Source organism: Bombina bombina, chromosome 5, assembly GCF_027579735.1.
Source record: "Bombina bombina isolate aBomBom1 chromosome 5, aBomBom1.pri, whole genome shotgun sequence".
In the NCBI taxonomy this organism is placed as follows: domain Eukaryota; kingdom Metazoa; phylum Chordata; class Amphibia; order Anura; family Bombinatoridae; genus Bombina; species Bombina bombina.
This window is the reverse complement of record NC_069503.1, coordinates 135,213,260-135,357,438: the sequence shown is the minus strand read 5'-3', so window position 1 is coordinate 135,357,438 and position 144,179 is coordinate 135,213,260. Positions and strand designations below refer to the sequence as shown.

General features: G+C 39.8%; 2 protein-coding genes across 4 annotated transcripts in view; one reads left to right on the top strand and one right to left on the bottom strand.

Annotated features, from left to right (window-relative positions):
* The first annotated feature begins 47,372 nt into the window (after nt 1–47,372).
* LOC128659257 (uncharacterized) lies at nt 47,373–117,470 on the top strand. The gene is made up of 9 exons (XM_053712932.1): nt 47,373–47,559; nt 75,610–80,781; nt 81,087–81,365; nt 88,935–89,023; nt 105,446–105,529; nt 110,138–110,284; nt 114,320–114,451; nt 116,471–116,593; nt 117,285–117,470. The coding sequence occupies exons 1-9, from the start codon at nt 47,490–47,492 to the stop codon at nt 117,297–117,299; spliced, it is 6,111 nt and encodes a 2,036-aa protein (XP_053568907.1). The 5' UTR covers nt 47,373–47,489; the 3' UTR covers nt 117,300–117,470.
* An 18,304-nt stretch (nt 117,471–135,774) lies between these two features.
* The window catches only part of CCM2 (CCM2 scaffold protein), a 154,175-nt gene continuing 145,770 nt past the window's right edge, over nt 135,775–144,179 (bottom strand). For all 3 annotated transcript variants that reach the window (XM_053713708.1, XM_053713709.1, XM_053713710.1), the window contains one exon: nt 135,775–137,348. In XM_053713708.1, the coding sequence (XP_053569683.1) occupies nt 137,059–137,348 (290 nt within the window). In that variant the 3' untranslated portion in view covers nt 135,775–137,058. The remainder of the gene's footprint in view (nt 137,349–144,179) is intronic.

Below are 144,179 nucleotides of genomic sequence, written 5' to 3'. Positions count from 1 at the left end.
ATTGAATAAAGCTATTCCAAACTTAACAATGTAGATCTAAGTATGTTACCACTATTATTGAGGGATAGAAAATACTTAAATAATTTAACAGGATTAAATATGTACCAGTAGTACTAATGTTAATCTGCTACTCAATTATATTCTGATGCATTATGGATATACCAGTTTCCTTACTGACTATATTCAAATTATATTTATCCCAGGCTCAGCCGAGTGATAACAAGGTTCTTATTATAAATAGTAACATAATTGCTGCCGGTCCCTATGTTTGATGACATATAATAATTTTAACTACCCACTGCTAAGGTCTGAAAAATACGTCTAAGTGCTGACATTACAGACTAAGAGAAGTTAAAGTTAAATTCTTTTAAATATTGATTTTTAAGTTAAGTTCCTGCTAGGTTAAAACAACATAACCGGAGCCCATTAACTCCCAACCTCCCCTAACATGTTTCGCCGAGATACTCGGCTTTCTCAAAACCCTTTTGTTATCACTCGGCTGAGCCTGGGATAAATATAATTTGAATATAGTCAGTAAGGAAACTGGTATATCCATAATGCATCAGAATATAATTGAGTAGCAGATTAACATTAGCACTACTGGTACATATTTAATCCTGTTAAATTATTTAAGTATTTTCTATCCCTCAATAATAGTGGTAACATACTTAGATCTACATTGTTAAGTTTGGAATAGCTTTATTCAAGAGGAATCTATTGACCTAGTGGTACAACTTTATTTATTTTAGTTGAATTTATTGAAATAATGTTTGCAAAACCAACTAAGTCATGGATAAGTTGAATTATATTCCATATACTATATAAATCATCTAAATATATGTACATGGTATACCACAATATACCATAACCACTATAACTATTGCATGTTAACATCTGATTTAATTATTATTTCTCTTGTTAAGTGTGTTCAGTCCACGGGTCATCCATTACTTATGGGATATATTCTCCTCCCCAACAGGAAGTTGCAAGAGGATCACCCAAGCAGAGCTGCTATATAGCTCCTCCCCTCACATGTCATATCCAGTCATTCTCTTGCAACCCTCAACAAAGAAGGAGGTCGCTGGAGGAGTTGGAGTTTTTACTTAATTATTCTTCAATCAAAAGTTTGTTATTTTAAATGGCACCGGAGTGTGCTGTTTGTTTTTTTCTATCTCAGGCAGTATTTGGAAGAAGAAACTGCCTGCGTTTTCTATGATCTTAGCAGGCGTAACTAAGATCCACTGGCTGTTCTCGACATTCTGAGAAGTGGGGTAACTTCAGAACATGGGAATAGCATGCGGGGTCCACCGCAAATGAGGTATGTGCAGTACAATATTTTCTGGGAATAGAATTGACTAAGAAAATACTGCTGTTACCCGTATGATGTAAGTACAGCCTTAAATGCAGTAGTAGTGACTGGTATCAGGCTGATAAATGTATGCACAGTAGAGTTATTTTCTAGGGACTAGAATTTGACTGTGAAAATACTGTTAATACTGAAATAATGTTTAAGCCTTATCTGCCTTATAGCGACTGGTTGCAGGCTTAATAATAACTTTGCATGACATTTAAAGAAGTTTATTTTCAAAACGTTTACTGGCATGTTATTCGTTTTGTGAGGTACTTTGGTGATAAATCCTTTGGGCATGAATTTTTTTCAACATGGCTAACTTATATTTCTGCATAGAAACAGTTATATCAGGTCTCCCACTGTTGTAAATGTGCGGGAGGGGCCTCTTTTTTAGCGCCTTGTTGCGCAGTTAAAATTCTAGCACAGTCTAACCTGCTTCTTCCTCCTTGATCCAGGACGTCTCTAGAGAGCTCAGGGGTCTTCAAAATTCGTTTTTTGAGGGAGGTAATCAGTCACAGCAGACCTGTGACAGTGTGTTAGACTGTGATAAAAACGTTTTATATTAATTTGATATTCGTTTTTTTTGGGTACTGGGGGGTTAATCATCCGGTTGCTAATGGGTGCAATCCTCTGCTAATTAATACATTTAAAGAATTGTTGACTATAACTGAATTATTCTTTAGTTACTCAACTGTGTTTTTTAAAAGCGCTGCAGCGTTTTTTTTATTGCTTGCAAACTTATTGAAAGTATTTTCCGAGCTTGCTAGCTTCATTGCTAGTCTGTTTAAACATGTCTGATACAGAGGAATCTGCTTGTTCATTATGTTTAAAAGCCGTTGTGGAGCCCAATAGAAATATGTGTACCAATTGTATTGATGTTACTTTGAAAAATCAATCTGTACCGCTTAAAAAATTATCACCAGACAACGAGGGGACAGTTATGCCGTCTAACTCTCCTCACGTGTCAGTACCTTCGTCTCCCGCTCGGGAGGTGCGTGAGATTGAGGCGCCAAGTACATAAAGGCCCTTACAAATCACTTTACATGATATGGCTAATGTTATGAAAGAAGTGTTATACAATATGCCAGAGTTAAGAGGCAAGCGCGACAGTTCTGGGTTAAGGACAGAGTGCGCCGATGACACGAGAGCCATGTTTGATACTGCGTCACAATTTGCAGAACATGAGGACGGAGAGCTTCATTCTGTGGGTGACGGTTCTGATTCGGGGAGACCGGATTCAGAAATTTCAAATTTTAAATTTAAGCTTGAGAACCTCCGCGTGTTGCTAGGGGAGGTGTTAGCGTCTCTGAATGATTGTGACACGGTGGCAATCCCTGAGAAATTATGTAGGCTGGATAAATACTACGCGGTGCCGGTGTGTACTGACGTTTTTCCTATACCAAAGAGGCTTACAGAGATTATTAGTAAGGAGTGGGATAGACCCGGTGTGCCTTTTTCTGTGCCTTTTTCCCCTCCTCCGATATTTAGAAAAATGTTCCCTATAGACGCCACCACAAGAGACTTATGGCAGACGGTCCCTAAGGTGGAGGGAGCAGTTTCTACTTTAGCCAAGCGTACCACTATCCCGGTGGAGGATAGCTGTGCTTTCTCAGATCCAATGGATAAAAAAATTGGAGGGTTATCTTAAGAAAATGTTTATTCAACAAGGTTTTATATTACAGCCTCTTGCATGCATTGCGCCTGTCACTGCTGCAGCGGCATTCTGGTTTGAGTCTCTGGAAGAGGCGATTCGCACAGCACCATTGGATGAGTCTCTGAGCAAGATTAGAACCCTTAAGCTGGCTAATGCGTTTGTTTCGGATGCCGTAGTGCATTTAACCAAACTTACGGCTAAAAATTCTGGATTCGCCATTCAGGCGCGCAGAGCGCTTTGGCTTAAATCCTGGTCAGCAGATGTAACTTCTAAGTCTAAATTGCTAAACATTCCTTTCAAAGGGCAGACCTTATTCGGGCCCGGCTTGAAGGAAATTATTGCTGACATTACTGGAGGTAAGGGCCACTCCCTTCCTCAGGACAGGGCCAAATCAAAGGCCAAACAGTCTAATTTTCGTGCCTTTCGTAATTTTAAGCCAGGAGCAGCATCAACTTCCTCCGCTCCAAAACAGGAAGGAACTACTGCTCGTTACAGACAGGGTTGGAAAAGCAACCAGTCTTGGAACAAGGGCAAGCAGGCCAGAAAGCCTACTTCCGCCCCTAAGACAGCATGAAGTCAGGGCCCCCTTTCCGGAGACGGATCTAGTGGGGGGCAGACTCTCTCTTCGCCCAGGCTTGGGCAAGAGATGTACAGGATCCCTGGACGCTGGAGATTATATCTCAGGGATACCTTCTGGATTTCAAGACTTCTCCTCCACAAGGGAGTTTTCATCAGTCAAGGTTATCAACAAACCTAGTAAAGAAAGCGGCATTTCTACAATGTGTACAAGACCTCTTAGTGATGGGAGTGATCCACCCAGTTCCGCGGACGGAACAGGGGCAAGGGTTTTATTCAAATCTGTTTGTGGTTCCCAAGAAAGAGGGAACCTTCAGACCAATCTTAGATTTAAAAATCTTAAACAAATTCCTAAGGGTTTCATCGTTCAAGATGGAAACCATTCGAACCATCCTACCCATGATCCAAGAGGGTCAATATATGACCACAGTGGATTTAAAGGATGCCTACCTTCACATACCGATTCACAAAGATCATTATCGGTACCTAAGGTTTGCCTTTCTAGACAGGCATTACCAGTTTACAAAGGTTCTGGGCTCTCTTCTGGCGGTACTAAGACCACGAGGCATAGCGGTGGCTCCGTACCTAGACGACATTCTGATTCAAGCGTCAAGCTTTCAAAATGCAAAGTCTCATACAGAGATAGTTCTAGCATTTCTGAGGTCGCATGGGTGGAAAGTGAACGTGGAAAAGAGTTCTCTGTTACCACTCACAAGGGTCCCTTTTCTAGGGACTCTTATAGATTCTGTAGAGATGAAGATTTACCTGACGGAGTCCAGGCTATCAAAACTTCTCAATGCTTGCCGTGTCCTTCACTCCATTCCAAGCCCATCGGTAGCTCAGTGCATGGAAGTGATCGGCTTAATGGTTGCGGCGATGGACATAGTGCCATTTGCGCGCCTACATCTCAGACCGCTGCAACTATGCATGCTAAGTCAATGGAACGGGGATTACTCAGATCTGTCCCCTTTGCTAAATCTGGACCAGGAGACCAGAGATTCTCTTCTATGGTGGTTATCACGGGTTCATCTGTCCAAAGGAATGTCCTTTCGCAGACCAGATTGGACGATTGTAACAACAGATGCCAGCCTACTAGGCTGGGGAGCAGTCTGGAACTCCCTGAAGGCTCAGGGATCGTGGACTCAGGAGGAGAAACTCCTCCCAATAAACATTCTAGAATTAAGGGCAATATTCAATGCTCTTCTAGCTTGGCCTCAGTTGGCAACACTGAGGTTTATCAGATTTCAGTCGGACAACATCACGACTGTGGCTTACATCAATCATCAAGGGGGAACCAGGAGTTCCCTAGCGATGTTGGAAGTCTCGAAGATAATTCGCTGGGCAGAGTCTCACTCTTGCCACCTGTCAGCGATCTACATCCCAGGCGTGGAGAACTGGGAGGCGGATTTTTTAAGTCGCCAGACTTTTCATCCGGGGGAGTGGGAACTTCACCCGGAGGTATTTGCCCAACTGATTCTTCGTTGGGGCAAACCGGATCTGGATCTCATGGCATCTCGCCAGAACGCCAAGCTTCCTTGTTACGGATCCAGGTCCAGGGACCCGGGAGCAGTGCTGGTAGATGCACTAGCAGCCCCTTGGGTTTTCAACATAGCTTATGTGTTTCCACCTTTTCCGTTGCTTCCTCGTCTGATTGCCAGGATCAAACAGGAGAGAGCATTGGTGATTCTGATAGCGCCTGCGTGGCCACGCAGGACCTGGTATGCAGACCTAGTGGACATGTCGTCCTGTCCACCATGGTCTCTACCCCTGAGGCAGGACCTTCTAATTCAGGGTCCTTTCAAGCATCCAAACCTAATTTCTCTGAGGCTGACTGCTTGGAAATTGAACGCTTGATTCTATCAAAGCGTGGGTTTTCGGATTCGGTTATTGATACATTAATACAGGCTCGGAAACCTGTGACAAGAAAAATTTACCACAAGATATGGCGTAAATATTTATATTGGTGTGAATCCAAGAGTTACTCATGGAGTAAGGTTAGGATTCCTAGGATATTGTCTTTTCTACAAGAGGGTTTAGAAAAGGGCTTATCCGCTAGTTCACTAAAGGGACAGATTTCTGCTCTGTCTATTCTTTTACACAAGCGTCTGGCAGAGAATCCAGACGTCCAGGCTTTGGCTAGGATTAAGCCTGTGTTTAAAACTGTTGCTCCTCCGTGGAGCTTAAACTTGGTTCTTAAAGTTCTCCAGGGTGTTCCGTTTGAACCCCTTCATTCCATTGATATTAAGCTTTTATCTTGGAAAGTTCTGTTTTTGATGGCTATTTCCTCGGCTCGTAGAGTCTCTGAGTTATCTGCCTTACATTGTGATTCTCCTTATCTGATCTTTCATTCAGACAAGGTAGTCCTGCGTACTAAACCTGGGTTTTTACTTAAGGTTGTTTCTAACAAGAATATCAATCAAGAGATTGTTGTTCCATCCTTATGTCCTAATCCTTCTTCAAAGAAGGAACGTCTTTTGCATAATCTAGATGTGGTCCGTGCTCTGAAGTTCTACTTACAGGCAACTAAAGATTTTCGACAAACTTCTTCTCTGTTTGTCGTTTACTCTGGACAGAGGAGAGGTCAAAAGGCTTCGGCTACCTCTCTCTCTTTTTGGCTTCGTAGCATAATACGCTTAGCCTATGAGACTGCTTGACAGCAGCCTCCTGAAAGAATTACAGCTCATTCCACTAGAGCTGTGGCTTCCACCTGGGCCTTTAAGAACGAGGCCTCTGTTGAACAGATTTGCAAGGCTGCAACTTGGTCTTCACTTCATACCTTTTCCAAATTTTACAAATTTGACACTTTTGCTTCTTCGGAGGCTGTTTTTGGGGGAGAGGTTCTACAGGCAGTGGTTCCTTCTGTTTAATGTTCCTGCCTTGTCCCTCCCATCATCCGTGTACTTTAGCTTTGGTATTGGTATCCCATAAGTAATGGATGACCCGTGGACTGAACACACTTAACAAGAGAAAACATAATTTATGCTTACCTGATAAATTTATTTCTCTTGTAGTGTGTTCAGTCCACGGCCCGCCCTGTCTATTTGAGGCAGGTTCTAAATTTTAAATTATAACTCCAGTCACCACTGCACCCTATAGTTTCTCCTTTCTCGTCTTGTTTCGGTCGAATGACTGGATATGACATGTGAGGGGAGGAGCTATATAGCAGCTCTGCTTGGGTGATCCTCTTGCAACTTCCTGTTGGGGAGGAGAATATATCCCATAAGTAATGGATGACCCGTGGACTGAACACACTACAAGAGAAATAAATTTATCAGGTAAGCATAAATTATGTTATCTGACCTATATCCATAATCTGGATTGTCCCTGTCTCACCATCAAGATATATTTATTAGTATATCAGTTTTAGGACTATGGATTAAGATGACATCCTAGGTCTATTTACCAATAAGACTAGCTAATAATTCATATTATACAAGGCTTTATCCCTTAGTGGATATCTCACTTGCTGCTGCTCTTGTCCCGTTTTAAGTTAATCGCCGTTCCTGTATTTTTAAATGTATTGTTCTGCCATTATTTTTAAAGTCCCAATAAAAGTTATATTTTAATTTTCCTAGTTTATCCGCCACTTATTACTCAGTCTAATACCACTTACAAAGGGAATTTCAGTGCTATTTATATGTACTATTTTTTGGAGGTCATACCTCTTTTTGTTCCAATTCTAGACACTGTTGCTTACAGATATTCTCTGTACCTAGAAACTGCAGGAAGTGAGAACTTGTTACAAGATCTATTCCTATGGTTAAACCAACATGGTGTTTACTTGGTAATAATTTTTGTTCTGGCTGCTGAATCAATCGCTTGACAGTATATGTGTGCGTATGTGCAACAAGTCTGATAAGCACATCGCTAGCTGTTTATACATCAGTGGGTCAAAGTGATATTAGCGTGCACGTAAATCTATTTACTATAAACTCTTTACAGCTTGTGCGTCTGGCGTCTACCTTCACATGCTTGTGAGTGTGCTACAATATATTATCGGCTATTTGTAGAGCGCCAACAGATTCCGCAGTGCTATAATCCAAAGGCGGAGTACAACAAAACAATTATATGGATCAAACAGGTAGAGGGCCCTGCCAAGAGTCGCACTGTTGTAGTCAGCTCTTAAGAAGGTGATCTACAAACAGCATGGCTCTTAGGCTTACATGCTAAGGGGGTTCAGGGGATAGCAATAGAGGAGAGGAACAGGTATAAAGTAAGGTTAGTGTAGGTTGTATGCATCCCTGAACAGTAGAGTCTTTAGGGAGCGCTTGAAGCTTTCAAAACTAGGGGAGAGTCTTGTGGAGCGAGGCAGAGAGTTCCACAAGATGGGAACCAGTCTAGAGAAGTCCTGTAAACGGGAGTGTGAGGAGGTAACAAGAGGAGGAGAGTAGGAGGTTGTGTGCAGAGCGAAGGGGACGGGAGGGAGAGTATCTTGAGTCAAGGTCTGAGATGTAGGGGGGAGCATTGCAGTTGAGGGCTTTGTATGTCAGAGTGAGAATTCTGTGTTTAATCCTAGAGGCAAGAGGAAGCCAGTGAAGGGATTGGCAGAGAGGTGCAGCAGATAAAGAGTGACGTGTAAGGAAGATGAGCCTGGCAGAGGCATTTATTATGGATTGTAAAGGAGCTAGGCTGCAGCTAGGGAGACCAGAGAGGACAGAGTTGCAGTAATTGAGGCGGGAAAGGATGAGAGAGTGGATTAAAATCTTGTGTAAGGAAATGTCTAATTTTGGGGAAGTGGGTGGGGGAAGAAAGCGCCAACAAAAGAAGGCTATGGTAGATGTGGTAAAAGACTGACATTTATTTATAACATCAGTATAAAATCAATGTGAGAGGATGTCAGGAAGATATGTGAGAAAGACAGTTAGTGAAAGGAGATATGTCTGGTGCAGAGAAGTAGATTTGGGTGTTGTCGGCATACAAATGATATTGGAAACCGTGGGACTTAATTAGGGAACCTAAATTATGACGTGTAGATTGAGAAAAGGGGACAGAGCCTATGTCGCAGCTTTCTCTGCCTACAATGCCCTACACCATCCTAAAATGAATAAATGTGCTTTACACAGGGGTGGCCAACTGTCTGTCTTGACCTCAGACTGCCTAAGCATCATGGGTAATGTAGTTCTGAAACATCAGAAGTGCCAAGGTTCCCCCATCCCTGATTTAGTAGAGTGTGCTTACTTTCACTTTAAATGGACGTTAAAGTTTTATTGTCTATAAGAGCAATGGACGCTGCCATGTTGTAACATAGGTTACCTTTTCTGCTGAGGCCAATTAGGGACAATGTTCTGCACTTCCATTTCTAACAGAAACTGAAAAGCTCACAATTTCAGAATGGAATTACAGGAAAAGGGGACAAAATAAACAATGAAAGTATATTGCAGAGTTGTTTTTTTATATTTACAATTTTATTTTATATTACCATCTCAAAGTGTTTAATTTCCCTTTAAGGCTAAATACCTTTTTTAAATATATATTTAAAGTAATTGAAATAAAGTTTTGAAAAATGTAGTCGTACACTTATTTAAAAGAGCATTAAGCGCAAAAGTTAAAGGGACCATAAAATCAAATAAAATGTGTGATTCAGGCAGCATGTGCAATTTTTTAAAAAATATATGGAAGTCCATGCATAAGCACTTTATTGTCCTGTACTGTAATGGCTGCCCAAGTTTTACAGTACACTGTCCCTTTAACATAGAAAAACATATTTTACTTATATGTTAAAATATTGAGGGATTTTATTGCATGAACCAGAAAGGGTTTGTGACCACTTAGTAAACGTTAAAAATATTTCAAGTTGGGGGGCGGAGCCTATAGCTGTTGCGGTAGGACGTGTGTGTAGAGAGCTCCTGATTGCAGTCTACTATTTTGGAGTTATTCCCTAACTCTCACTTTACTTTTTGCTTGGAAAACATATACCACTTCATCTTGTGTTGTTCAAGAGGAGTCTGGAGATTTTTGGCACAACACAGACCTACCTATGTTCCTCAGCTGACTGCATCATGACTAGCCACGAGGTTGTAAGGCCTTCATGTCTTAACGCTGGTGTAGTTAAAGCTACCGCATACATACCCCCCCAGGTCCCTGGGTCATCAAACCAGTTCAATTGCAACTGGACAGCTTTGCTTACAAATGGAGTCACAGATTCTAGAAGAAACCCTACTACGTATGCTAGATGAACACTTCCAAAGCCTGCATATGTTACTTAATAAGTGCTTTAGTGGTATTATCAGCCCACACAGTCAAGAACGTGCAAGTTTACTTATCCCCCAGTTGACGACTGCTGACACTACCCAGAGAGAAACCTCCGGTGCAACGTGTTCAACTTATACTGATGGAGAAGGTGAAGAAATGTGGTTTGTTGCTGACCTGTCGGACACTCAGATCGCTAACAGTAGGGGCTCTATCACTGCAGTTAATGGCGAAAATGCCTCCCTCTATGATGTGCAGAAGGCATGTAATGTTACCCTGATGGAGCGGAGAGAGACATGTGTTATCTCTGCGGACCCAAATTCAGCCCTACAGCAGGTAGCGATTGATGCTGGCTGCCCTTCCTTACCTGGAACTGGACCCGTAACAGAAGTTTTAGAACTCACCTATACGCCCACAACGTTGGGGTGTTCAGGCCAGCTACTGGAACATAACTGCTGGCAGCGACACCTTCCATGCTTGGGGCCCCCATACTTTAGTGAATATCCTGCTGGGCATGGGACATGGCGTCGTGATTCCATTCCCAACCAAGAGCCAGAGTGCCACGCTCCCTAGCCTGATCATGCTGACTGGACCCTCCTCACAGCGTCCTGGAGATCGGGGGATGCGGACCCTGTTTGCATGGAGGCCTGACCTGCTGCGGATTCCGCAACTGTTCGGCTGGGATCCCGGAATACCAGTGAACTCTGTCTAAGGTGTTAAGTAGAACGGAGGTGACAGGGGAAATCTACACCTTAACAAAACATCTTACCTCACGGGAATTGTCCTCCTGGAATACCGGAACAGAGTGCCCTGACACCATGACAGAGGATGTTACTATAACCACCCTGGATGTTTCCATACGGATCTAGTACTGGTAAAGCTCTATTCCTTAGTAAACATCCCCTGTGTCAAGCTGCTCAATGTCCGATCACTAACTGGCTGATTTGATCTTTTGGGTCTGATCGACAGACATTACCCTGCTTCATAAATGTTGTGGCCGGTTTCCCTGTAGCGGTCCCTTTCGCTAATATGTATGCTAAGACTTAAGCTATAATAAATGTACTTATTTTATTTATTGCGACTCTCCAACAGTGTATCCCCACTATAACCTTCACATTCATTGGCATTGGTGAACGTCTCTCATTTATTTTGAATCGCTCAAGTGTTCATTATTACTCAGAAACACCTCAACTTGACATTTGTGGGAATTACACCCTGGTAAAAATAGGTATAGAGTAAAGCGTGTTTGTCATTTTAAGGTGCCCCTACGCTTTTAATTCCCCTATCTTCTGCCCTTTACTGATTAACTGGTACATAACTACCTACTTAGTTCTATTACTGGGTTGAATATCAGTCTAACTTTTTTATTACTGCAGAATACTTGTTTAGTTTACAGTTGAGCACCATAAGCTATTTCACTTGTTATATAATGTGCAGTGCCACTAGTTTGAAGTATTCTCTATCCCTGGCAGGTATTAGTTTTAGCAAATGATATGCATATATATCTTGTTGCAGTTTCACTAATTTGAATGTTCATTTTACTTTTTTTTTTATTTATTCTTACATATATGTGCAGTATATGTATATTTGTATATTTTACTATTGTTCTTATACATTTATGCTGGATATATTGAGGGGTCCTTCTCACAACCTAAAGTGTAATGCTGCTGGGGGATATCGTGGGAGATTTCCTGATATGCTTAATCTTGTTAGGGAGATCCATATGTCACCTTTAGTCAGCTTTTAATGGTATGTTTTCTTTCAGAAGAATTAAACATGGTGCTTTCTAATAGTTGCCTAAACGCTTCCCCATTATGCTTACTTAGATGTCTCTCTTTATAATATCTTAAATTGAGCCTATGGTTATAACTAATGGGGATGCATCAATTCTCATATGCAGTATACTCACAAAGACTGATCTACTGTCCCCTTAGTGTAGTGACTTACACCCTCTACATTTTAAAATGATCAGTAGGCTCAATCCATGTGATTTTTCTATTCACTTATCCGTTTTTTCTCCACTGCCCTTTAATTCTTACAGGCATAAGGCCAACAAGCAATACTGGCCCTTGATACATCTTTTTACTCCCACCATACGGATCTAATTGGAAACACTCTTAGTGTCATCCTAGCACCTGGCTTACTCCCATAATGTTACCCTGAATATGAAACATACCAATTTATTGTCTTGCAATTTTTTTTACACTAGTATATCCACTGTTAATATTTTGATTTTCTAGTGGCAACAACGGTTTTTACTTTACCACTTTATTGTTGAAGCATATCATGCAACCTATTTATAACATATTGTCATTAACCTAGCATAATACATATATATAACATTCCGCTGTTAAGGTTATCTTCTAGTTCTTCTTAAAGCTAAAAATGTTCCCTAATATCATGGCCCAAGAGCGGCCTTTTGAGACTCCTTAGTCCCCCTTCGTTATGATACATAAGTATACTTGGGTCCAAGAGTGGCCCTTTGTCCAATGGGGGAACCCTTGAATGTAAAGTCCCCTTATTGAGCTATTTCAGTTATCAGAGGTCCAAGAGTGACCTTTTGCAGTTTTGGGGACATTCACGCATAAAACTACAAAAGGAGGTTCATTGCTGGAGTTCAGTAGCTGGGTGTGAGCTATAGTGAGGTTGTTATTTACTTGTCTTTGAAATCTACTGTTTGACATAATTGTACTGTATCAAGTTTTTGATGTCCCTGCTACTGAATGTATACATAAAGTTGTATTTTTGAATGACCTCAATAAAAGCTTTTTTTTTTATAAAAGAAAAAAAAAAATACATAATTGCCATCTCAAAAAAAAATAAAAAAAATATTTCAAGTTATTTGTAACATGTCCACCACACCAAACTGGTAAGGCCATGTCTTCACGGACCTCAATTTGTGTACATGGGCCCAGTCATGCTGGAACAGGAAAACTTACCCTTCACTGGAACTAAGTGCCTAGCCCAAACCCTGAAAAACAGTCCAGAACTTTATTTCTCCTCCAATCAGTAGGCACTATGCATCCGCCACACCTAGATTATTCCATCAGACTTAAAGATTAGCAAAGCCTGGCTAATTACTCCAGAGAACGTGTTAATGCTCTAGCGTGTTGACTTGTGTACAGCGGATCAGCCATGCAAACCCATTTTCTGAAGCTCCTGACACAGTTGTTATGCTGATGTGGCATCCTGGTGTAGTTTGGAACTCTGTAGTTAGTGATGCAACAGATGACCAGTGATTTTTACACACTATGCAATGCAACAATCTAGATCCCTGCACTTTGAGTGTGTTGTCTACTACTTTGTAGCTTGGCTGCTGTTACTCCTAGATGTTTCCACTAGACATTAATAGCGCTTAAAGTTGACTGGGGCAGATCTAGTAGGGTGGATATTCACCAATTCATTTGTGACATCCTATGGCATTTAAAGTAACAGATCTTAAATGGACAGTCAGAGTCATGTATGAATTAAACTTTCATTATTCAGATAGGACTTTTAATTTTAATCAACTTTCCAATTTACTTTTATCAAACTTGCTTTTTTCTCTTGGTATTCTTAGTTTAAACTAAACATAGGTAGGCTCATATGCTAATTTCTAATCCTTTGAGGGCTGCCTCTTATCACATGCTTTTTAAATCTCTTTTCAACACAAAGAGACAGAAAGTACATGTGGGCCATATAGATAACACTGTGTTCAAGCACAATGGGTTATTTAAGATCTAGCACAACACAATGCTAAATGCAAGACAATAGATAACAAACAGTCACAGTCATGTGATCAGGGGGCTGGAAGAAGGTTCCTAGATACAAGGTAATCACAGAGGTAAAAAGTATATTAATATAACTGTGTTGGTTATGCAAAACTGGGGAATGGGATATAAAGGGATTATCTATCTTTTAAAACAATAACAAGTCTATGGTAGACTCTGTGCCAGATTGTATTCACCTGTGTGTGTAGCTGAAACCTTAATTTAATACTACAGGTAGCCCTCAGTTTACGCCGGGGTTAGGTTCCAGAAGGAATGGTTGTAAGTCGAAACCGTTGTAAATTGAAACCCAGTTTATAATGTAAGTCGATGGGGAGTTAGGTTCCAGGCCCCTCTCAAAATTGACATAAGTAACACCTAATACATTATTTTTAAAGCTTTGAAATGAAGACTTTAAATGGTAAACAGCATTATACACCTAAAAATATACTGTAGATTGTATCATCATCAATCTAAGTTTAATGAACAAAAACATTTGCTTAACCACACCTAATAAAATTATCACACAAACACAGACTATCATCATCAATCTAAGTTTAATGAACAAAAACAAAATAATCACACAACAGACTGTATCATCATCAAAGTTTAATGTAGAAAAACGTTTTTTTACTTGCATTTTTCTGCAGCTAAGGGAAGTGGCTGCTAGATCTTGTTCCTTTAAAAAACGGATCCATTGCTCAGGTCTGGTTATACACTGATTAGCTTGCCTGTGTTTAATCACACAACAGACTGTATCATCTTCAATCTAAGTTTAATGAACAAAAACGATTTTTTACTTACCTTTTTCTGCAAACAGTTCTCTGCATTGAATCTGCAGCTAAGGGAAGTGGCTGCTAGATCTTGTTCCTTTGAAAGCAGATCCATTGATCATGTCTGTCTTGCTTTTCTTTGCATGTGTTTGCTGCAACACAAGCGGACAGCTCCACCTACTGGCTATTTCTTTCATGTAATTAGCAAGAGTCCATGAGCTAGTGACGTATGGGATATACATTCCTACCAGGAGGGGCAAAGTTTCCCAAACCTCAAAATGCCTATAAATACACCCCTCACCACACCCACAAATCAGTTTTTACAAACTTTGCCTCCTATGGAGGTGGTGAAGTAAGTTTGTGCTAGATTCTACGTTGATATGCGCTCCGCAGCAGGTTGGAGCCCGGTTTTCCTCTCAGCGTGCAGTGAATGTCAGAGGGATGTGAGGCGAGTATTGCCTATTTGAATTCAATTATCTCCTTCTACGGGGTCTATTTCATAGGTTCTCTGTTATCGGTCGTAGAGATTCATCTCTTACCTCCCTTTTCAGATCGACGATATACTCTTATTTATATACCATTACCTCTGCTGATTTTCGTTTCAGTACTGGTTTGGCTTTCTACAACATGTAGATGAGTGTCCTGGGGTAAGTAAATCTTATTTTCTGTGACACTCTAAGCTATGGTTGGGCACTTTTTTATAAAGTTCTAAATATATGTATTCAAACATTTATTTGCCTTGACTCAGGATGTTCAACATTCCTTATTTCAGACAGTCAGTTTCATATTTTGGATAATGCATATGAATAAATCAATTTTTTTCTTACCTTAAAAATTTGACTTTCTCCCTGTGGGCTGTTAGGCTCGCGGGGGCTGAAAATGCTTCATTTTATTGCGTCATTCTTGGCGCGGACTTTTTGGCGTAAATTTTTTTTTTCTGTTTCCGGCGTCATACGTGTCGCCGGAAGTTGCGTCATTTTTGACGTTCTTTTGCGCCAAAAGTGTCGGCGTTCCGGATGTGGCGTCATTTTTGGCGCCAAATAATGTGGGCGTCATTTTTGGCGCTAAAAAAATATGGCCGTCACTATTGTCTCCACATTATTTAAGTCTCATTTTGTATTGCTTCTGGTTGCTAGAAGCTTGTTCACTGGCATTTTTTTCCCATTCCTGAAATTGTCATTTAAGGAATTTGATCAATTTTGCTTTATATGTTGTTTTTTCTATTACATATTGCAAGACTTCTGGAAAATCGCTGCCTGGGGCTGGAGCTACCAAAGCTAAGTGTATCTACTGTAAACGTATGGTATTTGTTCCTCCAGCTGTTGTTTGTACTGTTTTGTCATGACAAACTGTTAATGCAGATAATATTTCCTTTAGTACTGTTACATTACCTGTTGCTGTTCTGTCAACATCTAATACTCAGAGTGTTCCTGATAACATAAGAGATTTTGTTTCTAAATCCATTAAGAAGGCTATGTCTGTTATTCCTCCTTCTAGTAAACGTAAAAAGTCTTTTAAAACTTCTCATTTTTCAGATGAATTTTTAAATGAACATCATAATTCTGATTCTGATAATGGTGATTCTGTCTCAGAGGTTGATGCTGATTAATCTTCATATTTATTTAAAATGGAATTTATTCGTTCTTTACTTAAAGAAGTCCTAATTGCATTAGAAATTGAGGATTCTGGTCCTCTTGATACTAAATCTAAACGTTTAGATAAGGTTTTTAAATCTCCTGTAGTTATTCCATAAGTTTTTCTTGTCCCTAGTGCTATTTCTGAAGTAATTTCCAGGGAATGGAATAATTTGGGTAATTCATTTACTCCTTCTAAACGTTTTAAGCAATTATATCCTGTGCCATCTGACAGATTAGAGTTTTGGGACAAAATCCCTAAAGTTGATGGGGCTGTCTCTACTCTTGTTAAGCGTACTTCTATTCCTACGGCAGATGGTACTTCCTTAAGGATCCTTTAGATAGGAAAATTGAATCCTTTCTAAGAAAAGCTTACTTGTGTTCAGGTAATCTTCTTAGACCTGCTATATCTTTAGCGGATGTTGCTGCAGCTTCATCTTTTGGTTAGAAGCTTTAGCGCAACAAGTAACAGATCATAATTCTCATAGCATTTTTATTCTTCTTCAACATGCTAATAATTTTATTTGTGATGCCATCTTTGATATCATTAGAGTTGATGTCAGGTATATGTCTCTAGCTATTTTAGCTAGAAGAGCTTTATGGCTTAAGACTTGGAATGCTGATATGTCTTCTAAGTCTACTCTGCTTTCCCTTTCTTTCCAGGGTAATAATCGTTTTCGTTCCTTTTGTCGCAACAAGGAACAAAAACCTGATCCTTCATCCTCAGGAGCGGTATCAGTTTGGAAACCATCTCCAGTCTGGAATAAATCCAAGCCTTTTAGAAAATCATAGCCAGCTCCTAAGTCCACATGAAGGTGCGGCCCTCATTCCAGCTCAGCTGGTAGGGGGCAGATTACGTTTTTTCAAAGAAATTTGGATCAATTCCATTCACAATCTTTGGATTCAGAACATTGTTTCAGAAGGGTACAGAATTGGCTTCAAGATAAGGCCTCCTGCAAAGAGATTTTTTCTTTCCCGTGTCCCAGTAAGCCCAGCGAAGGCTCAAGCATTTCTGAAATGTGTTTCAGATCTAGAGTTGACTGGAGTAATTTTGCCAGTTCCAGTTCTGGAACAGGGACTGGGGTTTTATTCAAATCTCTTCATTGTACCAAAGAAGGAAAATTCCTTCAGACCAGTTCTGGATCTAAAAATATTGAATCGTTATGTAAGGATACCAACATTCAAAATGGTAACTGTAAGGACTATCCTGCCTTTTGTTCAACAAGGGCATTATATGTCTACAATAGATTTACAGGATACATATCTGCATATTCCGATTCATCCAGATCACTATCATTTTCTGAGATTCTCTTTCCTAGACAAGCATTACCAGTTTGTGGCTCTGCCGTTTGGCCTAGCTACAGCTCCAAGAATTTTTACGAAGGTTCTCGGTACCCTTCTGTCTGTAATCAGAGAACAGGGTATTGTGGTATTCCTTATTTGGACGATATCTTGGTACTTGCTCAGTCTTCACATTTAGCAGAATCTCATACGAATCGACTTGTGTTGTTTCTTCAACATCATGGTTGGAGGATCAATTTACCAAAAAGTTCATTGATTCCTCAGGTTTTCAGATAGATTCAGTGTCCATGACTCTATCTTTGATAGACATGAGACGTCTAAAGTTGATATCAGCTTGTCGAAACCTTCAGTCACAATCTTTCCCTTCGGTAGCCTTATGCATGGAAATTCTAGGTCTTATGACTGCGGCATCGGACGCAATCCCCTTTGCTCGTTTTCACATGCGGCCTCTTCAGCTCTGTATGCTGAACCAGTGGTGCAGGGATTACACAAAGATATCTCAATTAATATCTTTAAAACCGATTGTACGACACTCTCTGACGTGGTGGACAGATCACCATCGTTTAGTTCAGGGGGCTTCTTTTGTTCTTCCGACCTGGACTGTAATTTCAACAGATGCAAGTCTTACAGGTTGGTGAGCTGTGTGGGGGTCTCTGACAGCACAAGGGGTTTGGGAATCTCAGGAGGTGAGATTACCGATCAATATTTTGTAACTCCGTGCAATTTTCAGAGCTCTTCAGTCTTGGCCTCTTCTAAAGAGAGAATCGTTCATTTGTTTTCAGACAGACAATGTCACAACTGTGGCATACATCAATCATCAAGGAGGGACTCACAGTCCTCTGGCTATGAAAGAAGTATCTCAAATTCTGGTATGGGCGGAATCCAGCTCCTGTCTAGTTTCTGCGGTTCATATCCCAGGTATAGACAATTGGGAAGCGGATTATCTTAGTCGCCACACGTTACATCCGGGCGAATGGTCTCTTCTCCCAGAGGTTTTTCTTCAGATTGTTCAAATATGGAGTCTTCCAGAAATAGATCTGATGGCTTCTCATCTAAACAAGAAACTTCCCAGGTATCTGTCCAGATCCAGGGATCCTCAAGCGGAAGCAGTGGATGCGTTGTCACTTCCTTGGAAGTATCATCCTGCCTATATCTTTCCGCCTCTAGTTCTTCTTCCAAGAGTAATCTCCAAGATTCTGAGGGAATGCTCTTTTGTTCTGCTGGTGGCTCCAGCATGGCCTCACAGGTTTTGGTATGCGGATCTTGTCCGGATGGCCTCTTGCCAACCGTGGACTCTTCCGTTAAGACCAGACCTTCTGTCACAAGGTCCTTTTTTTCCATCAGGATCTCAAATCCTTAAATTTAAAGGTATGGAGATTGAACGCTTGATTCTTAGTCAAAGAGGTTTCTCTGACTCTGTGATTAATACTATGTTACAGGCTCATAAATCCGTATCTAGGGAGATATATTATAGAGTCTGGAAGACTTATATTTCTTGGTGTCTTTCTCATCATTTTTCCTGGCATTCTTTTAGAATTCCGAGATTTTTACAGTTTCTTCAGGATGGTTTGGATAAAGGTTTGTCTGCAAGTTCCTTGAAAAGACAAATCTCTGCTCTTTCTGTTCTTTTTCACAGAAAGATTGCTAATCTTCCTGATATTCATTGTTTTGTACAAGCTTTGGTTCGTATAAAACCTGTCATTAAGTCAATTTCTCCTCCTTGGAGTTTGAATTTGGTTCTGGGGGCTCTTCAAGCTCCTCCGTTTGAACCTATGCATTCTTTGGACATTAAATTTCTTTCTTGAAAAGTTTTGTTCCTTTTGGCCATCTCTTCTGCCAGAAGAGTTTCTGAATTATCTGCTCTTTCTTGTGAGTCTCCTTTTCTTATTTTTCATCAGGATAAGGCGGTGTTGCGAACTTCTTTTAAATTTTTACCTAAGGTTGTGAATTCTAACAACATTAGTAGAGAAATTGTGGTTCCTTCATTATGTCCTAATCCTAAGAATTCTAAGGAGAAATCATTGCTTTCTTTGGATGTAGTTAGAGCTTTGAAATATTATGTTGAAGCTACTAAGAATTTCCGAAAGACTTCTAGTCTATTTGTTATCTTTTCCGGTTCTAGGAAAGGTCAGAAGGCTTCTGCCATTTCTTTGACATCTTGGTTGAAATCTTTAATTCATCATGCTTATGTCGAGTCGGGTAAAACTCCGCCTCAAAGGATTACAGCTCATTCTACTAGGTCAGTTTCTACTTCCTGGGCGTTTAGGAATGAAGCTTCGGTTGTTCAGATTTGCAAAGCAGCAACTTGGTCTTCTTTGCATACTTTTACTAAATTCTACCATTTTGATGTGTTTTCTTCTTCTGAAGCAATTTTTGGTAGAAAAGTACTTCAGGCAGCTGTTTCAGTTTGATTCTTCTGCTTATAATTTCAGTTTCTCCAACATTGGTGTGTCCGGTCCACGGCGTCATCCTTACTTGTGGGATATCTCTTCCCCAACAGGAAATGGCAAAGAGTCCCAGCAAAGCTGGCCATATAGTCCCTCCTAGGCTCCGCCCACCCCAGTCATTCTCTTTGCCGTTGCACAGGCAACATCTCCACGGAGATGGTTAAGAGTTTTTTGGTGTTTAAATGTAGTTTTTATTCTTCTAGCAAGTGTTTATTATTTTAAAATAGTGCTGGTATGTACTATTTATTCTGAAACAGAAAAGGATGAAGATTTCTGTTTGTGAGAGGAAGATGATTTTAGCAGACAGTAACTAAAATCGATTGCTGTTTCCACATAGGACTGTTGAGATGAAGTAACTTCAGTTGGGGGAAACAGTTAGCAGACTTTTCTGCTTAAGGTATGACTAGCCATATTTCTAACAAGACCATGTAATGCTGGAAGGCTGTCATTTCCCCTCATGGGGACCGGTAAGCCATTTTCTTAGTCAAACAAACAGAATAAAGGGCTTAATATGGGCTAAAAAACTGGTAGACATTTTTATGGGCTAAATCGATTGCTTTATTTGGGCATTTTATTCATATTTATGCTGACAATTCGCATTTATAAACTTGGGGAACGTTTATTAAACGGCAGGCACTATGTTAGACACCTTTTCCAGTCAGGGGGCCTTCCTAGTTGTAGACTGAGCCTCATTTTCGCGCCATTACTGCACAGTTGTTTTTTGAGAGCAGGGCATGCAGATGCATGTGTGAGGATCTGAAATTTGCTGGAAAAGCTTCTAGAAGGCGTCAATTGGTATCGTATTCCCCTCTGGGCTTGGTTGGGTCTCAGCAAAGGCTATAGCTGGGACTGTATAGGGGTTAAATTTGTAAACGGCTCCGGTTCCGTTATTTTAAGGGTTAAAGCTCTGAAATTTGGTGTGCAATACTCTTAATGCTTTAAGACACTGTGGTGAAATTTTGGTAATTTTTGAACAATTCCTTCATACTTTTTCACATATTCAGTAATAAAGTGTTTTCTGTTTAAAATTTAAAGAGACAGTAACGGTTTTGTTTTAAAACGTTTTTTTGTGCTTTGTTGACAAGTTTAAGCCTGTTTAACATGTCTGTGCCTTCGGATAAGCTATGTTCTATATGTATGAAAGCCAATGTGTCTCCCCATTTAAATTTATGTGATAATTGTGCCATAGAGTCCAAACAAAGTAAGGACAGTACTGCCACAGATAATGAAATTGCCCAAGATGATTCCTCAGATGAGGGGAGTAAACATGATACTACATCATCTCCTACTGTGTCTACACCAGTTTTGCCCACACAGGAGGCCCCTAGTACATCTAGTGCGCCAATGCTTATTACCATGCAACAATTAACGGCTGTAATGGATAACTCCATAGCAAATATTTTATCCAAAATGCCTACTTATCAGAGAAAGCGCGATTGCTCTGTTTTAAACACTGAAGAGCAGGAGGGCGCTGATGATAATTGTTCTGTCATACCCTCACACCAATCTGAAGGGTCCATGAGGGAGGTTTTGTCAGATGGGGAAATTTCAGATTCAGGAAAAATTTCTCAACAAGCTGAACCTGATGTTGTGACATTTAAATTTAAATTAGAACATCTCCGCGCACTGCTTAAGGAGGTGTTATCTACTCTGGATGATTGTGACAACTTGGTCATTCCAGAGAAATTATGCAAGATGGACAAGTTCCTAGAGGTTCCGGTGCACCCCGACGCTTTTCCTATACCCAAGCGGGTGGCGGACATAGTAAATAAGGAGTGGGAAAAGCCCGACATACCTTTTGTTCCCCCCCCTATATTTAAGAAATTATTTCCTATGGTCGACCCCAGAAAGGACTTATGGCAGACAGTCCATAAGGTCGAGGTGGCAGTTACTACTCTAAACAAACGCACTACTATTCCTATCGAAGATAGTTGTGCTTTCAAAGATCCTATGGATAAAAAATTGGAGGGTTTGCTTAAAAAGATTTTTGTACAGCAAGGTTACCTTCTACAACCCATTTCGTGCATTGTTCCTGTCACTACAGCAGCGTGGTTCTGGTTCGAGGAACTAGAAAACTCGCTTAGTAGAGAGACTCCATATGAGGAGGTTATGGACAGAGTTCACGCACTTAAGTTGGCTAACTCTTTTATTTTAGATGCCGCTTTGCAATTAGCTAGATTAGCGGCGAAAAAATCAGGGTTTGCTATCGTGGCGCGCAGAGCGCTTTGGCTAAAGTCTTGGTCAGCGGATGTGTCATCCAAGAAAAAATTGCTTAACATCCCTTTCAAAGGTAAAACTCTATTTGGACCAGAATTGAAAGAGATTATTTCAGACATCACTGGGGGAAAGGGCCACGCCCTTCCACAAGATAGGCCTTTCAAGGCCAAAAATAAGTCTAATTTTCGTTCCTTTCGCAATTTCAGGAACGGACCGGCCTCTAATTCTGCATCCTCTAAGCAAGAGGGTAATGCCTCACAACCCAAACCAGCCTGGAAACCGATGCAAGGCTGGAACAAGGGTAAGCAGGCCAAGAAGCCTGCCGCTGCTAACAAAACAGCATGAAGGAGTAGCCCCCGATCCGGGACCGGATCTAGTGGGGGGCAGACTCTCTCTCTTTGCTCAGGCTTGGGCAAGAGATGTTCAGGATCCTTGGGCGCTAGAAATAGTTTCTCAGGGTTATCTCCTGGAATTCAGGGAACTACCCCCAAGGGGAAGGTTCCAAATGTCTCACTTATCCTCAAATCAAATAAAGAGACAGGCGTTCTTACATTGTGTAGAAGACCTGTTAAAGATGGGAGTGATACACCCAGTTCCAATAAAGGAACAAGGAATGGGATTTTATTCCAATCTGTTCGTAGTTCCCAAAAAAGAGGGAACTTTCAGACCAATTTTGGATTTGAAGATCCTAAACAAATTTCTCAGGGTACCATCGTTCAAGATGGAAACCATTCGAACGATTCTACCCACTATCCAGGAAAGTCAATTTATGACTACCGTGGATCTAAAGGATGCGTACCTACATATTCCTATCCACAAAGAACATCATCAGTTCCTAAGGTTCGCTTTTCTGGACAAGCATTACCAGTTTGTGGCCTTCCCATTCGGGTTAGCCACTGCTCCAAGGATTTTCACAAAGGTACTAGGGTCCCTTCTAGTGGTTCTAAGACCGAGGGGCATTGCAGTAGTACCTTACTTGGACGACATTCTAATACAAGCGTCGTCCCTGTCAAAAGCAAAGGCTCATACAGACATCGTTCTGGCCTTTCTCAGATCACATGGATGGAAGGTGAACATAGAAAAAAGTTCTCTGTCTCCGTCGACAAGAGTTCCCTTCTTGGGAACAATAATAGATTCCTTAGAAATGAGGATTTTTCTGACAGAGGTCAGAAAGTCAAAACTTCTAAGCACTTGTCAAGTTCTTAATTCTGTTCCTCGTCCTTCCATAGCGCAGTGCATGGAAGTAGTAGGGTTGATGGTTGCAGCAATGGACATAGTTCCTTTTGCACAAATTCATCTAAGACCATTACAACTGTGCATGCTCAAACAGTGGAATGGGGACTATACAGACTTGTCTCCAATGATTCATGTAGATCAGAAGACCAGAGATTCACTCCGTTGGTGGCTGACCCTGGACCATCTGTCCCAGGGAATGAGCTTCCGCAGACCAGAGTGGGTCATTGTCACGAGCGACGCCAGTCTAGTGGGCTGGGGCGCGGTCTGGGAATCCCTGAAAGCTCAGGGTCTATGGTCTCGGGAAGAGTCTCTTCTCCCGATAAACATTCTGGAACTGAGAGCGATATTCAATGCTCTCAGGGCTTGGCCTCAACTAGCAAAGGCCAGATTCATAAGGTTCCAATCAGACAACATGACGACCGTTGCGTATATCAATCATCAGGGGGGAACAAGGAGTTCCCTGGCGATGAAAGAAGTGACCAAAATAATTCAATGGGCGGAGGATCACTCCTGCCACCTGTCTGCGATCCACATCCCAGGTGTGGAAAACTGGGAGGCGGATTTTCTGAGTCGTCAGACATTCCATCCGGGGGAGTGGGAACTCCATCCGGAGATCTTTGCCCAAATAACTCAATTATGGGGCATTCCAGACATGGATCTGATGGCGTCTCGTCAGAACTTCAAGGTTCCTTGCTACGGGTCCAGATCCAGGGATCCCAAGGCGACTCTAGTAGATGCACTAGTAGCACCTTGGACCTTCAACCTAGCTTATGTATTTCCACCGTTTCCTCTCATTCCCAGGCTGGTAGCCAGGATCAATCAGGAGAGGGCCTCGGTGATCTTGATAGCTCCTGCGTGGCCACGCAGGACTTGGTATGCAGACCTGGTGAATATGTCATCGGTTCCACCATGGAAGCTACCTTTGAGATAGGACCTTCTTGTTCAGGGTCCATTCGAACATCCAAATCTGGTCTCCCTCCAGCTGACGGCTTGGAGATTGAACGCTTGATTCTATCGAAGCGTGGGTTTTCAGAGTCTGTGATAGATACTCTGGTTCAGGCCAGAAAACCGGTAACTAGAAAGATTTACCATAAAATATGGAAAAGATATATCTGTTGGTGTGAATCCAAAGGATTCCCATGGAATAAGTTTAAAATTCCTAAGATTCTCTCCTTTCTACAAGAAGGTTTGGAGAAAGGATTATCTGCAAGTTCTCTAAAGGGACAGATCTCTGCTTTATCTGTCTTACTACACAAAAGACTGGCAGCTGTGCCAGATGTTCAAGCATTTGTTCAGGCTCTGGTCAGGATCAAGCCTGTTTACAGACCTTTGACTTCTCCCTGGAGTCTAAATCTAGTTCTTTCAGTTCTTCAAGGGGTTCCGTTTGAACCTTTACATTCCATAGATATTAAGTTACTATCTTGGAAAGTTTTGTTTTTGGTTGCAATTTCTTCTGCTAGAAGAGTTTCAGAGTTATCTGCTCTGCAGTGTTCTCCGCCCTATCTGGTGTTCCATGCAGATAAGGTGGTTTTGCGTACTAAGCCTGGTTTTCTTCCTAAGGTTGTTTCTAACAAAAATATTAACCAGGAGATAGTTGTACCTTCTTTATGTCCGAATCCAGTTTCAAAGAAGGAACGTTTGTTACACAATTTGGACGTAGTCCGTGCTCTAAAATTCTATTTAGAGGCTACAAAAGATTTCAGACAAACATCTTCCTTGTTTGTTGTTTATTCTGGTAAAAGGAGGGGTCAAAAAGCGACTTCTACCTCTCTTTCCTTTTGGCTTAAAAGCATCATCCGATTGGCTTATGAGACTGCCGGACGGCAGCCTCCTGAAAGAATCACAGCTCACTCCACTAGGGCTGTGGCTTCCACATGGGCCTTCAAGAACGAGGCTTCTGTTGACCAGATATGTAAGGCAGCGACTTGGTCTTCACTGCACACTTTTGCCAAATTTTACAAATTTGATACTTTTGCTTCTTCGGAGGCTATTTTTGGGAGAAAGGTTTTGCAAGCTGTGGTGCCTTCCGTTTAGGTAACCTGATTTGCTCCCTCCCTTCATCCATGTCCTAAAGCTTTGGTATTGGTTCCCACAAGTAAGGATGATGCCGTGGACCGGACACACCAATGTTGGAGAAAACAGAATTTATGCTTACCTGATAAATTACTTTCTCCAACGGTGTGTCCTGTCCACGGCCCGCCCTGGTTTTTTAATCAGGTCTGATGAATTATTTTCTCTAACTACAGTCACCACGGTACCATATGGTTTCTCCTATATATATTTCCTCCTGTCCGTCGGTCGAATGACTGGGGTGGGCGGAGCCTAGGAGGGACTATATGGCCAGCTTTGCTGGGACTCTTTGCCATTTCCTGTTGGGGAAGAGATATCCCACAAGTAAGGATGACGCCGTGGACCGGACACACCGTTGGAGAAAGTAATTTATCAGGTAAGCATAAATTCTGTTTTTTTTCATTATAAGTTTTAATCTTTGTTTGGGTGTGGATTATTTTCAGCGGAATTGGCTGTCTTTATTTTATCCCTCCCTCTCTAGTGACTCTTGCGTGGAAGATCCACATCTTGGGTAGTCATTATCCCATACGTCACTAGCTCATGGACTCTTGCTAATTACATGAAAGAAAACATAATTTATGTAAGAACTTACCTGATAAATTCATTTCTTTCATATTAGCAAGAGTCCATGAGGCCCACCCTTTTTTGTGGTGGTTATGATTTTTTGTATAAAGCACAATTATTCCAATTCCTTATATTTATGCTTCGCACTTTTTTCTTATCACCCCACTTCTTGGCTATTCGTTAAACTGATTTGTGGGTGTGGTGAGGGGTGTATTTATAGGTCTTTTGAGGTTTGGGAAACTTTGCCCCTCCTGGTAGGAATGTATATCCCATACGTCACTAGCTCATGGACTCTTGCTAATATGAAAGAAATGAATTTATCAGGTAAGTTCTTACATAAATTATGTTTTTAGTGTATGCATGTGCTAATGCTTTCAATAGCAGTCAATGCTTTTCAATAGCAAAAAAAAGGGCGTTATTCTGAAACGGCGCAAATTGAACCGTCGTAAACCGAGGGCCACCTATTAATGTGGTTGTCCATATACTTTTGGCCACAGAGTGTATAATGTTCAATTCAAATTAACAGTTAAAGATTACAAAGAAAGAAAGTAGGTATAAGATATCTAACCATGCTTCTACCCTTTCAAATTTACTGTGTCACAAAACAAATTGATTTAAAAATCAAAATAGTTCTACAAAAAGTCATTCTATATATATTGTTACAAAATATCACATATTGTTACATTCACCCAGTTATGTCATTTATTTCAATTCATGTATATTTTATTAGTTGAGAAACATCAGCAGCACAACAAATGAGGCTAACTAGCAGCCACTGCCTGGTTATTGTTACTATGACAATTATTGCATAGCTATAAGGGCATGAATGGTTAAACCTCACTCTTTCTATTATGGGGGCTTATGATATATTATTGTGGTGAGGTGTAATAAAGACATCTTAAGTGCCAAAACGCCCAAAATAGAACTAATGTTGAGAGGTGTTTGTTATTGTTATGACACTCAGCTGTTAGCAGGACCACTCTTGAGTTTGTTTATGTATTGTGGGAGAAAACAAGAGGGGACACTCCACCCCCTTAAAGGGACATGAAACCCACAAATTTTTCTTTCATGATTCAGACAGAGCATACAATGTTTAACAACTTTTCAATTTACTTCTATTATTTCATTTGCTTCCTTCTCTTGTTATCCTTTGCTGAAAGGTTTATCCAGGAAAGCTCAGGAGCAGCAGAGAACATAGGTTCTAGCTGTTGATTGGTGGCTGCATATATATTGAATGTGATTGGCTCACCCATGTGTTCAATTGCTGCTCCTCCAACAAATGATACCAAGATAATTAAACAAATTAGATAATAGAAGTAAATTCAAAGTTGTTTAAAATTGTATGTTCATCCTAAATCGTGAAAGAAAATGTTTGGGTTTCATGTTCCATATGCTTATGGTTGTGTCAGGTGATCAACAGTAGCTACCTGGAAATATGATCGGCCTCCCTTCTTTCAAATGAGGGATCACTTGCCCGTTGTAGTGCTTATTTTGGTGTGCCAGGGTCCATTTTACAGCCCAGATCGCCAAAAAAGGCACCGAGTTGATAGATGATTGACATTTCTTCGCATTGTGAAATGGGTAATCCCTTTTTCATGTAAGTGGTATATATAACCTCAAGTGGCGGTGCTATGTCTCGGCAACCAGGTGTAATGAACAACACGTGTTATAGAATAGGCAGCGTTTTCCCTTCTGACCATCACACATAGCAGATAGATTTATACTGGATGCAGCAAGAGGGCCTTATATCCCCATTTGTAAACTTGCCTGGAGACTGATCCTGTTATAAGCAATAAGGAATCTCTGCCTCTGTGTCTTAGAGAACCATGAGGCCTCTCATTATACAGATGTCAAATCTCCAGGTTCATTAGAAGTTCTGGTTGCTTGAGGCAGATCTGAAAACTCACTAGAAGATACTTATTTACACTAATGACTATGGAATCCACAAATATATTAGGACATTAATAAACAACAAAGATCCCTGTGCCTAGATGGTAGTATAGATTCTGCCCGCTGCTGGGTACTTTATTAGGGTGAGGTTTGACATTTGTGTTTTTATGTCTGTGTAATATTTTTTTGCATTTTTATACATATATAGTGATTACTGTAATAACTGCTGATCGTTCATTCTCACACTGATCATTTAATGCACTGTAATTATTTACGTTCAGTCTTTATTTCCAGGACTCTATTTTTTTTTTTTTTCTTGTAACATTTTTTTTAATTTTAATATTTTTATTGAGGACACGATAGCAAGTTCACATTACAGATAACATGAAAGCATAAGAGTTACATCAAATATTTGTATCATATCTGAAAACTAAATTATGAAAATTGGTAATACAGTCCTCTATTTTTCCTTTGCTGTCCTATATAGGCCTCATATGGGCTCACGCTGCTATAATGAAATCAAAATACAAAAGTAATAATAACAAAACAAAGCTTGCTTCCTAATAAAGGGAGCAGAAACCATAACCAAGTATGGCAAGTAAAATGAGATTATAAGTTGGTGACAACCCAACGGCATAAACAGGTGGTACAATTGGTATAATGGCTGACGTGCAACGGAGCTAACTTGGCATACTTTGTTAAAAAATAAACATAAAAAATAAAAGGGTGTTTCCTTTATTGCCTAGAATTGTTATTGTAGGGCACTGATGTCTGTGTCTATAAAGCCATCTGGGGTCCAAAAGTATGTGGTCATTTTAATGGGTTAAAGCCATAGCAATGCACAGGTACATAGCAGTTAGGATAGGATCTAAGCGGGTAACAAATGGTTATCCTGAAACCAGGGTCCATAGAAAATACAGATCTTAACAATTGTGTGAAGGGATCTATGACCTATATTAATATGCAACCCTTATCTACGGCTCTGGCCACTAGCCGCAGGTCGGGCGCCAATCTTGAAGTTGTACTGTTAGGTCTCATCAAATGTAACACGGTCGGTATACATAGTGAGGGCTGAAAGTAACTGTATATGAGTGTTGCTGCATCCATATATGTGTTTGAGTAGGGGATTCCTGCTGTAGCAGTAAGGGGCACCTGACGGTGCGCCTGTGGGACCCAGCGGCCCCATCTCAGAATATTTCTGTAAAGCTTTGAAGCATTTAGGTATTATGTCCGTTCAATTACTGGGGGTGTTAGGTCAAACTGTAAACCCTGTTCATTCTAAATTACCTGATATTTGTCAGATTTTCACAAACATTAATATCTCCCTTCCCACTTTAGCATATTTCTATAAAGCTTTGGAACATTTAGGTATTATGCCAGTTCAATAACTGGGAGTGTTAGGTCTAACTGTACACCCTGTATATTCTAAATTGCATAGTATTTATCTGATTTTCACAAACCTCAATGTCGCCCCTCCTACTTTAGCATAACATTCTGAACTCTTTTTTTTTTGTAACATAACATGGTGTGGTTAACAGATATAATACATTATAGGTGCCTAAAAAAGATAAAGATAAAATTATTGTCCTTGTCAACTTACATCATGACACAACCATCCAAGCCCCCCACAACAGTACACAAAACAACCATCAAAAGCACAGTGATCCACATGGCCTACGGTAGTTACAGGTTATAAGATACTGTGTGACATTGTTATGCATGGCATTTGTTTTAAGTGACTCCAGGCCAGTCTAGTGGAGATCCATTCCTCTCTATGTTATAAATAGACTCAGTCTCGTCTATGAAAACATTGAAGGGGGGTAGAAGGGTAGGCAGCGCAATGGTTATTAGCTCCCCAATCTCACTGCAACCTTTGGGTATAGGATCAGAGATTCTACTGACCGTCTCTTTATGAAACCAGGGGAGTGAGGATATTTTCAATCCCAAAATTGCTCTCTGTTTGTGCTGCACTAAAATGCTAGCTGAGCCATGTCCCAGTTCAGGTGGTTGCTTGGTCTGTTTGATCCACAATACCCCAGAGGCCTGCGGAGGAGACGTAGCCTGTAGGACTCTCTTTGATCTTGGCAGAGCCGTAAGCATAGGGGAAGGATCGCGCCCAATACCGGTACCTGCTTTGACTCCCTCGGTAAAGGCTGAGCCGCTCAATAAGTTCTCTATCTTCTGAGGCTTCATCGATAGGTTTCCTGAAGGCCAGTATATGCGCTGCGGAGTGAGTGACTTGCTTCCTTTAGATGATCGCATGGGTAAGATTTGGCGATCAAGAGGTATAGAGCATGCAGGACCCGGTGGGCCTGTTTTCTGTTTCATATAGTGCGCAGTTTGCAGCCGCTCGGCAAGTGCAATGGGCTCCATTGTTGTAGGATCCTGGGGTGCATCGGTAGGTGCTATTGGGGATGTCGCTTGACACCAGCTTTGCAGCTGTTGCTCAGATGGAGCTTTATCCATCATTCTGTGTAAGAGGGCCTCGATCCTCAGATAGCGAGTGTCATGGCGCTGCCACATGTTTTCCATTAGCGCCAACCAATATAACACTATGAGGTGCTACTTTTGTTGATGTAGTGCAATAATAGTTCCAAGGGTGTCAAATAGTGCTGATATGCCGTAGCCAGCTATGGTCAAGTACCTCGGCTTGCCGAGGGGGGAACGCTGCCTGGTATAAGCCGCCGCTACTGGCCTGTGACGTCCAATCCTGGGCTCCGATGTCACGAATACAGCTTGCAAAGCTATGTTATGCTCCCAACAGAGCTCTCTGTTAATGTGTTAATCAAAGGTAGTTCTGGAACTGTAAAATTAAGTCAAAAATCGGCGGATTTATGTCTAATCTATCAGAGCTCATGGAGAGTGCGACCGCTCAGGATCGCTGCATGGACACGCCCCCTTCTTGTAACATTTTTAAATAAAAAATAAAAAAAATACAAATGCCATTTAAATCCCTTTGTTAACTAGAAGAAACTCGTCTTTGAAATAAATAGTGATATGAGCCCCCAGCTTAATTAAATGGAAATTAAAGGACCGTTAAACTTATAGTTATAATGTAATAACTTCCATCGCTAAAATTCTAATGTTACAATTTATATTCATGATTTATTTTGCTACCTTGTGTTGTAAAAAATTTCCACTTAAAGGGACAGTCAACTCAAAAAATGTTATTGTTTAAAAGTATAGATAATTCCTTTATTACCCATTCCCCAGTTTTGCATAACCAATACCGTTATAATAATATACTTTTTACCTCTGTGATTACCTTGTATTGTATTTTATGAACACACCTAACTTTAATATCAGACTGTTATTTCCAAGGAACATTTGTCTACAACATCAAGGACTTAAAGGGTTAAATGCAGATTAAGAACAGCATTGGTGATTCTGGCCTACAGTTACCAGCTTGTTTCAGTTCAGAGGTGACAAGACAAGTTTGGGGAAAAAACAGTTGGAGATCTGAGCTAACTCTCTATCAAAACAATGTCTCAAAAGAAGAAAGGATTCACAAACAAATTTTAAAACCCTTACAAACAATTTAGCATCTCACAGGTGGTGTCATAAACTACAAGGCTCTGATTAAATCTCTGTTCCTATCACCAATAGCCTAAGGAAGTGACGTTCTACCCCCAATCATCTAATGATGTCATCTTGTCTCTGACTGAGGAATGTACAGCTGAGTGTGTGCTGGGCTGTGTGAAAGAATGAATGACTATATAAGTTAGTTGCCATTATATGTATGTAGGCTAAGCTCTCTTCTCACTCACCTCTTCCCTTCCATCCCTCTCTCCCCCTTTCCTTCCCTTACATTAGTCAGTAACTTGTTTCTATGTAAATACTTATTTTCTGTATCATAAAAGAAATAATTTCATCAAGCAGCGTCCTGATTTCCTAAGATAAAGATAATATTAGTGAGGAAACAGTAACTAAAAAGATAGCAGATTCTACATTTGGCACCCCAGATGGGATGTGGATAAATCACTAATTCCACTTTGAACTACAGCTGAATTTGCTAAACTGAAGTACTGGAGCTGCAAGAAGTTTTTGTGAATAGAGGCCAAACCGGACCTATCTGTGTGGGAAGTGTGCATATCTACAAGACACTGTGTAAAGAGAAAGCTGCAAGTACCGTAAGTATATGTTTTTTGTGTTTCTTTGTGTTTATAATATGTCTCTGTATGCTACAGAAAAGTAAATGTATCAATTGTTTACTAAAATCTGAAAACAAGAGAGTAACCAGACATCTTTGAGGGTAAAGTGTAATAGGCATAGCCCGGTTTTACATGCAGCTCAAAAGAAGATCCCTCTAGGTCTAGATTTTAGGCTAATAATGCAAAAGGTTTGTTGATGTGTACTTGTGAGTGTGTACATCTGTACTGTGTATAGTGTGTTGTGTGAATCTGGTGTGTGTGTTGTTAGTAAGAATGGCACTGGTTGAGAAATACATTAAGAAATATGCCTCTGTCACATTTATTACATGTGCAGAAGATCCATTAACACGTCAGTTTTATTATGTAATTAAACAATGTGAAAAGCACAATAATGAACTAAGTAGAAAACTGTTTCAGAAAGACATAGAAAAAAGAGAGCTAAGTAATTTACTGAGTATGTTTCTAAGAATGAAAGAGATTGCTGAACAGAAAGAGTTGGAATAGAAGGCAGAAAGAACTGATATCATAGAACAGCTGGATAAACTTGGTCAATCTATTATGGCTGTTGCTAGTTCCTCTGAAAAGAGATGTGAGTGTGATACACTGAGTGAAGAGATAGACAAACTTACTAAAGTGAATGCTGAGCTACAAGAGAGGCTTAATGAATGTGAAGTGAGGTGTGGAATGGGAGAGCAATTAGTAACATGTATGGAAGAAAAGGAAATGCAGAGAGAGAATATTATTGCATCACTTAAGGCAGACTTATTGGAGTCTGAATCATAACTGTTAAATAAAGAACAATGTATCTTGTCTCTAAAAGCACAGGGGATACAAGACAAATGTAACCATTGCAGGAGAAGTCTAGCACATGTTTGTCCTTTAGAAGTAGATGGTAATGAAAGTTGAACTATAGAACTAGATGGACAAACCCCTAACATTCCTGACAGTCCTTTGTTAATTTTTAACCAAGCCCCTCTATTCTAACTCCTCAAAAAGAATGCAAAGTAACCCTCAATTACAGACTAACATAAATAATCATACTAGCTCTTGCTCCCTTACAATACAAGACCGTAATAATTTGTGCCGTATTTTAGGTCTCTTTGATACCTCCACACCACCTGTAATCCTTTCTAATAAGTTAGAAGCTGTTATTACTCAGTATAATTTAGGCAACAGAGATGCCTGTGCTTTGCTCAGGGTGTGGTTGCCATCACAATTAGCTGCACAGCTAAGGGCACCAGTAGGCACCCATAACGGAGTTTCTCCTGATGTTGATGCAAACTGGGGAAATTTAGGAGACAGATTAAAGGAATTACAGTATGTTATGTGTTGTTGTGATGCCAGAGGTACCAGTGCCATAGCAAATGCAATTTTAAAGGAAGGAGATGACCCGATTTTGTTTTGCACTAAGTACCTTGCACTGTATAAAATAACTTTTAACTGCCCTAACATATCCCCAGATGATGCAGATTTTCTGTATTCTATGGCAAATAAATGCACATTAATTGACAGTAGTACAAGAATCACTCTTAGAAATGCCAGCTCCTATACAAATTTTGTTATCATACTTAAAGACTGGTTTAAAGCATAAGAATGCTACTGATAATAATATATCTATGCTAACTGAGAGTCAGGGAAAGCAGAGATTTTTGAGACATTGTTTTAAATGTGGAAAGTTTAGGCACATCATGAGGGAATGTGTGACATTAATAAGAGATACCAGGAATAAACATTACATTAGGAGGCAGAGCAAAATATCATATTTAAGTAAGGAAGGGAAATCCAGTAATATATTTGAAGGCGAACAAGAACATAATATATCTTCTTTAACAAAGAAAGAAATAATAGAAGAACCTACTAGGGAGAAAACTTGCAAAGAGCCCCCATCTAAAAAAGACTCTCAGCAAAACTGCAAAGAGCCCCCATCTAAAAAAGAAGGGACAAATGTTCCATTTCAGATGCCTTACATAAACTGGCCATTTTGGGCACTGTTTAATTATACACAATTGGCAATGCATCTATTGATATTCAATTTAGCTCAGCCTGTGTATATTGCCAATTAATTGCAGAAACGCGTTTCATATATATTACAATGGTCACTGAGGAAGTAATGTAATATATATGAAACGCGTTTGACCTGCTGTTCACTGCCTGTCTGTTACCTTTAATTTTGCTGTTGCCATTTTGACTGGAATACAGACTTTTTGCAAGCACATCAGAGCCTTTGTTCTTTTTTCTTAATCTTCATTCCTTACAGCTGCCGGGTGCATTGGACGTTGCTTATACTTACAGAAGTAACCTATACCATCACCCAAAGAAGCACAAATTATTTTCTTTTGAGAAGACTAGATATTTTAAATTGGATAATTCAATGCAAAACCCAAATTTAGTTATTTAAGAACGCTGTTATATTTAAAGAGAGCAGCAACGTGCTTTGTGTGGTGCACTGTTTTTATGTTGTGTTTGTTCTGTGTCTTCCCTGTGTTATATACAGGGAGTGCAGAATTATTAGGCAAATGAGTATTTTGACCACATCATCCTCTTTATGCATGTTGTCTTACTCCAAGCTGTATAGGCTCGAAAGCCTACTACCAATTAAGCATATTAGGTGATGTGCATCTCTGTAATGAGAAGGGGTGTGGTCTAATGACATCAACACCCTATATCAGGTGTGCATAATTATTAGGCAACTTCCTTTCCTTTGGCAAAATGGGTCAAAAGAAGGACTTGACAGGCTCAGAAAAGTCAAAAATAGTGAGATATCTTGCAGAGGGATGCAGCACTCTTAAAATTGCAAAGCTTCTGAAGCGTGATCATCAAACAATCAAGCGTTTCATTCAAAATAGTCAACAGGGTCGCAAGAAGCGTGTGGAAAAACCAAGGCGCAAAATAACTGCCCATGAACTGAGAAAAGTCAAGCGTGCAGCTGCCAAGATGCCACTTGCCACCAGTTTGGCCATATTTCAGAGCTGCAACATCACTGGAGTGCCCAAAAGCACAAGGTGTGCAATACTCAGAGACATGGCCAAGGTAAGAAAGGCTGAAAGACGACCACCACTGAACAAGACACACAAGCTTGAAACGTCAAGACTGGGCCAAGAAATATCTCAAGACTGATTTTTCTAAGGTTTTATGGACTGATGAAATGAGAGTGAGTCTTGATGGGCCAGATGGATGGGCCTGTGGCTGGATTGGTAAAGGGCAGAGAGCTCCAGTCCGACTCAGACGCCAGCAAGGTGGAGGTGGAGTACTGGTTTGGGCTGGTATCATCAAAGATGAGCTTGTGGGGCCTTTTCGGGTTGAGGATGGAGTCAAGCTCAACTCCCAGTCCTACTGCCAGTTTCTGGAAGACACCTTCTTCAAGCAGTGGTACAGGAAGAAGTCTGCATCCTTCAAGAAAAACATGATTTTCATGCAGGACAATGCTCCATCACACGCGTCCAAGTACTCCACAGCGTGGCTGGCAAGAAAGGGTATAAAAGAAGAAAATCTAATGACATGGCCTCCTTGTTCACCTGATCTGAACCCCATTGAGAACCTGTGGTCCATCATCAAATGTGAGATTTACAAGGAGGGAAAACAGTACACCTCTCTGAACAGTGTCTGGGAGGCTGTGGTTGCTGCTGCACGCAATGTTGATGGTGAACAGATCAAAACACTGACAGAATCCATGGATGGCAGGCTTTTAAGTGTCCTTGCAAAGAAAGGTGACTATATTGGTCACTGATTTGTTTTTGTTTTGTTTTTGAATGTCAGAAATGTATATTTGTGAATGTTGAGATGTTATATTGGTTTCACTGGTAAAAATAAATAATTGAAATGGGTATATATTTGTTTTTTGTTAAGTTGCCTAATAATTATGCACAGTAATAGTCACCTGCACACACAGATATCCCCCTAAAATAGCTATAACTAAAAACAAACTAAAAACTACTTCCAAAACTATTCAGCTTTGATATTAATGAGTTTTTTGGGTTCATTGAGAACATGGTTGTTGTTCAATAATAAAATTAATCCTCAAAAATACAACTTGCCTAATAATTCTGCACTCCCTGTATGTAAAAATTTAATTTTTTTTGTTATATGGTTCATTTTCTTTAAAGGAACCAACCTGGGGATCCCTTTACTACCATTTTTGTATTTTTAAGGACATTTTTATTCACTACCATTTTTTATTTTTTTGTATGTTTAAGCACATTTTTATTTTTTATCTCTTTTTCTGCCTTTTTATCAGAACAGGTAACATTTTTTTTAAATGCTTCCGTAATAGATTTAAAAAAAAAAAAACCTGTTTTGCCACACTGTTTTTCAGTAATTTTTTTTCATAAGCCAGTTATGTTTAAAGAGTATAACATTGTCTACTTATAGGTCTCTAAGTGCTGACCAGTAGATCATAAGACTGTGTGCATGCCTTGAAGCAGATAATGATACTATGATTTAATGTTAAAGAAAGTAATATACATGTTTTGCAAAGCTATATGCTACATTTTGTTTATGACCTCAGATAGCAGGCGTTTTGTATTAATAAATTATAATCTGTCACAAATGTATAACATATAAATCTCACAATATGCCAGAAAATAATTTGCAAAGTTCGAGCACTACTCCTAGTAGTAGTCATAAAGATTGTGTGTGATATGTAACAATTAATTTGTATCATATGTATAATTATTCTGAATATGCTGATGATTTTATATACATCTCAGATTATTGTTAATTCTAACAGGGTAAAATATTTATTGTATTTGTAAAACTGATTTAATCATCCTATTCATAATGTGATTGATAGAATGTGCTACACATTGTAAGGGAATTGTATTTTAATATTTAGTTCATATTTAGAGTACGAATGTGAATGAATGGTTTTATTTCAGGTTGCCCCACTCACAAAAGAAACTATAAAGCGAGCAGTACAATGTTATGATCGTAAGTGATTTAATGATCAAAGAGAGGAATGTTGTATTTTATGAACACACCTAACTTTAATATCAGACTGTTATTTCCATGGACATTATTGGATATTGAAATGCTAAGGGACATTTGTCTACAACATCAAGGACTTAAAGGGTTAAATGCAGATTAAGAAGAGCATTGTTTCAGTTCAGAGGTGACAAGACAAGTTTGGGGGAAAAAACAGTTGGAGATCTGAGCAAACTATCAAAACAATGCCTCAAAAGAAGAAAGGATTCACAAACAAATTTGAAAACCCTTACAAACCGTTAGCATCTCACAGGTGGTGTCATAAACTACAAGGCTCTGATTAAATCTCTGTTCCTATCACCAATAGCCTAAGTAAGTGACGTTCTACCTCCACTCATCTAATTATGTCATCTTGTCTCTGACTGAGGATTGTACAGCTGAGTGTGGGCTGGGCTGTGTGAAAGAATGAATGACTATAAGTTAGTTGCTATTGTATGTAGGCTAAGCTCTCTTCTCACTCACCTCTTCCCTTCCATCTCCCTCTCTCCCTTTCCTTCCCTTACATTAGTTAGTAACTTGTTTCTATGTAAATACTTATTTTCTTTATAATAAAATAAATAATTTCATAAAGCAGAGTCCTAATTTCCTAAGATAAAGGTAATATTAGTGAGGAAACAGTAACTAAAAAGTTAGCAGATTCTACATTTATCGAAGCATCTTTTGACAGCTCCCTGATTAGATGGCTATTTATTTATTATCTATTGACTTGCATTTAAGCCAATTACTGCTGTGTTGTGTACAACCCACCGGCGTGAGCACAATGTTATCTATATGTCTTACAGGAACTAGCACTCCCCTGTTGTGAAAAGCAAATAAAAAAGCATGTGATAAGAGGCTGTCTTTAGTGGCCTCGAAAAAAAGGCAGAAATTTAGCAGTTTAAAGGTTATAAAGTATATTAATATAACAATGTTGGTTGTGCAAAGCTGGGGAATGGGTAGTAAATGTGTTATCTATCTTTTTAAACAATACATTTTTCTTGTGTTGACTGTCCCTTTAAGTATTTTTATTTACTTTTCTGTGAATTAGTGTTTTTCTCCCTCACCTTACCTCTCTAGTCATTTGCTTTGTAAGGTGGATTATCAATTTTGCATCAACAACCATGATAGGAAAACATTATGTGCAATAGTAGTGGGCATACTAGGTAGTTTAGGTGTGAATATTATTAAGTATATGTTTAGCTATTATATGGAGATTAAAAATGAATATATGTTTGTTTGTTTAAATACCTGTTTCATAAATTATTATTATATAACTAAGCTAAATCAGTGCTAAACCACCTTAAGGAAAAAAAAGACAAGGGCAAGGCTACAGCACTTTCTTTAACTGCAGATGTGCAAACAACAATTCATGCTCAAATCCTGTATTTGTGTATTAGTTGTGATTGGTTAGGAAGAGAAAAGAAAAACAGAAAACAAGAGGGGGCTGAGCCAGCAGCCAAAGCAATAAGACGTGTATCTAGAAGGCTCCTGAGTTTGTTTTAATTTTATTTAAATTTTACATAGTTTTTCTTTTGTGGACCAGCATTGGAATATTGAGTTAATACCAGGTATCTCAGGGGACTCGTGTAAAACATTTGGCTGACCGAATAAGGCGATTACACTGCTATACAGTTGTTCTTGGAGAAGCAGCAGGCCACAATTTCCCTTTGACTATGGGGGAAATCATCTGTGCCACGCTACGGACCCTATTTGCCGACTATGAGAAACGGATCCTAAATAGATTTGATGGCTTGCTCACAAAGATTGAAGCAGCGCACGTATTAGGGAAATGTACTCCAGCCGAGGAGGAGGGAAAGGTGGATGCTGGTGAGAAGCCCAGAGCTCTACAGATAAGTGCTGGGGATTTTTGTGCTGTGCCTGATCTCCCTGAAATTAAGCGACTACTACATGGAAGTGCGGGAGGTCTTGCCGGGATCTGTGAAGTGCTGGTCCTGTTAGATCGCCATATGCTGACCCCCGTGAGAGATGACTGCGAGTCTGGGAGGCTTCCCTCTGATGGAGACGAGCTGGAGAACCATAACAAAGGTTGCACCTGGAGGTGTCTCTTGGTTACTATTACAGGCTTGAGTGCAGGTGAGAGAGCGGCCGGTTTCCGTGAGAGTGCTTCTGCTGATGTCTGTGGATCATTGTCGGCCTCCTGTTGTAGCACTGCCTTGGAGATTCTCATGGACTGGGGCCGAATGAGGTGCTGCGCTAGCGGTTTGCCTCTGGTTCTTACCTTTCTTACGATAACCCTGCAGCGTGACGGTCTTTGGCCCCCTGAAGCAAATATAAAGGCTGGAGTTGGGTGACATTCTTGCTGTAGTGGCGGCTACTAAGTGCTCACATTACCAACAAATTTGCCACTACCTAAAGTTTAATGGACTTATTAAATAATACTACTATAACTGTAGCTGAAAAATCTGCATTCATGACCATTATTATCTGAGATTGTGTGGATTGTGGGACTAGACCCTCTTGGTGTATCCCCTACGGGTGGAGCTGTGGGACTTATCAGTGAGTACTTGGTTAACTAACCATAGTTATGTTCATTTAGAAGTTCTCCACTATTTTTTCTTACCACACTGCTGTTTGTTTTTGCCCTATTATGGCCTTTTCCTACCAGTAATTGCTTGTTTTTGCATGAGTGGGTATCTCCTACTATCAATTTGTCATAGTTTTAATGCACTATTTTTGCCCAGGATGTGAGTTTGTACTGTAAAGCATCTCCTGGAGTATTTATTTTCCCAGGCAATATACAAGTGTACAGTAAGGTGCGTTGCTCATAAGATTAATAGTTTAGTTTAAGATAACCCCACTGCACATAACTGTGAGTCTACCATAACTAGTGTTCTCTTGAGAGTGCCAAAAGATATGTTGTGTATACTATTGGTCAGCATTGCCCCATCTATTATATAGAAGTGGGTTAACCTTTATTGTTTCAGTAAGGCCCCATATACGAATAGATTTATAAACCGTTTGCACTATATATTACATTGGTAACTGCGATAGGTGGGGTGACCCCACACTCATGAAAACACTTGTTCTGTTACTATTAAGACATTGCCTCAATTGTTGTGCTCTGCTACAGGTGCTTTTAGGGTTGAGTAAATTAGCAATGAACGATATACTATTTCTTACTTATCCCCCGCCCCCCCCCCCCACATATTTTGTGCGGATAGGGATGAATCCTTTCTCCTCCGCATTCCCTTTTGGCAGAGTTAAGCAGTCTCTGCCTAACCCGAAGAGCCAAGATTAAGTTTTCCCCTGCATTTCTGTAAAAAGGCTCCAGGGGTTCTAATACAGGAAATTTAACCTTGTTTATGATTTCCTAGCTCCCTGAAGATATTCTAAGATAATAGTCTTGTTAATACTTATGTTTCTATAGTTGTTCAGTGTTAATATATAACTATATTTATAATTGCAACTGTGGACTACTCTGGCACCTTACTTTTATCAACTGACTACATTTGAAGTGGACTGAACTCCACGGAGCAATTTCAGTGCCTTATGCATACCTCTTTCTTTCTGATAATGTATGTTTACTCCACAGTTTGTCTCTGTTCTATACACACTGAATCTGCACTTCCTACTATTAATCCATTTAACATGTCCTCAATGGCTCTGTATAATTTCTGCTCCCTTTACTGGACCTGTACGTTTGGGGGCACTGCAAAACCATAAGATGTAAAAAAATGAGGTGCCTAAACTGTCATGTCAGAATAATGTATGATGTGATTTGTAACCTGTAGGAGACTGTTTTGTATATGCTATTTTAACCTCAATAAAAAAAAACAAATTAAAAAACAAAACAAAAAAAAAACAGAAAACAAAATACTCATTTAACAAAATAAATCTGCATTATTCATTGCAAAGTCCTTCTCAGATGTGAATGTACATTATCAATGTGTGTTTAATGTCATCTTTTGCTTTTATGCAGATATTGTGCTTTATAGAGAGTCAAAAAAGCTAAATATTAGATCAAAGTGTTTAAAATGCTGCAAACTGCCTGAACCAGCTATTTAATTTGCACATGGCTGGCTTAAGACATTGTGCTGCCTGGGTCCAAGAGAATGAAATGACGCCCCCTGCCCCCCCACAAAACCCCGCCCCCCCCAAGTAAAATTACAAATATAATCCTGAAAAGTTTTATTATTTCAATCTTAGGTTAGCTGTTTGCAATTAAAGTAAACTGTTGGTAGTGCTTAAAGAAAAAACTAAAAACTCCCCTCAATTGTGCAGCCAATGAAATCCATCTGCATAATCTCATGTTATCATAATAAACAGTGTAATCAATGTCTTATAGGTTGTGATGAAACAAAGGGTTATAAATTATCACCCCATCCATTAGCCAGATCTGACCAAAACTGACCGCAGGAGAAATTTCACTTATCCCACCAGGCTCTTTCCCACCAGAATAACAGGAAGTATATATATGAATCCCAGATTCCCACCCACTAACGGTCTGACTCCAGAGACAGCCAGCCCAGAGACTGGCTTCAATGTCGGCGCCGCTCACTCCTAAATCCTAACCTGCAGTGCTACACAGTCTATCACATTTATAGATTGCCGCTCCTGACTGTGACTGTCCTCTCTCTGACTCTGATTAGATTGACAGGCTCAGCGCGTCAGCGGCATTAAAGGAAGGAAGACCGCCGCTCACTCCTAAAGCTTAATCCTAGCTACCTGGCTGTCAGCAGCATTAAAGGCAGACTGCCGCTCTCTTTCTTCTAAGTAGTAAATGTCCTTAGTTGTACTTGTTGTCGGTTTCACTCTGTCACCTCACCCGGTCCCTGGGTCAGTAGTCAGTGGATGGGATTGGAATGACTGACAGCCAGGCACAACAGGTCACCGTCAGGAGTGGCATTGAAGTCATTCCAATCCCATCCACTGACTACTGACCCGGGGGCCTGGGTGAAGTGACAGTCAGAGCGAGACCGACAACATGTACAACTAAGAACATTTAGGACTTCGGAGGAGTGAGCGGCAGTCTGCCTTGAATGCTGCTGACAGGTAGCTAGGATTTAGCTTTAGGAGTGAGCGGCGGTCTTCCTTCCTTCAATGCCGCTGACGCGCTGAATCAATCCAATCAGAGCCAGAGAGAGGACAGTCACAGTCAGGAGCGGCAATCTATAAATGTGATAGGCCGCGTGCACTGCAGGTTAGGATTTAGGAGTGAGCGGCACCAGCTGTCTTCAGTTTCATCAATGTCTCAATGAATCCCAATCGGATGATCCATCATCCAGGGAGAGATGACAGTCACAGGAGGCTAGGAGCGGCAGTCTGAGTCTGACAAAAAGTGATAGTCGCTGACTGAAGTGCCGCTCCCTGTCATGTGCCGCCTGGGACCGTGGGACCATGTTGGTCCCATGGTTAAGCCGGCCCTGGATTTGCAGCAACAATACACCTGTTTCTTAGTAATTTTATGTATTTAAAGGGACATTAAAGAAAAAAAGAAACAGTCATGGTTTAGATAGAACATGCACTGTTAGAAATGTTCCAATTTACTTCTATTATCAAATTTACTTTGTTCCCTTGGTATCCTTTGTTGGAAAGATTATCTGGATATGCCTAGGAGAGCAGCAGCAGTAATTCAATCTATAATACTGTATAGTTTTATCAGACTGGAGAAGTTTAATTGTTGGTGAAACAAGCCAATGTCTATAGAAGAGCTTGTGCGAACAAACAGTTGTTAAAAGACAGCTGCTCATTCTTGGATAAGTGTGCACTGTCTTTTTTATGTGCACACTTACTGAGTCACCAGCGCCTACTTATAAAAGTATAAGAGTCTGTGATTTGCTGACAACTGTCATGTGATACAGGATACAGGGAAACTGAAATTCATCAAAAAAAATCTACTGTTTGTTTGGAAGTTCTATTGCATTGTCTTTTTATTAAGCATGTGTTGATTATGCAATTATCCTGTATTTAATGATCATTTAATTAGATTTTATGTTGTTTATGCAATTCAAATACTTTTATAAACTGTAATAGCGACGTTTGTGATGGACCACGTGAGTTGGCACATGAAGTTTTTGCACAGGTAACTAACGTATTGGAACAGGAGCCATTGTGGACCACAAGAAAACAGTCACAAGGTTGGCTGTAGACGAATACACCTGAGAGGCCGGTCATAAGGCACTGTGCTGAAAGATTCATTACTATATAATAAATATTGCATTGCTTCAATGGGAAAACAGTTTACAACACATTTTAAAATGACCCACAGTCAGTAGCAGAGAGAGTTATCATTAGGCAGTTGTCTATGGGTGCCTACTACCGGGAGGGGGGGGGGTTCTTCCAGGCTAATTAAAGGGGCAGTAATCCCTTTAAGATTGTAAGATAAAATGTTTAAATAGTGTAAAACCCTGTACAATATATGTTACTTATATATTTTTCCTCCTTTTCCTGTAATTTAAAGGGACATGAAAGGTAAAATTAAATTTCCATTGATCAGATAGACCACACAATTTCTGAATGTATTTCTGTTATCAAATTTACTCTTGGTTTACTTAACTTAAACGCATACCTAGGGAGGTTCAGGAGCCGCAATGTACAACTGGGAGCTAGCTAGTGATTGGTGGCTGCACACATTTGTCTCTTGTCATTGGCTCACGATATGTGTTCAGTTAGCACCCAGTAGTGCATTACTGCTCTGGAGTTGACTTTATTTATTTAACCTCTTTGCAGGATTAAACCAATAGTTATATACAGAAATAAAACGCTCTAACACATTACACCCCTTCATATGTATCACTAATTTGCCTCAGCAGAGGTGATAAGATAAGAAACTGAAAGCTATGTACGTTTTGCTAACAAATTGGCAGTGGTAAGCTGTGTCTGCTGACGTAACAAGTCTAAATACCTCCTCCTGGTGGGTGGGGTCTTGTTGCAAACAAGATGTTAAAGGGACACTGAACCCAAATGTTTTCTTTCATGATTCAGACAGAGCATGCAATATTAAGCAACTTTCTAATGTACTTCTATTATACATTTTTCTTCGTTCTCTTGGTACCTTTATTTGAAAAAGCAGGAATAAAAGCTTAGGAGCCATCCCATTTTTAGATCAGCACCCTGGATAGCGCTTGCTGATTGGTGGCTACTACATATTGCAACACTGCAGAAAAATCTTATAATAACATGGTGTTTACTGTCCCTTTAAGGAATAAAACTTTACAACATATTTCCTCTGTGTTCAGTACCCCTGGGTACCAATCAGACACTGTAATGGGTAATATAGGAATGTTGCACAGTAATTGTGAGTGGCAGTGCACTAGCTATTGGTCACATCACGGGGGACAAGTGGAAGGTAAAGTCTATTGGCTCCATTTCTGTGAATCTGGAAGGAAGAGTAAGATAAGGCTAAATATAACTTACATTTCTTATTATATATATATATTAACAATCAGAGGGAGATAATACCATCCCCCACTGAACTATATGTAGGAAGAGAAGATCAGATCAGGGTTGACCTCCAGGGATGACCTTGCAATATGTTGTATCCTAAGTGGCTGTAGTCTGGAGGTTAAGGGAACAGTAAGCACTTTGTAATTACAAGACATCTCTGTTGTGTTGCTCTAGAATCTCATATCAGACAAGTCTCAAAGGGACAGGATACCCAAATGTTGAAGCCCATGAAAGTGATGCAGCATAGCTGTAAAAAGCTGACTAGAAAATATAACCTGAGCATCTCTATGTAAAAAGGAAGATATTTTACCTCAAATTACCTAAGTATTCACACCACATTGTAAAGAGACATTAAGCAGCCAGTCAGGATGCTTGTCCCAGAACTTGCTAGGGAGTGTTAGTCATGTGCAGACACAGTTATGTTATTTTCCTATTTAGTTTAAGTAAGTTCTATGAAATGTCATGAGATTTCAGTGAATTCTCATGAGATCAAAACAAAGGCAAAGTTGATGCTGATTACACAGCACTTACTCTGGTGAGTGGAATCAATTTTCAGGTAAAATATCTTCCTTTTTTACATAGAGATGCTCAGGTAATATTTTCTTGTCAGCTTTTTACAGTTATGCTGCATCAGTTTCAAGTGATTTAGCATGAGTATTATGTCCCTTTAACATTGTTATATGCAAATTAATTATTTTTTTGCTCCAATTGTTTTTTCGATAGCCAAACATCACCTACCATTTACCTTATTTAGAGGAACCAACCTGGGCTTGTTTCTGCAGACAACAAAGCTAGCCATGGCCATAATGTTAGTATGAAATGAATTGTTTTGTGGCTGTTATCTGCTGAAACCTATTAGTGACTGGTATGTAGCAAGGTTAGCTTTGAGAATTCTGCAGGGTACATGTCCAATCATGATCGTGATAAGATTTAGAAAAGCCACAATTTTCAGAGCTAAATGACATGAACAGTATTAAATGAGTATAGCAAGATTATGTAAAGATTTTTCATTTTGTTTTACATTTTAAAGATATTTTTTTTTTTTTGGGGGGGGGGGGGTGTTGCATGAAAAGGTTAAGTTAAAAGTATTTGCATTGATAGGACACCTACCTGTGTACAACAAACACTCAAGGGATTATTGCTCACTGGTTTATATAGACATATTTCCCAACCCTATTGGTTAGCACACTCCCACAAAAACCAGAGTTGTACTGAAAATACTGTAATTTACAGAGAATACCTCTATGGTACCTTTAAATTAATATGACTGTGAATGTGGAAATACTGTACTTTAATAATAATGTATGTAGAAGATGTGGATGAACCAAAGTAGGAGAACAAATTTCCCTAGTGTACAACAACAAGCTTGTGGTATTGCTATGGCATCATGTCCTGTGAGCCAATCAGTGTTATTCTCTGGAACCTTAATTTAAATGTGAAAGTGGGAGAAAATGAACAATCTAGACAAGATAATGATATTTGATTTTAACAAGACCAATGCATTAATAACAGCATTCAAAAATGTATGAGAATGTGAACAAAAATGTTTTACAATTATGTGCCAGGTCTCTGTTTCTGTGGTTAGTTATGGAGTTGTGTTCTGGTCTAAGCAATCACTGTGTAGAATGTCACAGGGGAAGTTACATTTTACCATACTTAAAGGGACAGTCTAGTTGAAACTAAACTTTCATGATTCATATAGGGCATGCAATTTTAAACAACTTTTCAATTTACTTTTATCATTATTGCTTTGTTCTCTTGGTATTCTTTGTTAAAAGATAAACCTAGGTAGGCTCATATGCTAATTTCTAAGCCCTTGAAGACTGCCTCTTATCTCAGTGCATTTGAAAATTTTCACAGCTAGACAGTGTTAGTTCCTGTGTGCCATATAGATAATATTGTGCTCACTGCAGTGGAGTTATTTATGAGTCAACACTCGTTGGCTAAAATGCAAGTCTGTCAAAAGAATTGATAAAAAACGGGCAGTTTGCAGAGGCTTAGATACAAGGTAATCACAGAGGTAAAAAGTATATTAATAATATAACTGTGGTGGTTATGCAAATCTGGGGAATAAGTAATAAAGCGATTATCTGTTTTTTAAAACAATAAACATTCTGGAGTAGACTGTCTCTTTAAGGGACAGTAAATACTTTGTAAGTATATGAATTTTCAGTAGTTTTGTAATATGTTAAAATAGTTGCTGGGCTTGAAAATGTTTTGACTTCATTAATATCTTGCTAGCAACAATAGTTTTTCTAAACCCAAACGCCAACCACTTATTTAGAGGAACAAATTAGGACTTGTTACAAGACACAGCTATACTGTTTTGCAGTTCCTTATCTGATAGTCTCTGCTGAAGCCGATTTGGGACAGATATGTGGCAGGGTTAGATTTGTAAAGATTGCCATGTTCTCTTCCAGTTATCAGTATTGGGAAAACCTTTTATTTTCAAGAACAGGGGGGAAATAAATAATAAAACTATATTGCAAAGTAATTTTATTTAATTAAACATTTTTATATGAAAATATCAGTGTGTTTACTACAACTTTACAGGTGTTCTCTGGGGAGTGGAACAAACAGTATTCAGGGGTATTTTACAGCAAGAGCAGGCACAATGACCTAATTTTCCTGCATATGTAGGTACTTTTAAAGAAACCAATAGAAAATCCTTTCTACCTAATTAGTTAAACATAACAGAACAGAGATGCATTCAGCAAACCTGCACTATTTAATATATAGTCTAATGAAGTCCAGCAAACAAGATGTTAATACATATTGCAACAATAAACTAACATGAAATGGGAAATTATAAACGCATTGGCAGCAAAGCCAAACACAAGGTGGCATCTGCTTATCTGCATTGCTTGCACAATAAAATACTGATGCAACATCATCTTGGAGGAAGGGGCATGTTATAGTGGGGAAGGGGGAGCTAGGAACAAAGAGGGGGTACAGAGGTACCCCCACCTCACTATAGCACACCTTCCTGCTCTCTGCAGTGCTGCACACACCCTGCCATCTCTGCATGGGAGAGAGGAGGGAAAAATCCTTTTGCTGACATCATGAACAATGACAGAGCAGCAGTGAGTGCTGAATCCTTATCGGTTAGTGGAGCTGCACTAATGCACTGTGGCACAGTGCGCAGACTCTGTTCTCCCGGCACAGCAGCCTGTACTGGGGGCAGGAGGGATGCAGAGATGGATCTACGTCTCATGTTGTGACTTTCTCTGTCTCATCCAAGGAAAATCTGTTTTGCATCTCCCTGAGCACTTACCTATAAACCTACCTAGAGGACCCTAGTGCTCTGCTCACGCGTAAGGAGGATGCCAGTGGAATCCACAAAAGATGAGGGGGCCCCACAGATGGATGTTGGCACGTTGCAGCATGAAGCAGGTGAGGGGATGATGCTGGGGTTTTGGTGGGGGGTCAGGTATGGTGGGAGATCCCAGCGTGGGTTGTTTTAGGCTGATGGTGGGGGAGGTTTAGGATAGGAGAGGATCAGTGTAGGGATTAAAAGAGAAAATCCTACAGTAAGTAAGGGGGCGGCCTGGTGCAGGTTGAGGGGTCACTGGGTAGTGACCTGGGGCATCTTTACCAATGCACAGTACTGGATGAATCATTGGTCTGTAGGGAAATCTGGGTTAACCCCTTGTGTGCTAAAGAGAGATTCTTCATTTTGCTATTCTTATTTATAGCTGTCCCAGGCCCTGCAAGATTCAGTGCTCTCAGTAACAGATTGTGAAGCCTAAGACTAACATTTAATTTCCCAGCACTTGCTCCAGGGCTCAAGTTTATGTGATCCCTAGAATTGAATTACCCCAGATCTGGTAGGTTAAGCACAGATCCCCAGTGCTGTGATGGTTAGATACCTTCACCCTGTATTGTCTCTTGCTGACAGTCTCAGAAGTATGAAAGGAAAAGCTAATCTCAAGTACACTGTCGTTTTTAGATGCATATTGCTCATGCTGTCCCAGGTCACATGGTATAGTAATCCCACTCTATGTATGACTTGTAGACCCAATACACATATTGCTGTTAGTCCCAGTACACTGGTGTTCAGTAGAAACATGGAAGTGTATCTAGCAGCCTCAGTCCAAACATATCAAATTGCCCCAGTCCACATATCATATGTAGCCCCAATCAGTCTCAATAGTCTCAGTCATTCATGTACCAGTTCACTTATATTTAGTGGTCCCAGTCCATATATGTTTAGTAGACCCAATCCATTTATTTTTATTTCTCTCATTCCATTATTTCTAGTAGTTCCAGTCCATATTGATCTAGTAGTCCCACTCCCAGCCAATATATGCCTTGTAGTCCAAGTCCACTTATGTCTAGTTGACCTATTTCCCATATGTATGTTAGTTTCAGTCTATCTTTTTTCTAGTGGTCAAAGTCTCTAGTAGCCCCAGCTCCCATGTCTAATAGCCTAAGCCTGTCTATGTCTAGTTATCCCAGGCAACGTTTGTCTATAAGTCCCTGTCCACTTGTTTCTAGTATACCAAGTCCACGCATGTCTTTTAGTCCCAGTCCAACAAAGTCCATCTATGTTTATTAATTCAAGTCTACATTTCTTGTAGTACAACTGCTGCATGCCCCTAGGTTATCCAGCTGTCCTGACCAGGGCTGATGAGTTCACATAAGTATAAATACCCAGGTTTCCTGTGCCCATTGTGCTAAACAAAAATATATAAAGTAGAATAAAGCAGATAAAAAAAATAATTTCTTTCACTCTAGGCCTATTTTGTCCTTACATAAATGACCTCATGTGCAGGACAATGCCAGTCAGTGATTCTAAGCACAAATAGGTGCAGATACCTGAAATCCTGTAAAATAAAGTGCGTGCACATTACTGTAATGTGGAGGGAACTCTCTGCACCTCTGAATGTCCTAAACTAACTAAACAAATTATTACATTTTTTAGATTTTATTCCCATTGGGTTTTTTTAATATATAAAATGTATTGAGAATGTTAGGCTTGAAATAAACCTTTTACATTAGGAGGAGGAGGTAAGTATGGACATTGTTTTACAATTTATATCTTTATTCCCCTGCAATAAAGTTACTATTTAACAATTTATTAGCCTGTCATTGCCACCAAGACATAGTAACTATTTCACTATTTTCAAACAAGACAACCTGTACAAAGTGCATAAACCCTTCTCACAAGTCATTTACTGTTGCAAAATGAATTCAGCCACAGGGACATGTAAATATTATGCTGAAATCATTTGCATGACATTTGTTACATAAATGCAAAGCATATGAATTTTACCTTTTAGATAAAAAGAGACACTTATATTGACTGTATTATTCCAATGTAGTGACTTCTGTTCAATAGATATGTGTCATTATATCATAGGGTGTAACTAATGCCCCCCAATGCCCTCTCTTTGCATACAGTGCAAATAACAAACCTTTTTAAAGACATTTTAAACTGTAATTTTAATTCCCTCCTTTATAATCTTTAACTATTTTATATAGCACCCTGGGTGAATGAAATGTTAACTGTGAGTGCTGGCCTGCCTGCTGTTTATATATAAATATAAAAGAGGCTGCTCCTGGGTGGTAAATCGCCATAGAACTAGCTGATGAGCTGTTTGTTCCTGGTAGAGCGCTTCTCTCTTCGTATGCAAATTAATACGACCCTAGGGCGGTCTCCCTATGAGTGATGGGGGAAACCAGATGTAGACTCCTTGCCCAGTGTGCTTGGAATGTGGCTGCACTTCACTGATGAGGCCCATAGAAGGCCGAAACGATCATCTGGGGTTGTCATGTTCCTTGTTCAGTGGAGAATTGCCTGGTATTTCGGGGCTGGACTGACCTTACTTGGCAGGATCAGACTGATATACTTCAGGAAAGTTTTCCTCTGTGAAAAGCATACTGGTCTAAAAGAGACTGCTCCTGGGTGGTAAATCGCCATAGAACTAGCTGATGAGCTGTTGTTCGTTCCTGGTAGAGCGCTTCTCTCTTCATATGCAATATATTTATATCATTATTTTTATTATTAATAATAATAATTTTGCAATTTTTCAGTATTTTAACACTGTATAGTTTTCTATTGCCTTCAAAAAAGCTGAAGTACACTCTACAGAATTCAGGGCCTTTACCCTGCAACATGCTACACTCTGCTTGTTTGATAAGTGGTACCCTGGCAACAGAAAAGGAGACAAAATAAACAAGCTCAAGAGGTTTTTCAAAGGGTCCCCGAACTGGAGACCAATACAAAATGTGCTTGTGTAGATCCTTTGTAATACTGATATATGCCATGTATACATAAAAATTACTCTGTGTCCCTTTAACATTAAGAACATACATCCAGTCTCTATACAACATATACATTATTCAAATAAAGGCCAGTAAAAGGCTTTGTAGTCTAAAAACCACCAAATTTACCAGGAATGATCATGTGGCCTGAACATGTGGAGAGAGGTGATACAATAGACACATTTAAACTTAAAGGGACACTCTAAAGTAAAAGGCATTTCCCTTATTGTGCTCTAAACTATCTGTTAAACCAGTTGTAGAGTATTACATTATAAGAACATTTTAGGTTTATTTATGTATTTGAAAAAGCTGATTTTGCTAAATGAAACAACTTCTCAAATACATGCCCATTCAATAGGGTTGATCATGCAAGAAGATCAGAGACCATATCTTACCTCTGTATATATAAACATAAAGGCCAACACTAATGTACTGAAATTGTTATTATGGGAGGTGGATTCAATGAGCAAATCAGCTATTTCAGAGACAAAAATTATACTAAAGGTACATTTTCAAACACAGTCATACTGCTGCTAGAACAAGTCACTGGGGACGTTAAGAGGAAAAATTAAATGACAAACTCCCTTTAATAAGAAGTTAATTGATGTTGAGCAAAAAATATTTTCAGAGAGAATAGGAATAGGAACTAGGGAAAGAAGCATAAGAAATAATTTATGAGAATCATAATTGAATATAGGGTTTATACAAGTTATGGATTTCTAAAGCAGTGTTTGTCAACTCCATTCTTCAAGAACCCCTAACAGGCCAGATTTCCATGTTATCTGAACTAGAGCACAGGTGGCATAATCATCTGATCAGTAACCATGGTTACTAATCTGCTCTCACTTATCAGATGATTATTTCACCTGTGCTCTAGTTCAGATATCATAAAAATGTGGCCTGTTAGGGTTTTGAGGAATTAAGTTGATAAACACTGCTTTATACAGAGATCTAAGCATACAGTAAGTACTTATGGGTCGATTTATTAAGCTTGGGTAGACAGGGTCCGCTGCAGCTCGCCTCTGGTGGGCTGAATTCCACTGCCGAAATTCAGCATTGCACAAGAACGCAATTTTGCGCTCTTGTGCAACGCCGCTCCCCTGCCCATGCACAGCTAATCATGCACAGACAGGAGCTGTCAATCTCCAGGGCCAGACAAGACAGGGGAGATTGAAATTTGCCACCTAAGAGGTAGCAAAGAGGTTAGGGAAACAGCGATCTGATGACCGCTACTTCATAAATATGGACTGCAGGTTCTCTTGTGAGAGAACCTGTAGTCGTAGGGGGGCAAAGGGTGGCGAAGACTTTGATAAATCAACCCCTATGCGACTAAAAAAGCCTTCGCTGCTACATTAGAAAACACAGAATACTTGACTTGCACAGCAGCGAAAAATTAGTTTCTTACAAATCTATCTGAATAAATATTCAGAAAAATAATTTTTTCCATATATACCTATGCTGCGCCATTCGGTATTGGTTTAGTTTCAAATAAAGCAAACAATGAATATTCAGGGGAAGATTTACTGCAGGTGAAAGAGAAAATCACTATTTTTGTTATAAATATGCATTTGTAACAGTGCACCGAATACAGCGTTATTTCTAGTATCACCGGGGAGGTGCAGAGTTAGCAGATAGTTATGTCCATAAGCGATTATTTTGTGCTTAAAACTTTATTTAATGCCTGATGAAACTGCTTGAACAGCAGAGAAACGCGTTGCATTTTATACTGGAGCTCTGAATGATTATTTTAACCCCTTTTTATACTCACTGTCTTTTAATGAAAGATTTTAATTAAAAGGTTAATGAAAGATTTTAATTAAAAGGTTATGTTTTACACTTTTACAAAAACCTGGTATATTATTTCGTATCACCACCTGCTGAGGGAGCTCTGACCTGTGATTCAGTGAGCTGGAGCACCGTGAGTCTCCAGAACGCCCCGATCAGCACAAGAGCGTGCTACCGAAATCTGTGAGTACCCTGTATCTCTACAATATTGATTGATTACACCACTGATATGCACATGAAGCGCCCTCTGTCTCTTTTGTTCAGATTTTGTTTTTAAAACTTTATTTGCTTAAACACTGTATAAACCTATTTATGAAATAAAAATGTAGATAAACAGCACAGTCTCCCAGTAGAGGTGGTGAGGACAAAAGCAGTAAGTGATACGTAGAAGACGTGAGGATTACAGATCAGACGTCTGCTCTGAACAGGGTGCTAATAACTAATATAAAGTAACATCTTTGGCAAATTATAGTAGAGACCTTACCTCTATACAAAATGCACAAACAACAACTATATACAACACACAGTACACAGACTACACCTCTATACAACACACAGTACACAGACTACACCTCTATACAACACACAGTACACAAACTACACCTCTATACAACATACAGTACACAAACTACACCTCTATACAACACACAGAACACAGACCACACCTCTATACAAAATGCACAAACAACAACTATATACAACACACAGTACACAGACCACCCCTCTATACAACATACAGTACACAGACTACCCCTCTATACAACATACAGTACACAGACTACACCTCTATATAAAATGCACAAACAGCAACTATATACAACACACAGTACACAGACCACACCTCTATACAACACACAGTACACAGACCACACCTCTATACAACATATAGTACACAGACCACACCTCTATACAACACACAGTACACAGACCACACCTCTATACAACACACAGTACAAAGACTACACCTCTATACAACATACAGTACACAGACCGCACCTCTATACAGCATACAGTACACAGGACACACCTCTATACAACATACAATACACAGACCACCCTTCTATACAACATACAGTACACAGACTACACCTCTATACAACATACAGTACACAGAACACACCTCTATACAGCATACAGTACACACCTCTATACAACATAAAGTACACAGACCACCCCTCTATACAACATACAGTACACAGACTACACCTCTATACAACATACAGTACACAGAACACACCTCTATACAGCATACAGTACACACCTCTATACAACATAAAGTACACAGACCACCCCTCTATACAACATACAGTACACAGACTACACCTCTATACAAAATGCACAAACAACAACTATATACAACATACAGTACACAGACTACACCTCTATACAACACACAGTACACAGACTACACCTCTATAAAACATACAGTACACAGACCACAGCTCTATACAACATACAGTACACACCTCTATACAACATACAGTACACAGACCACACCTCTATACAACACACACTACACAGACCACACCTCTATACAACACACAGTACACAGACCACACCTCTATACAACAAATAGTACACAGACCACACCTCTTTACAACAAACAGTACACAGACTACACCTCTATACAACATACAGTACACAGACTACACCTCTATACAACATATAGCACACAGACTACACCTCTATACAACAAACAGTACACAGACCACACCTCTATACAACACACAGTACACAGACCACACCTCTATACAACACACAGTACACAGACAACACCTCTATACAACATACAGCTATACAACATACAGTACAAAGACTACAACTCTATACAACATACAGTACAAAGACTACAACTCTATACAACATACAGTACACAGACCACACCTCTATACAACATACAGTACACAGACCACACCTCTATACAACATACAGTACACAGACCACACCTCTATACAACATACAGTACACAGACCACACCTCTATACAACATACAGTACACAGACCACACCTCTATACAACAAACAGTACACAGACCACACCTCTATACAACACACAGTACACAGACCACACCTCTATACAACACACAGTACACAGACAACAACTCTATACAACATACAGCTATACAACATACAGTACAAAGACTACAACTCTATACAACATACAGTACAAAGACTACAACTCTATACAACATACAGTACACAGACCACACCTCTATACAACATACAGTACACAGACCACACCTCTATACAACACACAGTACACAGACCACACCTCTATACAACATACAGTACACAGACCACACCTCTATACAACATACAGTACACAGACCACACCTCTATACAACATACAGTACACAGACTACACCTCTATACAACATACAGTACACAGACTACACCTCTATACAACACACAGTACACAGAATACACATATATACAAAATACAGTACACAGACTGCTGATGCCATGTGACATGGGACACACACACACACAATCAGTCCTAATACTGTCACAGTCGATAGTTATCTGCTTATATTTATTAGTGAGAAACTGTGCCAGACCGTGCCGTTGTCATGTGACATGCCAAGCTAGTGCCATGTGCTGTTTTAGATATGCACTGTGCAGCACTGAATGCTAAGCCCTAACTCAGCATCCAGCCAATCCCCCTGCATCAGAAAAAGTCCTGCTGGAGTTACCACTGTTACCAGGTAATTGCTCTGCGGGGGTGGGGATTGTTTCTGGGTAGGGCCGACTATAGGCACATGCAGCAGAAAGCTGGAGTGGCAGGCACGTGAGGATTTGAGCATCTGTGCAGTTGTACACACTGCTCTCTTCAGTCTTGAGGCTGTGTGACTAGTCTCACACTGTATCCATGCAGCCTTGGACAGACAGCATCCAGTCTGCTGGTCCCCTTAGCCCTGCTTTTTCTGCTGTGGCCCTAAGATAAACTAACTGAAGTTTGTTAGGGGAACAGTGCTTTGTAGAAAGGTGTCAGTGGGAAGAATAAGTGAGTGCACACACGCCCCTCCCCCATGCAGCATTGTCTAGTGCAGGGTGAAAGGGAATTTGTTCCTAGCAAAGAAGTGACATGCTGCTGTGGCTCATGTATAATGTAATGCTGACACTTCACACGTTAACGTAAGGTTTATTTTTAGAGGAGTTTTTTTCTCTATATCTCAGATTTTACAGCTTCCCATAGTAGTTCTGCTGTTCCAGTCAGTAAACTTATATTTGTCTGCCCCTCCATGCTTCCTCCTCATTTTTACCTTGCTTTGCTCCTGTTGGCTGCCCTAAATCTCTTTAACCAGCCCTAAATCTCTTTAACTAGGTAACCTCAGACCAGAATCACATTCAAAAGCATATTAAATTAATCGACATCGGAGGAATGTATATATTTATTTACTTATTAGTACTGCTTAGGTCCAGTTTAAAAAAATTGCAATTTATTTCATTTTTTTAAAAATGATTAGCCCAGCAGTAGATGGATTTAGTTATTTTTTGGAATGTTGCTGTGGAGAGCGAAATTGCATGTGAGGGCAAGAAAATGTTTGCCCAGGGTCCAGTCAATATTAAGGACGGCCCTGCCCTCTATACAACATACAGTACACAGACCACCCCTCTATACAGCATACAGTACACAGACTACACCTCTATACAACATACAGTACACAGATCAAACCTCTATACAACACACAGTACACAGACCACACCTCTATACAACATATAGTACACAGAGCTCCCCTCTATACAAAATACAGTACACAGCCTACACAGCTATACAAAACACAGACCACAGACCACAGCTCTATACAACACACAGTACACAAACTACACCTCCATACAACACACAGAACACAGACCACACCTCTATACAACACACAGTACACAGACCACACCTCTATACCACACACAGTACACAGACCACACCTCTATACCACACACAGTACACAGACCACACCTCTATACAATGTACAGTACACAGGTCACACCTCTATACAATGTACAGTACACAGGTCACACCTCTATACAATGTACAGTACACAGACCACACCTCTATACAATGTACAGTACACAGACCACACCTCTATACAACGTACAGTACACAGACCACACCTCTATCCAATAAACAATACACAGGTCACACCTATATACAACATATAGTACACAATCCACACCTCTATACAACATGTGTTTTTAGAGGTGTGGTCTGTGTACTGTGTAGTACTAACAGTGGTGTGCACCTAGCGCCTACTAGAAAAGAGACTGTTAGCTTTGATATATTGACACCTAGTTGTCAATTATGGAAAGGTCGAATTAATGGAAAGTATACCAAAGCGCCAACTTGACGGAGGCTGGGTCTGGGCCGATTACAATGATGTCAATTTTTACATAAGCATTTTATTATTAAAACATTTTAATTAAATAAACAAGTTAAAAAATTAAAAACATGGATCCATGAATAAACAAACAGATTTGTACAACAATAGCAGCTAAATTAGATATTAAACAGATATTGATAGAGCCAATTTAGCACTTGAAATTACAAACAATTGTTCCTAAAAATGTGTAATTCTGTTACAATTTACAAACTTATCAAAAATAAACTTATCAAAAATTATTAAAGCTCTCAGTGCAGGCTTTGACTATGTGTTTAACATATAGTAGAAACCAGATGGGACATCAATGGAATTAAAACTAGTATACACTACCACAACACATGAAAATATGAGAATATTGAGGGATAGTGAGAAATATGTGGGGAAAAAAATTGTGATCTTCAACAATGGTGAAATAAGAACAAAAATACAAAATACAAAATAAAACACCACAAAATACAAAATTTGGCCAAATATCAAGAGTTGATGTGATGTGTTCAAATTGTGAATATATCCAAAGCTATAGATGTATATAGTCAATGAACCAATATATGCTGTGTGTCCCTTTAAGAGAAATCCAAATGTCTAAAAAAATTTGAAAAAATGTGAATCCTAAAAACAATAATGGTAGTCAAAAGATGTGTTCAAATCGTGAATATATCCAAAGCTATAAATGTATGTAGTCGATGAACCAATATAGGCTGTGTGTCCCTTTAAGAAGAATCCAAATGTCTAAAAAAAAAAAAAAAAAAAAGAGTTTTTGTGAAAAAATGTGAATCCTAAAAGCTGTAGTAGTAATTATCCAAATGTGAGTGCCTATTAGCCGTATTCAAACCAGAAAACTATCTTCTTAGCAAATGTTTGTTACAATCCCTGGGTCCTTCTTCTGTAAAAGAAAGATAAAATAGTGTAGGTTGTTTTAAAATCAATAAATATATGGAAGTATGCTTACCAGTCGACGCGTTTCGGTCATGGAAAGACCTTTATCAAGTCAATTCTATTGGCTGATCCAATCAGCCAATCGGATTTAACTTCAATCCGATTGGCTGACTAAATCAACCAATCAGATTTTTCCTACCTTAATTCCGATTGGCTGATAGAATCCTATCAGCCAATCGGAATTCGAGGGACGCCATCTTGGATGATGTCATTTAAAGGAACCGTCATTCGTCGTTAGTCCGTCGTGCTGGAAGGATGCTCCGCGCCGGATGTCTTCAAGATGGAGCCGCTCCTCGTCGGATGGATGAAGATAGAAGATGCCGCTTGGATGAAGACGTCTGCCGATCCGGATGTCCTCTTCTGCCCGGATAGGATGAAGACTTCTGCTGGTCTGGATGTCCTCTTCTGCCACATCGGATGAAGACTTCTAGCGGGATTGGATGACCACTTGTGCCCGGCTGGGTGAAGACGGCTCAAGGTAGGGTGATCTTCAATGGGGTAGTGTTAGGTTTTTTTAAGGGGGGATTGGGTGGGTTTTAGAGTAGCGGTGTGTGGGTGGTGGGTTGTAATGTTGGGGGGGGGTATTGTAATTTTTTTTCAGGTAAAAGAGCTGATTACTTTGGGGCAATGCCCCGCAAAAGGACCTTTTAAGGGCTATTTGTAATTTAGTATAGGGTAGAGCATTTTATTATTTTGGGGGGGCTTTTTTATTTTATTAGGGGACTTAGATTAGGTGTAATTAGTTTAAACTTCTTGTAAAAAAAAATTCTGTAATTTAGTGTTTGTTTTTTGGTACTTTATTTTAGTTAATTGTATTTAATTTTAATTTATTGAAGTTAATTTATTTAATTTATTTAATGATAGTGTAGTGTTAGGTGTAATTGTAAGTTAGGTTAGGTTTTATTTTACAGGTAATTTTGTAATTATTTTAACTAGGTAGCTATTAAATAGTTTTTAACTATTTAATAGCTATTGTACCTAGTTAAAATAAATACAAAGTTGACTGTAAAATAAAAATAAATCCTAAAATAGCTACTATGTAATTATTAATTATATTGTAGGGTTTATTTTATAGGTAAGTATTTAGTTTTAAATAGGAATACTTTAGTTAATAATAGTAATATTATTTAGATTTATTTAAATAATAATTAAGTTAGGGGGGTGTTAGGGTTAAGTTTAGGGGTTAATCACTTTATTATAGTGGCGGTGACGTTGGCGGCGGCAGATTAGGGGTTAATAGATTTAATAGGCTATGTGGGCTATGGCGGTTTAGGGGTTAATACTAGAAAGGGTTTATTGCGGTGTGGGCTATGGCGGTTTAGGGGTTAATAATTTAGTTATTACTTGTGGTGTGGGCTATGGCGGTTTAGGGGTTAATAATTTAGTTATTACTGGCGGTGTGGGCTATGGCGGTTTAGGGGTTAATAATTTAGTTATTACTTGCGGTGTGGGCTATGGAGGTTTAGGGGTTAATACATTTATTATTAGGAGTGAGAGGGGGGATTGTGGATATAGGGGTATACGTGTCGGGCTTATTTTTGGGAGGCGTGTTAGACAGTTACGGCAGATTTAACATTTTAGTTAGTTTTCTTAGGCGCCGGCAGTTTCTAAAGTGCCGTAAGTCACTGGCGACTCCAGAATTTTGTACTTACGCTTATTTCTGGACATCGCTAGTTTATCCGACTTACGGCACTTTAGGAACTGCCGGCGGGGTATATGTAATACCCCGATGTGCAAGGTGAAATTACGGGCGGCACGGGTTCCTTCGCTTGCGCCAAAAACTATGCCGTATATCGGATTGCGCCCTTGGATTCTTCGTGAAGGGACACACAGCCTATATTGGTTCATCGACTACATACATTTATAGCTTTGGATATATTCACGATTTGAACACATCACATCAACTCTTGATATTTGGCCAAATTTTGTATTTTGTGGTGTTTTATTTTGTATTTTGTATTTTTGTACTTATTTCACCATTGTTGAAGATCACAATTTTTTTTTCCACATATTTCTCACTATCCCTCAATATTCTCATATTTTCATGTGTTGTGGTAGTGTATACTAGTTTTAATTCCATTGATGTCCCATCTGGTTTCTACTATGTGTTAAACACATAGTCAAAGCCTGCACTGAGAGCTTTAATAATTTTTGATAAGTTTGTAAACTGTAACAGAATTACACATTTTTAGAAACAATTGTTTGTAATTTCAAGTGCTAAATTGGCTCTATCAATATCTGTTTAATATCTCATTTAGCTGCTATTGTTGTACAAATCTGTTTGTTTATTCATGGATCCATGTTTTTAATTTTTTAACTTGTTTATTTAATTAAAATGTTTAAATAATAAAATGTTTATGTAAAAATTGACATCATTGTAATCGGCCCAGACCCAGCCTCCGTCAAGTTGGCGCTTTGGTATACTTTCCATTAATTCAACCTTTCCATAATTGACAACTAGGTGTCAATATATCAAAGCTAACGGTCTCTTTTCTAGTAGGCGCTAGGTGCACACCACTGTTAGTACTACACAGTACACAGACCACACCTCTAAAAACACATGTTGTATAGAGGTGTGGATTGTGTACTGTTTATTGGAAAGAGGTGTGGTCTGTATACTGTATGTTGTATAGAGGTGTGACCTGTGTACTGTACATTGTATAGAGGTGTGACCTGTGTACTGTACATTGTATAGAGGTGTGACCTGTGTACTGTACATTGTATAGAGGTGCAGTTTGTGTACTGTGTGTGGTATAGATGTGTGGTCTGTGTACTGTGTGTTGTATAGAGGTGTGGTCTGTGTGTTGTATAGAGGTGTGGTCTGTGTACTGTGTGTTGTATAGTACACAGACCACACCTCTATACAACACACAGTACACAGACCACACCTCTATACAACATACAGTACACAGACCACACCTCTATACAACACACAGTACACAGACCACACCTCTATACAACACACAGTACACATACCACACCTCTATACAACACACAGTACACAGACCACACCTCTATACAACACACAGTACACAGACCACACCTCTATACAACATACAGTACACAGACCACACCTCTATACAACACACAGTACACAGACCACACCTCTATACAACACACAGTACACAGACCACACCTCTATACAACACACAGTACATAGACCACATCTCTATACAACACACAGTACATAGACCACACCTCTATACAACATACAGTACATAGACCACACCTCTATACAACATACAGTACACAGACCACACCTCTATACAACATACAGTACACAGACCACACCTCTATACAACACACAGTACACAGACCACTCCTCTATACAACACACAGTACACAGACCACACCTCTATACAACACACAGTACACAGACCACACCTCTATACAACACACAGTGCATAGACCACACCTCTATACAACACACAGTACATAGACCACACCTCTATACAACATACAGTACACAGACCACACCTCTATACAACATACAGTACACAGACCACACCTCTATACAACATACAGTACACAGACCACACCTCTATACAACATACAGTACACAGACCACACCTCTATACAACACACAGTACATAGACCACATCTCTATACAACACACAGTACATAGACCACACCTCTATACAACACACAGTACACAGTCCACACTTCTATACAACACACAGTACACAGACCACACCTCTATACAACATACAGTACACAGACCACACCTCTATACAACATACAGTACACAGACCACACCTCTATACAACATACAGTACATAGACCACACCTCTATACAACATACAATACACAGACCACCCCTCTATACAAAATACAGTACACACCTCTATACAACACACAGTACACAGACCACACCTCTATACAACACACAGTACACAGACCACACCTCTATACAACATACAGTACACAGACCACACCTCTATACAACATGCAGTACACAGACCACACCTCTATACAACATGCAGTACACACCTCTATACAGCATACAGAACACATCTCACTATATAATATACAGTATACAACATACATTACACATTTCTCTATATAACATACAGTACACTTCTCTCTATATAACCTACAGTTCACATCTCTCTATACAACACACAGTACACATACTACACCTCTATACAACACACAGTACACAGACCACACCTCTATACAACACACAGTACAAAGACCACACCTCTATACAACATACAGTACAAAGACCACACCTCTATACAACATACAGTACACAGACTACACCTCTATACAACATACAGTACACAGACCACACCTCTATACAACATACAGTACACAGACCACACCTCTATACAACATGCAGTACACAGACCACACCTCTATACAACATGCAGTACACACCTCTATACAGCATACAGAACACATCTCACTATATAATATACAGTATACAACATACATTACACATTTCTCTATATAACATACAGTACACTTCTCTCTATATAACCTACAGTTCACATCTCTCTATATAACATACAGTACACGTCACACCTCTATACGATGTACAATACACAGGCACACCTCTATACAACATACAGCACAGAGACCACACCTCTATACAACGTGCAGTGCACAGACTACACCCTTATACAATATACAGTACATAGACCAATATACAGTACACAGAGCACACTCATACTATAAATAGTACTTATGTCAAACTCTTATACAATATAAAGCATTAAGGCCACATGATTTACAAAGATATGCCCTTGGTGACTATGTATATAAATACATTTATATAGACCCTACAACATTATATTCCCTCTGTTTAGTGCATAGACAGTACACAGCAATATATACACATCCCTAACTGCTGCATTACAATAGGGCGTATGTAATCTCATTAGCTATTCTCCAGCCTTTCACTGGAGCACACAGCATGTCACTATTACTGCACACTTTACATCACACACAAAGGCCTATCCTCAAATTATTTACATTACAAATAAGAAACATTCTTTTTGTTTTTGGTTTTTGTTTGTCTAAATAGTGAATAAAAAATAATCTCCTGCTCCCAACAGCTTACAATCTAATTGGTGCAAAGATATAGCAAGATATTGAGATAGTGAAGCCCTGTGCAATACTATCTGGTTATACAGTATGCAGATTGTTTTATACACCATACTTGTCCTATCTCTGTGAAACACTAGATCCCCCCCCTAGTTATATATATAGCTGCACTATCTCTGCGCTCTGTAACAATGCTCTATTTGTGTCTATGGAAAACGCTATCAGCACAATGTACAGCTCTCACTGTCACACACAGCACTTGTGTACCAGGGCCCAATGCAGAGCTGGAAGACATTAGCCATGCTCTGTATGAAGGTGAGAGTGGTTGCTAGTCTACACAGTGCTGCACATAGAAAGCAGAATTTATTTATACTGCATTGTGCTGAACATATTACTCATTGCCAGCTCTTTCAGTCATGTAATATATTAATCTGCTAATTTCCTTACTCATTAGGAACATTATGTGTCATAATATCTTTGTATAAGGATGAAGTGAGGCACATATGCCCTTATTATAAAATGGACATAAAAACGCAAAATGAAAATGGTGTACTGTGTTAGAGCACGTTATTATTACACTGTTATGCATATTTATGTCTTTAAAACTCCCAAAAGGGTTACAAATCATAACTGAAAAATAGAGCAGCAAGACTTTATTTTTAGCTGAGCACCGCTGATGAGCCAATGACTAGAGGCATATGTGCGTAGCCACCAACCACCAGCTAGCTCCCAGCTATGCTTTGCTGCTCTGGAGCGGATGTAATGATGTTTTAACCCTTTGTAGAAGTTACATAGAGCATTTCATTATTGCTATTTTGTTTATATGGAGCAAATTAGAGGATTTTTGTTTTCTATTTCTATGTCCCTTTAAGTATTTGGAGAGTGTTGTATTATCTATTTATTAGCAGGAGGTGAGCGATACATATGCTGTGTATTAGGATATGGTGAGCTGTGATATGCTGGTGAATATAATGTATATCTGACAGAGAAACAAAGACAGATATTGACACCAGATACCCATATCTCTATATTTCTATATGTAGTGGAAGCTCAATCCATTCCTTGTATATCATTATGCATCCCTGGACATTCTTCGCTTACCTTAAAGAGATACTAAAGCCAAATTGTTTCTTTAATGATTCAGATAGAGCATGCAATTTTAAGCATCCTTCTAAATTACTCCTATTATCAATTTTTCTAAGTTCTCTTGGTATCTTTATTTGAAAAGTAGTAGTTTAAGCTTAGGAGCCGGCCCATTTAAGGTTTACTACAGTACCCTGGATAGCGCTTGCTTATTGGTGGCTACATTTAGATGAGACCGGGTACACATCCCATGACCCTGCAACATGCTCTGCCCTGGGTGCTCACTGGCACTCACAGGAAGCTGTGCTGTCACCAGAGTCACAGGCAGTTAACCCCAGACAGGTCTGGGTGCAAGAACCATAAGGGAAATTACAAAACAAATGAATACAACACACAGAGAAAACGCTGCACTCACTTACAAGCTCTCAGCTAAGATTTAAAAGCAAAAATGGAAAGGTTAGTTACCGCATCTGGCCAAATGGGACAAGCCCAGGTACCATGTCAAGGTCCTTTCCAAAACCTGGGACCCTAAAACAGCCACACAATGCAAGCTCTCAAACCCAAACAAACTGGGAACAAGGGAAGGGTGCACAGGAATATGTAATCACCCTAGACATATACAAAACACGGAAGGGGACTGCACTGCTAGACCGGACCAGGTACACATCCCATGATCCTGCAACATGCTCAGCCCTGGGTGCTCAGTGGCACTCTCAAGAAGCTGTGCAGTCCCCAAAGTCACAGGCAGTTAACCCCAGACTTGTCTGGGTACAAGAACCATAGGGAAAATTACAAAACAAATTAATACAACACACAGAGAAAACCCTGCACTATATATATGTAATATCTGTATGGGGGTATGTATTTAAGCGTGATAGCTGTATATTGGGAGGGGTTCTGTGTATATGTGTGTATATTGGGAGGGGCAGAGTATATATATATATATATATGTGTGTAATATCTGTATGGTGGTATGTATTTGGGCCTGATAACTGTATATTGGGAGGGTTACTGTGTATATGTGTGTAATACCTGTATAATGGGAGGGACAGGGTATATATATATATATATATATAATATCTGTATGGGGGTATGTATTTAAGAGTGATAGCTGTATATTGGGAAGGTTACTGTGTATATGTGTGTAATACCTGTATAATGGGAGGGACAGGGTATATATATATATATATATATATATATATATATATATATATATATATATATATAATATCTGTATGGGGGTATGTATTTAAGCGTGATACCTGTATATTGGGAGGGGTTCTGTGTATATGTGTGTATATTGGGAGGGGCAGAGTATATATATATGTGTAATATCTGTATGGGGGTATGTATTTAAGAGTGATAGCTTACTGTGTATATGTGTGTAATACCTGTATAATGGGAGGGACAGGGTATATATATATATATATATATATATATATATATATATATATATATGTATTTAAGAGTGATAGCTTACTGTGTATATGTGTGTAATACCTGTATAATGGGAGGGACAGGGTATATATATATATATATATATCTGTATGGGGGTATGTATTTAAGCGTGATAGCTGTATATTGGGAGGGGTTCTGTGTATATGTGTGTATATTGGGAGGGGCAGAGTATATATATATGTGTGATATCTGTATGGTGGTATGTATTTGGGCCTGATAACTGTATATTAGGAGGGGTGAATGATGTGTCTGATACCCAGTACCTCTGGAAGAGACAAGTATAATGAATGTATCACTTGCTACTCTGCTATTAGACAATTAAATGGCACAATATGCATAAGTGCCTGATCACTCGCTTTGTACCCCTATATAAGGGAGGGAAGGAATCTTATGTAGCAGCTGGTGTAAGGAAGGCACAGAGGAAGCTGATAGCTCTGCAAGCACTTCATAAAATATTCACACTGTGCAGAAGGACCGTGTGTGGGAGGAGCCCAGCTCAGTGAACCACTATGCTTGGGAGCTGCTGAAAATAAGGAGGAATATTGCCAGCTCCTTACTGTCTCTTCTGTGCTGTATTCATACATAATTGAAATCAGTGAATGGAAAGTAAATGTGCTGCTATTGTTTGCATAATACACCAAATAGCAATCACAGTCACAGTACAATGAGTTGTGATCCTTTGTGGGTAAAGCACAGAGTACACTTCTTTAGACTCAGCTGTAGTAGTGGTGCAGACAGTGCTGAACTCTCCAGACTGTAATTGTTACAGCTAAGGATTAGAGTGGATTTGGGTATAGCAAGGGCAGAATTAAAGGGGCATGGAACCCACAATTTATCTTTCATGATTCAGATAGAGAATACAATTTTTAAACAACCTTCCAATTTACTTCTATTATCTAATTTGCTTAATTCTTTAAGTATCCTTTGTTGAAGAAATAGCAATGCCCATGGGTGAGTAGCCACCAATAAGCAGCTACAGAGTCTATTTAGATATGCTTTCAACAAAGGATATCAAAAGAATAACGCAAATTTGATAATAGAAGTAATTTGGAAAGTTTTTAAAAGTGCACGCTCTTTCTGAATCATGAAAGAAAAAAATAGGTTTCATGTCCCTTTTAAAAGACATAAAGTGCTTGCTTATAACTATGTGTTTAACCCTTGCAAGGGATCTCACATCTGGTGAGCCAATGACAAAAATGCAGATGTCATTGGCTAGTAGTGCCATGCTACTTAGGTATGTTTTTCAACAACAATACAGAGAGAACAAAATACATTTGGTAATAACAAATTAAATTGAAAAGTCTCTTAAAATTACGTGCCCTATCTGATCTTAACTCCAGAATTATCTGGAACCAAGAGGTTAACTCTCTGTCACACACACACAAATACACTCACTCTTTCACACACTGACTGACACACACACACACACACACACAAATACACTGACTGACACACACACACACAAAAATACACTCTCTCTTTCACACACTGACTGACACACACACACACACACACACACACAAATACACTCACTCTTTCACACACTGACTGACACACACACACAAATACACTCTCTCTTTCACACACTGACTGACACACACACACACACATACACTCTCTCTGACACACACACACAAATACACTCTCTCTTTCACACACTGACTGACACCCACACCCACAAATACACTCTCTCTTTCACACACTGACTGACACACACACACAAATACACTCTCTCTTTCACACACTGACTGACACACACACACACACACACACACAAATACACTCTCTCTTTCACACACTGACTGACACACATACACACAAATACACTCTCTCTTTCACACACTGACTGACACACACACACAAATACACTCTCTCTTTCACACACTGACTGACACACACACACAAATACACTCTCTCTTTCACACACTGACTGACACACCCACACAAATACACTCTCTCTTTCACACACTGACTGACACACACACACACACACACAAATACACCCTCTCTTTCACACACTGACTGACACACACACACACAAATACACTCACTCTCTCTTTCACACACTGACTAACACACACACACACATACATACACTCACTCTCTCTTTCACACACTGACTGACACACACACACACATACACTCTCTCTTTCACACACTGACTGACACACACACACAAATACACTCTTTCACACACTGACTGACACACACACACAAATACACTCTCTCTTTCACACACTGACTGACACACACACACAAATACACTCTCTCTTTCACACACTGACTGACACACACACACACACATACACTCTCTCTTTCACACACTGACTGACACACACACACAAATACACTCTCTCTTTCACACACTGACTGACACACACACACAAATACACTCACTCTTTCACACACTGACTGACACACACACACACACATACACTCTCTCTTTCACACACTGACTGACACACACACACAAATACACTCTCTCTTTCACACACTGACTGACACACACACACAAATACACTCACTCTTTCACACACACACTCTCAAACACAGACATACAAAGAAACTTACACACACACAAATACACATACACTGTTTTCTCTCTCCCACACAAAGACACACACACACACACACACGAGAGAAATAACTGTAGGTATGCCTTAGAAATTAAGGAAGACCAATGGCACTACTTTAAGTAATATATAACCCCAATGTTCCCTATGAATCCCCTAAATAAAGTTTGCGATAAAATGTCTGTCCTAGGGATATAGGTGCTCTGTTGTAATTTCAACTTGCAAGGATATAAAGAGAGGTGGTGGGACCAACTCTTTGGAAAGACAGTAGACTATATATATATATATATATATATAGCACTCTAGGGGTTAATGGGGTATATCAGCTCATGAGCTGAGTAAAGAAATAATACACAACTTGCAAAAAGCCGTTCAGGCGAAACATATTAGGGACGTTAGGGTATGGTGAGGAGTCCTAGGAGCTCCTGTGTTTTAGTTTCCTTAGGTTACCTTTATTTAATGCAGTGATCTATATGTAATTGACCTCTTATCAATATGCACTTATAACCATTTAGAGCAATCGTATTATAGCCACTGTTAAGACCGGCTCTAACACCCACCGAACCACACAGCAGCTATACTTGATGCTGCATTATGTTAGTAATATTATAAATCAATGTATTAGAATGTTTTAGTAGGTCTTTGTGTTGTGGGTACTTTACAGGTTGCCGTCCTAATTCACTCCCAGCTAGTTATACCATCTTAAGCCACGCCATTATTCAGGTCACGAATCACCCTGAATCTAGATGTACAGCGGTTGTTTAACTTTAAGACGATATTCGTTAAACTATAGGGGGACTAACGTGTACACAGATTAAGGTGGCAGCTTTATTCTAGCTGGTGTCAGCAATTTATCCATTAGGAGCCTCACAGAATCTGACTAGACAATCCTACAGCTGCCCTTTAGTTAACACTTTATGTTCAGTGTTACTTTGGTCATTTACCTCTGACTAATCCTGCCTACTTTACTACAGGTACCTAAGAGTGTTTTTAACATTCACTTCTCCTATTTTAATTGTGTGTTTTTTTTATTTAATAAAGGTTATATTTTAATTTAGTTGACCCCCTACATATGTGTTACCACTTTCCCCTTATGGCTGCAAGTTGTTTATTATTTCTTTACTCAGCTCATGAATGATATACCCCATTTAACCCTTAGAGTGCTATATACAGTATGTAGTCTTTCTCTCCACCTCTCTTTATATCCTTGCAAACTGTAGGTATGTGCAGTATGTTGCAAATGCACAATGTCACTTTTTTGGCTGTGGCTGTTTCCCATCAAACCCTGACATTTGCATGTCTTGGTCTGACTCAGCTTCAAATCCAGGCACACAAATGGAAATCCGAACTGCTTGGGCCATTCCTGGCCAGGTGGCTACCCTAACCCTCCCAAATATGCCAGAAAACCACCGACCAACCAGACACACCCATAATTTCACCCACTATCCATCTATGACCCAGCACCTACTTCTGACACTGCCCAACCCACAGAATAGCAACCTCACAAGTCCCTAATACCTAGCCACAAACGTTGTGAGGTAACACCAAAGGGGAATCAAAAATTATCTTAAATTTCCCTTTACATTTGTAGTTTGTAGCTTCAGTCTAAGACCCCGATATTCAAAGCATTGACATACTGGTGAGAAACTGCCTTTCTGGACTCGTCAACTTATCAGTCAGTAGGTCTGTTGATATATTCAAATAAAAGGAGCGGACCCACAAAGTGCCTGCGAGTTGCGATGTGTCTCCAATAGACTATATATTGGCGCGCGCTATGTCAGCAAAACATTGCTGACATTGCCACTTGTCGGCACTTTCTGTGGATGGGTGTAGGGGGCCATATTTGAAGTGTTCCTACACAGCGCACACTCATTGAAAACAAACACATGTTCTGTGTAGGAACACAATTACTAGATCAATAGCCCTTAGAAGGGGTTTTTGTAGGGCACTGCCTTAAAGTGATTTAGCTCTTTTTCATATAAAAACTACAACCCCATTCTACAATAAAAGTAACCCCCCCAAAAAAAAAAGTAATATAAAAAAAACCCTAAACTAAAAAATAACCCTATCCTAAAAAAGATTGCCCTGATTGGTTGAGCATTGCCCTTAGAAGGATATTTGTAATTATAGCTCTTTTGTTGCCCACCCCACCCCATCAAAAAAAAAAACTTTTCTAAAAAAAACTAAACCTAATCTTAAAAGAAAAAGGGCATTTGGTTGGGCATTGCCCTAAAGGGATTTAAGATCTTTTTGGAATTAAAAAAATATGAAAGCCCTATTCTAAAAAAATCCTATACTAAAACAAATAAAAGTGAAAAAAAAACAACTAAGCTTAAAAATAAAAAAGCACACCCCAAATAAATCCTAACGCTAATCCCCAACGTTTGTACTCACCAACTTGACTCAGGCTCCTATGTGATTGCCAACTGCGGTGCTCCTCTTTAGGGTGGGGCCCATCTCCATCCTAGCAGAGGCGGGGGCCCAGCTTCATGGAGGCGGTGGTCCTCTTATATCTGCATCCCAGCTGCAGTGGTCCATCTTTATCCATCTTCTGCTGCCGCTCCGCTGGGGAGGTCTTCATCCATCTTCCACCTGATGCGTCTTCTTTTTTTGTCATCTTCTGATCTTCTGTCCACAACGTCGTTTTTATGCGGACACCCTTGCATTCCTATTGGCTGATTTTCAAATCCAAATTCAAATCCGCCAATAGAAAAAGATTTCAATCTATTAGGGTTACTTTTATTGTAGAATCGGGTTGTAGTTTTTATGTGAAAAAGAGCTGTCACTTTAGGGCAATGCCCTACAAAAAGCCCTTCTAAGGGCTATTGCTATAGTAACGCATAATGTTAGTATAGGCTTTTTCTTATTTTTGTGGTGTTTTTTTTCCTAAAGGGGGCCTTAGTTTTAGTATAGGCATAACTGTGAGTTTTTCTGTAATGTTAGTTTTTTATTTGGCGGAAATTTAGTGTTTGTTATTTTATATCACTCTGGTGGGGGAAGAGTATGGAGGAAAATATTAGGATATGAAACCCCAAACCCCATGATTCAGATACATAAAATTAAAAACAACTTTCCAATCTACTTCTTTTATCTGCAGAAGCAGCAGTGCACTACTGGGAAAGAGCTGCTGATTGGTGGCTACCCATGTATGTCTCTTATCATAGGCTCAACCAGATTTACTCAACTAGCTCCCAGTAGTGCATTGCTTCTCCTTCAACAAAGGATACCAGGAGAAAGAAGGAAATCTGATAATAGAAGAAAACTGGAAAGCTGTTTAAAATTGTATGTTCTATCTGAATCATGAGCGAATAACATTTTCATGTCCCTTTAAGGGACAAAGGTGTTTAGGCCTTCAGCAAGGGGACAACAGCAGCAACATAATCTCACACTTCAGTTTCCTGACTTGGCATCTGAAATATACAGAGAGAGAGCAAAGACAGGTGTATATAATGTACGCTGGAATAAAGCCCCAACTGGTGCTTATTGGTGGGATTCACAGGGCTTGATGATAGAAAGCTCGTCATTGGCGGTGAGAAATGTGTATTTCTGACTCGCCTATCTTGCAAATTTCACGCCTTGCGTAATGATCGTATAAAGTGGGCAGTCCATTGTAAACAATACGTTACGCGATAAGGTGTCCAAAGTAAACTATAGGCTTCGCCTCCTTATATCATTTCACAAACTTCGAAATATCATTGCGTCGCTTCGTAATTTAAATGATTCACTTTAATTCAGTTTGTGTTTGCATATTTCAAAATGTAAAACTACAGTTATAGTATATTGTCTAATTACATTATATATCGTTATATTTTTTAAATTAAATAAATATTGTAAATAATGTTATTCATGTTAATTCGCCAAAGGATGGGTGGTGAGACATGTATGTGTTTTAAATGTGCGATTCGTATGGCGTATGTTTTTACATCATCGTAACATATCTGCGAAACTTGCGAGATTTACTCAGGTTACGCCCATGGAACGCCAATTTTCCATATCTGCGAAACTTGCGAGATTTACTCAGGTTACGCCCATGGAACGCCAATTTTACGCCCATCTTACACCCTCTCCTTCGCAATGAAACTCTCCTTCAAAATGAATTTTGCTTTTACTGTTCTGGTTATATTTTGTTATTCTTTTTATTGAAATTGTACAATAACCTTTTTTACGTTCTTTATTTATTTAATATTTTAACTCATTTGTAGTTCAATTATTACGAAATTGCGTATATGTTTTAAAAAAATGTTCAATGTGTAATATTTATTAACCAATCATATTTACTGTAATATTATTTCTGTTACCATAATACCTTGCAATACATTTATGTACGCATATTTATGAGTACTTCCTTAATATTCTCCAATCACAGAGTATTTTACATTTTACGCTGGTTACATGTATATTTCCTTAATGTATAGCATATTTTTATTCTGTGAGGCAGTTGATGAGATTTGTGAAAATGGTTGCTGAGCGGTTTTCAGTTGTGGAGAACGAAATCCTTGTATCTGCTTTGGAGCCAAACTATGATATGCTTTTTGGACCACAGAGGCGTGACACTAGTTTAAAGACAAGGGATGCAATCTGGGAAGATATTGCTGAAATGGTCAATTTAAATGCCACACATATTAAAAACTGTGGGGTCTATCTATCAAGCTCCGAACGTAGCTTGATGCCCCGTGTTTCTGGCGAGCCTGTAGGCTCGCCAGAAACAGCAGTTATGAAGCAGCGGTCACAAAGACCGCTGCTCCATAACCTGTCCGCCTGCTCTGAGCAAGCAGTCAGACATCGCCGGAATTCAACCCGATCGAGTACGATCGGGTTGATTGACACCTCCCTGCTGGTGGCCCATTGGCCGCGAGTCTGCAGGGGGCGGTGTTGCACCAGCAGCTCTTGTGATCTGCTGGTGCAATGCTGAATACGGAGAGCGTATTGATCTCCGTATTCAGCGAGGTCTGTCGGACCTGATCCGCACTGTCAGATCAGGTCCGCCAGACTTTGTTAAATAAAGGCCAGTGGCTCAATGTCGCAAAAGGGTTGTAGACATAATAACTTTGTGCTGTATGCTTCATAATTTAACCATTGAAAATAATCTAGATATTGTTGTAGATTATGATTATGAACATGAAATAATTCAAAACAAATTTTCTTCACAGGACCCTGCTGTAAACACCACAGTGAGGGAACACATGATTAATAATTATTTTTGATTTAAAACTGTATAATTACATTGCATTGCATTGCTTTACTTGTGAATACAATTGTATTCATTTCCTTTTTATTTCACATGTCACAAATAATACATGAGTTTGCACATTTAATATTTATAATATACACATTTGAATTTCTAAGATCAAGGTTGATAATACAATTGATCAATAGACACTTTCGAAAGAAATTACGAATACAGAATTACACATACGAAGTCGGTATTTAACATTACGCAAACAAAAAAAAACCCATTTGCAACGTATGTCGAATGAAGAAAACACGGCCATTTCGAATACATACACGCAATCAATTTTGAACACTTTCAATCATTACGATATTATATTCGCACTCCAGTGCGCACATCTTTACATCATATCATTTTACAAACGACCTTTCTATCATCGAGCCCACAGCCTGAGCTTGCATGGTTGGGGGTCTTTTTACAGGGAACACACTTCACTAAGGAAAGCACAGAGAACAAGAAGTTATACAACGCATGCACACTTTAGTTTTTCTTTTGCACATTAATACCTTTATTCAGTGAGTACTGAAGCCAGATTACAAATTGCAGAGAAAGGGAGCAGCTGGGAATGAGCGGTTCCAGAGCATTTCTGGTGTATCACCCCCTGTTTGCTGACTGTGCATCTCAAGCGTCATACACAGAAATGCTAGAGAGAGGACATAAAGAAGGTCACAGAGAGAATAGCAAGTAGCTCCTGAAAACTCCTCTTCATGGTTACATTTACTTCTTTGGTAATTTGTCTTTGTTTTCTTGCTATCCTTTGTTGAAAGCAGGAAGGTAAGCTCAGGAGTGTGCACGTGTCTGCAGTGCTATATGGCAGCACTAGATGGCAGCACTATTTCCTGTCATGTAGTGCTGCAGACATTTGCACGCTGCCTATCTTCTTTAACAAAGAATAACAAGAGAACAAAGAAAATGTGATAATAGCAGTCAATTGGAAACTTTTTTTTAAATCATATGCTCTATCTGAATCGTGAATGAAAAATGTTGGGTTTCATGTCCCTTTAAACTCAAAATAGCTTTGTTTTGTGCACTATTTAGCGGTAGTCTGTTTTGCAGGGTCTTTCATACATAGAATAATGTAATAGTCATGAAGACAGTGAGGCCGAATTATCAAAGGTCTTGCAGACCTGATCCGACAGTGCGGATCAGGTCCGCAAGACCTCGCTGAATGCAGAGAGCAATACGCTCTCCGTATTCAGCATTGCACCAGCAGCTCACAAGAGCTGCTGGTGCAATGCCGCCCCCTGCAGACTCACGGCCAATGGGCCGCCTGCAGGGGGGTGTCAATCAACCCGATCGTACTCGATCAGGTTGAATTGTGGTGATTACTGTCCGCCTGCTCAGAGCAGGTGGACAGGGTTATGGAGCAGCGGTCTTTAGGTCGCTGCTTCATAACTGCTGTTTTGGGCGAATCTGAAGACTCGCCAGAAACACGGACCCTCAAGCTCCATTCGGAGCTTGATAAATGGGTCTCTTAGACTCACATTCACCTGATTTAAACAAACACACAAGAGATCCCCATATGTCACATTACCCCCAGATCAGGCCCATGACCCTGTAGCTACTGTCAGCTATTTGTCCACACCAGACCTCAGATCACACCCATGACCATGTAGCCATTGTCAGTTATTAGTCCACACCAGACCTCAGATCAGACCCATAATCATGTAGCTACTGTCAGTTATTTGTCTACACCAGACCTCAGATCAGACCCATGATCATGTAGCTACTGTCAGTTATGTGTCCACACCAGACCTCAGATTAGACCCATGATCATGTAGCTACTGTCAGCTATTTGTCCACATTAGACCCATGACCCTGTAGCCACTGTCAGCTATTTGTCAAATTCAGACCTTAGATCAGAACCTTGACTCTGTAGCCACTGTTATCCATATCCCCACATCAAACCTTTGATCTCAGATCAGGCCCATGACCCTGTAGCTACTGTCAGCTATTTGTCCACATCAGACCTCGGATCAGACCCATGGCCATATCATCCTTGTTAGCCAAATACCCACATAATATCTTATATAAGACCCCGGTTAGCCATATGCCCACTGAAGATCTCATATCAGACCCATGACCCTGAAGTCCCTGTTATCCATATGACCACATTAAACCTCAGATAAGACACTGTACTGCAGCCCCTGTCAGCCACATGTTTTCATTAGACCTCAGATCAGACCTTGTAGACCAGTTGAAATACTGGATACCTAGCAACCCTACTTGTTGTACATAATAAAAAATGGAGCTTTGTAATTACACAATCATCAGATATATCTGGCCTCACAAGCTAAATTAATAAACACACTAGTTGCACGTGGCAACTATAGGGAGAAGGAGATACTAACTGAAAGGAACAGTGAAGTATAGGCTTATGATTGCAAACATAACTAGGAGCTGATGAGTCAAAATAGCTATTTAATCTCCCCAACTGTAGTAATAAGGAGACATCTATAGGGTAAGCAAACAGACATAGCAAGATATAGGCTTATTATAAAACACCAACTGAGGTTGGTCCCCATTAAAGGCAAAATGGTTTTATTAAATTAATATTAATTAATTAATAATTAATATTTTTAGGCTGCCATAACAATGTTGCATTTACTTATAATTTATATATTAATTATTTTGTTGTGTTACATACACTTTTTGCCATAATTAAATTAAACCATTTATCTTTATAGGTTTGTCCCCAATTGCTTCAACTGCATCAACTCCTAGTGGTGATCCTTTAACACCGAAGGCTATAACTCCACTGCAGGAATCTCCACCAGTGAGCCCTGAGAGTGATACAAGTAGAGCACTGGTTTCATCGTACCTGCAAGTTAAGGAAGATGATCGGCCTCAGCCAGAGGGAGCAAGCAGTGAAATATCTACAGCAGGTGGCAGAGCCATTCTTCAGGTGGCCTCTGAAACTACAAAGGAGCCTGCCTTAGCTGATGTACAGGAACCAGTAGAAGCCCACAGTGTAGTTGGTCCTGCCGTGTCTTTGACCACTGACACCCTTGATACTAGAATTGTAATGGGAGAAGAGACTTCTTGCAGCACTGAAGAGACAGGCACTTTAAATATTTTGCAATCTTGCACGGCTGAGCTTGAACCTGTTCCTTTGGATACAATGGAAGAAGAAGCAGCAGCGCTCTCATCCAATCACAAAGTTGAAAAATCTGAGAGAGATTCTGGGACAGAGAGTGACAAGGAAGTCATTGTGCCTCAGTTTTCTGATGATTTGCACTTGGAATACAATGAATCAAGCAGAGAGTATACTCTGAAAGAAAGCTTCTTTACTCAGGGAGAAGCATTAGCTGATGTGCCTTCACTATCTCCTGAGCCCACCAAAGAGTCACCCTGTATTTGCACAGAGAGTGAGGTCCAGTCACTCAAACATACATATAATGTTGACTCAGATCTATACACCACTGCTCCTTCCACCCCTATAAAAACCATCTATACACAGCTTAAGCATTATCCATTCTCAAGGTATAGCCAAAATGATGATCAAAATGACACTGAAAATGAAAGCTTGTGTTCCCCTCCTACTTCACCATCAGGCTCCTATATCACTGCAGAAGGGGGCAGTTGGACCTCTTCAATTACATCTAGTGGGTCGCCTTCTTGTTCTCCGAATCTGATGGCTGAAGCAGATGCAATGGAAGCACACAATGCTTATCCAGATCCCCTGGATGCTCATGAGCAGGGTATTTGTGAAGACCCATGTTGCATGTCCCCTGACATTTTAGATGATGAAGATATTCCAGAACTGTATAGTAGAAGTTTACAATCTGATAATTTCTCTCTGGCAAATGAGGCAGTAGCAGATGGATATGAAAATGATGGCCAAACTACTGAAGAAGAAGAGGATGAAGAAGAAGAATGGGAAACAGACTTTGCACCTTCTTTTACTAGTATACCCCTTTGTTCAGAGTATGTGAATACAGTCATATCAGATTCTTTCTCCTCCCCTACCGTTTATGAGCATGATGTATTACAAGCATCTAGAGCAAGTTGTTCTTCAGAAATTGATGAGTTTCCACAGGGAACAGCTGAGGTACATTCTGAATTACCAAGAGCTGACCTGCAAAATGTTGAAAATGACCACATGATACCGGCCTTTATGCTTCCCTTCCAAGGAAGTTTGATTTTTGAAGCAGAATCAATGGAAATTACATTGTTTCCTCAAGGTGAGTCTGTTGAGGCTGAGGTGATTTATGGAGAAGAGGATGATGATAGCACTTCTGCATCCCTTCTGCATTCTCTGTCTGAGAATTCCATCAATGAAGGGGTGGATGAGTCCTTTGCTTACCAGGATGACACATCTGAGTCATCAGATTCAGCATCTTATGATGGTGAAGATGATGAGAAACGGTACAGCACTGAGCAGTATGCCGTAACAACTGATTCTGTTCTAGAAACTACAGAGACCCAAGCTGAGCATCAGCACAATTCCTCTGTTTCATGTGAGAGTGAAATGGAGACATCTTCAGATTTATCTGACACAGATGAGGAATGTGCAGTTTTTTCAGCTCTTGACACAGGGGTTGGTGATTTGCCAAGTAGTAAAAAAAATCCAACACACGAGGAGAATCCCAATTTTAAGAACCTTCATGACAGTGCTAATGAGAGTGAAGAAAAAGAAAACAATAGCGATGAAGAAAAAAAAGAAAACAATGACTTAAACTTTGCTCAATGCCTAACACTCAAAGAATCTAAAGAGGTTTTGACCAGGCAAGATAGTTCTAGTGAACTGGAAGACTCTAGCACCAGCATGGCCACAGAGCCCATTAGGAGGGCTCTGCCACTTACACCTGAAGTTCAAAAGGAAACTCAGTTTGCTACTTTAGTGGGCACAGTTCCAGTGGAAGAAAAAGAACAGACATCAAGGTGGTCAGATAGCCCAATAGAACAACAATCTTCATCTTCAGAGATAGATGAGATCCTCGGTGCTGGGATCAATAATGTTGGTGAATGTCTGATTGCTTGTTTTGACACTGATGAAGAGCTGGATACTTTGCCATCACTGAACACAAATGCAGAAAGCATAGGGGAAGAAAAGAGAGAACAAGAGCAGAGTGGTCGTCAGTCCTCTATGGCCATTATGAACCCACAGATGACCACAGTTCAATATTACAACTTTGGGTCAGGGGAGAATTTAGCATCCGAGTCAATGAATGAGCATAATTTACAGTCGGCTATGAAAAGTGAGGCATCAGCACAGTGCAATGTGGAAGCAATAGACATAGCAACATGTGATGGAATATTGAACATCACAGAGCTAGAAAAGCGAGATACTGAGATGGAGCATAACTTGCCAGAACACCTCCATGAAGAAAGGTTAGAAGACAACGCTGAGGGTGACTGCATGTTTGTGTGCTATGATTCTGGTGATGATCAGGAGCTTGAGATGACTCGACTTGACCGACAATCTCTCATTAGTCAGATATACAGACAACAAGAAGAAGCTGCTATGACCAAATCATCCTACAGCACAAATAAAAGAAAGCCTGCAGAATTTGAGGGGGAGACACAGACAATGCTAGCATCCACTGATCAAGGGGACTTTAAAGAATATTTGGATGATAACTCAGGTTATCTTGTAGCTAGAACAGAGCAGGGTGTGATGGACCAAGAATTTATCATAGAGGGTGTAGGTTTCAATAACTTGACTAAATCTTCTCTTATGAGTGAAATGTCTGTTCAGTTAAATACAAACAACAACATTCTAGAGGAAAGAGATAATATTCAATATACAGTAAAAAATGATACGTGTGTTATCAGCGAACACAACTCGGATGAAATGCATATTACTATAAAAGCTCAGGTATGCCCTAGGGTCGCCAGATCTTCTTCTCCAGAACAGACAACTTCAGCACTGGAAACAGATAACTTTACTAATGATAAGTTGCATATGCCTGGAAATGTCTTAGAACCTTTAGAGAAGCAGGGGTCAAAAACTAACCAACAGACTAATTCAGGCACATATTCTTATGTTTTTGAGGAAAGGAGTGAAATAGTTCTGGATAATTTGAAGCAGGATACCGTTGAATATGAAACTAAGGAAGGAATTCAGAAAGAAGCTCTTGAGTGTCCAGATTTGAAAGAGCCTCCATATGTTGAAGATAAAAGTCAGTGTAGCAAACCTATACAAAGCAAAGGGGGCATCCAGATCATCCCTTACTCGAGTGACACTGATAATGCATCACATCTCAAGGTGGGAACAACAGCTACTTTGCATCAGAGCAATATTTTAGAGGTAAAAGAAAATTCTGAGCCTGATCCTTATTTGTATGATGTCAAGGCAGAAGATGACTCAAATATTCACAACACTTCTCTATTGGAAAGTAGAATAACAACTGGTGAGCTGAAAAACAACCCTAAAACACAAGAAGATCTTTACCATACTGATGGAGATATTTCTTTACAAAGTAGTATGGGGCATCTAGGAAGCCCATACAACGAATCTATAATATCTGATGATACACTTGAATGGGAAACGGGAACAGACAGCAGTAAGAGGTCTTCTGAAGAACAGCTACATTCCAATTCAGAACCGAAAATGGCTGAAAATTCTGAGGATAAAGAGAAAGCTCTGGAACAGGTTTCTACAGAAAGTTCTTCATTTAACATTAGTCAGGTAGAAACCAAAATATGTATAGAACAATCTGATAAGTTAACGACTGATGAATCATGTAAATCTTTTGAAGATAACATGTCAAATGGCTTTAGCAACCGTGTTATTGATACACAGCGAGCAGCAGATCATGCCACTACAATACCCGATAATCAATTTAAAGATTCTAATAAGAATCCAGAAAAGTCATTAAGGTCCTCTTGTAACAAAAATGAGGAACTGAAAATCACTAGAGGAAAAACTTCAGATATAAGATGTATGGATAAAGAGGAAATAGGTGTAAAGGAAGCAAAGACCTCTCCAAATCATGTCAGCCCAGATTCTGTATGTGCCTTTGTACTGCCTACTGAAATCAATGAAACATCTCAAGAAGAGTTGGTCAATGACATGACCAGACTCCTGCAGGGCTCCTTTGGTAAACTGGAGACTTTGGATCTGAATAACCGATCTGGTTGTACTGAGACCAATGTGTGCAAGTTTACAAGGACTTCTAGCAATTTAAAAGGGAACAGTGAATTAACATCTTATTTATTAGGAGATATTAAGGTAAATACTAGATGCCACATAGATAAGACTTCCCAAGAGAAACATAATGAAACTCAAAGGGTGGAAACTGGTCCACAGAAGCATACAATGCCTGAAGAAAAAAATCATGAGAAGAACATTCCAGAAACTGCTCTTTCAAAGGCTTCAGGTACGTTTTCCTCAAACGAAGGAAAAGTAAAGAAAGACAAATTAAGTGAATGTGTCAGGACAGTAGAAAACCCTTGTGTTGAATCACATAACATAAACCATTCACCATATTGCAAGACAGAAATGCAAAATGAGCCTAAAAGTGAGGTACAAAACATTGTTATTGATACAGGTCCAAATAAAGTAGCAAATGAAAATCTGACATCAAAATGTTACCTCACTAGGACACTGGACAACACAAATATCCGGGTATCACCCCATGTAGGGTTTATGAACTCTACTCTTAAAAGTCCTCTGCATGAAAACCTTCAGTCTGTGTTAGGATCAGGCCCTACACATAAAGCTTCAGATACTGGGAAGTCTGTCACATATACATGTTCGGCTGTAAGCAAAGTGTCTTCCTCAGCCACCTGTTCTGTGTCTGCAGGGTGTGCTCAGGATAAAAAGGAGGTGGGACACCTTCCCACCATAGAGAGGACATCCAGGGGTCCAGAGCACACATCAGCTATACTGGATACCAAGATGTGTTCTACAGGTACTATATACTGTATATATCTATCTATATATATATATTTTCTCTGTAAGCATTGTTGAATTTTAAAAATCTTTCAGTAATATACAAACTTGGTAGCGCCATAAATTCCTTTCTGATGTTTCTCTTTAAAAAAATCCATCTGGTACCCTATTTTAGCATCTAAGCCTATTATAGATATAATTCAATTGTCAGTAGCTGTTTATGTAATATATTCAGGATTTGTTTAGCATACTACAGTAGTGTTGAGCACATATTCTAACCCTGCAGTATATGTACCTTGTTTCTTACCAATATATTATCTGTAGCAGTTCCTGACATGAGTTCTAAGGTCTCTGAGTTGAGCACCGTGCTTGTTCCCACCAGCAAGTCTCCAGGAAAAAGCTGTTTCTCAATGGCAAAAGAGCAGACATGCAAGAAAAGCCATCTCAGTTCTGTTCTTTCGGACCCCAGCTCCTCCAGTGAGAGCGAGCTGACTTCTCGGAGTCATGATAGGCATCTGCTCAAAGAGACATCGGCTGTTACACTCCTTGGCGTCAACAAGCCTATGCTGAGGCAGAGAGGATGTGAGACGCTCAGCCATAGAGGTAAATGAAAATATAGCCTTTTATACCAATACTATAGTATTTCTAGCAGTTTGGTTACTAAAAGAAATGCAGCCTAGTTTGTAGTTATAATGGTAGGACCCATATAGTGTTAGTAGTTCAGTGAGACCTTTTGTTCACAAAGGTAAAGGATCATTAAACACCTTGCAATATAAAATGTTTAATTATGTGAAGTATTTTCTTTTAATTTAACTTGATTTGTCTAATTTAAAAAAAAAGGAAAGTAAACACTGCAGACTTCACAAGCTGTACCCTCTTACATATATGTCCCTAATTGGTGTCAGCAAAGTCTGCAAAAAATGCAAGTTTTACTAACAGAAGGATAATGGTAAGCTTTATCTACTAGAGAAACAAGATAGGCTTCTCCAAATAAGGAAAATATTGGGGTGGATTGTGGCCATTGAAAAATAATTGTATGTGTTAATATATTCTCAAAACTTTCAAATTTGACCTGTATGTTAGTTTATTTCAAAACTTCCCAGAGCCAATTCTCCAGGTGCCAGGCTTGTTAAACTCAATCCATCAGTTTCATTTGAACTATATTCAGAGGAGGCTGAAACAGCAGATCAGAAGGATCATTTCTGATGACAATGATCCTACAGTCTGCTGTATTAATGGCTTGCATAGAAAAGGGAAAGATTGATACAACTTACTCATTTTCTTTCAAAATGAGCACTTTAACATTCTCAATGTAGCCACTGATTTTAGTGAGATGTGGGAGTTGATATTACAGAAAGTTCTAATGTCACATGATTTTTTCAACAAACATCCTCTACTGAACAAGAAAGAAACTGACTGGAGCTAGTGCCTGTGTCTCCTAACAACTAATTTAAAGGGAAAGCTCCTATTTAGCAATAATGTATTTATCACAACAGTTTCTCTTTACGTTTTCTGAATAGAATGTGGGCCATACTGCTCAGAGGACTACAGATATACATGTATTAATTAATTTATTGGCCCTAAATAAGAGAAAATTAAAATCTGTCTCCAGCTATCTCAAAGAAACTTTTTGTAAGAGACATGATTCTACATAATCAGAGTGTATATATAGTGCATCAAAAACGGAAAAAGCCAGCACTCTCCCAATAAGGTTAAACGTCAATCTTTATTTTTCACAGGATAAAAACAGAGAAAACACGCCTGACACGTTTCGACATTGCTGCCTTATTCATAAGCGTGCCTTCAAGTTAAAAACTATGCATTTTATAACACCCACCGTTTAACCATTGGTTAGTTCAAAGTCATGTGACTGAATTAATAGATAGGACTGTCTAAAGGTGGACTAAGGTAGATACCATAACAATTGCACATTTAAGGAAAAATATTGACACTATGCAAATCTGAAACAAACTACAACCACTAAGCTGTGTTTAACATGCCTTTTTGTGTATAGCACTACTGTGTAGTTTTATAGCTAAAAGTGTGATTACATTTGCCTTTTCACATTAGAATACATATAATAACAGTGTGCTAAAAAAAAGCAGAAAAACTTCCATGATTCAGATAGAGCATGCGATTTTAAACAAATTTCCAATTAACTTTTTACATTTGCTTTGTTCTCTTGATGTCCTTTGTTTAAAAGCATACCTAGGTAGGCTCAGTAGCAGAAATGCACTATGGGAGCTATCTGCTGATTGGTAACTGCACATGTATGCCTCTTGTCATTGGTTTGCCAGATGTGTTCTCCCATTAGTGCTTTGCTGCTCTTTCAACAAAAGGATACCAAGAGATTCAAGAAAATTTGATAATTTAAGTAAACTGGAAAGTTTTTTTTTTAATTCTATGCTTTATCTGAATCATGAAACAAATGTTTTGGGTTTCATGCCCCTTTAAAGGGACATTGTACACTAGATTTTTCTCTGCATAAATGTTTTGTAGATGATCCATTTATATAGCCCATCAGGGAGTGTTTTTGTAGCAATGTATAGATTTGCTTATTTTTAAATAACATTGTGCTGATTTTCCTAACCAAGCCCCAAAGTTTTAGATGTGTATTGATGTATACAGACTTCAGACTACTTCTGTTTGTGTAATGGGTCTTTTCATATGCAGGGGGGGGGGGGGTCTGTTCATCCTGATTTCCCAGCTCCTTTCACTGGGTGTCCAGCCTAACCTCATCAACAGTTCTAAGTTGTGAGCTTTTAAGTATGTTTTTAAAAGGTTTTATACTGGATTTTTATATCAGTATCTGTGCATATTCTTTATAGTAGTGTCTATTACATGCAGTTATATAAAAATGTGGTGTATACTGTCCCTTTAAGTCTGCATTTTTATATATATATATATATATATATATATATATATATATATATATATATATATATATATATATACATATATATATATGTATACATATATATATATATATATGTATACATATACACTTTCGAACCCTTTCTAATCAAATACCTTGAAACATTTAATATCATTTTTATTTATTTTGAATGTGTTTTTATGTGTTTTGAATAGAAATACTTTAAATTCCAATGTTCTTTGCATACTAAAAAAGGTTATTTTTATTTATTCCTATATATACAGAATATGCATATAAAAATATATATCTCTATATATCTATATCTGTATATATTCATATAGATATATAGGTTTAGATATATATTTTACACACACACACACATATATATATATATATATATATATATATATATATATATACACACAGGTGAAACACGAAAAATTAGAATCGTGCAAAAGTTCATTTGTTTCACTAATGCAACTTAAAAGGTGAAACTAATATATGAGAAAGACTTATTAGCAAAGCAAAATAGTTCAAGCCGTGATTTGTCATAATGGTGATGATTATGGCTTACAGTTCATGAAAACCACAAATCCACAATCTCGGAAAATTAGAATACTGTGAAAAGGTGCTATATTCTAGGCTCAAAGTGTCCCACTCTGATCAGCTAATTAAGCCATAACACCTGCAAAGGGTTCATAAGCCTTTAAATGGTCTCTCAGTCTGGTTCAGTAGGAATCACAATCATGGGAAAGACTGCTGACCTGACAGTTGTGCAGAAAACCATCATTGACACCCTCCATAAGGAGAGAAATCCTCAAAAGGTAATTGCAAAATAAGTTGTATGTTCCCAAAGTGCTGTATCAAAGCACATTAATAGAAAGTTATGTGGAAGGGAAAAGTGTGGAAGAAAAAGGTGCACAAGCAGCAGGGATGACCACAGCCTGGAGAGGATTGTCAGGAAAAGGCCATTCAAAAGTGTTGGGGACTTTCACAAGGAGTGGACCGAGGCTGGAGTTAGTGCATCAAGAGCCACCACATGACCTTTTATGTTGTCAATCTCCGGCCCTTAACCATCAACACACTCCAATACCAATACTTCAAACTAACCCCTCATAAATAACAGACAACAGACTTAGCTTTGGTGCAAAATGGCCGCAGCCCCTTTATTAATAAATAACTTTGTAAAACTTTAATAACTTAATAAATAACAGTGCAAAGTGCAATTGTAAACATATTACACCTTAAACCACAGCGGTGCTAGTCCCTCCTACTTTTTCATTTAACTATGGCCATAACTCCTTTTACTGGACCCAACTCTGCAAATGGTTGGGCCCGTCAGCGATCCTCCATATCTAAGTTTCTAAGGAACCCCTTGCCCTTAGAAACCCCCATCTTGAATTCCCCCAATGGGAATGCAAACTACCACCACACCAACCATTGGCCATAATTTCTCTGTAATTTAAGGGCTAGCACCCCCGCCTTCCGACTGCGACAGAAACCTGAAATGACAAAATATAAAACACGTATCCTAACAAAATAGGGACGGGTGGGAGGGAGATGCTGCACTTCCTCTCTGACAAAAAATTGTGCTGATTTTCCCGCTCAGCCCGCACCTTTAAAGCCTCTCATCAAGCTCCTCCTGCCTCTCCACCTACCCATACCACACCAGAGGAGGGGGGGGCTTTTTCCTCCCCGGTCAAAGCTCCCTCCATCCAGCCCTGCAGCCTCCAGGAGCCACTCACAGACGGATCCTAGACATGGGCTTCAAATGTTGTATTCCTCTTGTCAAGCCACTCCTGAACAACAAACAACGTCAGAAGCGTCTTACCTGGGCTAAAGAAAAACAGACCTGGTCTGTTGCTCAGTAGTCCAAAGTCCTCTTTTCTGATGAGAGCAAATTTTCCATCTCATTTGGAAACCAAGGACCCAGAATATGGAGGAAGAATGGAGAGGCACACACTGCAAGATGCTTGAAGTCCAGTGTGAAGTTTCCACAGTCTGTGTTGATTTGGGGAGCCATGTCACCTGAGGGGGTTGGTGTTATGGGTGTTATGTTTAGCTTATATGCAACTCTATGATTTATTTCTATTGCACTTGTTTCCTGTTTGGCATTTCCTGTTCCTGTTAGTTCTATGCTAAGATCATGGCTTTTGTACACTAATGCTTGTACTGTCATTATTTACACCACATGAAACATGGTGTCAGAAGTATCTGAATCTGCGCTGTTTCTATACATCTGATGCTAAGAACTTGCCAGTCTTGCAGTGAGAGACTTTAGAGCTGATTGTGCCTTCTGTAGCAATCACAGTCCTGTCCTGAAAGCTGAGCACTGAAAGCAAGAAAACCAGCACCATGGCAGCTGCTAACATTGAATATTGGGGAACGAATCCGTATGAAACCCCTGCCTGGCGATCGAACAAGTCGTTGGAGAATGGGTACCTGTCTGCAAAAAGTTGCACCACGCTCCTATCTTGTGGACATTGAAGGAACCCTCTATCGCTGCAATCGTGTGGATCTGCGATTGGCTGAGCAGCCTGATTCTCAATATCCAGAGGACAGACCAGACTCATCTGATATTATAAGGGCACACTCACCCATTGGCAGTAAGGAATGTACAGAGGTGATGCCACAGACTAATATTAATGACAGTCCTGAGCAAGCAGGTATACCTCATGGCAGTCAAGCACAGAGCATGCCAGCAAGTATTGAGAAGAAAAATATGAAGAAAGAGAAGCGCAGCACGCTCTAAGTGTAATCTGTTTGGTAGTTATCAATTATCAAAACCCCCTTCCCTGGGTATTACTCACAGGATCGTTCTGTATGATGTGCGCATCAGGTTGTATACAACCATGGAGTTTGTTCCTCAGATAACCTCCCTCAGTGACGTCTGGAAAGCCTGTCCAACCGGAGAGATTGTTTCACTTTCCCACGGCAGTCCACAATCAAGCATGGAAGGGATACCACTCCAGTGTTTAAAGTATAACACGTTTATTGTGAAATAAAATATAAAAACTTACAAATCTATGTCTCTCAGCTCACCCAATAGGTGCCCACAACATCTGAGCCCTGGTAGCCTCCCTGAGACAATAACTTTAAAAACAGAACTTCTTGATATTTTATTTCACAATAAACGTGTTATACTTTAAACACTGGAGTGGTATCCCTTCTATGTTTGATTGTGGACTGCTGTGGGAAAGTGAAACAATCTCTCCGGTTGGACAGGCTTTCCAGACGTCACTGAGGGAGGTTATCTGAGGAACAAACTCCATGGTTGTATACAACCTGATGCGCACATCATACAGAACGATCCTGTGAGTAATACCCAGGGAAGGGGGTTTTGATAATTGATAACTACCAAACAGATTACACTTAGAGCGTGCTGCGCTTCTCTTTCTTCATATTTTTCAGCATTTTTTTGTAAACGAGTCTTTGATGGGACTGTGCTGAGAAGCTGCAACATAAGACACGCCGAATAAAAGGGCTATAGAGGACCATCACGATTACCTGTTTTCCAACATTACACCTTTGATTAAAGGGACATTTTTCTGAACATTCATGAATATTTATAAACTGCTAAGTTTAGAAGCAGTGTGTGGAAAATAGTATTGTTTAATGTATTTGTTACTATAATTTGTTGGTTCTTAATTTGTAGTTTTTATTGGGTGGTAGCGCATTATTTGCTTTCTATTTTTAAGTATTGAGAAGAGCCCATTAACCTCAGAGAGGGCTAAGAAACTCTTTGTACAAGGAGGGCCAGTCTTCACCCGTAGTGGCAGACATTCACAACCACCCAAGAGACTTAACCTGTAGAATGTGTTATTACAAGGACTCATCCAAATTTCACAATGTTGATTTATTAACACTAAAAGAGGGAGATGTTATGGGTGTTATGTTTAGCTTATATGCAACTCTATGATTTATTTCTATTGCACTTGTTTCCTGTTTGGCATTTCCTGTTCCTGTTAGTTCTCTGCTAAGATCATGGCTTCTGTACACTAATGCTTGTACTGTCATTATTTACACCACATGAAACAGTTGGTCCACTGTGCTTCATTAAGTCCAGGGTCAACGCAGCCGTCTACCAGGAGATTTTGAAGCACTTCATGCTTCCTTCTGCAGACGAGCTCTATGGGGATGGTGACTTCATTTTCCAGCAGGACTTGGCACCTGCCCACACTGCCAAAAGCACCAAAACCTGGTTCAATGACCGTGGGATTACTGTGCTTGATTGGCCAGCAAACTCGCCTGACCTGAACCCATAGAGAATCTATATTATCTATCTATCTATTTATCTATCTGTCTGTCTATCATCTATTTATTTGTCTGTCTATCTGTCTATCATCTATTATCTATCTGTCTGTTTGTCTGTCTATCATCTATTATCTATCTGCCTATCATCTATCTATCTATCTATCTATCTATCTATCTATCTATATATATATCAATGAATCAATCAATATATCTCTCTCTATCATATATTTATCTGTCTGTCTGCTTGTCTTTCTATCTGTCTGTCTATCTATCTATCAACGAATCAATCTATCTATCATATCCATGTCTATCATTTACCTATCATTTATCTATCTGTATATTCATTTATTTATTAATCTTTCTCTCTATTATCTATCTATCTATCTATCTATCTATCTATCTATCTATCTATCTGTCTGTCTATCATCTATTATCTATCTGTCTATCATCTATCTATATGTCTTTTTGTCTGTCTATCTGTCTATTATCTAGTATCTATCTGCCTATCTATCTATCTATCTATCTCTATCATATATATATATATATATATATATATATATATATCTGTCTGTCTGCTTGTCTTTCTATCTATCTATCTATCTATCTATCTATATATCTATATATCAATCAATCTATCTATATATCAATCAATCTATTCTCAAAATCCTTATACTGAGCATGTACATTATTACTAGTGAGTTAACTTTGTGGGACCCATATAAAACTTACACCAGGGCCCTCTGTTTAGTAGGTCTGCTACTGTTCCCTACTTTGGGTGTCTCAGAACAAACCACAGGTCATGTCTGGTGCTCACACATAAGGAACAAACTCTAATTGGGGTGTAATAAAGTGGGCAAGCACACACTGCCCTGGGAGACAATGTAAAATAAAGAGCTGTGAGTGGAGGATTATGCACAGCAGAGAGTATGGGGAGAACAATATTATAATATTATATAACCCCACTTGTTTAGGAGTTATTCTCTTTATCCGAGCAGATGTAGCGTGTTGTAGGTCTCTAGTACTGACTTGTATTTCTGTCACAGGATCCTGTAATGATTCAGAGAGCAACGATGAATCTCTCCCTGACCTAGAAGAGCCAGATCTGACAGAGGCACGCACGTCCTCACACCAGGTATAGTGTAAAGTGATATTATATGATCAGACCTGACAGCGGCGCGCACGTCCACACACCAGGTATAGTGTAAAGTGATATTATATGATCAGATCTGACAGAGGCGCGCACGTCCTCACACCAGGTATAGTGTAAAGTGATATTATATTATCAGATCTGACAGAGGCGCGCACGCCCTCACACCAGGTATAGTGTAAAGTGATATTATATGATCAGATCTGACAGAGGCACGCACGTCCACACACCAGGTATAGTGTAAAGCGATATTATATGATCAGATCTGACAGAGGCGCGCACGCCCTCACACCAGGTATAGTGTAAAGTGATATTATATGATCAGATCTGACAGAGGCACGCACGTCCACACACCAGGTATAGTGTAAAGTGATATTATATGATCAGATCTGACAGAGGCACGCACGCACGCCCTCACACCAGGTATAGTGTAAAGTGATATTATATGATCAGATCTGACAGAGGCACGCACGTCCTCACACCAGGTATAGTGTAAAGTGATATTATATGATCAGATCTGACAGAGACGCGCACGTCCTAACACCAGGTATAGTGAAAAGTGATATTATATGATCAGATCTGACAGAGGTGCGCACGTCCTCACACCAGGTATAGTGTAAAGTGATATTATATGATCAGATCTGACAGGCACGCACGTCACACCAGGTATAGTGTAAAGTGATATTATATTATCAGATCTGACAGAGGCGCGCACGCCCTCACACCAGGTATAGTGTAAAGTGATATTATATGATCAGATCTGACAGAGGCGCGCACGTCCTCACACCAGGTATAGTGTAAAGTGATATTATATGATCAGATCTGACAGAGGCGCGCACGTCCTCACACCAGGTATAGTGTAAAGTGATATTATATGATCAGATCTGACAGAGGCACGCACGCCCTCACACCAGGTATAGTGTAAAGTGATATTATATGATCAGATCTGACAGAGGCACGCACGTCCTCACGCCAGGTATAGTGTAAAGCGATATTATATGATCAGATCTGACAGAGGCACGCACGCACGTCCTCACACCAGGTATAGTGTAAAGTGATATTATATGATCAGATCTGACAGAGACGCGCACGTCCTAACACCAGGTATAGTGAAAAGTGATATTATATGATCAGATCTGACAGAGGCGCGCACGTCCTCACACCAGGTATAGTGTAAAGTTATATTATATGATCAGATCTGACAGAGACGCGCACGTCCTAACACCAGGTATAGTGTAAAGTGATATTATATGATCAGATCTGACAGGCACGCACGTCACACCAGGTATAGTGTAAAATGATATTATATGATCAGATCTGACAGGCACGCACGTCACACCAGGTATAGTGTAATGTGATATTATATGATCAGATCTGACAGAGACACGCACGTCCTCACACCAGGTATAGTGTAAAGTGATATTATATGATCATATCTGACAGAGGCACGCACGCCCTCACACCAGGTATAGTGTAAAGTGATATTATATGATCAGATCTGACAGAGGCACGCACGTCCACACACCAGGTATAGTGTAAAGTGATATTATATGATCAGATCTGACAGAGGCACTCACGCCCTCACACCAGGTATAGTGTAAAGCGATATTATATGATCAGATCTGACAGAGGCGCGCACGTCCTCATGCCAGGTATAGTGTAAATCGATATTATATGATCAGATCTGACAGAGGCGCGCATGTCCTCACGCCAGGTATAGTGTAAAGCGATATTATATGATCAGATCTGACAGAGGTGCGCACGCCCTCACACCAGGTATAGTGTAAAGTGATATTATATGATCAGATCTGACAGAGGTGCGCACGTCCTCACGCCAGGTATAGTGTAAAGCGATATTATATGATCAGATCTGACAGAGGTGCGCACATCCTCACGCCAGGTATAGTGTAAAGCGATATTATATGATCAGATCTGACAGAGGCACGCACGTCCTCACGCCAGGTATAGTGTAAAGCGATATTATATGATCAGATCTGACAGAGGTGCGCACGTCCTCACGCCAGGTATAGTGTAAAGCGATATTATATGATCAGATCTGACAGAGGCGCGCACGTCCTCACACCAGGTATAGTGTAAAGGGATATTATATGATCAGATCTGACAGAGGCACGCACGTCCTCACACCAGGTATAGTGTAAAGCGATATTATATGATCAGATCTGACAGAGGTGCGCACGTCCTCACGCCAGGTATAGTGTAAAGCAATATTATATGATCAGATCTGACAGAGGTGCGCACGCCCTCATACCAGGTATAGTGTAAAGTGATATTATATGATCAGATCTGACAGAGGTGCGCATGTCCTCACGCCAGGTATAGTGTAAAGCGATATTATATGATCAGATCTGACAGAGGCGCGCACGTCCTCACACCAGGTATAGTGTAAAGGGATATTATATGATCAGATCTGACAGAGGCACGCACGTCACACCAGGTATAGTGTAAAGCGATATTATATAATTAGATCTGACAGAGGCACGCACGTCCTCACACCAGGTATAGTGTAAAGTGATATTATATGATCAGATCTGACAGAGGTGCGCACGTCCTCACGCCAGGTATAGTGTAAAGCGATATTATATGATCAGATCTGACAGAGGCGCGCACGTCCTCACACCAGGTATAGTGTAAAGTGATATTATATGATCAGATCTGACAGAGGCGCGTACGTCCTCACGCCAGGTATAGTGTAAAGCGATATTATATGATCAGATCTGACAGAGGTGCGCACGCCCTCACACCAGGTATAGTGTAAAGTGATATTATATGATCAGATCTGACAGAGGTGCGCACGTCCTCACGCCAGGTATAGTGTAAAGCGATATTATATGTTCAGACCAGGTATAGTGTAAAGGGATATTATATGATCAGATCTGACAGAGGCACGCACGTCCTCACACCAGGTATAGTGTAAAGCGATATTATATGATCAGATCTGACAGAGGCACGCAAGTCACACCAGGTATAGTGTAAAGTAATATTATATGATCAGATCTGACAGAGGCACGCACGTCCTCACACCAGGTATAGTGTAAAGCGATATTATATGATCAGATCTGACAGAGGCACGCACGTCCTCACACCAGGTATAGTGTAAAGTGATATTATATGATCAGATCTGACAGAGGCGCGCACGTCCTCACACCAGGTATAGTGTAAAGTGATATTATATGATCAGATCTGACAACAGGTATAGTTTAAAGTGATATTATATGATCATATCTGACAGAGGCGCGCACGTCAATTATGAGTGTAAAATGTAACTTTTATTTTTTTAGTATTAAAAAGGACAGCACGAAAAAGAGTGCAGTATAGGCTGCCCGGCGAACATACATTAAAAACACTACAATGTCAGTTGTGTTGGCATAACATAGAGAAATATAGTGTATATTGGAGTGAAATGTGGATGGATAACTGTTTCTTAAAGTGAAGGTCAACTTTGATGAATGAAAGCCCAGTTTTGAAAAATACTATTAAAAACAGGGGCACCTGAGGAGGGGAAATGTGGGTGCCCTAGCGGGGATTTCCGCTAATCACAGGCCACCTGTGATTAAACAATATCCATTATACGAAGAAGTTTTTATAGGGTGGGACAAGTTAATTAAAAAGGAATCTTACATATCTACTTTCAATTCTCCGGTTACCCCCTGTGGCAAACCTAGCCACTTCTGGACTATAACATAAGAAAGGTTGTCTATAGGCTGTATATTGTGCTATGTAGATGTGACAGACCCTTCTGTCAGCACTGAAAGAGTTAACTGTGTTCAGCTATTGTGCACTGTCATTAATGTTATTGATACACAGTCCATTGTTTAATCAACCTCAGAGAGTAGACCCTAGATGATAAGGAAAGACAAGTGTGTGTCTGTGTTTAAATTGTTATCAGCTTGAGCAAGGTATTCTATTGTATCATGTAAAAGGGCGTGTTCCCTCCATTCAATGTACAACATTCTTTCAACCCCCCTTCTGGGGGGGGTCAGACCTGCATAAATACTGGGCATATGAGCCTTAATAAAAGTCATTCTGTTTAAAACCTGAAAACTGGCTGGGTTGTGAATTGCGGATTCCCTATGCAGGACATTGTTCCCTGGTGTTAACCCTTGGTATCCGGTTGGTACCGTTACAATTGGTGGCAAGCGACGGAATGAACCTTATCGCCCAGAAGAGCAACTACACAAGCCAGTAACCTCAGGAAGAGGGGGATTACTACAATACTGACTAAGATGGAAAGAGTACCAGGGACCGAAGTGAATGGAGATGGATTATTCTAAGCTAAAGAGACAAACGTAAAAGGAACTGCTAGAAGCCAGGGGAAAGATAGGCAGCAGCAAACCCAAGGCTATATTAATTGCTGAGCTGATGGAGGGAGACAGAGCTCGCAGCGCTACGCCTCCAGCAGCCATGGAGGAGACCCTATACCAGAGGGAAATGAGGACCAGGCTGGAATTTTTACCCCAACCTGTACCACGGGATATGCTATCCGTGGTAATGGCAGATGTGCAGGAGTACGTGATGGCACACAGTCCGCGGAATGCATCCTCCCGAGCAGAATCCATTTTGGACGCACTCAGCAACCCAGTAAGACCCAAAATCCCATACCATGCATTTAAAATGTTTTGTGAGGAGAAGGATGAGATTGATGGGTATTTACAGGATTTTGAGAGACTGTGCGAGTTACATGATTTGGAGCAGTCCGTATGGGTGCCGGTGCTAGCAGGCAAGCTAGCCGGTAGGGCAGCGGAAGCGTATCGCGCTGTACCCAGGGAGGACAGCAAGGATTACGCTAAAGTGAAGAGAGCGATCTTGGAAAGATATGCCATTACCTCAGAGGCATACCGGCGCAAGTTTAGAGGCCTGCGCAAGCCAGAAAGAGATTCCCATGCAGAGTGGGCCCACAAGCTGGATCAAGCATCTCAGGGGTGGATACAGGCCAGCCAAGCTACCACCATGGAAGAATTGCGACAACTGATGCTGTTGGAGCAATTCTTTAACGGCTTGTCCCCAGAAGCCCAAGAATGGGTGAGAGATCGAAAACCCCTCACCTTAACCGAAGCAGCCAGATTAGCAGACCAGCATTTTGATGCCAGGAGGCACCATGGACTACAGCCTAACAACGGACGGGCTAATATACAATGCCACACCTGCAAGCAGTGGGGACATATGGCACGTGAGTGCACCCAAAATCGGAGCAGACAAGCTTGGAACCAGGTCAGACAGAACCTGGCCCCAAGGGCGGCTGCTCACCATTACCAAACGGAGCCAGCCGCTCATGAGGTGTTGAGCACCCAAGCCGAGGAACCCCTGGGAATTCTGCATGAGGTGATGTCGGTCCAGGGACTTCGGGATTCGGGAGCTACTTTAACCCTGATAGCTCCCCATTTGGTGCCGGATACAGCACCCACTGGCGGATCCGTGGCAGTACGAGGGGCAGGGGGAGCAGTATACCGATTGCCCACTGCTAGAGTGGAGTACAGACCCCCAGTCACCCCAGCAGCTGCCAGTTACCAACCCCCGGCGCACCGCTATACCACACGGCCTCCGGCCACGAACTACCCTCAGAGAGCCCGGTTCAATTCGCGGGGCTACTCACAACCTATTCGGTGCTTTGGATGTAAGCAACTAGGGCACAAAAGACCAGAGTGTCCCCTAAACGCAGCGAATCAAGCACAGTCCTGGAGAAGACCCGCTGGCGGAATCCCACATAATCCTCAGCCTGTGGCCCGCTACGTAGAGGCGCCAGAATGCTGGGGCAGCCTACATGAAGCAGACCCCGTGCAAGCTGCCCACCGGAATAACCGGCAACGGGTTAAAGTGAATGGGAAGGAGGTCAGTTGTCTACGGGATACTGGTGCTACCATGACCTTGCTTCAAGAGAACTTGGTGCCTGAGAAACAGCACACTGGAGACACTGTGGCTGTGAGGGTAGCAGGGGGCACTGTGTTCCGCATACCTGTTGCCAGGGTACATTTGGATTGGGGAGTGGGCGCTAGACTTGTGAATGTGGGGGTCAAGAAGGACTTACCTGCTGATGTTCTCCTTGGAAATGACTTGGCCCCCCTTGTTTCTGCCTATGCTCCCATGGATCCCGCTGATGTTAACCCTGTGACTACCCAAGCCCAGTCCCTCCGGGAAGAGACGCTTCCATGTTTGGGGTGGGGGCAGTACTGAGCCAAGTTGGAGCAGATGGCGGAGAACACCCCGTAGCCTACTTGAGCCGAAAGTTGTTACCCCGGACATCCCCAAGCCGATCCGTTGGGATCAGACTGTGTATGCCGGCTTGGTTCTGGGGGAGCATTGTGGCAAACCTAGCCACTTCTGGACTATAACATAAGAAAGGTTGTCTATAGGCTGTATATTGTGCTATGTAGATGTGACAGACCCTTCTGTCAGCACTGAAAGAGTTAACTGTGTTCAGCTATTGTGCACTGTCATTAATGTTATTGATACACAGTCCATTGTTTAATCAACCTCAGAGAGTAGACCCTAGATGATAAGGAAAGACAAGTGTGTGTCTGTGTTTAAATTGTTATCAGCTTGAGCAAGGTATTCTATTGTATCATGTAAAAGGGCGTGTTCCCTCCATTCAATGTACAACATTCTTTCAACCCCCCTTCTGGGGGGGGTCAGACCTGCATAAATACTGGGCATATGAGCCTTAATAAAAGTCATTCTGTTTAAAACCTGAAAACTGGCTGGGTTGTGAATTGCGGATTCCCTATGCAGGACATTGTTCCCTGGTGTTAACCCTTGGTATCCGGTTGGTACCGTTACACCCCCATAAGGGAGAACCCAGATTTGGGTTTTGATTCAGGGCCATATACTCCAGACAAAGTCTACCGTCTTTTGGACTCTGCGATGTTCAATATTTTACAACAAGACAAACTGAAAACTCATACGGAGTTAGCTGACTGGGATAATGACATTTTCTCATCATGGTTTAGAATGGCATGCATTATTTTAATTCCCACAAAGAGAGGTCTGATTTGACGAGGCGCAGATCGGCCTTAGAAGCCCTCTGCACAATGTCTCAAAACCCAACTCACCTGATTTCACAACTGTATAAACTCCTAGTGGTAGGAGAGGAACACTCCCTCCCAACCTACACACAGGCCTGGCAGGACTATTTTGGACAGGATATAGATCACAAGAACTGGCTTAAAATCTTTGAAAGGGCGAAAAAAGCATCGGTCTCAGCTAGAGTACAAGAAATGCACTACAAATTACTAAGCAGGTGGTATTTGACTCCCCAGAGATTGAAACAAATTTATCCGCACACAAGTGGGGAATGCTGGAGAGTATGTGGAGAGGAGGGTACTCTTCTGCATATTTGGTGGTCGTGCCCAGATATACGGTCTTATTGGGATGAGATACTAAGTGAAATGAGTAGGATCCTTGGGGTTATTATCCCTCCCAATCCAAGTAATTTAATTTATCACCAACTGCCCAAGATTATTGGGGAAGATAGGTATCTGCTTTTCCTACTAATGCTGAATGGGGCAAAGAGTTTGATACCACTGTATTGGAAAAAAACAAGCCACCCCAAGATTGTTGGAGTGGAAGGCCAAGATAGGTGAACTATTGAGACTTGAGAGATATCATTATCTGAAAATTGGTAAATTAGGTACACATGAAATGATGCTGTTGACTTGGGAGGGGCGGGGACTATGAGGCTCTCGCAAAGCTTAGTGCTACTATGGGCGGCGCATCTGTTTTCCTCCCTTTTTTCCCCTTTTTTTTCCCCCTCTCCCTCCAAGCCCCACTCCCCCACTCCCTTACATTACTTTCACTTCTATCTCTCTTAATCCTTTTCTTTAGATTCACAGAAATTCTTGCATCAGGCACTCAAGTACTCTCAGCTGTATGATGTTTGTAAGATGTAGATCTATTTAACTTTGTTTTAGTATATGCCTGATGTTTTCTTTCAAAGTTTAATATGATATTAATAAGATATAACGTTAATATTATTGGTAACGGATGCAATTGACGCTAGTTCCTTGTTATTGGCTACTAGTTGGATGATCACTTCTCAATTTAATTGGATTCTTCCTACTGTTTACTAAGAACTCATGCTAAAAATTATGAGACGTTTGTGATAACATGTATACAGGTAGCCCTCAGTTTACGCCGGGGTTATGTTCCAGAAGGAATGGTTGTAAATCGAAACCGTTGTAAATTGAAACCCAGTTTATAATGTCAATGGGAAGTAAGGGAGTTAGGTTCCAGGCCCCTCTCAAAATTGGCATAAGTAACACCTAATACATTATTTTTAAAGCTTTGAAATTAAGACTTTAAATGCTAAACAGCATTATAAACCTAATAAAATAATCACACAACACAGACTTTACTTGCATTTTTCTGCAAACAGTTATTTCTATGCATTCCAATCTGGACTGATTTATAGACAGGAAGATCTTGTTCCTTTGCAAGTTGCTCGATAGCTCAGGTCTGGTTAAACTGATATATTTCAGCTTGCTTGGCTTGCATATCTTTGCTGCAACACAAGCGAACAGCTCCACCTACTGACTATTTTAATCAATGCACTGCTTCTCAATGCTTTTCAATAGCAGTCACATGACTGAAAAAAAGGTTGTTATTCTGAAACGGTGCAAATTGAACCGTTGTAAACCGAGGGCCACCTGTAATTGTAAGATATTATTTCACTGCAAATACTCTGATATACATGTAATGTTTGTATCTTCTTTTACCAATAAAGCTTGTTTGAAAATAAAAAAAAAAACAAAAACAAAAAAAAACAAAACAGGGGCACTTTCATTCATCAAAGTTTACAAAGCAGCCGTTTTGTTTAAAAACTTACCGCTCTCCTCTTCACAGAGCAGTTTCCCCCGCACGCAAAACCTCTCTTCATACGTCAGCTATGAAGAATCTGGCTTCCTCCAATCACGGCATGGCCTCAGGCAATGTTTGCCCCGGGTGGGGAAAGCTGCTATTGGAGGAAGCCGGATTCATCATTGCTGACATATGAGGAGAGGATCGGCGGGCGGGGGAAGCTGCTCTGGCTGTGACGAGGAGAGAGGTAAGTTTTTAAACAAAACGGCAGCTTTATAAATTTTTAAAAACCGGACTTTCATTCATCAAAGTTGACCTTCACTTTAAGAATACTGAGTTGCTAACTGTATCACATATATTCTAGAAGATATATTAATAGTAACATTCATGTCAGCGTCAACCGATAGTATCTTGTATTTTAAATATTGGCATGAAATTTAAAAAGGTTACAACAACCCAACCGCAAACTTACAGTTTACAAGATAGCTAATATTCAAGGTGAATAGTCAATAAATATATAATCACTCAGCCTGATATGTATGCACAGTGCGAATGTACATACACTGTGGTTTTGCCGGCATTTATCAGATTAAATATACACCTGGATTAGTGAGATAATAAGGGGCGATTGTTCCTCAGAGGAAGCGAAAGTGAAACGCGACCGCATTAGGGGACATTTGCTTTTTTTTAACTTGCTCTCTACCAGTTGATATTGTTGTTAGTTTAATGAACAGATTTCGTATAGTGTAATAACCACATTCCTGGCAGACAGCCAGGGTTGGCGAATAGCGTTCATAATTTTCAGTCAGTGTGAAGATTGGCTGCTAGGTTGTACTTTTAATCCTTCAATGGATGGTATTTAATCTTGACACAACTCAAGATAATCTTGTAATATACTTGACAATATTCACCTAACAACCGCCCGTTATTATCTCACTAATCCAGGTGTATAATTTAATACACTATATTTCTCTGTTATGCCAACACAACTGGTATTGTAGTGTTTTTAATGTATGTGTTCGGGCAGCCTATACTGCACTCTTTTTCGCGCTGTCCTTTTTAATATAAAAAAATAAAAGTTACATTTTACACTCATAATTGGTAACATTTGTTATGCTGTTTCTTTGGACTTATAGTTTGTGCTCAGAGGCATTTCTTTTTTCTAACCCTGCTCTAGGGGTGTTTTGTATATTAAATGTAACACTGTAGTGATCAAGTGCCTTTTCTATTTGCTTTAACTACAAGTTTTATGTATTACAAACTTATATGGTCTGCTACGTACATAGCACACTATAAAATCTTCAGTACTGGGTCTTCCAATGTGTTGAGATGCACCAGGTGATAGAGAGTGTCCTACAGAGATATAGATAAACCCTTTGCTTAGCCTGTAAGGGCCACAGCCCTGAAGAAGAGCCAGAGCTGATGTGAGCTCAGTACAACCTTTATGTAAGGATGAGGCTGTGGCTTCCCTTGGGATGGTTCCCTTAGTGATCTGCAAGCTGAGCTCACACTCAGCATCATTATACAGCACACAGGTGGCTGGAATATCACTGCTGGTGCTACTATATATAGACAGATAAATAGATTGAGTAATTGTAATATCCCTGATTGTAATAACATAGAACAATTATTATTAACCCATTGCTTGCCATGGGTGCTCCAACACATGTTGCAGCCATTCTTGGCAGTGAAGCATGGATTGGAGCACTGTCTTAGAGTAACTGCTGTTAAACTGACAAAATAAACTGTATAATCTGTAATATTTAAATGTATTCCTGAATATAAATCAGTTGTAGTTAGGGTTGACAGGTGTCCAGTATTCCCACCAGCTGTCCAGTAAAATCTGAATAAAAAGACAATTTTTACATTAGGTCCATGCCCAGACACTTTACACATATGGCACCAGAAAGACATAGCATTGTTAATGTTCTGCAGTGTCAGTTTTTCTACTAATTCTTTCTTTGCAAAGGTTTGAGGCTCTGTGTGTTCTCTGTGTAATACTAAAAGCCACAATGATCTAAAGTTCTCTGGTCTGGCCAGATGATCTAAGACGTCTTGTCAGTGCTACAAGATGTTACACAGTAAATCATGCTATACATGATAATAAAGATTAGCTTTAGGGGAATATGTAGATTACTTTTTAGGATTATATTAGTTGTTAAAATATTAAAGATATAAATGTAAAGGTTTAGTTTCTATAAAGTAATAGGTGCTGCCATGTTTGAACTCAAGTTTTCTATTTAGTTCTCTCTTCTTCTGAGGACAATTGGGGATAGATATAGGACAGGCAATGAAAGAGAGATTGCAAATTTGTGTACAATGCATTTTTAATAAGCCTAACTAAACATTATATAAGGGCTTTTCTTTTTCTTTTTATCCCAGCAGTTTTGGGGTTTACTTTACATTTTAGGATGCGTCTGATTTTCATGTTGATTTTGTACAAATTCCTACATTGTCAGGGTTATGTAAGAATGAAACTGGGGCAGGTTTAACCCCACCATTTCTCTGCCTGCCCTGCAGCTCCTCACAGGAATGTGCACATCACGGAGGTTCCTCACGCATCAGTTCCTAGTGATATGTTGTGTCAACCCGCCGGTGTTACATAAGCAGCAAGCAAGGAAACAACTGAACCGGCTGAAACAGCACAAACAAGAGGCTCAGCTCTCTGGCTGTCGTAGAATAAATACAGACAAGCTCATAAACAGAACAATAAAACAGCCATTTAAGCATTACACATGATCAAATATTCTTAATGTTAAAGGGATCTGAAACCAAATGTTTTTCTTTCATGATTCAGATAGAAAGTTCTTTAAAACTGCACTAATTTACTTCTATTACCAATTTTTCTTTGTTCTTTTGGTATCTTTTTTTTAAAAGCAGTAAGCTTAGGAGCCGGACCATTTCTGGAGCTCTATATGACAGCAGTTTTGCAAGAATGTAATCCATTTGTAAGAACACTAGATGGCAGCAGTTTTGCAAGAATGTAATCCATTTGTAAGAACACTAGATGGCAGCAGTTTTGCAAGAATGTAATCCATTTGTAAGAACACTAGATGGCAGCAGTTTTGCAAGAATGTAATCCATTTGTAAGAACACTAGATGACAGCAGTTTTGCAAGAATGTAATCCATTTGTAAGAACACTAGATGGCAGCAGTTTTGCAAGAATGTAATCCATTTGTAAGAACACTAGATGGCAGCACTATTTCCTGTCATGTAGTGCTCCTGATGACTACCTAGGTATCTCTTCAGCACAGAATATCATGGGAACAAAGCACATTTTATAATAAAAGTAAGTCATATTTAAAAAACAAATTGTATGCTCTGTCTGAATCTCAAAAGAAATGTTTGGATTTCATATCCCTTTAATGTCACAGTCTCAGAAGCACAAAATGTAAAGTCACGGTACAGATGGTGGGGTGCTACAGAATACGGTACAGATGGTGGGGTGCTACAGTATACGGTACAGAGGATGGGGTGCTACAGTATACGGTACAGAAGGTGGGGTGCTACAGAATACGGTACAGATGGTGGGGTGCTACAGAATACGGTACAGATTGTGGGGGTGCTACAGTATACGGTACAGAGGATGGGGTGCTACAGTATACGGTACAGAGGATGGGGTGCTACAGAATACGGTACAGAGGATGGGGTGCTACAGAATACGGTACAGAAGGTGGGGTGCTACAGAATACGGTACAGAAGGTGGGGTGCTACAGAATACGGTACAGATGGTGGGGTGCTACAGAATACGGTACAGATGGTGGGGTGCTACAGTATACGGTACAGAGGATGGGGTGCTACAGTATACGGTACAGAGGATGGGGTGCTACAGTATACGGTACAGAAGGTGGGGTGCTACAGAATACGGTACAGAAGGTGGGGTGCTACAGTATACAGTACAGAGGATGGGGTGCTACAGAATACGGTACAGATGGTGGGGTGCTACAGTATACAGTACAGAAGGTGGGGTGCTACAGTATACGGTACAGAGGATGGGGTGCTACAGTATACGGTACAGAAGGTGGGGTGCTACAGTATACGGTACAGAAGGTGGGGTGCTACAGAATACGGTACAGAAGGTGGGGTGCTACAGTATACGGTACAGATGGTGGGGTGCTACAGAATACGGTACAGATGGTGGGGTGCTACAGAATACGGTACAGAAGGTGGGGTGCTACAGTATACGGTACAGAGGATGGGGTGCTACAGTATACGGTACAGAAGGTGGGGTGCTACAGTATACAGTACAGAAGGTGGGGTGCTACAGTATACTGTACAGAAGGTGGGGTGCTACAGTATACGGTACAGAAGGTGGGTGCTATAGTATACGGTACAGAAGGTGGGGTGCTACAGTATACAGTACAGAAGGTGGGGTGCTACAGTATACAGTACAGAAGGTGGGGTGCTACAGTATACGGTACAGAGGATGGGGTGCTACAGAATACGGTACAGATGGTGGGGTGCTACAGTATACGGTACAGATGGTGGGGTGCTACAGAATACGGTACAGAAGGTGGGGTGCTACAGTATACGGTGCAGATGATGGGGCGCAGCACTGTACGGTGCAGAGGGTGGGTGCTACAGAATACGGTACAGAAGGTGGGGTGCTACAGTATACGGTGCAGATGATGGGGCGCAGCACTGTACGGTGCAGAGGGTGGGTGCTACAGAATACGGTACAGAAGGTGGGGTGCTACAGTATACGGTGCAGATGATGGGGTGCAGCACTGTACGGTGCAGAGGGTGGGTGCTACAGTATACGGTACAGAAGGTGGGGTGCTACAGTAAACGGTACAGATGATGGGATGCAGCACTGTACGTTACAGAAGGTGAGGTGCTACAATATACGGTACAGAAGGTGGGGTGCTACAGTAAATGGTACAGATGATGGGGTGCAGCAGTGTACGGTGCAGAGGGTGGGTGCTACAGTATACGGTACAGAAGGTGGGGTGCTACAGTAAACGGTGCAGATGATGGGGTGCAACACTGTACGGTGCAGAAGGTGGTGTGCTACAGTATAAGGTACAGATGATGGGGTGCAGCAGTGTACGGTACAGAAGGTGGTGTGCTACAGTATAAGGTACAGATGATGGGGTGCAGCAGTGTACGGTACAGAAGGTGGTGTGCTACAGTATAAGGTAGAGATGATGGGGTGCAGCGCTGTACGGTACAGAAGGTGGGGTGCTATAATATACGGTGCAGATGATGGGGTGCAGCACTGTACGGTACAGAAGGTGGTGTGCTACAGTATAAGGTACAGATGATGGGGTGCAGCAGTGTACGGTACAGAAGGTGGTGTGCTACAGTATAAGGTAGAGATGATGGGGTGCAGCGCTGTACGGTACAGAAGGTGGGGTGCTATAATATACGGTGCAGATGATGGGGTGCAGCACTGTACGGTGCAGAAGGTGGTGTGCTACAGTATAAGGTACAGATGATGGGGTGCAGCAGTGTAGGTCAGACAGTGGGTGCAGCAGTGTAGGTCAGACAGTGGGTGCAGCAGTGTAGGTCAGACGGTGGGTGCAACAGTGTAGGTCAGACAGTGGGTGCAGCAGTGTAGGTCAGACGGTGGGTGCAGCAGTGTAGGTCAGACGGTGGGTGCAGCAGTGTAGGTCAGGCAGTAGGTGCAGCAGTGTAGGTCAGACGGTGGGTGCAGCAGTGTATGTCAGACGGTGGGTGCTGCAGTGTAGGTCACATGGTGGGTGCAGCAGTGTAGGTCAGACAGTGGGTGCAGCAGTGTAGGTCAGACGGTGGGTGCAGCAGTGTAGATCAGATGGTAGGGTGCAGCAGTGTAGGTCAGGCGGTAGGTGCAGCAGTGTAGGTCAGACAGTGGGTGCAGCAGTGTAGGTCAGATGGTAGGGTGCAGCAGTGTAGGTCAGAAGGTGGGGTGCTACAGTATATAGTACAGATGATGGGGTGCAACACTGTACGGTACAGAAGGTGGTGTGCTACAGTATAAGGTACAGATGATGGGGTGCAGCACTGTACGGTACAGAAGGTGGGGTGCTACAGTATACAGTACAGATGATGGGGTGCAGCACTGTACGGTGCAGAAGGTGGGGTGCTACAGTATAAGGTACAGATGATGGGGTGCAGCAGTGTAGGTCAGACGGTGGGGTGCAGCAGTGTAGGTCAGACGGTGGGGTGCAGCAGTGTAGGTCAGACGGTGGGTGCAGCAGTGTAGGTCAGACGGTGGGTGCAGCAGTGTAGGTCAGAAGGTGGGGTGCAGCAGTGTAGATCAGACGGTGGGTGCAGCAGTGTAGGTCAGACGGTGGGTGCAGCAGTGTAGGTCAGACGGTGGGTGCTTCAGTGTAGGTCAGACGGTGGGTGCTGCAGTGTAGGTCAGACGGTGGGTGCAGCAGTGTAGGTCAGACGGTGGGGTGCAGCAGTGTAGATCAGACGGTGGGGTGCAGCAGTGTAGGTCAGACGGTGGGGTGCAGCAGTGTAGATCAGATGGTAGGGTTCAGCAGTGTAGGTCAGAAGGTGGGGTGCTACAGTATACAGTACAGATGATGGGGTGCAGCATTGTACGGTACAGAAGGTGGTGTGCTACAGTATAAGGTACAGATGATGGGGTGCAGCACTGTACAGTACAGAAGGTGGGGTGCTACAGTATAAGGTACAGATAATAGGGTGCAGCACTGTACGGTACAGAAGGTCGGGTGCTACAGTATAAGGTACAGATGATGGGGTGCAGCACTGTATGGTACAGAAGGTCGGGTGCTACAGTATAAGGTACAGATGATGGGGTGCAGCACTGTACGGTACAGAAGGTCGGGTGCTACAGTATAAGGTACAGATGATGGGGTGCAGCACTGTATGGTACAGAAGGTGGGGTGCTACAGTATAAAGGTACAGATGATGGGTGCAGCAGTGTAGGTCAGAAAGTGGGGTGCAGCAGTGTAGGTCAGACGGTAGGTGCAGAAGTGTAGGTCAGATGGTGGGTGCAGCAGTGTAGGTCAGACGGTGGGTGCAGCAGTGTAGGTCAGACGGTGGGTGCAGCAGTGTAGGTCAGACGGTGGGTGCAGCAGTGTAGGTCAGATGGTGGGTGCTTCAGTGTAGGTCAGACGGTGGGAGCAGCAGTGTAGGTCAGACGGTGGGTGCAGCAGTGTATGTCAGACGGTGGGTGCTGCAGTGTAGGTCACATGGTGGGTACAGCAGTGTAGGTCAGACGGTGGATGCAGTAGTGTAGGTCAGACAGTGGGTGCAGCAGTGTAGGTCAGATGGTGAGGTGCTTCAGTTTAGGGGGTAAGATGGTGGGGTACTGCAGTTTTGGGGGTCAGATGGGGGGTGCACCAGTGTAGGTCAGATGGTGGGTACAGCAGTGTAGGTCAGATGGTTGGTACAGCAGTGTAGGTCAGATGGTTGGTACAGCAGTGTAGGTCAGATGGTGGGTGCAACAGTTTAGGGGGTCCAACAGTTTAGGGGGTCAGATGGGGGGTGCAGCAGTGTAGGTCAGATGGTGGGTGCTGTAATGTAGGGTTTACAATTATTCAATAAAACAATTATCCTGTACATTATATATCACAAACTGTACTATATGACATACAAATAAATGGCACTGCATTAACAGATGTTTATCATTTGCTCTCTTTAAGAACCAGTTGGCTCATTGTGTAGGCTCTGGAGAGGAATCTATCAGCAAAGCCAAGCAAAGTCGCAGTGAAAAGAAGGCCAGGAAGGTGCGTAACTGGACAGGGGACCCTACCACACACACCATAATAAAATTATTCCACATACATGAGATTCTGTATATAACAACTGTACATAACCTCATATTAATAGCTATAATACAGGTGTAACAGACATTCTGAGTATGCCACCTGCATGAGATTCTGTATATAACAACTGTACATAACCTCATATTAATAGCTATAATACAGGTGAAACAGACATTCTGAGTATGCCATCTGCATGAGATTCTGTATATAACAACTGTACATAACCTCATATTAATAGCTATAATACAGGTGTAACAGACATTCTGAGTATGCCACCTGCATGAGATTCTGTATATAACAACTGTACATAACCTCATATTAATAGCTATAATACAGGTGTAACAGACATTCTGAGTATGCCATCTGCATGAGATTCTGTATATAACAACTGTACATAACCTCATATTAATAGCTATAATACAGGTGTAAAAGACATTCTGAGTATGCCACCTGCATGAGATTCTGTATATAACAACTGTACATAACCTCATATTAATAGCTATAATACAGGTGTAACAGACATTCTGAGTATGCCACCTGCATGAGATTCTGTATATAGCAACTGTACATAACCTCATATTAATAGCTATAATACAGGTGTAAAAGACATTCTGAGTATGCCACCTGCATGATATTCTGTATATAACAACTGTACATAACCTCATATTAATAGCTATAATACAGGTGTAACAGACATTCTGAGTATGCCACCTGCATGAGATTCTGTATATAACAACTGTACATAACCTCATATTAATAGCTATAATTCAGGTGTAACAGACATTCTGAGTATGCCACCTGCATGAGATTATGTATATAACAGCTGTACATAACCTCATATTAATAGTTATAATACAGGTGTAACAGACATTCTGAGTATGCCACCTGCATGAGATTCTGTATATAGCAACTGTACATAACCTCATATTAATAGCTATAATACAGGTGTAACAGACATTCTGAGTATGCCACCTGCATGAGATTCTGTATATAACAACTGTACATAACCTCATATTAATAGCTATAATACAGGTGTAACAGACATTCTGAGTATGCCATCTGCATTAGATTATGTATATAACAACTGTACATAACCTCATATTAATAGCTATAATACAGGTGTAACAGACATTCTGAGTATGCCACCTGCATGAGATTCTGTATATAACAGCTGTACATAACCTCATATTAATAGCTATAATACAGGTGTAACAGACATTCTGAGTATGCCACCTGCATGAGATTCTGTATATAGCAACTGTACATAACCTCATATTAATAGTTATAATACAGGTGTAACAGACATTCTGAGTATGCCACCTGCATGAGATTCTGTATATAGCAACTGTACATAACCTCATATTAATAGTTATAATACAGGTGTAACAGACATTCTGAGTATGCCACCTGCATGATATTCTGTATATAACAACTGTACATAACCTCATATTAATAGCTATAATACAGGTGTAACAGACATTCTGAGTATGCCACCTGCATGAGATTCTGTATATAACAACTGTACATAACCTCATATTAATAGCTATAATACAGGTGTAACAGACATTCTGAGTATGCCACCTGCATTAGATACTGTATATAACAACTGTACATAACCTCATATTAATAGCTATAATACAGGTGTAACAGACATTCTGAGTATGCCACCTGCATGAGATTCTGTATATAACAACTGTACATAACCTCATATTAATAGTTATAATACAGGTGTAACAGACATTCTGAGTATGCCACCTGCATGAGATTCTGTATATAACAACTGTACATAACCTCATATTAATAGCTATAATACAGGTGTAACAGACATTCTGAGTATGCCACCTGCATGAGATTCTGTATATAACAACTGTACATAACTTCATATTAATAGTTATAATACAGGTGTAACAGACATTCTGAGTATGCCACCTGCATGAGATTCTGTATATAACAACTGTACATAACCTCATATTAATAGCTATAATACAGGTGTAACAGACATTCTGAGTATGCCACCTGCATTAGATTCTGTATATAACAGCTGTACATAACCTCATATTAATAGCTATAATACAGGTGTAACAGACATTCTGAGTATGCCACCTGCATGAGATTCTGTATATAGCAACTGTACATAACCTCATATTAATAGTTATAATACAGGTGTAACAGACATTCTGAGTATGCCACCTGCATGAGATTCTGTATATAGCAACTGTACATAACCTCATATTAATAGTTATAATACAGGTGTAACAGACATTCTGAGTATGCCACCTGCATGATATTCTGTATATAACAACTGTACATAACCTCATATTAATAGCTATAATACAGGTGTAAAAGACATTCTGAGTATGCCACCTGCATGATATTCTGTATATAACAACTGTACATAACCTCATATTAATAGCTATAATACAGGTGTAACAGACATTCTGAGTATGCCACCTGCATGAGATTCTGTATATAACAACTGTACATAACCTCATATTAATAGCTATAATACAGGTGTAACAGACATTCTGAGTATGCCACCTGCATTAGATACTGTATATAACAACTGTACATAACCTTATATTAATAGCTATAATACAGGTGTAACAGACATTCTGAGTATGCCACCTGCATTAGATTCTGTATATAACAGCTGTACATAACCTCATATTAATAGCTATAATACAGGTGTAACAGACATTCTGAGTATGCCACCTGCATGAGATTCTGTATATAACAACTGTACATAACCTCATATTAATAGCTATAATACAGGTGTAACAGACATTCTGAGTATGCCACCTGCATGAGATTCTGTATATAACAACTGTACATAACCTCATATTAATAGTTATAATACAGGTGTAACAGACATTCTGAGTATGCCACCTGCATGAGATTCTGTATATAACAACTGTACATAACCTCATATTAATAGCTATAATACAGGTGTAACAGACATTCTGAGTATGCCACCTGCATGAGATTCTGTATATAACAACTATACATAACCTCATATTAATAGCTATAATACAGGTGTAACAGACATTCTGAGTATGCCACCTGCATGAGATTCTGTATATAACAACTGTACATAACCTCATATTAATAGCTGTAATACAGGTGTAACAGACATTCTGAGTATGCCATCTGCATGAGATTCTGTATATAACAACTGTACATAACCTCATATTAATAGCTATAATACAGGTGTAACAGACATTCTGAGTATGCCACCTGCATGAGATTCTGTATATAACAACTGTACATAACCTCATATTAATAACTATAATACAGGTGTAACAGACATTCTGAGTATGCCACCTGCATGAGATTCTGTATATAGCAACTGTACATAACCTCATATTAATAGCTATAATACAGGTGTAACAGACATTCTGAGTATGCCACCTGCATGATATTCTGTATATAACAACTGTACATAACCTCATATTAATAGCTGTAATACAGGTGTAACAGACATTCTGAGTATGCCATCTGCATGAGATTCTGTATATAACAACTGTACATAACCTCATATTAATAGCTATAATACAGGTGTAACAGACATTCTGAGTATGCCACCTGCATGAGATTCTGTATATAACAACTGTACATAAGCTCATATTAATAGCTATAATACAGGTGTAACAGACATTCTGAGTATGCCATCTGCATGAGATTCTGTATATAACAACTGTACATAACCTCATATTAATAGCTATAATACAGGTGTAACAGACATTCTGAGTATGCCATCTGCATTAGATTCTGTATATAACAACTGTACATAACCTCATATTAATAGCTATAATACAGGTGTAACAGACATTCTGAGTATGCCATCTGCATGAGATTCTGTATATAACAACTGTACATAACCTCATATTAATAGCTATAATACAGGTGTAACAGACATTCTGAGTATGCCATCTGCATTAGATTATGTATATAACAACTGTACATAACCTCATATTAATAGCTATGTTACAGGTGTAACAGACATTCTGAGTATGCCACCTGCATGGGATTCTGTATATAGCAACTGTACATAACCTCATATTAATAGCTATAATACAGGTGTAACAGACATTCTGAGTATGCCACCTGCATGAGATTCTGTATATAACAACTGTACATAAGCTCATATTAATAGCTATAATACAGGTGTAACAGACATTCTGAGTATGCCACCTGCATGAGATTCTGTATATAACAACTGTACATAACCTCATATTAATAGCTATAATACAGGTGTAACAGACATTCTGAGTATGCCACCTGCATGAGATTCTGTATATAACAACTGTACATAACCTCATATTAATAGCTATAATACAGGTGTAACAGACATTCTGAGTATGCCACCTGCATGAGATTCTGTATATAACAACTGTACATAACCTCATATTAATAGCTATAATACAGGTGTAACAGACATGCATGAAACCAGTAAGAATCTTATGAAGTATGAAATGACGTCTGAGATAAGAATTCATTACCTGCATGTAAGGGGCGCATGCGCTACACACAATGCACTATAATAATATTTTCCTTTGTTGCCTGTGCCAGGCTATGTCCAAGCTGGGTCTTCGGCAGATCCACGGAGTAACCAGAATCACCATCCGTAAGTCCAAGAACATCCTGTTTGTGATCACAAAGCCTGATGTCTTCAAGAGTCCGGCATCTGACATCTACATTGTGTTTGGAGAGGCCAAGGTAAGCAACTGATGCAACTTCTATGAGTTTGCAATATGTTTAAAGGGACAATAAAATCAAAACTAAACTTTCATGAATCAGATAGAACACGCACTTTTAAACAACTTTTCAATTTACTTCTATCATCAAATTTGCTTCATTCTAGGGTTTCCTTTCTTGAAAACTAAAAGGAGTTTAGGAGTGTGCATGTGTCCCTTTAATGTCCCTTTAAACTGCTGAGTACAGCTACAATAGGACAGTTACTACTCACTATGATATTGTTATTCCTCCTGTACCTGCCGCTGTCTTCAATCGTTCTTATTTTACCCCTTAAAAGTATCATTTAGTGAAGTTCTTTATTATGTGAGCTAGACTGGTACAGCTGTCAAAAAGCAGATCTGAGAAAGTGCACTGCTCCTATCACATGATGCAGAAATACGTGTGCTACAAAATGGCGACGCCCAGTATAAAATGCAGAGCTTTACCAATTAGATTCTGTAATGAGTTAAAGGGATATGACACCCAAAAATGTATTTCATGATTTAGATAGAACATGTAATTTTAAACAACTTTCTAATTTACTTCCATTACCAATTTTCCTTCATTTTCTTGGTATCTTTTGTTGACATGCAGGGGTGTACGCTTAGTATACAACCTATTTATGGAGCACTATATGACAGCAGCTTTGAAAAAATGTTATACATTTGCAAGAGCACTAGATGACAGCACTATATCGCACCATGTAGTGCGCCAGATGGCTAAAAAAAATAAATTACTGCTGCACACTGTGTTCTCAGAAAAAATTAAAGTATCTTTATTCCATGAACATTAAAAAATACACAAAGACAGTGGGAAAATCCTTACGCGTTTTGTGCCTCCCAACACTTAATCATTTGATATATTGTTTACATGTTAGGGACCAGAAAAGGAAAAAAGGACTCCGGCCAGCCTCTAGACATAAAAAATATACATACTTTATTTAAACAGAAATGAGCATAAAAATATTTAAAAACAAAGCAACTCAGCTAATGCTGTCTTACGCGTTTCGGCTGTATATGGCCTTACTCATAGACACTTGTTAGGGACCAGGAATCTTACAATATATTAAAAACAAATCAAATTAAAAATAATATTAGTTAAAATAAATGTTATCCCAAAACAAAAGTCTCAACAACTTTAAAGAATTGTACATACTATTTTCGAAACAACACCGCAAAAATATATATTTACTGTATATATTTATTGTTTCATAAGGACCTGCCATTCAAAATAATTCTCAGGGAATATTTGTATAGGAATATGAATGAGTCTAATTTAAAATTTAAAATCCAAAATAAATAGAGCTTAACTTTATCTTAAGCAACCTTAAAAAAACACTAATGCATTAATACCAACACCACAATTCCCTGAAAAATATTTTTGTAGTATTCCATTGTTTCACCAAAAAAACTAATGTCCCATTCCTGATTTAGTCCTAACAGAGTTTTTGTTTTTAATTTGTAGATCCAAATCCCAGCTCTGGATGACAACATTACAATATTAATAACTTTTACACTTTTTTTTATTATTAATTAAACTATTAAAATGCCTCATTACATTAGAATCTTTGTTATCATTTTTAATATCTCTCATATGTTCACCTACTCTTGATCTCAATTGCCTTGAGGTTTATCCTACATTCTGCTCATTACAAAATAGACAATCTAATAAGTATACTACTATTTGCATGGTATTTCATCCTAAATTCTATTTGGGAGACGGAACTCCTAAAAGTGTCACCACCAAGTGCCACAGAGGTTACATTACACTTAAAGGTTCCCTTCGTTTTTAGCCAGTTTGCCATAGAATCCTTCCTACTAAGGTCATAGCTTAATTACAAGAGTTAAAGGGACACTGAACTCAATTTTTTTCTTTTGTGATTCAGATAGAGCATGCAATTTTAAGCAACTTTCTAATTTACTCCTATTATCAACTTTTTTTCGTTCTCTTGCTATCTCTATTTGAAAAAGAAGGCATCTAAGCTTTTTTTTGGTTTAGAACTCTGGACATCACTTTTTTATTGGTGGATGAATTTATCCACCAATCAGCAAGTACAACCCAGGTTCACCAAAAATGGTCCGGCATCTAAACTTACATTCTTGCATTTCAAATAAAGATACCAAGAGAATGATGAAAATGTGATAATAGGAGTAAATTAGAAAGTTGCTTAAAATTTCACGCTCTATCTGAATCATGAAAGAAAAAAAAATTGGGTTCAGTGTCCCTTTAATTTGCCCGCTCAGTCGTTTGGGCTGCACCACGCTGTAGTAACTGAGCTGTGTTTGCTCTCACACAAGCCCCTCCTGTGTTTAGCTGTTTGTTGGAGACTGGGAAGAACCTGGAACAGCATTGTCTGTATCATTCACTTCAGGTGCCTACCTAGGTATCTCTTCAACAAAGAATATCATGGGAACCAAGCAAATTTGATCATATTTGAAAATTGGAAACTTTTTAAAAATGGTATGTTCTGTCGGAATCACAAAAATTTTTTGGGTTTCATATCCCTTTAAAATAAGAGAACGGCTTTAAGTTGCAGGTAGAGAGAAAACAATGGTGTGTAGTAACCTGTTACTGTAGATGTACCAAGCAGTTTAATGTCCCTTTAAAATAAGTTCTAAACAAAATAAACTATGAGGTGTTGGTTTGGCAAACAACTTAAAATTCAAATAATTAGAGGGGCATGAAACCCAATTATTTTCTTTCAGGATTCAGATAGAGAACAAGCAATTTTCCAATTTACTTCTATTATCAAATTTGCTTCATTCTCTTGATATCCTTTGCTGAAGGAACAGCATTGCACTACTGGCTGCTAGCTGAGCACATCTAGTCAGCCAATCACAAGACACAAAAGTGTGCAGGCCCCAGCTAGCTCTCACTAGTCTAGGATATTTACATATTCGTTTTTCAACAGTGGATACTAAGAGAACAAAACACATTTGAAAATACAAGTGAATTTCAACGTGTCTTAAAATGACGCTCCATTTGAATCATACAAGTTTAATTTGGACTTTCCTATCCATTTAAAGTAGTTTAAGCAAACTTGTATACAAGAAAGAAAAAGCACAACGTCCGTAACATATCGCCTACTTCCTATCTTCTCCTCAATATATATTTGTTGGGAACAAAATACAATTTGCAGTGCTTACATGTAACAAACAGCATTTTATTGGGTTCTTAGAAGGACATTAAAGGAAAAGACAAAATGTAACTTGAATTATTCAGGGCGTGCAATTTTAAGCAATTTTCCAATTTACTTCTATTATCAAATGTACTTTGTTGAAGAGTAAACCTAGGGAGGCTGATAGGAGCTCTGGAGCGTGCACGTATCTTTCGCACTCTGTAACAGCAGAGCTTGCAACAATGTTTGTAGCAATGTTCTACATACAGACTCTCCTAAGCACCTATCAGTCCACCTAGGTTTACTCTTCAAGAAAGTTTAAAGGGATATGAAACCCAAAATGTTTCTTTCATGATTCAGACATGATGCACACATTTATGAACAGCTTTCCAATTTTGCTTCATTCTCTTGGTATCTTTTCTTGAAGAAGCAGCAATGCACTACTTGGAGCTAGCTGAAAACATTGGTAAGCCTCACAAGAATCATATATGTGCAGCCACCAATCAGAAGCTAGCTCCCAGCTCCTGAGCCTACATAGGTTTGCTTTTAAACAAACAATACCAAGAGAGATGCTCTATCTGAATCATGAAAGAAAAAAAAAATTGGGTTTCATGTCCATTAAATTTTAGCCTTACGATCCCTTTAAACATCGCTTAGTTTTATGTAAAAAAATTTATTTTTCCCACACAAAAAGCAAAGTTTGCTAAATGCTGCAAAATTTGTGTAAACCAGATCTTTGTTTTGCAGCATTTGCAGGTTTGCTTTTTGGCCAGCTGGTGATTGGACTATAAAGAGGTTGGATGCTGTAGGTGCCGCAGACAAATCAGTTTAGTATTAATGGTTGTGCACTGTGCTTTGTACTGTTCTCTCTCATGGGCTCTCACATTCACCTTACACAGATTGAAGATCTGTCACAGCAAGTTCACAAAGCAGCGGCGGAGAAGTTTAAAGTCCCCATGGAGCACTCACCACTCATTACTGAGAGCGCTCCTACGCTCACCATAAAGGAGGAGAGTGAGGAAGAAGAGGAGGTAAGCTCTAGAACGTTTAAATAGAAAATAAAAATTATTCCCTGCAATGTGCTACTGTATGTATCTGAGTGCAGCTCTGGTCAACTCTTATTGCGAATTAAAGCTGCTCTTACAGATGCGCATTGTGAGTTACACTGTCAGGCACTCAGTAGTAAACCCAGTTGTTGATGTTATTTAATTAACAAAATGTACTCGTGTACATCACATGCGTAGCTGTAAGAGCGTTCAGTCGCTCATCCGCACATGAGTATTGGATTAACAATGATATTCATCCTTATTGTTATAGCCAAAACTTCATGATTACATTTTCTTCATTCTTCTGAGGTATTTATCACTTGATGAGTAGTAAAGGTTTGCTCAGATCCCCAGCATCAATTAATTTACTAGCCACTATATGTGCAACAATCCATACGATAATATATATCTAACAATCACTGGGTAGTCAGCATATACCACAGGCTTGGTCCAATACTATGGCCATGGCAGTAGAAAGAAAGGAGATACTTACTTTCCAGGGTTACACATAATCCTATGAAAGTGCTGATCATGATAAAAAGTCTACGCGTTTCGGCATAGAGCTGTAGTCATGGTTTGTATTGGTCAATAAACATGACATCCCTATATTTATTAATTAGTATAGTAATCTCATGTTTACTGACCAATAGGCAATGTTTTAATGTTTTATATGTGAGCTAAACACAGTCTCTACAAGCCATGGCTACAGCTCTATGCCGAAACGTGTTGGCTTTTTATCATGACCAGCACTTTCTGCATGTACTCTCAAGTTTTTACCATTTGATTTAATAAAAGCTAAGTTAAGAAGATTGCTATCTGGAACATGTCTTCATTTGCTGTATTTATCACTTGGTCATCGATAGATGGATTCAAGTGAATGTTTATATACTACGCAAGAAGAACATATCCTTTACTTTATATCTGACATACGTCTTATTAACACATTGTAAGATTTTGCAATAATTGACACAAATCTTATATAACTGACACATAATAATTTTGACAAACATTAAATCTTACTGAGAAAATTGCTTCAGAGATCTTCACCTTCCCCCATTTTGTCCTACTGTCCTTTCCTACCACTTCACTAAATGTCCCAGTAATTTATCCCAAATTATACTAGCCAGCCATATACCCACACTGCTCTAACCCCGCCCATGTCATATACAGCCACATCCATTGCACACTAAATTATACCCTATGTTGTGACCACACCCATAGATTACCCTGGCTCCACCCCCAGCCTCTCAGACAATGGTGGCAGTTATGTGACTCCAATCTTAACAACATGACTCTTTTGTTATACCTCTCACGCTGCTATAAAATATTAAGTATGTGAATTTGGAGCCTTCGTAAGGATCCGAATGCGGAAGTATGTGCTATACGGCTTTTTTTAGGAGCCAGATTGATTTTTGTGCAAGATTTTCACGATAAAATCTGTGCAAATCCAGATCTTAACATAGTGATCTTGCACAAGAATCAATCCGAAAAGAGTTGAATAGCGCATACTTCCACATTCAAATCCTAAGTACTTAAAAATTGCTCCCTGGTTTAGATTTATAACTGTATTTATTTTGAAGACGTGGAGGGTCAGATGAGATACATTGGAGGACCACACTGTGACTCTCCCAGGTTTGCATTACATAATTTGTTGCAGATTACATTCTATTGGTGGGGAAATAGATGGTAAACTCACCTGCTAAAACACTTATTTCTGTGTCTATGTTAGTCCCAAAAACACATTTTATTGTTAGAGTTCATAATTTATATAATAAAAATCAGTTACAGATGTTATCCCTAATGGAACCCACAGAATTTAATGGCTGTAAACCTCTAAATAAAATATTCCAGATAGACGTAGATAAAGAAAATCCGCTTTCATACAAGTATCTAGACCTTTTTTAAAACGTATTGTCTCTTGATGTACACGATATAAACATTTTACAGAGCACACATGACTCCTACTACACAAATAGCTTCTAACATTCCCCTTTTTTCCTACAGGTGGATGAAGCTGGGCTGGAGGTGCGAGATATTGAGCTGGTAATGGCACAAGCCAATGTATCCAGAGCTAAAGCTGTGAGGGCGCTTCGGCACAACAACAATGACATAGTAAACGCTATCATGGTAAGAACATGGGATCTACTTCATAATAAACCCTGTCCTGTACCCTATGAAACAAGCTGGCACAGAACAGACCAATGGGGTTCATTTTCATCAAACCAGTCAGTTAATAGATATTAGATGAACTATTTTACTGACCGTAATTGAACAATTTATGTGCCATTACGGCTCTCAGATTTCCACACGCACAAACCATTCTAACATACAGTTTATAGTTGCATGTAATACCTTAAAGGGGTATGAAACCCAAACATTTTCTTTTGTGATTCAGACAGAGGATATCATTTTTAAAAACGTTTCCAATTTACTTCTATGATCAAATTTGCTTCGTCCCCATGATATTCTGTGTTGAAGAGATACCTAGGTAGGCATCGGGAGCGCTACATGTCAGGAAATAGTGCTGCCATAAAGTGCTCCTAAGCATACGTCTGTGCTTTTCAACAAAGGATACCTAGAGAATGAAGAGAATTTATAATAGAAGTAAATTAGAAAGTTGTTTAAAATGTAATCTGAACCATGAAAGAAACATTTTGGGTTTCATATCCCTTTAAACAAGCATTTACAGCCCATAATTGTCTTTACAGAGGGCACCCCTTTAACGTTTTCTGGCAGTAAAAATGAATAACTAGGGGTCGGTATAATCATCTATATCCGTTTGTTTCTTTTGTCATTTACTTTATTTATTTATTTGCAGGAACTGACAATGTAGCAGCTGGTTCAATGACAAGACTATAACGATCAGGACCAGCCCTCCCCCGCCTCTCTCTGTATAGATGCACATTTACTCAGATTAACTTCAACTCTGTATTAGAACTGCATATATTACCTTCTAGTTTGCACAACTGAAGCTGCTCTATAAAACCTGCCTGAAAATCCCAAACTGGTGTAGCATTGTTTTATTCTGTAATCTCTGTACAAGACCCTGAATATTATCACCAATATAAAGTTTTAATTTGGGTAATACAGCCTCATGATTTAGCTCCATAGATATCAATGGGTACAAACGCTACAACCATAGAGGCAAATTAGCAGGTTTAGAGCTACCAATTTTCATAGCATTCTGCTTCCAAAATGCATTCATAGTCTCATTATTAAGTTGAATGTAAACGCGATCACGATTTACGCTAGAATCATTACCGTGACTTCTGCGTTCTGGCTAACTATTTCGTGAAAGATAAAAGTTGCACAAAACACATTGAAAATGCAGTACAAAGTATAGTTACACTTATAATAACACTATCTAATAAAATAGTCAATAATAATATTGCACACAACATTTATAAAGGCTCAAAGATAGGAGGTCTCAGGTGTTAGAAACAAAGTCAGACAAAGGGCTTTAACAGACAAACATACATATACATTACTAAAGATATATATGTATGTTTATATATCTATATTTGTGTAATATGTATTTACAGACATAAACACATATATAGACATATATAAAAGTGAATTAGAGCCCTTTTATTCATATTTAATAAAGGCTTTAACTATGTATTCACTGTAACTATTTGACATTCCAATGTTCTGCACATAGACTAAATGTTATGTTAACATGAAAAGAGTGGGGGGAAATAGGTTGGGTGTGTGTATTATGTAAATAGATGAAAAAATCTGTAAGGACAGAAGATTCAGTTCAATAGTATGTTGTTAAAAGCTGCTGTGCAAATAGACTGTATAAGGTGTATATATGTACATACACTAGGATGGCGGTGTTTCCCCCCAAAACACCTCCCACCATTCAGATTCCAATGAAGCAGTAACAATCCACTGTAGATGAAATTTTGTAATAAAGGTGACTCACCATTCACTGCCTCCTCGGAAAAGGGGCAGCCTTGTTCTTAGGTGCTGTGTCCCCTATGTTGGGGATGTCCGTCCTATTCTGCTCACCTCCGGCTTTTAGCAATGATATAGCAAAAATGCTTTAGCTGGACATATGAAGTATTTCTTCTTTACAGCATCCGTGGTTTCCCAGCTGTCCCTTTAATGTTGCAGTCTAATGCAGCAAGCTTCTAGCTACCTCTCACAGTATTTATCCTTACCTGTGCTCACTGTCTGGCCTTTTTGAGAACTGCAGAAAAAATGTGTAACAGGAGCACCAGGTGAAGTGATAAAAGTATAAATTTGTATTAAATGCAAAAGGGTATATACCCCGGGTAAGAACACACAAAAAAGAAAAAAGTAACAAACAGATGAACAATGGCTGACCGGTTTCGGCTGTTGCCTTACTCCTAGCCTGCTTAAAACAGATTGACAGTTACTGCCTTAAAAACCCTCATCTGAGTTACCATTGGTTCAGGGGCACACGCCCCAAAATCTCAGCTTCATTCAATTAAATGATCATTAAATGACACCTGAATCTCTACGGTACATGGTTCACAAAAAGCATGCAAATATACAAAACCAAAATTAATACACCTTAAAACTCTTAGAGTTTCGAATAATGTTGATCTTTGTTCTGTTATTGTGTCTGAATTTGAATTTATGCATGCTGTGATTGTGTGCATGCTAAAACATATACCTGTGTACAAGTAGTTGTTAAACTTGCCGATCGCTCCGGCTGTGTGTGAAAATGCTTAATGTTTTATTCATTTAGGAGGGACACTTTAGTCCGTATCATATGCTTTAGTGAATGATATATATATTTTTTTAAAGTTTACCTTAAAATTTTTTTTGCTTTTAGCCTCGTTTGTTATCGTCCGCTCACTGCTGTGTGGCTTGCAAAGGGTGGCCGCCCATATCATTGTTCAAAACATTCTGATAGGTTGAAAATCGTAAGATTTGGCCAATCACCCTGCAAGTCTCACTGCACAAGTCTGGAACGGAGAAACACAGTTTCCTATTGGGTCCCTACGCTTGCAGTGTCCTCCTATTCGTGACATATGCATGTTTGTTAGCAACCGACTGTGGGTAAAATCTGCAATTAGCTTTTCATTCCATGTGGAAAAATAAGTTTAATGGGGTGAAAATATGACAAACAATGAATAGATAGAGAACTAAAGTCTAGGATCTACAAGATCCTAATACAAGATAATGCTGCTAGTTTAAGGAGATATTAAGGTATGATGTAAATAGCTATTAGTGTAATATCTAGATTGTAACTATCTAGCTTATAGTATAGTGAGTGGCCCCCATACAGTGTGCCTATTATCTAAGGAAAGATAGTTACCAAATGAAGATATTAGACCTGTATTATAATTTGAATATAAAATGGAGGAATAAACTGCATTGTGCAGTGGTTTAATTAAGGAATGATACTAAAAAGGAACAATTCAACTAGGGAAATCAAAAGATACCAGGTATGGCATTTTTTGATTTGCTATGTGTGGTGTGAACTAGCCTCGGTTACCAAAAATTAATTAAATCAAATTCTGAGTGGAGGCCTTCTGGAACTCTCGTTTTTAAACGAAATATCCAGAAGGCCTCTCTTTCACCCAATTTACGAGTCCTATCTCCCCCTTTGGTCTGGATGGATACTCTCTCAATGATTGTCCACGTAAAGAATCTCTTATCTTTATTGTGAACATTCGAAAAGTGATTGATTAATGGAGTGGTGAGAGCACCTTCTTTTATATCCAGCAAGTGTTCTTTAATCCTGACTCTAGCTTCCCTCGTTGTGAGTCCTACATATTGGAGCGCACAATGTGTACATGAGATCAGATACACCACGAAGGTTGACCTGCAATTCAGGCATAGCTTCTTTTGAAAATTCTCACCTGTGACCAGGGAACAAAAAGTATCCCCTGTAGTAACCCTTACACAGGCCTTGCAGGTAAGATGGTTGCACCTAAAGGTGCCATTAAGTCTTAACCAAGAAGACCCATCCGTCTGTTCTTGTTTTAATCTCGTAGGTGCAACCATGTTGCCTATAGTCTTGTTTCTTCTGTAGGTGCATCTGATACCCTCTGACACAGTTTCTTTAAGAGCATCATCAGCTAGCAATAGCTGGTAATTGTTCTTAATGATCTGGCATATCTGGGTATACTGCTGAGAGTAATTCCTCGAGAATGTGATTTTCTTCTCGATTTTCCTTTCGGTCTCTTTTCTATTCTGTTTTAGAAGGTCAGTTCTACTGATCTTGGTGACAGAATTCCTCTCTTTCGAAATAATTGACCTGGGGTATCCTCTTTCTAACAGTCTGTCCGACAGTTCATCCGCTTGTTGCTCATATGTACTGTAACTCGTACAATTTCTTTTTAAGCGGATGAACTGCCCTCTTGCTACACCCCTGAACACTCTCCTGGGGTGGCAACTTGAGGCATGCAATAGAGAGTTCCCTGTGATTGGTTTTCGATAGGTCTCTGTAATTATCTTGTGGCCTGCTACTCCTTTGAGCGTAATATCTAGAAAATTTACTTTGTGTTGTTGAATCTCTGAGGTAAAGCTGATTCCCACAGTATTGTTATTTAATCCCTTCACAAATTCCTCCAAATCCTGAAGAGGACCTTGCCAGATGAAAAGAAGGTCATCTATAAAGTGCCTGTACCACACTATCCCCTGCCTGAAGGGATTCCTCTCTCCAAAGACGTGGGAGAGCTCCCACCACCCCATGAAGAGGTTGGCATAGGAGGGGGCAAACTTGGCCCCCATTGCCGTCCCACGCCTCTGGAGATAGAATTTCCCCTCAAACAGGAAATAATTGTGAGTCAGGAGGAATTTGGTTACCCTCAGTACGTAATCTATAAAATCCTGATCATGTGTATTTTTTCTAGATAGAAAAAATTCCAGGGCCTCAAGGCCTTTCTCATGGGGTATGGTGGAGTACAGGGATCTTACATCCACTGTCAACCATTTGAAGTTGCTCTGCCAGGTGATTTCAGAGAGTAAGTTTAGTACATGCTTCGTGTCTGACAGGTAACTCCAAAGGGTGCTTACCATGGGTTGTAGGATACCATCCAGCCATTCTGACAAGTGCTCTAGGAGGGAACCAATTCCGCTTACAATTGGTCTCCCTTGAACATTCTCTATAGACTTGTGAATCTTGGGTAGGTGATTAAACACAGGAATGCCAGGATTTTGTATCAGAAGATAATTCTTGGTTTCCTGATCCATATAACCCATCTCTACCCCATCGTCCACAAGGGAGACCAATTGTCGCTGGAATTGGCGTGTAGGATCTTGTGACAATATTATGTAATCCTGTTCTATACTTAATTGCCTAAGGGCCTCTTTAATGAAATCCTCCCTATCTAGGACCACTATAGCTCCGCCCTTATCAGCAGTTCTAATTACAAGGTTTTTATTATTCCTTAAATTTTCCAAAGCTGTTTTCTGTTTTTTTGTGATATTTGAGTTAAGACCCCTCTGTGTAGTGTACTGAAGCTTGATCAAATCATTCACCACACGTTTCTGGAATTTCTCCAAAAGAGGACCCCTACTTTGAATGGGATAAAAGAGAGAATTGTTCTAAAGTGATGGTGTTTTAATGCTTCTTCCATCTGACAATTCTTCTTCTCCTTGGAGAGATTCCAGAACTCTCACATCACACAATTCCTGGAAATTTAGATCAGTGATGTAATTAGGCTCTAATTCGGAGCCATCAACAGATTGTGGACTCTCATCATTTCCACTTGAATCTTGGGTCCTGAAGAATTTCCTGAGTGTCAGATTTCGAATCATCCTGTTGACGTCTAACAAGGTCTTGAATAAATTGAAATCTGTAGACGGAACAAATGTAAGTCCCAAACTTAGCACCTCAAGTTCAGATTTGTTTAAAGTGTGGCTTGATAGGTTCAGAACATTCAGTCCCTGTAATGGCCCCTCCTCTGGCCTCTCCTTTGAGGGTATCTTCTCTGTTCTCTCGGTTGCTGCTGTTGTTTTTCTGGGTTTCCTCTTCCCCCCCCTTCTGATGCTCTTGGGGGTACCTGAAAAACCTGTTCTAATTGAGATTTTTCGGACTCTCCTGTATACCTAAGTGTCCCTCCTCCCTGGGAGGTCTCCTCTCTGTAATGTGACGTGGAAGGTAGAGTATCTGGATATCTGTTCTTCAGAATTGGGGGTAACCTATTTGGTCCTTCTTTTGGTCTCACTGTAGTTTCGTGAGCCCCAAATTCCTCACCTCCAGAGGACGAACCCTCATCCCAAGATTCCCCTTCACTCTCCTGAAAACTCACACGTCTGCCTCTATTGCCTCTAAATCTGTTGCCACCCCTTCTTCTGTTGTAATAAGGGACAGATTTATTTTTTTTCTTTCCTTAGGGCAAAACGATCCCGTCTGTTCCAGATATATACTCTGTTTAAATTATAATCTTGTAAGTCTCTTAGATATTTTGTGCGCTTAGTCTCCAATAGTAGTGTCTTTGCTTCTGCCAATAACTTTTGTAGGGTGGTGTCAAATTTTAGAAAGTTGGGTTCCTCACTCCTTTTATTCAATTCGTCTTGTAGTTCTTTTATTTTAACAGCTAGGTCTTCAATTGTTTTTAATTTATATTCACAGATTAATTTCAGCAATTTGAGTGAACATTGTGTTAGGTGATTGTTCCACTGTTCAATAAATGTTTTATCGTCCGTAACGAAAGTAGGAAATTTGTTTAGTCTAAGACCCCTCGGTATGAGGCCTAATTCTAAATATTTGTTCAATGTATTAACATCCCATTTCAACTGATCCTCCTTCAATAAGAGGTTTTCAACTTCTTCAAATAGAGCTATCAAACTATAGTTAGTTTTATTAAGAGAGAAAATTTGATTGCAGTCCCACGCTGCTGCTTCCCTCTCCTTGGCTGTCCGTAGAGAAAATAATGCTGGTGTCCTTTGTGTGTTGCTCTCTCCCTGCATACTTTGACTGCGGAGGTTAAGCTAGAAAATATAATTGAATACAGACACCCAGAGCTTGGCCAGAGCTCTTAGCAATAATGCTTATTGTTAACATGAAAAGAGTGGGGGGAAATAGGTTGGGTGTGTGTATTATGTAAATAGATGAAAAAATCTGTAAGGACAGAAGATTCAGTTCAATAGTATATTGTTAAAAGCTGCTGTGCAAATAGACTGTATAAGGTGTATATATGTACATACACTAGGATGGATGTGTTTCCCCCCAAAACACCTCCCACCATTCAGATTCCAATGAAGCAGTAACAATCCACTGTAGATGAAATTTTGTAATAAAGGTGACTCACCACTCACTGCCTCCTTGGAAAAGGGGCAGCCTTGTTCTTAGGTGCTGTGTCCCCTATGTTGGGGATGTCCGTCCTATTCTGCTCACCTCCGGCTTTTAGCAATGATATAGCAAAAATGCTTTAGCTGGACATATGAAGTATTTCTTCTTTACAGCATCCGTGGTTTCCCAGCTGTCCCTTTAATGTTGCAGTCTAATGCAGCAAGCTTCTAGCTACCTCTCACAGTATTTATCCTTACCTGTGCTCACTGTCTGGCCTTTTTGAGAACTGCAGAAAAAATGTGTAACAGGAGCACCAGGTGAAGTGATAAAAGTATAAATTTTTATTAAATGCAAAAGGGTATATACCCCGGGTAAGAACACACAAAAAAGAAAAAAGTAACAAACAGATGAACAATGGCTGACCGGTTTCGGCTGTTGCCTTACTCCTAGCCTGCTTAAAACAGATTGACAGTTACTGCCTTAAAAACCCTCATCTGAGTTACCATTGGTTCAGGGGCACACGCCCCAAAATCTCGGCTTCATTCAATTAAATGATCATTAAATGACACCTGAATCTCTACGGTACATGGTTCACAAAAAGCATGCAAATATACAAAACCAAAATGAATACACCTTAACACTCTTAGAGTTTCGAATAATGTTGATCTTTGTTCTGTTATTGTGTCTGAATATGAATTTATGCATGCTGTGATTGTGTGCATGCTAAAACATATACCTGTGTACAAGTAGTTGTTAAACTTGCCGATCACTCCGGCTCTGTGTGAAAATGCTTAATGTTTTATTCATTTAGGAGGGACACTTTAGTCCGTATCATATGCTTTAGTGAATGATATATATATTTTTTTTTAAAGTTTACCTTAAAATTTTTTTTGCTTTTAGCCTCGTTTGTTATCGTCCGCTCACTGCTGTGTGGCTTGCCAAGGGTGGCCGCCCATGTCATTGTTCAAAACATTCTGATAGGTTGAAAATCGTAAGATTTGGCCAATCACCCTGCAAGTCTCACTGCACAAGTCTGGAACGGAGAAACACAGTTTTCTATTGGGTCCCTACGCTTGCAGTGTCCTATTCGTGACATATGCATGTTTGTTAGCAACCGACTGTGGGTAAAATCTGCAATTAGCTTTTCATTCCATGTGGAAAAATAAGTTTAATGGGGTGAAAATATGACAAACAATGAATATATAGAGAACTAAAGTCTAGGATCTACAAGATCCTAATACAAGATAATGCTGCCAGTTTAAGGAGATATTAAGGTATGATGTAAATAGCTAGTAGTGTAATATCTAGATTGTAACTATCTAGCTTATAGTATAGTGAGTGGCCCCCATACAGTGTGCCTATTATCTAAGGAAAGATAGTTACCAAATGAAGATATTAGACCTGTATTATAATTTGAATATAAAATGGAGGAATAAACTGCATTGTGCAGTGGTTTAATTAAGGAATGATACTAAAAAGGAACAATTCAACTAGGGAAATCAAAAGATACCAGGTATGGCATTTTTTTATTTGCTATGTGTGGTATGAACTAGCCTCGGTTACCAAAAATTAATTAAATCAAATTCTGAGTTGAGGCCTTCTGGAACTCTCGTTTTTAGAGGCTAGTTCACACCACACATAGCAAATCAAAAAATGCCATACCTGGTATCTTTTGATTTCCCTAGTTGAATTGTTCCTTTTTAGTATCATTCCTTAATTAAACCACTGCACAATGCAGTTTATTCCTCCATTTTATATTCAAATTATAATACAGGTCTAATATCTTCATTTGGTAACTATCTTTCCTTAGATAATAGGCACACTGTATGGGGGCCACTCACTATACTATAAGCTAGATAGTTACAATCTAGATATTACACTACTAGCTATTTACATCATACCTTAATATCTCCTTAAACTGGCAGCATGATCTTGTAGATCCTAGACTTTAGTTCTCTATCTATTCATTGTTTGTCATATTTTCACCCCATTAAACTTATTTTTCCACATGGAATGAAAAGCTAATTGCAGATTTTACCCACAGTCGGTTGCTAACAAACATGCATATGTCACGAATAGGAGGACACTGCAAGCGTAGGGACCCAATAGGAAACTGTGTTTCTCCGTTCCAGACTTGTGCAGTGAGACTTGCAGGGTGATTGGCCAAATCTTACGATTTTCAACCTATCAGAATGTTTTGAACAATGACATGGGCGGCCACCCTTTGCAAGCCACACAGCAGTGAGCGGACGATAACAAACGAGGCTAAAAGCAAAAAATTTTTTAAGGTAAACTTTAAAAAAAAAAATATATCATTCACTAAAGCATATGATACGGACTAAAGTGTCCCTCCTAAATGAATAAAACATTAAGCATTTTCACACACAGCCGGAGCGATCGGCAAGTTTAACAACTACTTGTACACAGGTATATGTTTTAGCATGCACACAATCACAGCATGCATAAATTCATATTCAGACACAATAACAGAACAAAGATCAACATTATTCGAAACTCTAAGAGTGTTAAGGTGTATTAATTTTGGTTTTGTATATTTGCATGCTTTTTGTGAACCATGTACCGTAGAGATTCAGGTGTCATTTAATGATCATTTAATTGAATGAAGCTGAGATTTTGGGGCGTGTGCCCCTGAACCAATGGTAACTCAGATGAGGGTTTTTAAGGCAGTAACTGTCAATCTGTTTTAAGCAGGCTAGGAGTAAGGCAACAGCCGAAACCGGTCAGCCATTGTTCATCCGTTTGTTACTTTTTTCTTTTTTGTGTGTTCTTACCCGGGGTATATACCCTTTTGCATTTAATAAAAATTTATACTTTTATCACTTCACCTGGTGCTCCTGTTACACATTTTTTCCTAAATGTTATGTTATATATACCTATATATCTGTACCTATATATAAATATATGTGCGTCAATATACTGTGTATAGATATATTGTAACAAAATACCACCAGATATGTGTAGAAATATTTATTTATGAATAAATAAAACATTGTCAATTGCAGAACATTGGAATGTGAAATATTCCTATTTTCATGTCGGGTTAGCGCACGTGAGGATATGCGATCAGGTTTGAGACTGGGGTGTTTTTTTCCACTTTTATTTCTCCATTGACTTCTATACGAGAATACGTGAACGCGCACGTGATATTCTAACTTGGGATTTTTGTGCTCGTCGGGTAAGCATACACATCAGTTGTATTTGAATTTATTAGCTCTTGAGAAAGGCGGTGAATCTGCCAAAACACGTAGAGCAATTTTCCCTGTTTTTACTAAAGTTGCTTGAAGCTAAATCTGCTGAGTCTCTTCAATAAAGTGGGGTTTTTTTTGGCACTCATTACGGCTTCCTAGTGAGTAGATTCCTTTTAAGGTTTGGTGTAAAATGTTAAAGCACCATCATTTGTACTTCTTCTTAGAAGTTCACAGAGGAGAGTGAAGAGCCTACCTACCTGCAGAGCCTACCTACCTGCAGAGGCCGCCGCCGCTTAAATACTTCCGCTTATGCATCTGCCATTGACAACCACAATGTAGTAGATCAGACCCCAGAATAGATACATAGCCTCCTGCCTCCCAGTATGCCAAAGCAAACCACTGGCCCGATGCATTGCCCTACTGTATCTATTATGCCAGGTATGTGCTCATTAGACCAAAAGTAGACCAATGGCCCATGCACCCTTCTATGCTAAAAGTATGCCCCATCAGACCCCAGGACCAAATGCAAAGCCCTCTTACACCGCCACTTGTATTAGATAGTAATATACTAAGTCAGACCAGTTGCAACATTAGATCCCAAACCTAGACAAGATACATAACTCCATAAAGCACTTTAGACAGGGTATGTGCCACATCAGTACTGCAGACCCAGCCTCCTTAAGCTAGATAAATTCCATATTACCTAGAGCTCACAACCAGATGAGTGTGGGTAGGCTCATACACACCTATAAATGTCTTCACACACTATACCTAGTCCAAACTAGCTATTAATAGTACACAGGGCTTATTGCAGCAGGAGTCCCTACATTATGATGTGCCTGGACACTTCTATTCCACCCCCTGCTCATGCTTATGAATATTAGACTATATGAATGTGCTTGGAGGAAGCCGTGGACTACAATGCTACCAACAACTGTTTGTCCCAAGAAAAAAGTCTGAGACCCCATCATCAGTGAGACAATCTCCTATTTGGCATAATTAAAGAGCCCCCTCTGTTTTTATATATAATTGACAGTTTAAGAAATAGGAATTCCTCTCTAATTCTGGGTTTACTTTTGTAAAAGGTCATTGTAAAGCAACATTTTCTCCACTTCCTATTTATCTATTTTTCCCACTGGAGTGTATTAAATGGTTTACAAACTGCTCCTTTACTTTTATTTTGTCATTTGACTTAGCTGATTTTGCCTCTTGAAACCATTAAACTATAATTTAAATTGTTATAGATTGTTGCAAACACTGCTGCCATAGAGTGCTAAAAGACGTGCACGCTCCTGAACATTCCTAGGTATATATACTCTTTTAAAAAAGCATACTGAGAGAAAGAAGTTCATTTGATAGAGTAACTTGAGTTTCTTACAACTACATACGCATGCTATGAGAACCATAGAAGTCTGATTTTGACTTTCATGTCCTATTAAACATTGGGAATAAGATCATTTACAGTTTGTTTTTAGCAACAACAAAACAATGGCTATTTGGAAAAGAAAAAGCCGAGGCACCATGAAGCTGTTTCATATCATAAGCCACAATTCCCTCCCTCAGTTTGGGGTTTTCCATGGAAGAATGTGCAGATGTGCTATACACTTAGCTATTACATATTACTATTCAAGCTTCAGAATATCAAATGCTGGGCAGTGAGGGTTCTCTTCCCACATTGGACATATACAAGGAAGGAGGGAACAAGCTGAGCCGGAGTGAAAGAGTCTCACCTGCTGAACATTACCTATATGGGGCAGGACACAAACATTTCTGTATTGTGGTTTTCATTACCAGGTTCTGTTGCAGCTATACCTGAAGTAGCTCAGCACGACACATTGCTTGCTGTTATGTGTGGCTTTAAAGGGACAGTCTACTCCAGCAGTTGTATTGTTTAAAAGATAGATAATCCCTTTACTTAACATTCCCCAGTTTTGCATAAGTTATAATAATATACTTTTTACCTCTGTGATTACCTTGTATCTAAGCCTCTGCAGGACATGAATTTTAGCCAATCGGTGCTGATTCTTAGATAACGCCACGGGAGCGAGCACAAGGTTATCTGTATGACACACATGAACTAACAGTGTCCAACTGTCAAAAAGCACTAAAATAAGAGGCGGGCATGAGAGCTTACCTAGGATTAGCTTTCAACAAAGAATACCAAGAGAACAAAGCAAATTTGATGATAAAAGTGCATTGGAAAGTTTTTTTTAAATTGCATGTCCTAACTGAATCATGAAAGTTTAATTTTGACTAGACTGTCCCTTTAATGCCAGGATTTGTCAGTAGAGGAGGTTCCAGGAAAACAAAATCATATCTTTATAACATGGATGTAACAGAAATCAAATAAAGTGCTAGGGCTTGCCGCTCCCTAATTTCACTGACAACAAATGTGCTTCATTTATCATTAGCTGGACACAAAAGGGGAACGTACAAGGGCCATAAAACAGCATGAAAATAATATAACATTTGAATAGTTTGTGATTGATAATCATAATGCAAGGCCATTAACAACTTAAAAACTCCACTGACCCTTTTAATCTCGCCATTGAATATTATATTCAAAACTTGTCCACCACATCCATCCTTCATATATGGCAGTGCCCATCTCTCCTTGTGTTCTGTAGCGCAGTGTTTCTCAACCAGGTCAGATTTGCATATCATCTGAACTAGAGCACAGGTGAAATAATCATCTGATCAGTAACCATGGTTACTAAGCCAGTTAGGGTCTTGAGGATCAGAAACACTGATGTAGAGCACAAGTTCAGCACTGCACAAGCAGGTAGAGTTCCGGTGAGGTCATGAGTGACACGTGTTGGCAACGGACGATTTCTGCTCACACTACGGTCTTCTATTACACACTTACTTGTAATAGGGTCACTATTGGCAAGAACTGATCAGATAATGCTGATAAGGGAGGAGAGGTGAAGGCTGCTGCACACAAACAAATATTTTTTAAAAATTATTATTTTAACAAACTTTTCACAATTTTTAAAATGTTGTGTGCGCTTCCTCCATCCAAAAGCTTCAAATACCATTACCTTCAATGATATGTAATAAAGCTCAATCTGTTTTATGGCAATTTAATTGGACACTATCGACCAAAAACAGAATTTATGTTTACCTGATAAATTCCTTTCTCCTACGGTGTGTCCGGTCCACGGCTTCATCCTTACTTGTGGGATATTCTCTTCCCCTACAGGAAGTGGCAAAGAGAACACACAGCAGAGCTGTCCATATAGCTCCCCTTAGGCTCCGCCCCCCCAGTCATTCGACCGACGGTTAGGAGAAAAAGGAGAACCATAGGGTGCAGTGGTGACTGTAGTTTTGAAAAATAAATTTAAACCTGACTAAATGCCAGGGTGGGCCGTGGACCGGACACACCGTAGGAGAAAGGAATTTATCAGGTAAACATAAATTCTGTTTTCTCCTACATTGGTGTGTCCGGTCCACGGCTTCATCCTTACTTGTGGGAACCAATAACCAAAGCTTTAGGACACGGATGAAGGGAGGGAACAAGTCAGGTAACCTAAACGGAAGGCACCACTGCTTGTAAAACCTTTCTCCCAAAAATAGCCTCCGAAGAAGCAAAAGTATCGAATCTGTAAAATTTGGTGAATATATGCAGTGAAGACCAAGTCGCTGCCTTACAAATCTGTTCAACAGAAGCCTCATTCTTGAAAGCCCATGTGGAAGCCACAGCTCTGGTGGAATGAGCTGTAATCCGTTCAGGAGGCTGCTGTCCAGCAGTCTCATAAGCCAATCTGATGATGCTCTTTAGCCAGAAGGAAAGAGAGGTAGCAGTCGCTTTTTGACCTCTCCTCTTACCAGAATAGACAACAAACAAGGATGATGTTTGAAATCTTTAGTTGCTTGTAAATAAAACTTTAAAGCACAAACCACATCCAGATTGTGTAACAGTCGTTCCTTCTTAGAAACTGGATTAGGACACAGAGAAGGAACTATAATTTCCTGGTTAATATTCTTATTAGAAACAACTTTTGGAAGGAAACCAGGTTTGGTACGCAAAACAACCTTATCTGCATGGAACACCAGATAGGGTGAATTACACTGCAAAGCAGACAATTCAGACACTCTTCTAGCAGAAGAAATAGCAACCAAAAACAAAACTTTCCAAGATAGTAACTTAATATCTATGGAATGTAAAGGTTCAAACGGAACCCCCTGCAGAACTGAAAGAACTAAATTTAGGCTCCATGGAGGGGCCACAGGTCTGTAGACAGGCTTGATTCTGACTAAAGCCTGTACAAACGCCTGAACATCTGGCACGGCTGCCAAACGCTGATAGACCTTTCTCCAATCCTTCTTGGAGAAAAGATAGTATCCTTGGAATCTTAATCTTACTCCATGAGTAATCCTTGGATTCACACCAGCAAAGATATTTCCGCCATATCTTATGGTAAATCTTCCTGGTGACAGGCTTTCTAGCCTGGATCAGAGTATCTATAACTGATTCCGAAAACCCACGCTTTGCTAGAATCAAGCATTCAATCTCCAAGCAGTCAGTTGCAGAGAAACTAGGTTTGGATGTTCGAATGGACCTTGAATTAGAAGGTCCTGCCTCAAAGGTAGCTTCCATGGTGGAATCGATGACATATTCACCAGGTCTGCATACCAAGTCCTGCGTGGCCACGCAGGAGCTATCAGAATTACCGAAGCCTTCTCCTGTTTGATCCTGGCTACTAGCCGGGGGAGAAGAGGAAACGGTGGAAAGACATAAGCTAGATTGAACGACCAAGGCGCCACTAAGGCATCTACTAATGTCGCTTTGGGATCCCTGGACCTGGACCCGTAACGTGGAACTTTGGAGTTCTGACGTGACGCCATCAGATCCAAATCTGGAATGCCCCATAGTTGAGTTAACTGGGCAAAAACCTCCGGGTGAAGTTCCCACTCCCCCGGATGGAAAGTCTGACGACTCAGATAATCCGCTTCCCAGTTGTCCACACCTGGGATGTGAATTGCTGATAGATGGCAGAAATGATCCTCCGCCCATTTTATGATCTTGGATACCTCCCTCATCGCCAGGGAACTCCTTGTTCCCCCTTGATGATTGATGTACGCTACAGTCGTCATGTTGTCCGACTGAAATCTGATGAATTTGGCCTCCGCTAGTCGAGGCCACACCTGGAGCGCATTGAATATCGCTCTCAATTCCAAAATGTTTATCGGGAGAAGAGATTCTTCCCGAGACCAAAGACCCTGAGCTTTCAGGGACTCCCAGACCGCCCCCCAACCTAAGAGGCTGGTGTCGGTCGTGACAATGATCCACTTTGGTCTGCGGAAACTCGTTCCCCGAGACAGGTGATCCTGAGCCAACCACCAGAGGAGTGAGTCTCTGGTTTTCTGGTCCATTTGTATTTGGGGAGACAAATCTGCATAATCCCCATTCCATTGTTTGAGCATGCACAGTTGCAATGGTCTTAAATTAATTCGAGCAAAAGGAACCACGTCCATTGCCGCAACCATTAGTCCTATTACCTCCATGCACTGAGCTATGGAGGGTTCTGGAATGGAGTGAAGAACTCAGCAGGTGTTCAAAAGTTTTAACTTCCTGACCTCCGTCAGAAAATTTTTCATTTCTACTGAGTCTATTATTGTTCCCAGAAAGTGAACCCTTGTGAACGGGGACAGAGAACTCTTTTCTATGTTCACCTTCCACCCGTGAGACCTTAGAAAGGCTAGAACAATGTCCGTATGAGCCTTTGCCTTGTGAAAAGACGACCCTAGTATTAAAATGTCGTCTAGATAAGGTGCTACTGCAATGCCCCTTGGCCTTAGTACCGCTAGAAGGGACCCTAGCACCTTTGTGAAAATTCTGGGAGCAGTGGCCAGTCCGAAAGGAAGAGCCACAAACTGGTAATGCTTGTCCAGAAAGGCGAACCTTAGAAACTGATGGTGATCTTTGTGGATAGGAATATGCAGGTACGCATCCTTTAAGTCCACGGTAGTCATATATTGACCCTCCTGGATCATTGGCAAGATTGTCCGAATGGTTTCCATTTTGAATGATGGAACTCTGAGGAACTTTTTTTAGGATTTTTAAATCCAGAATTGGCCTGAAAGTTCCTTCCTTTTTGGGAACTACAAACAGGTTTGAGTAAAACCCCCTCCCTTGTTCTGATATCGGAACGGGGTGTATCACTCCCATCTTTAAAAGGTCTTCTACGCAATGGAAGAATGCCTGTCTCTTTATCTGGTCTAAAGATAAGCGAGACATGTGGAACCTTCCCTTTAAGGGAGAGTCTTTGAATTCTAGAAGGTACCCCTGAGAGACAATTTCTAGTGCCCAGGGGTCCGGAACATCTCTTGCCCAAGCCTGAGCAAAGAGAGAAAGTCTGCCCCCTACTAGATCCGGTCCCGGATCGGGGGCTAATCTTTCATGCTGTCTTGGGAGCAGCAGCAGGCTTCTTGGCCTGTTTACCTTTGTTCCAGCCTTGCAATGGTTTCCATGCTGGTTTGGGCTGGGATGCGTTACCCTCTTGCTTAGTGGCTGAAGAGGTAGCAGCTGGTCCGTTCCTGAAATTGCGAAAGGAACGAAAATTAGACTTGTTTTTAGCTTTGAAAGGCCTATCTTGTGGGAGGGCATGGCCCTTTCCCCCAGTGATATCTGAAATAATTTCTTTCAACTCTGGCACGAATAGGGGCTTACCCTTGAAAGGAATGTTAAGCAATTTTGTTTTGGACGACACATCCGCCGACCAAGATTTTAGCCAAAGCGCTCTGCGCGCCATGATTGCAAAACTTGAATTTTTCGCCGCCAATTTAGCCAACTGAAAAGCGGCATCTGTAATGAAGGCATTACCCAACTTCAGAGCGTGAATTCTGTCCATGACTTCATCATAAGAAGTCTCCTTCTGGAGCGAGTTTTCTAATTCCTCAAACCAAAAAGACGCTGCCGTGGTTACAGGAATAATGCAAGAAATTGGTTGAAGAAGAAAACCTTGTTGAACAAAAATTTTCTTAAGCAAACCTTCTAATTTTTTATCCATAGGATCTTTGAAAGCGCAACTATCTTCTATTGGTATAGTCGTGCGTTTAGCTAGTCTTGAAACTGCTCCTTCTACCTTAGGGACTGTCTGCCACGCGTCCTTTCTGGGGTCAACAATGGGGAACATTTTCTTAAATATAGGGGGGGGGGGGGACGGACAAAAGGTACACCTGGTCTCTCCCATTCCCTAGTCACTATATCCGCCACCCTCTTGGGTATCGGAAACGCATCAGTGTGTATTGGGACCTCTAAGAATTTGTCCATTTTACACAATTTTTCTGGAACCACCAAAGGTTCACAATCATCAAGTGTAGCTAGGACCTCCTTAAGTAGGGCGCGGAGGTGTTCAAGCTTAAATTTAAATGCTATAGTATCAGGCTCTGCCTGCTGAGAAACTTTTCCTGTGTCAGAAATTTCTCCCTCAGACAGGCCCTCCCTCACCGGCAAATCAGATTGATGTGAGGGCACTACAGATAAATTATCCTCTGCGTCTGCTTGCTCATGCTCTGTATTTAAAACTGAGCAATCACGCTTCCTAGTAAAGGCAGGCAGTTTAGATACAAATGCTGAGAGTTATCCATTACTGTCGCTAACTGTTGCATGGTAATCATCATTGGTGCACTAGATGTACTGGGCAACGCTGGCGCGGGCATAGCTGGTATTGACACAGAAGGAGAGGATAGCGAGCTATCTTCATTACCTTCAGCTAAAGAATCATCTTGGGCTATATCTTTAAGTGTGATTGAATGGTCCTTAAGCTGCTTGGACGCTATGGCACACTTCACACATAAATTTAATGGGGGAACCACCTTGGACTTTGAACATACAGAACATAGGCTATCTGAAGGATCAGACATGTTTGACAAACCTTAACAGAACTTCAATGCAATAATAATTATTTTTTACAAAAACGTTACTGTCTCTTTAAGTGCACACTTTATTACTGAAACATCAAAAAACCATTAAATACACATCCGATTTTAATGAAATTTTCACCACAGTGTCTTAATGCTTTGAAAAGATTGCACACACATTTTCAGACCAATTAACCCCTCAGTGCCCAAACCGGAGCTAACAACAGTTATTAACCGGTTAACACAGTACAGTCCCCTGCCACAGCTTCCACTGTAGCCTTTACCTTCCTTAGGGATAAATTTGGTAGCAAATAAACCTGTCTGGAGTCCTTTTCTGAGTCTCTGGACTCCCCACGTGAAGCTGCATGAATTGCCTAGTCAAAAAATGCTGAGCAATTGAGGCGGAGAAATCTATATTATTTAAAGGGACAGTAAAATAAAAATTTAACTCATGATTCTGATAGAGCACATGATCTTAATAGACTTTCCAATTTACCTCTATGATCAAATTGTGCACAGTCTTTATATAGGCACACTTTGAGGCACCAGCTACTACTAAGCATGTGTAATTGTATATGAGTCTGTGATTGGCTGATGACTGTCACATGATACAGGGGGGGGTAGCAAATTGAAGTAAATTATAAAAAAAATGGTCAGAAACAATCTACTGCTCATTTAAAATTCATAGTAAGTGTTATTGCATTGTCTTGTTATTGTGCATTTGTTAATTATGTGATTCTACTGTATTTAATGGTCATTTAAAAATAGGAATAAATAAAAAAGGTAGGAAAATAGGAATAAATTAAAAGGTACATTTTTACTATAAACCTTATATACAGCTAATCTTACCATGTTTACAGAGCATTATATGTCCTTAAAAAAACAAGTATCCTTTAATACACTATTAGATGCTAAGGAAGAATGTTTAAATCAGCAATTCACTGTATAATCTGTACAGAGACCCCATAGCAGGAAGATGACACATGTATATGAAACTTAGGGACTTCACAATATTAATGAGCTAGGAGAATATTTTATTTATAGATATATAAAAACAAACCCTAGAAAGTTAGTCATCAAATGTAAAAATTGTAGTAAGCACGTCACACCCTGTACGACCATCATACCAGGCTGCAAGACTGATGATCAAACCAAATTTTCTGTAAAGAATAATACATTTTGACATGAAGACACAGACCTTGAAAAGACTGTGGATAAAGTCAAATTTAATTCAGATTGCTTGCGGTACTGTGGATAAATATATACATTTTAGTAAACTGCAATGCTATTGTCACGTGAGACTTTTCAAGAGATAATCTGGACTTGAAGAACAGTTTATGATGCAGCATATTTGGCCACTTATTGTAAACAGCATGAGCTCACAAAAAACAACAAATCTAAATAAAAAATGCACCAAAGTTGTAGGGATCAACCCCTTATTGGTTCTACACAGTAACATATATTGTTTTAATGCCAGCACGCACAAATCATCTTCTTACACAGCTAAAAAACAAACTCTGGCCTAAACGTGTACTGGAACAGGATACTGAGCCTGGCAAATAACACAAAGATCACTTGTCAAAATTAAGACTTTTTTTGGCTTCTCCAAGTGATACACAAAATCTAAAAAGTTAAAAATAAAAAAGCCACTCTCAAAACATAAAATAAACAGACACGTAAAAGCAAATGCATAACTATCACAGCACTAGCATCCTTCAGGTACAGACTGAAATGTTTTCAACGTCCAACGATCCTTTCAGTTTTTCACATTGTGGTAAACTTTAAATTGCTATTTTTGTGGCTTTTATTTTACCCAATTTTAGAATAAAAAAAAAATAGTCCTTGAGTGTAACAAACACAAACTCATGTGCAAAACTAAAGAGTTATTTCAATGTACAAGTTCCAACCTTCACCGCTTCATACTTGATTATCTTTTGTTGACCAAAAAAAAAAAAAAAGATTATTTTGCAAACAAAATTAAAATCTAGATTTCACTTTCACAAAGTTAAAAAACAAACAAAAAAAACTGAAGTTAAATAGGAGGGTGGTATTTTCAATCAAAACTTAGACCCAAAAAAACTTGGGTATCAAAGTATTTTCACAATAGTAACACAAGAGACTGTTGAGTTCCAACTGTAAGAATCCCTCTATGTTACAGCAAAATGTCCGCAACCCAAAGTCATTTTACTATCTTGCTTAGATATTGTAAGAACTATATATGGAGTTCTAGTGAATCATCCTCCGAGCTAGAGATAATGCTGGTGTGGAAAAGGACTTATCACCCGGTCAACGATAATTTACAGCTGCTGAGGGATATCCTGGTCCATGCTGCATCCAAGTGCTTCTATGTCGTTGCTGATGTCGGTTATCATCCGATCCCATTCGTCTCCTTCTGAGGGCACAGTTTGGTCATCTGAGCCACCAGCTGCACAATTCCCATTTGTAGTGGAGTTAGATGCTGAGCTCATAGTCCTTCTGTACCTTCCAAAGCTGTCTGTGATAATACCACGCCCATCTTTCACACCAATCGTTTCCAGGAAGTTTTCAAAATGTTGGTTGTCCTTCTCTGGGATGAAGGGTCGGAGACCTTAATAAAAAAAACACAATATTAAATACATTTGTTAATTTCAATAAAAGATTTATTCACACACACAACAAGGTGACACCATATTCACACATTAGTAAGGTTCACTGCCTTTTAACATCTAGGAGTAAGTTGAAATGTTCATAAAAGTATTCAGGCATGTGCTCATCTAAAATATAGCTGCCTTCTTCCCATCGGCTTCAGTTAACATATAGCCAAAATAAATTTAAAGATTTGGAGAAAAACATAATTTATGTAAGAACTTACCTGATAAATGCATTTCTTTCATATTAACAAGAGTCCATGAGCTAGTGACGTATGGGATATACATTCCTACCAGGAGGGGCAAAGTTTCCCAAACCTTAAAATGCCTATAAATACACCCCTCACCACACCCACAAATCAGTTTTAACGAATAGCCAAGAAGTGGGGTGATAAGAAAAAAAGTGTGAAGCATATAAAATAAGGAATTGGAATAATTGTGCTTTATACAAAAAAATCATAACCACCACAAAAAAGGGTGGGCCTCATGGACTCTTGTTAATATGAAAGAAATGAATTTATCAGGTAAGTTCTTACATAAATTATGTTTTCTTTCATGTAATTAACAAGAGTCCATGAGCTAGTGACGTATGGGATAATGAATACCCAAGATGTGGATCTTTCCACACAAGAGTCACTAGAGAGGGAGGGATAAAATAAAGACAGCCAATTCCTGCTGAAAATAATCCACACCCAAAATAAAGTTTAACGAAAAACATAAGCAGAAGATTCAAACTGAAACCGCTGCCTGAAGAACTTTTCTACCAAAAACTGCTTCAGAAGAAGAAAATACATCAAAATGGTAGAATTTAGTAAAAGTATGCAAAGAAGACCAAGTTGCTGCTTTGCAGATCTGGTCAACCGAAGCTTCATTCCTAAACGCCCAGGAAGTAGATACTGACCTAGTAGAATGAGCTGTAATTCTCTGAGGCGGAATTTTACCCGACTCAACATAGGCAAGATGAATTAAAGATTTCAACCAAGATGCCAAAGAAATGGCAGAAGCTTTCTGGCCTTTCCTAGAACCGGAAAAGATAACAAATAGACTAGAAGTCTTACGGAAAGATTTCGTAGCTTCAACATAATATTTCAAAGCTCTAACAACATCCAAAGAATGCAACGATTTCTCCTTAGAATTCTTAGGATTAGGACATAATGAAGGAACCACAATTTCTCTACAAATGTTGTTGGAATTCACAACTTTAGGTAAAAATTCAAAAGAAGTTCGCAACACCGCCTTATCCTGATGAAAAATCAGAAAAGGAGACTCACAAGAAAGAGCAGATAATTCAGAAACTCTTCTAGCAGAAGAGATGGCCAAAAGGAACACAACTTTCCAAGAAAGTAATTTAATGTCCAATGAATGCATAGGTTCAAACGGAGGAGCTTGAAGAGCTCCCAGAACCAAATTCAAACTCCAAGGAGGAGAAATTGACTTAATGACAGGTTTTATACGAACCAAAGCTTGTACAAAACAATGAATATCAGGAAGAATAGCAATCTTTCTGTGAAAAAGAACAGAAAGAGCAGAGATTTGTCCTTTCAAAGAACTTGCGGACAAACCCTTATCTAAACCATCCTGAAGAAACTGTAAAATTCTCGGTATTCTAAAAGAATGCCAAGAAAAATGATGAGAAAGACACCAAGAAATATAAGTCTTCCAGACTCTATAATATATCTCTCGAGATACAGATTTACGAGCCTGTAACATAGTATTAATCACGGAGTCAGAGAAACCTCTTTGACCAAGAATCAAGCGTTCAATCTCCATACCTTTAAATTTAAGGATTTCAGATCTGGATGGAAAAAAGGACCTTGCGACAGAAGGTCTGGTCTTAACGGAAGAGTCCATGGTTGGCAAGATGCCATCCGGACAAGATCCGCATACTAAAACCTGTGAGGCCATGCCGGAGCTATTAGCAGAACAAACGAGCATTCCCTCAGAATCTTGGAGATTACTCTTGGAAGAAGAACTAGAGGCGGAAAGATATAGGCAGGATGATACTTCCAAGGAAGTGATAATGCATCCACTGCCTCCGCCTGAGGATCCCGGGATCTGGACAGATACCTGGGAAGTTTCTTGTTTAGATGAGAGGCCATCAGATCTATCTCTGGGAGCCCCCACTTTTGAACAATCTGAAGAAATACCTCTGGGTGAAGAGACCATTCGCCCGGATGCAACGTTTGGCGACTGAGATAATCCGCTTCCCAATTGTCTACACCTGGGATATGAACCGCAGAGATTAGACAGGAGCTGGATTCCGCCCAAACCAAAATTCGAGATACTTCTTTCATAGCCAGAGGACTGTGAGTCCCTCCTTGATGATTGATGTATGCCACAGTTGTGACATTGTCTGTCTGAAAACAAATGAACGATTCTCTCTTCAGAAGAGGCCAAAACTGAAGAGCTCTGAAAATTGCACGGAGTTCCAAAATATTGATCGGTAATCTCACCTCCTGAGATTCCCAAACTCCTTGTGCCGTCAGAGATCCCCACACAGCTCCCCAACCTGTGAGACTTGCATCTGTTGAAATTACAGTCCAGGTCGGAAGAACAAAAGAAGCCCCCTGAATTAAACGATGGTGATCTGTCCACCACGTTAGAGAGTGTCGAACAATCGGTTTTAAAGATATTAATTGATATAGCTTCGTGTAATCCCTGCACCATTGGTTCAGCATACAGAGCTGAAGAGGTCGCATGTGAAAACGAGCAAAGGGGATCGCGTCCGATGCAGCAGTCATAAGACCTAGAATTTCCATGCATAAGGCTACCGAAGGGAATGATTGAGACTGAAGGTTTCGACAAGCTGTAATCAATTTTAGACGTCTCTTGTCTGTTAAAGACAGAGTCATGGACACTGAATCTATCTGGAAACCCAGAAAGGTTACCCTTGTTTGAGGAATCAAAGAACTTTTTGGTAAATTGATCCTCCAACCATGATCTTGAAGAAACAACACAAGTCGATTCGTATGAGACTCTGCTAAATGTAAAGACTGAGCAAGTACCAAGATATCGTCCAAATAAGGAAATACCACAATACCCTGTTCTCTGATTACAGACAGAAGGGCACCGAGAATCTTTGTGAAAATTCTTGGAGCTGTAGCAAGGCCAAACGGTAGAGCCACAAATTGGTAATGCTTGTCTAGAAAAGAGAATCTCAGGAACTGATAATGATCTGGATGAATCGGAATATGCAGATATGCATCCTGTAAATCTATTGTGGACATATAATTCCCTTGCTGAACAAAAGGCAATATAGTCCTTACAGTTACCATCTTGAACGTTGGTATTCTTACATAACGATTCAATAATTTTAGATCCAGAACTGGTCTGAAGGAATTCTCCTTCTTTGGTACAATGAAGAGATTTGAATAAAACCCCATCCCCTGTTCCGGAACTGGAACTGGCATAATTACTCCAGCCAACTCTAGATCTGAAACACAATTCAGAAATGCTTGAGCTTTCACTGGATTTACTGGGACACGGGAAAGAAAACATCTCTGTGCAGGAGGTCTCATCTTGAAACCAATTCTGTACCCTTCTGAAACAATGTTCTGAATCCAAAGATTGTGAACAGAATTGATCCAAATTTCTTTGAAAAAACGTAACCTGCCCCCTACCAGCTGAACTGGAATGAGGGCCGTACCTTCATGTGAACTTAGAAGCAGGCTTTGCCTTTCTAGCAGGCTTGGATTTATTCCAGACTGGAGATGGTTTCCAAACTGAAACTGCTCCTGAGGACGAAGGATCAGGCTTTTGTTCTTTGTTGAAACGAAAGGAACGAAAACGATTGTTAGCCCTGTTTTTACCTTTAGATTTTTTATCCTGTGGTAAAAAAGTTCCTTTCCCACCAGTAACAGTTGAAATAATAGAATCCAACTGAGAACCAAATAATTTGTTTCCCTGGAAAGAAATGGAAAGTAGAGTTGATTTAGAAGCCATATCAGCATTCCAAGTCTTAAGCCATAAAGCTCTTCTGGCTAAGATAGCCAGAGACATAAACCTAACATCAACTCTAATAATATCAAAAATGGCATCACAGATAAAATTATTAGCATGCTGGAGAAGAATAATAATATCATGAGAATCACGATTTGTTACTTGTTGCGCTAGAGTTTCCAACCAAAAAGTTGAAGCTGCAGCAACATCAGCCAATGATATAGCAGGTCTAAGAAGACTACCTGAACACAGATAAGCTTTTCTTAGAAAAGATTCAATTTTTCTATCTAAAGGATCCTTAAACGAGGTACCATCTGACGTAGGAATGGTAGTACGTTTAGCAAGGGTAGAAATAGCCCCATCAACTTTAGGGATTTTGTCCCAAAATTCTAACCTGTCAGGTGGAACAGGATATAATTGCTTAAAACGTTTAGAAGGAGTAAATGTATTACCCAATTTATCCCATTCTTTGGAAATTACTGCAGAAATAGCATTAGGAACAGGAAAAACTTCTGGAATAACCGCAGGAGCTTTAAAAACCTTATCCAAACGTATAGAATTAGTATCAAGAGGACTAGAATCCTCTATTTCTAAAGCAATTAGTACTTCTTTAAGTAAAGAGCGAATAAATTCCATCTTAAATAAATAAGAAGATTTATCAGCATCAATCTCTGAGATAGAATCCTCTGAACCAGAAGAGTCCAAAGAATCAGAATGATGGTGTTCATTTAAAAATTCATCTGTAGAGAGAGAAGATTTAAAAGACTTTTTACGTTTACTAGAAGGAGAAATAACAGACAAAGCCTTCTTTATGGATTCAGAAACAAAATCTCTTATGTTATCAGGAACATTCTGCACCTTAGATGTTGAGGGAACTGCAACAGGCAATGGTACATTACTAAAGGAAATATTATCTGCTTTAACAAGTTTGTCATGACAATTATTACAAACAATAGCTGGAGGAATAGCTACCAAAAGTTTACAGCAGATACACTTAGCTTTGGTAGATCCAGCAGGCAGTGATTTTCCTGTAGTATCTTCTGGCTCAGATGCAACGTGAGACATCTTGCAATATGTAAGAGAAAAAACAACATATAAAGCAAAATAGATCAAATTCCTTATAAGACAGTTTCAGGAATGGGAAAGAATGCCAAATATCAAGCTTCTAGCAACCAGAAGCAAATGAAAAATGAGACTGAAATAATGTGGAGACAAAAGCGACGCCCATATTTTTTTTAGCGCCAAATAAGACGCCCACATTATTTGGCGCCTAAATGCTTTTGGCGCCAAAAATGACGCCACATCCGGAACGCCGACATTTTTGGCGCAAAATAACGTCAAAAAATGACGCAACTTCCGGCGACACGTATGACGCCGGAAAAGGAAAAGAATTTTTGCGCCAAAAAAGTCTGCGCCAAGAATGACGCAATAAAATGAAGCATTTTCAGCCCCCGCGAGCCTAACAGCCCACAGGGAAAAAAGTCAAATTTTTGAGGTAAGAAAAATATGATAATTCAATGCATAATCCCAAATATGAAACTGACTGTCTGAAAATAAGGAAAGTTGAACATTCTGAGTCAAGGCAAATAAATGTTTGAATACATATATTTAGAACTTTATAAATAAAGTGCCCAACCATAGCTTAGAGTGTCACAGAAAATAAGATTTACTTACCCCAGGACACTCATCTACATGTTTGTAGAAAGCCAAACCAGTACTGAAACGAGAATCAGTAGAGGTAATGGTAAATATAAGAGTATATCGTCGATCTGAAAAGGGAGGTAAGAGATGAATCTCTACGACCGATAACAGAGAACCTTATGAAATAGACCCCGTAGAAGGAGATCACTGCATTCAATAGGCAATACTCTCTTCACATCCCTCTGACATTCACTGCACGCTGAGAGGAAAACCGGGCTCCAACTTGCTGCGGAGCGCATATCAACGTAGAATCTAGCACAAACTTACTTCACCACCTCCCTTGGAGGCAAAGTTTGTAAAACTGATTTGTGGGTGTGGTGAGGGGTGTATTTATAGGCATTTTAAGGTTTGGGAAACTTTGCCCCTCCTGGTAGGAATGTATATCCCATACGTCACTAGCTCATGGACTCTTGTTAATTACATGAAAGAAAAGTAATGTCCGTGGACTGTAAAACAATGTAAATTTTGTTTAAAAAGAAATAAATGATAATTTAAAAACATTTATAATTGTGTGCAGATCTTTAGTAATACAGTGACTAATTGCTGATATATACTTTGCACGTATACAATGTTAATGTCCATTTAATGTTAATGTAAAATTCAAGTCTTGGTAAAGAAGGAAAAAAAAAAAATAGAACAATGTAATCAACAATAAGCAGATTAGAAAAAGTAAAACAAATTGTTCTGGACCCAGTGAATTAGCCTCTGTCTTTCTTTTTAAAACTTCTGAAAAATATGAAGAAGCAGAAAAATTGGAGGAAAAAAGAAAAGGCCGTCTAAGCTCCAAGGAATGACCATTGAATCTTGAGTAAACACATATGGTTGTCTGTTTCTGACACAAAATATCTGAACTGAAATTTTCTTGGCACTATTGAGACCATTTCTACATTCACGTATATTTGTGTAATTACGCAGCGATCTACACATAGGGTTGTCAGGTAGTATTATTATCATCATCATTTATTTGTAAAGGTGTTAAATATTTAAAGGGACAGTCAACACCAACATTTTTCTTGTTTAAAAATATAGATAATCCCTTTATTACCCGTTCCCCAGTTGTGCATAATCAACACAGTTATATTAATACACTTTCTACCTCTGTGATTACCGTGTATCTGAGCCTATGCAAACTGCCCTCTTATTTCAGTTCT

Bases quoted from the DNA above. Each gene is read 5' to 3' on its own strand.
- LOC128659257 (XM_053712932.1), top strand. From the start codon at position 47,490: ATGCCAGTGGAATCCACAAAAGATGAGGGGGCCCCACAGATGGATGTT. The intron at 80,782-81,086 runs GTACTATATACT...TATTATCTGTAG, and splicing joins TACCAAGATGTGTTCTACAG to CAGTTCCTGACATGAGTTCT. The intron at 105,530-110,137 runs GTGCGTAACTGG...TGCCTGTGCCAG, and splicing joins GTGAAAAGAAGGCCAGGAAG to GCTATGTCCAAGCTGGGTCT.